This window comes from Molothrus aeneus, chromosome 4, assembly GCF_037042795.1.
Source record: "Molothrus aeneus isolate 106 chromosome 4, BPBGC_Maene_1.0, whole genome shotgun sequence".
Taxonomy (NCBI): domain Eukaryota; kingdom Metazoa; phylum Chordata; class Aves; order Passeriformes; family Icteridae; genus Molothrus; species Molothrus aeneus.
Window position 1 is genome coordinate 43373769 of NC_089649.1, and position 144179 is coordinate 43517947.

At 38.0% G+C, this 144179-nt stretch overlaps 5 protein-coding genes across 16 annotated transcripts; 4 read left to right on the forward strand and 1 right to left on the reverse strand.

Annotated features, from left to right (window-relative positions):
- The first annotated feature begins 30530 nt into the window (after positions 1-30530).
- Positions 30531-36869, forward strand: FRG1 (FSHD region gene 1). The gene is made up of 9 exons (XM_066549080.1): positions 30531-30661; positions 30982-31049; positions 31884-32006; positions 32962-33019; positions 33197-33311; positions 33683-33787; positions 34539-34630; positions 35685-35795; positions 36687-36869. The coding sequence occupies exons 1-9, from the start codon at positions 30600-30602 to the stop codon at positions 36721-36723; spliced, it is 771 nt and encodes a 256-aa protein (XP_066405177.1). The 5' UTR covers positions 30531-30599; the 3' UTR covers positions 36724-36869.
- A 3891-nt stretch (positions 36870-40760) lies between these two features.
- On the forward strand, positions 40761-56620 carry ASAH1 (N-acylsphingosine amidohydrolase 1). The gene is made up of 14 exons (XM_066548365.1): positions 40761-40881; positions 46030-46076; positions 46270-46360; positions 47593-47679; positions 48627-48705; positions 49591-49665; positions 50527-50572; positions 51860-52004; positions 52967-53021; positions 53223-53304; positions 53906-54037; positions 54274-54397; positions 55072-55128; positions 55787-56620. The coding sequence occupies exons 1-14, from the start codon at positions 40768-40770 to the stop codon at positions 55874-55876; spliced, it is 1224 nt and encodes a 407-aa protein (XP_066404462.1). The 5' UTR covers positions 40761-40767; the 3' UTR covers positions 55877-56620.
- A 10699-nt stretch (positions 56621-67319) lies between these two features.
- Positions 67320-70790, forward strand: LOC136556030 (general transcription factor IIE subunit 1-like). Its single transcript, XM_066549081.1, has 4 exons — positions 67320-67770; positions 69044-69245; positions 69780-70006; positions 70396-70790. Exons 1-4 carry the CDS (start codon positions 67323-67325, stop codon positions 70788-70790), a joined length of 1272 nt encoding a protein of 423 aa, XP_066405178.1. The 5' UTR covers positions 67320-67322.
- A 2039-nt stretch (positions 70791-72829) lies between these two features.
- Positions 72830-114181, reverse strand: PCM1 (pericentriolar material 1). Of its 12 annotated transcripts, none has more exons than XM_066548370.1 (39): positions 114068-114181; positions 110314-110432; positions 109459-109704; positions 108053-108325; positions 107357-107527; positions 103576-103753; positions 102477-102586; positions 101830-102046; positions 100395-100593; positions 99928-100104; positions 99037-99194; positions 98626-98840; positions 96891-97042; positions 96680-96809; positions 95879-96013; positions 95242-95432; positions 93894-94091; positions 92800-93022; positions 92534-92679; positions 91430-91620; positions 90086-90269; positions 89055-89410; positions 88370-88528; positions 87529-87585; positions 86186-86358; positions 85974-86102; positions 85275-85395; positions 84815-84952; positions 84444-84577; positions 83263-83397; positions 82539-82736; positions 80161-80220; positions 78823-78961; positions 77977-78122; positions 77023-77092; positions 75835-76085; positions 75563-75655; positions 75316-75439; positions 73701-74028 (listed from the first exon to the last, which is right to left on the reverse strand). In XM_066548370.1, the coding sequence occupies exons 2-39, from the start codon at positions 110407-110409 to the stop codon at positions 74003-74005; spliced, it is 6099 nt and encodes a 2032-aa protein (XP_066404467.1). In that variant the 5' UTR covers positions 110410-110432; positions 114068-114181; the 3' UTR covers positions 73701-74002. The 12 variants fall into 12 exon arrangements, with proteins under 12 accessions (XP_066404471.1, XP_066404469.1, XP_066404467.1 ...); XM_066548369.1 differs by having other exon boundaries at positions 89055-89413; XM_066548367.1 differs by having other exon boundaries at positions 89055-89413; positions 95242-95435.
- Positions 114182-126063: 11882 nt separating this feature from the next.
- Positions 126064-141021, forward strand: FGL1 (fibrinogen like 1). Its single transcript, XM_066549082.1, has 7 exons — positions 126064-126129; positions 131307-131493; positions 133944-134103; positions 134830-134927; positions 135867-135955; positions 136825-137012; positions 140862-141021. Exons 1-7 carry the CDS (start codon positions 126064-126066, stop codon positions 141019-141021), a joined length of 948 nt encoding a protein of 315 aa, XP_066405179.1.
- Positions 141022-144179: the final 3158 nt, after the last annotated feature.

The window sequence follows — 144179 nt, forward strand, 5'->3', positions numbered from 1 at the left end:
TGCCAAAACTCTAATAAAGGGTCTCTCAATTTTAAAAAAGAAAGAAAAAAGATAATCTGTGATTTCTGTCATTTTCAGTAAAGGGTGGGTGAGCTGGATAGTTTGCATATCCTACTGTGTTCATTTTTATAGTTTTTTTCCTATATTTTCAGATGGGAAATTCTAATCCGGGAAGCTTTTCTCAAAAGGCAGAAAAGGAATACTGAAAGAGTGCTCTGATGTCTGAAAAATATTGTTACTAAACCTCCACTATCCCTCTTCTAGGTATTTTTGGTACACAGGTGATGTTTGAGAAATTCTTGATTTTCAGGGATTTAGAGTAGGACGGTATGCCTTTATATAGAGTGTAGTTATTTTGTTCAGAAGTAAGTTGGGATTTGCCTATATATGGAGTGTAGCTATATTTATATTATATTTATGTAGCTATATTTTCAGATCCCCCTGGAAATAACCTCCTCATTGTGTGTGCCTACATGACAGAAAAGGGTAGTACACTAAAGAATCACTATTTGTGAAGAACAACTGTCATAATCTAGCTTGTGAAGACAACTCTGGTTGTTTGACTTTCAAAAAGTATTACAAAAATCTTAGAACCAGCTTCAAAAGTGAAGTGGCTGCACTGTGCAGCTTTCTGACAATTTCTGCTCTGGCTCTATTTTTACACTAAAGAAATTCAGAAAAAAAAAAAAAAAGTTCTGTGGTTGAGAAAAAAAATATATATCCAAACCACTTACACTTAGGTAGTTACATTTAGCAGCTTTTCAAGGCTTTGATCACCTGCCACTTGTCTGAAGGTGATATATGGTTAAATACTCCCAGCCAAAAGCAGTTTCTGGGAAGAAGATATTATCACTGGAAGAGTAGCAAGGGGTATTGATCATACTGCAGCACATCAAACTGTACCTCTGAGACTTCAGATTTTCTTCCTCAATACACAGACAACTGTAAGAATCTGTCCTTATTTTTTTTAATGACTCTTAGCCGACTAAGATTTCTTTTTTTTTTTGAAGGACTTCCTTTGGCCAAGCTTTGGATGTGGAGTAAGAGAATTATTTTTACAAGTAGAACAAGTAGAATTAGTACAACAAGTAAATACTAGAGAAAAATAAAAAAAAAAAAAAGCAGCAAACAAAAAACTGACTACCATGACTACCACAAGCAGATGAATCTCTACAAAGATACAGAGCTACTAAAACTTGATGAAGAGCAATCACCAGACTTCATTTTCAGAGCAACAAGGGCTCACATTAACACAGATAAAAGGGCATTATCTTGATCCAAAGCACTCTAATGTCAATGGAAATATGGATCAAGCTCTAACTTCCATGGACAAAGATGAGACTGGGGACAGGTCAGCCTTCTGAGAATGGATGGAGAAAAAAATTACTGAAATGTCAGCTAAATCACACATTCCAAATTAATCAGCTATTCTGTCATAATCACCCCAGTGGAAAGTATTTGCTTATTATAAAATAATAAGCTTATTATAAAAATTGTAAAATAAATTGCCTGTGCTTGCTCCCATAATAAGCAACTTACTTACATTAGTCTTAGGTGTCTAAGAAAGGCTTACAGATACTTGCCAAGTACAAAGGATAGATTGCAAATTGACAGCAGAGTCTACCAGACATTCACCTATTTAAATAGCCACACCCTTTCTTGCCAACATATTGTTTGTCCTCACTATCATAAGCAAAGGTGAGAATTCTAACAAAAAGTCAGTATCTTCCATGGGGCTTAGGAGGCAACCAGGGTGGCAATTCCCAGAGTAACCATCACAAGAGTACTAGGGGCAAAACCTATTAACTGAGAGTAGCAACTCTTCCAGAGATAAGCCTTGACCCCCAAGGTGGTTAGGCCAGATAAAGACTGGCAGCAGCATGGGGGGTAGTGCTGGCACCACCCATGGGACCCCCAAGGGCTGGGCTAATGCCACCTCACAGATCAGGGGCCAGCCTGAGTGACTGCTGTGTTCTGCTGCCATGGGGCTCCACACTGGTTGCAACCCAGAAGGAATCAAGCAGGTGGAGCCATATGCCAATAGACCCTAATGTGGGCATTGAGCAGCCACAGCCTCTTCCTTACCCAACTCGACTCAGTTAAAGGTAACTGAATTGACACTTAATTACCAGACATGATTTTAACGTGGCAGGAGTCCCATTCACGAGAGCTGATTCACGTCAATACCATCTAACACAGGTGGATGGGCCATCTCCAAGCCACAGAAGGGACACATCTGTGCATGTGTTTGATAAATAGTCAGTTCTGATTCTCACTTGCCTTTGTACTGGTACCTGAAAATGCATTTTTCCCTCTTCCTAGGAAAGCCTAGCTGGAATATTGAGTATGCACTAGTCAGCGGGTAGGGAAGTTTGATCAACCAAGGGCTAAAGAAGAACCTCACTCTTGTCCTTATGGACAGTTTTCTATAGTGTTCTGCCACCGATTCAGAAAGGTAAAAATGGCCTCAGAATTTCCCTTAGCAAGTACCATCAATTTTGTTTAGAGGGAGGTAGAGATACGAATCACAGTGGAACTGAGTTTCAGGCTCCAGAGGCACCTCTCGCTTAATGTTTGGGAACAAATCCCAACTTACTTCTGAACAAAATAAATACACTCCATATACAGGCATACTGTCCTACTCTAAATCCCTGAAAATCAAGAAGTTCCCAAACATTACCTATGTACCAAAAATACCCAGAAGAGAGATAGTTGCATTTTATGATGATGATTCACAGCAGTGACAGAAAAAAAAATCTGGAGTCTTGCTATTCAAACTCAAGGAAATCATGCACATCACAGAAGGAATGATAAACAGATTTCAAGATTTGATTAATATGCTACCCCAGCCTTGGATATTGAGCAAATTACTATGCTACCCAAATTTACCAAATAGTTTTCACTGAGAGAAAAGGAAAGTTCAACTACATGTTCAATACCAACAGAGAAAAAGTGATTCCCTTCTGACTCTTGAAATTAATATCCCTGAAGTATCAGTACCGGCACTTATCAGTGTAGGGCTGAACCCAGGTCAGCAAATGTCTAGTACCTTTCCTGTGCAGATGTTGGTATTCCTGAAGTTATTTCCCTGGACTATGAGATGAGAAAAGAAATAAGGAAATGGGAGCACTCTTAGAGAGAACCAGAGACCTCCTTGTACAATGTCAAAAGACTCTTCATCATAGCAAATTCTCATGTCACACTTTTTTAAAGATTATATTTCAGTATTTCTGCATGTGAGCTATATAGACTCGATCCCACCAAACTATTGGATTACTAAAAATCAATTTACTATGGGATTACTTAAATACCATACTATGTATCCAGTGACTAACTGCACATAGTGTGTGTGATATTCTGACTTGAGTGAGCTCAGCTCAAAAGGCACCTGCACAAAGCTTTTCAAAGCAACTGTAATAAATTTTACTGGTTGTGGGAAACCTTATAAACGTTAAATAATGTCGTGCTTTATAGGCATTTCATTCAATGTGACTAAACACATGGATAGCATTGAGGATGATATTTAACTTTTTCCATGTGCAGATTTAATACCACAAGAAAATCTCAGTCCCCTATTGCTAATTTTCCACCATGTGGTAACTATTTAGTTGTTTTTTAAACATTACTGAATTACAGAATTAAATTACAGAGCACAGCAACCATTAGTGGGCGTTGTGTCCCCCTCTGGCTTAGCACAGGGTCACATATACTGGCATTAAATCATGACAGTATTCCTACTGCAGTACTGGTTGTGTTAATACAGGAATGAACATGCTAGCTGGCATGACCACGTGCTTATGTACTTCTAAAAATAGAGCACACTAATGTCAGATTTGATTTATGTGACTCCATCAGGTTCCTGTCATTTTTAGCACACCTGTGACAATAACACACTGTACAGAGGTACATATAATGCTGGTGGAAAGCCCTGTTAGCATACATACCTCAATTAAAGCAAGTTAGACTAATTTATACAGCTGTGCAGGTCCAGATGTAAAATGAGAAGTGTCCATGAAAGTTGAGGCTAGAAACATTCACAATATGGAAAACAAGGAAAAAGTATGATTTTTGAGCTTCCCTTACAGGTTAGTTTACAACCTTAATCACTCTTTATGGAGAGAGAAGCATTTTAACAGACCCACTGCAAACTGCCACAGGAGAAAACAAAACAGTAACCACAAACATTTCATTCTTTCAGTATCAGTGATGAAGACCATTTATTTCCAGTGGATGAATGGAACAGACCTTTGTTGTCTTTCAAAGTGCATCTTGTTAAAATTTGACTAAAGTTCAGAGCTTTTTCTCTCTTTTACATATTAATGTAAATCAACACTGTGGTGTCTGAATATGTTCCTCAAAAGCAGGAAAATATCTTCTAGATCCTATTCACCCCAAAACCGTGTATAAATACACAGGATTACAAATACACTGCCTAAGCTTTATGGAGCACGAGAAATGCTCCTGAAGCATCCAAATGGACAGTTCCTGAATTAGTTTATTTCTTTGCTTACTACATCTTAGGGGTGTTTGAGACAACACTCACAGCAACACAACAGATCATAATCATAATCAGTATTGACAAGAATGGAACATAATTCCTAGCAATGTAAGCACAAAGATTGTAGCTACTCTTTTTAGAACAATCAATGGTAATTAATGCAGCCTTAGCCAGGTTTAATTAATTCTCTCCTAGTCATTGTCTCTCAGTATTGTGGAGTACAAAATTTTCTCTCACAGTCTCTACTACCTAACATTTGTAGAGACATACACAGAAAAAGAGTGTATAGTTGTTAAAAATAACTCACAATTATCTGCCATTGTATTCTCTCTAGACATATTACTTACCTAAGGGAGTAAAGAGAGCAAGATGTAAGTTTAGTACCTTTTACACTGCTGGTTCCAATTTATATCTGCCAAAAGCCTCTGTATTAATATTATTAAGAATAGTAAAAGGCAGAGGAAAGGATAGAAGCAGACCCTCCCCTCAAAAATCATAACCAAAAAAAAAATTAAATCACAAAGAAGGAATGAAGAAAAAACTTATGGGGGATACCCATTCAGGAGGGCAGCAGAAAAAATACAAAAGCAGAAAGAGCAAAAAAGGATCAAGTAAGTATCCCTTCTTATGATTCCTATTTCAAAAATCCTGTTTGAGACATTGTGTTAAGTGCTGAACCCACTTTCATTCATCTGTTCAGTAAGGTCTGTATTCTGCAGAGTTTTAGGATAGAAAACCCATTACTTATGCCTCAGGGCTCAAAGGGGCTCAGTTTCAGAATACACATTAATTCTCAGAATATCCCTTCACCTGAGCCCGTACTAAGGCCCTCAAATCATGTTCCTGTCCTTGTATTAGTAACTCCCCATGCATATTTACCTGGAAAGTATAATGTATATTAACAGCCTTTTGATACACAATTCCCCATATTTTTAGATCTTGTTGTATTTAATTGTTACTGTATTTTACTTAGCAACTATTAAACTGCATATTAATCTACTGAAAAATTCAGACAGCATCAGTCTGGCCTTTATGCTTTTTTGTGCTCAATACCAGACAAACAATACTTTCCCTGGCTAACTATTTTTTGGCATCTTGCAAATATCCAAGACTAAAGTATTTTTTAAAAATTAATTGGATATTACAACTACACAACTGCTGTGGGGACAACCAGCAGTACTTGCTCTTCTTTTGTTAATAATGCTAAACTTCCAGGAGCTCATTAATAGTCTTGATCTAGACAATCATTTAAGCATCATGATGAACAGGATATGGATCAGTGAATTAGCAAGTAGTCTTTCACTGAGACATCACTCCACAGCTACAGCATGGCTTGTCAGGCCAAGTTGAAAATGAATGTACACAGATCTTCATTTTCCTCTTGCCCAAAACACAAGTTCTTCCATTTCTTATTTCCAGTATGGCACCATATCCTCCACTCTACTCCATCAGCCTCTAGTGCTTCAAAATTTCACAAAATATGGAAAAAATAACTACACAGCATGCATTTATTAACAGTTTCTGTAGAGAGAGGCTTATTTTTTGATCCATATCCAAGATTGTTTCTAATAGGTCTTATCTGACTGTACTGGTTGAAAATCTTAAAACAGCTCTTACAAAAGGAAAAGCCATCTTCGTGTTTCTTGCATTATAATACAAAAGCAGTTCATTAGTACCTAAAGAATTATATCTCTGCAGGAGATTAATACAATTCTCTTTCTGCTGTAGGCAGGATAATATTTGCTGGAATTTCAAAGTTCCGCCTAGCATCCTGAAGAGAAAAAAGCTCCTTGTAGGTAAAGGGAATTGAGCATTTCTATGTTTGTAAATTTTAAAAGCATTGCTTTAGAAAGTTATCTAATAAATCTTTCATTTGTTCTATATATATAGAATCTATATTTCATTATGCAGAAGCTAAAAGGCAAAAATACAGATTTGTGTGTGCCCATCTGTGTGTGCCATCACTGAAGAGAAAAGAAGCACAACAAAGTAACTTCTCCCAGGGGAAAGAACATTGTCAGAGAACATTGTCACCTTAGAGAAAAACCAAAGGATTTTAAGGCCCATCCCAGAGATCAGTTTAAAGTGCAGATATCATAACAGGTAACTCAGAGGAATTAAACCTGGAACTTTCTGTGTATATTTTATTACTATTTTCTACATCCTGTAAATATTTGCTGGTTCAATTAATATTGTAATGTTATTTACATCCTAAGTGAAAAGGCAGACGTATTCTCCATTTCAAATTCCTGTGTCTTGAAGACTGCATTGATTGCAAGGGGTTTAGAGATTCTGAGCTCTGAGATAACACAGTGTCTTATTGCAACTGCAATGTCTGTAAGACAGCAAAGAAATGCTTGTGGAGCCAACTTACTTCTGTTTGAGAAAGGCTCTTTTCTGTCTCTGAGCACATTACAAAACCAGGCATCAACATTTATTTATGGGAAGAAGATGATACAGGAGCACCTGCAATTGGACACAGTGCAGACAGTAAATGCTGGGCTAACTAGAAAATAATGCTGCTGATGCAGCAGGTGAAGACAGCCTCACCATCAAGCATTGAGACAAAACACCCAACCATGCCGAGCAACAGGGTCTATGCCAAACAAAGCTTGGACTGATCCAGTGCAAAAGGGAAAAGATGGTGCAGTAGCTTCACAGTGACACTAAGCTGCTTATGGACCTGTGGTTTTATTTCATCTGGTTGAGCTGTTATTTTCTTCACCAAACATCTCTTTGTCATCTCTGCCTTGCTTATGATCTACACTGGTATAGTGTTGATATGGGAGCACTCAGACCCAAATTAGATATTGGAGTTCCTGGACATCCTTCTTAAATCATTTCCTGGCACTACTGCATGAGCTGCCTACAGTACAGATCTAATGCCAAAAGTAGCTACTGCTTTCTGGTTTATATTGCTCTGATAGTTGTCAGGGAAGAGAGCAAGCAGATATTAAAGCTGCAGGTAACTACCTTAAATTACTTGCTAGGAAAATAGGATTAACTACAATTATCCAACAGTAGAATGACAAGAATCTTCTATGTATAAGCCTGCACATCAATACACAGAATGGGAGATTAACCTAAATCAGAAACTTTCTTTGCTATCTCTATTTCAGTCTTGGAATCTATGCTGGCATTTGCTGGAGAGGGGAGAGTAAATAAATGCCTTTGCCCTCCAAAATCATCTTTTACCAAATGAAAAAAAGGAGAGATTATAACTGTGAGAATAATTGGTCTTGTCAACAAGGGTTCCCAGATAACAGCTTTGGACTTGTTTGAAGTACCATAGATGAGAAATCTGGATGTTTGCATTGCTCAAAGGAAGATAAAGGGATAAAGAGAACTGTTTAAGCGTCCCTGACATATAAAACTAAACTCTGTGGTTTAAAGACAGATTGCTTTGATTCTTCATGGCATCACCCTGCCTCTTTTAAAGATCAGAGGAGCTTGTAAAGCTGTGTGGTTGTTGGCACTTTCACTATGTATGACAACTGACTATTAAGCAAAAATAAAGATGGACACTGATTCTTGAGTGTTGCAGGAATACTGGACTGACGACTGAGAATGGGGAAGGGAACAATAAAAAGCTGTGCTTTCTCATTATTCATACCTGCTTTTTTTCCTACATCCTGCTGGCTTTTCACCTCCTCATATGTTGCCAATCCTTAAGCACTCAAAGTATTGAGAAACAGGTGAGAAGAGTAACAAAACATGGGACAGAATACAAGTCAGGGAGCAGCTAAGAAACCAATGGTAAAAATTGCTTTGAAAACTAGGAATACTACTGGGAAAAAGAAGTTGCTCTTGGATTTCTTCTTCTGCAACATCCCATTATCCTCTAACTGAAAGTAGATCCAGTGTTATATTTTTATCTACTACTTTTACCATCAGATTTCTCAATTGTGTAAAAACACTGAAACCACTGGGTATCCAGTGGTTATTCCCTTTATCTTCACATGTTAGGAAGGAAAATCTTCACATGCTAGGAAACATTTCTTTCACTCTTAAACACTCTTTATAGTCAAAGAGTGGAACATGCTTCCTAGAGAGGTGGTTGATGCCCCAAAGATGCATTTGGAAAACAATGTGTTTTAACTTCTGTTCATCCCTGAGGTGGTCAGGCAGTTAGATAGACAACTGTTGTCCCTTCCAACTGAACTACTCAATTCCATTCTATTCGTATTTTAAGGAGCAGACCACATCATACTTTTTGCCTTTTCTAACTTCCCCCTGTGCAACTTTTTCTTTTGTAAGTAAGCAAATTTACTCTAGGCAAAAAAAAATTATCCTTTTGCTCCAGATAAATAATTAAATATATAAAACTGCCTCCTTCTCTATGTTTCTCATGTGTAATCTTAAATTGGTAGCGAGTTTGCATCAAGTCATGCCCTGCACGTACTTACAGGATGTGGGTGCATGCATGCACTTACAGGCACATTCCTGTACTACACTCTAAAAGCAGTATCTCAAGCTAAATTAGAAAATTTATCTTCTGCTTTCTGAGACACAGAATTATACAACGGGTTTGGGCTGGAAAGCATTTTTAAAAGTCATGTACTCCAACCCTCCTGCACTGAGTAAGGACATCTTCCAGTAGACCAGACTGCTCAGAGCCATGCCCAATCTGACCTTGAATGTTACCAAAGATGGGGCATCCACCATCTTTGGGCAACCTGTTCCACTGTTTCACCATCCTCATTGTAAAAGCCTTCTTCCTTAGATCTAATCTAAATCAACCCTTCTTCTGTTTATAACCTTTTTTCATACTGCAAAAGCCCTGCTAAAAAGTTTGTTCTTCATTTCTTGAAAGGTCCCTTCAAGCACTGAGAGGCTGCAATCAGGCCCCTCCAAAGCCTTCTCTTCTGTAGGCTGAAAACTGCCCAGCTCTTTCAGATTGTCTTCATTGCCTCCCTCTCTGTGCTGCTCACACTGCTTTGGATGCAGCCCAGAACATGTTTGGCTTCCTGGGCTGCAAGTGCAAATGGCTGGGTCATGTCCAGCCTCTCCTCCACCAGCACCCCCAAATCCTTCTCAGGAGGGCTGTTCACGATCCATTCAAGCCCCAGAGTCAGGCAACAAACTATGCCTAAGAGAAAACTAAAAGTGTGTAGCAGCAGACTGCTGTGAAAACTAAGAAGCAACTACTGCTTGAGCTCAGTTTGTCAAGTACTGCTTTTTAAGTGACCTTTTGAAGACTTCAATAAGCTGAATAGGTTTTCTTTGATTGCAGGGGATGAAGCTCAATCTATATTGCACAAAGTTTACGCAGCAGGACACCTTCAGTGAAGCAAAAGGAGGTATGGAGGACTTGGGATAAAGAGGAGGTCTTCACAGAGCTAGTTGTTATCAGACTGTGATCCATACCATTATCCTTTATGTAGGTACTGTTCGTTCTCTAATTACCACAGGATAAATTAGCGTGCAGAGTGGGCAACAGCAGCTATGCAGTACCTGTTCATTATCACAACTGCAACCCAAGATCTAAGCTATGCAGGTGATCATTTAGTGACAAAATAAAATTGTCTTACACAAGACTCAAGGTACAATATTAACAGCTTGTCTGTGTGCCTGCACTTACAAAATATTCCCCTTTGTTTGTTTTCAGAGATAGTCAGATGTGGAAGCAGAGAGTCCTGAGACCACCCATTGCATTGTCTATGCAGTTTCCTCAAATGGCTTAATTATGTACCCTTGGGAGATTTAAACATATATTAATTCAAATTGTTAATGCTTTACAAAATCCTGCTAGTATTACTAAAACTGTTTCAAATAATTGCTACTGAATAAACTGTGAAGGTGCATTTTCCAGGCTCTTTTATGCCTAATTCACATCAATCACATCCAAAGACAAATGGACAAAGGCCCCAGTAGCAGAACTGTGACTTGGTGATCAAGTTGCAGCAGTTCATGCATTCAACTCTGAAAACCCTTTTATCAATTCCTATCTGTTGGCCCAGAGCTGAGTATCTAACAAAGGCAGCAGAATTTGGCCCACCATGTGCTCCATTTTAAAAGCACACAGCTGGGATTGCCAGCATAAGCAAATGTTGGCAGTGTTTAACTCTGACAGGAATGCTCTGTTGCATATGCTATGGGACTGTCCAAATCCCTGGCAGAAAATAAAGTGCCAGTGTTTAAGTAACCAAATCTTTTAAAAATCCACATTTGTTTATTTTAGCAGCTCCAAGTGTACTCCCAAGGATAGCTACAGCACTAGAAGAAGGCTGTTCTGAGAATAATCCATTTCCAAAAGAAAAAGTCTTATGAAATAAAAAGCAACAAGAGAATTTTTCACATTCCTTGCAGGAATTAGCTCTGAACTGAAATTTTTAGTCTTTAAAGGAAATCACCTTTCATCTAGAGTCCTGGATCACTTTTACTGAAGACTGTACCTTCCTCCCTTTATCACCTTAGGTATCTTCTGGTACTGGCTGTAAATCACAAACTTGGAAGAGAAGCTGCATCTATTCCATGTTTACTGTGGCTTGCTTGTCTCCATTTGTTTAAATTGCCTCCTATCACAGATTGGCTGAAATTGGTCCAGGAATGCTGAAGCCTAGCAAGTACATATATATTTGACAAAGTGGGCTGCAAGTAGATGAAAGTTATGAACAAGATTATATTCATCATTTATCTTTCTCAAGCTCACATAAATATCTGCCCTTCTTTCTGTACCTTACAACACCCTTGAACAGAAAAAAGTTACAGCTGAACCAGACACAAAAGTCTAAAGTAAATCATAAAATTCTAAAGCAGTATCCCTCAATTTCATTTACAATGCTTCTCAATATATTTAATTTATCCTCTTATCTAAACTTTCTATCCACACGGTAAACATGTAAAGAAACTTTTCTGTCCTTGTTGCTAAAGCATTTTGTACAGTGCTGAATTTCAACAACTAATATCAATAACCCATAACTAATGTTTACCTAAATGCAAGTACCCAAAAGACTGACTTGGAAATGGATGGCCTATTTACTTAACTTGTGATGAGTACAAACATTCAATCTTTTAAATTGATTTATTTCTAAACACTCATTCTTCCCCATTTGATTTTCTGACAGATGTTACCTATAGGTTAACAGAAAGGCAAAGCTGGAGTAGTCAGCTGCAGAATACTGAGCTGCAGGAATTTTACTGTAAATGCAATTTCAAAGACAAGTCTTGCACAAGCCCCCTTTTTTTCTAACATTTATTTTTCTTGTCTTGTATTGCTTTCAGCAATATGCCAACATAATGAGTTTTTCTTAACTTATATTCAAGATTTAATACTCACTGAAGAAAAAATTCACAAGAAAGGCAGATAATGCACCTCCTCCAGTCCTGGACCCCAGCTCAGGAATCATCATGTGGCAGTACATACAGCTGTAAGGTACATTGCATCTAACATGGAATCAAGGCACCTTTTTCCCTTTTCAGGGATCCTCTGTAGTGCTACAGAAACCCTTTCTTCTCTAGAGATCTGCAGTTTTCAACAGACAACATGGCAAATTCTCTACCTTTGAAAAGGTGTGACTCAGTACTCAAAGGAGGACTGTGGTCCTCTGATTTGGTCAGCAGCAATATCAACACATGGAATTAACTTGCAACCAGGAACTAGAAGTCTTTAAGTCTCAATTAAAATTAAAGCTCTGATTGCAATGACTCCTAAACATGAAAACTCAGGAGAAATATCAGACATGGTAACAGCTCACAATGCTGTGTCAATCTCAAAAAAACCTTTCTACCTCACCTCATCTCTCTGAGCACATGGGTGGCCTGTGGCTGCCTGAAGAGATCAAGGGCTGACCTAGAGTGTGTGCTGACACAACCAACCTATTAAAGACTCCAGATAAAAGCACAATACTAGGAACTGATGACAGAATTTGCTCTAATCACTTCCACCTACCTTGATCAAAGAGAAAAGGAAATACCTCTGTCTCAATCATTCAGTTTGGAGAAACTGACTTGTTGGTAAGAGAAAACCTGCAAAATAGTGCTTTAAGATATCTGTTAAAAGCCTCTTAATATATCTGTGTATGTCTTCAGTATATTTACCTGAAGGTCAGAAAGAAAAGTAACCAGTGACTTTTAGGTTGTTTTTTTTTTAATATAGATCAGGTTTACAAATCATTCTGAAAAATAAACTGTTGCCCAAACATTTCAGTTTATTCCCACAACTGAAAAAACAGATGTGTCATAACATAGGACAGAGCTTGAAGAACTTTTGGGGGTAATCCTTCTGAGAATACCAACTACTCCCTTTAGCTAAGAATTTGTATACATAGTACTACTGCATGAAAAGCAGTTCTTAAACTAGGGTTTACTTTAAGTAGATAAGAGACCAAAGCCATGTTTCAAAGTGTTAGGGACACATAAGTATGATAACTGCCTTGCCAAACAGAGCTTATCCAAATGACAGTGTGAAATCCTCCCTGTTTACCTGTATTAGTTTTAAGTGCCTTGTAAAATCAACTGTCATCAAAACACATATTACCAAAATGATGATTTTTTTTTCATATGCAGTATGTTTGGGAAAATACATACTACATCTTGTGTTTGTGGCCATTCTTACAGTGGTCTCAGCTGCTTCCCATCTACAAAACAAGTTATCAGAATGGGAATGGAACTTCATTTACAAAGTAATAGCTTTCAAATTAAGAAAACTCAAGTCCTTCATCTTATTACTATTGCTATATGTTCAAGTGCCACAAACTCTAACAGCACTAGAGAGAGAGAGAATATCCCAGAGTTGAAGAGACTACAAATTGTGAATTTCTGAGTGTTACATAAAATAAATCATCAAAACTACTCCTGCATATGAAAACAAATAAAATCAGCTATTACTTTTGCCAGTCTAGAAACTAATTAATGACAAAAACTAAGGACCAGAGAAAGTATTTAATTTCTTTATTTTTCTAATAAAGTTCAGTAGTTCAGTGTATTGCCCTTTCAACAATTTTTTCAGGCTATTATTCCAAGTTGCTTTGGTTTTATTGCAGATGTCAGAGGCTTGAGGAGACATTCAGTATTGGTTTCACATGGCAAGGGGTGGGAGGTGCCAGCTCCAAACCCACTGCAGGACACAGCTGAGGATATCAGGCAAGTTGGGGGCATCTCAGTGATAACTTATTTAAGAAAGGACAAAAAAAAAAAAAAACAGCAAACATCACACATTAGTTATAATACAGAGAAGTGAGAAAAAATAATCCCACAAGCAAGGACAAGGAAGAAGGAAAGAAAGATGCTCCAGGGCTAGAGCAGAAATCTGCCAGAAGACCATATTAAAGTAAAAATTCCCTGCAAACCACAAAAAGCACCAGAGTGAAGCAGGTGGCCCCTGCAGCACATGAGGAGCAACACTGCAGTGGGTGGATGTGCCCTGAACAAAACTGCAGCCCATGGAGAACCCCTGCTGGAGCAAGCTACTGGCAGGAACTGACACCCATGAAGGTCCCAGCTTGGAGCAATCTGTTACTGAAGAACCTTAGCCTATAGGACAGCTGGACTGATCATAATCCAATTCCCCATCCTCCTGCATCTTTGGGGGTTCGGAAGGTTTAGGAGAATGGAGTGAAGTTGAGCCTGACAAAGAGAGAGGACAGGGGAAGGTAGTGTTATATTTGTCCTTTTTTTCAAGCTGTCTATTTTGCCCATGATGGTAATGGGTAAGTGGTCCCCCATCTTTATCTCAGCCACAAGTTTTTCCCTCTTTTTAATTCCTGTGTACTGAATCACAGAATGACTAGGTTGGAAGAGACCTCCAAGATCATAGAGGCCAACCTGTGTCCTAACACCTCAACTAAACCATGCCACCAGTATGGTACTGTTGAGAAGGTGGAGTGCAACAGCAGCTGGGAGGGCATCTGGAAGTCTCCCAAGATCATTTTGTCACAGGTCATAAAGTATTTTTACAGGCTAGATTTCTTTGGACACTTCACCATCATGGATCCTTCTTTTCATATTAGCAACAGAGAACAATCCCAAAAATGGCATTTACATGGATCCTTCTTTTCATATTAGCAACAGAAAACAATCTCAAAAATGGCATTTACATCATATTCCTCAGACACACCATGATATTTCCTTCACTAAATACTTTCATTTGGAACATATTCAGCATTTACCTTGATTTACATCATATTACAACGCTTTTTCCCCATGTAGCTCTACCTAAAATTTTACACATGCTATGCAGGGCTGCATCATCGAACACATTTGTTGCATTTAGTGCTTACTTTGAGGAGATAAAATAGTGAACATCTGAAATTGCATGCCAATCTTTCAGTAATTTTTGTAATTGGATCCAGGCCATCTATGGATACATAGTGTTTTTCTCATGTGCATCAAAAATTTTAGGTGTTTTATTTGTACCAAATCCCCATTCCAAGTGTTTATGATCTGGTCATAACCAAGAAACAAATTAAGAAAACCTCATCTTCCCATTGTCTATTAAAAACTTATTACACTGTAAGATAAGCCATTCTAAATACCAACTACTAGAGCTGGGACAACTAAATTCTTGCTATAGCTATTTTGCTTTCTAAAGAAGTCACATTTAAAATCACAGATGTAGATGTTACCAGATCAAAATGATACTGTTCATTAAACTGTGAAAATGACAGAACAAACCTGTACTTGCCTACTGGTACTGATTTGGAAAACAAAATGAGATATTTCTCTGCCAATGTTCCCATCAGAATCATATATGTGGACACAAATGAGTAAAGACTTACCCAGGGTAATTAAGTTCATTCCCTTGATACCATGGGTGTCCCACCCAGGAATGCCTTCTACAAACTTGTCAAACTGCCTCCTAAAAGATGTTAGTTTTTCTTCTGATTTCCACTTACATTAATTACATTTCATATACACTCTCAGGCATGGCCAAGAGAATTTCTAAATTATCTCCAATCTCCTTCATCCGGCTAAACACCTATACATTCCCCTAAGTTCTCATTCAAGTTCCTGAGGTTTGGAGCTGTTTAGCCTGAACAAAAGGAGGTTCAGCAGAACCTTATTTTTCATAACTACTTGAACAGAGGATGTAACAAGGTGGGAAACAGCTTCTTTTCCAAAGTATCGGTTGAGAGGACAACAGAAAGTTGTGTTGGGATGTTTAGATTGGATATTAGGAAAAATTTCACTGAAACTATTAGTGAGAATTGAAATGGGCTGCCCAGGGAAGTGGCTGTGTTACGATCCCCAGAGGTATTTAAAGCAGGTGTACATGTGGCATTTGGGGTTTTGTAGGGAACTTGGCAGAATTAGGTTTATGGTTTCTCTTGATGAGCTTAAGGATCTTTTTCAATCCCAATGATTCTATGATTGGGATCATACATCTATTGATGTACTGTAGTACATTCATATTCTCTCCTGTAATTAATAAAATCACTATTATTTTATGATTGAATTTAAACTAAATTCACTCATTATAACATAATCCATAGTTACTTTCTCTGGCCTCTTGTTTATAATCCAAGACTCATTAAGTTCTGCACGGATCTCCTGAGATCCTATCTCTTAAGTCCAACTTGCATGCTCAAGAAGAGTAAACTAGAGCAAGTTGCCAGGACCACAGTGGAGTCTTACTCAACGAAAACAAGTTAAAATAAAACAATCTCTTCTTCTTGCAGTGCTATCAGGCAGCAAAATGATCCTAGAATGCAAGTACTTATAAAAGCTAATATGAAACTCACTTTTATTAATTTTGTATTAATCATAGCTAAAGAATTCCCAGACTCTGGAGCCTCTAGCCAAGCAATTACCAATAGCACAGTGAAAAGAATCTGTGCTGTGTCAAAAAACCCATCTGTATGTTTGGGGCTTTATGACAGCATATTCACTGCAAGTCTTATCCAAACTAACTTACACTTAACTTACTCTCAATTTTATCAACCTCATACATTAGGAGAGTAAGACATAAAGGCAGGCAAATACTCAGACAATCAACCTGTTAGAAGCTGCAGTCATGGCAGTAAGCCTGCTACAGACAAACGCAAAACACAAACAGACAATGTAAATCCAATATTGTCTTAGTATGTATCTGCCTGCTGGAAAGAGCAGAACAGATCAAATGGATGACTGCTGCTCAATCTAACATCACATGTGAAGCCAAAACTGCTTTTCAGATAATCCTTCAAAACACAAACTCCATCTAGTCTTCCCTATTGTAAGGCAAGTCATACAGACAGGGTTAAGACTGTGTAAGACTGTGTCAGAGACTGGGTTTTCATTTTTATATCAGGAGTCAGAAACCACATGAAAAATTACCTTTTTTCCATGTTGGTATATTAGTTCTCTAAACCTTAGTTAAAAATAAAGTTTTCATTTTTCTATTTGAAACAGAAGATGGCTTGTAGAGTTCATCCACATGCAAGTCATGCATAGAGAAGCACACACCTTCCCTCTGTGAAAAGCCTAGCCTCACACAGAATACAAGAGAAACTATAAGGGAAGAAGCCTAAAACTTTCTCCTGCTGCTGTGCTGGCATTGGCAGGGTTACATTGAGTGTCCATTTGTACTGCTGGTTCAGATAAATGGGTTTCATTTCATTGTTTCCTTGTGCTTGATAAGGTTCTTGGATTGATTCCAGTGGTTCACAATGCCTTCCAGGCACAGGATGTTAGTCATACTACTGCATCCAAAGCCTTTCACAACACTGTGGTTTCTTCCTACAAAGACGGGCATTACAAAACTAAAATATCAGCAAAATCAGTTTCTCCATTTTTGTAAAATGGAGAAAAGTCTGTGAAATGAAATCAAGTTTGTCACAGTACAAAAACCATGACAACCAGAAATATCAAGAGAGCTGGAAAAAAAAATTCCCTCTTCCATCAGAATTGGACAATATTAAAGCAGTGTGGAATCCATGATTCACCTTAGTAATCCACAGCTATAAAAGTATCTAAACATGTTTCAAATCATAGAAGCTTCTCTTACAGAGCAGGAAAGTATTTTCAACTGAGTCAATTAGCAGCAGCAACTCAAGTTCCTCTAACTGAAAAACTATGTCTCTCTCCTCATTGATCTTCATCTCAAATACACCTAATAATAATGTCCATTGAACCCCAAAAGGATTTGCATTACTTTGCACTGGGAAATACAGTGAAACTGATTGCTTTGCAGAAAACTAAACTCAAGACTTTTTGCATCACTGCCTCACCTCATCACTGACTCGCATAGTCTCAAAATATCTGTACATCTCTGCATGCCTTCATTTCATGTACTGTCTGCAATAAGATGTACACTAACATCTAATTACCTAACAGAGATGCTGCTAACATTCATCACTAATAATAAACTATTTTAAGAACCGAATTTTTTAATTAATTCAAAGAAGCCAAAGAACTGATTTTTCATCTCCGCAGTCTGGTGATTACATTGAACCTCCAAGACTGGGCCCATCATTTTGGAGCACACAGGAAATTTTTACTACAATAGCAATGGAGGGCATTTTTGCTTATGATCTGATCAAGAAAATGCAGAGGTTATTAAAATACCTAATGTGTTAAGTATTTTCCTGCTTTTCACATGAATTCAGAGAATACTTTCCCCAAAATTAGTTTGTCCCTACATTGCAGAACTAGAGAACCAGCTCTGTTTTTTATGCATACACTCTGGTCAAAATCTTCTAGGACAATTTTAAACTTCTCCTGACATTTCCTTGAATCTCATCCAGCTCTTTCCTCCATGTTATCCTGCTGTAAACTGTAGCTTTGGGACTGGATGCAAATTAGAACTTCAACATTGCAATAGCAATTGTGTTACAACACCTGTCTCACACATCCTGCCATCCTAGGGAATCCTGCTCCATGGAAATCACCCAGAGACTAAGCGCAGCAGTGTTCAACACTGACAGCAGTAGCTGTGAGTGGCAGCCCCTTCACCTGCTACATGGCTTACCAATTTTGTGGCTTAGGGAACAGAGCACATCACATTATCTCCTCAGCCATCCTAACTCAGTAGCCTGTACACTTGCAGGATGTTAAGGTGACAGCTGTCAAAGCCAATATTCTCATCTCTGAGCCATCACTCGCAGCAACTGCTACAGGAGCACCACAGTAATCACAGCAAGTATGACACAGATCACAAATCAGAACCTTTACAAAGAGTAGTGTTTGCTAGGACTAAACACACAGCCCACAGAACTTGTAACCCGGTGAGTAGGAAATGCCAGAGAAGGTGTTTTCAATTCTGCCTTTCTGCAGGAGTTACAGCCTCCCTCCCCACAAGGTGCATGAAGACAACTAGACCAGATAAGGATTCATGTCTCTGTATCTTCTATATGTATATAGAATGGACAGTAGTAAATGGTGCTCCTCAAATTAAATTGCTATTAGTTTTTACAGGCAATCTGAACAGCATCATATATAAAAAATTAAAGAGCACTATTCTCACTAGAACTCAAATCCTGGAACCTGAAGGTACATACTCAAAACCAGACAGAGTAGGGTATCAAATCCTGGTCTCTGACAAACTGGATGATCCCTTAAATGCTATGATAAAAAGGTGAAGGATGTTTGAGTCGAGGGATTTATGTCATGTGTGCTAATTTAGAAATATTTAAACAAGAATCTCTTTGCCTTACTGTAGAGCAATATGTTCAGCACCATCTTCTTACATTCAAGGCCAGTTCTCTTACACCCATGAGGAATTTCACACCTGTGCTTGAGCCTTCCTTTCAAATTAGCTGCTCATCAACTCTATTACTAAACAAACATGAAGCAGCTGTAGCTCTCAGACTATGATTAAAATTAAACCCTTCAAATCCAGCCTAGCTTAGAGAACCTCTGTACAGTTGTTCTCCATTGATTAACTCCAACTGGCTCACTACTAAAACTAATCTATTAAGTCTGAAAAAAAGTTTCAAATAAAGCCTTTCACATAAACGGGATCCAAATGATATTTCAAGTAAAACACAAAAAGATGGTGCCACTAAAATGTTTTAATAAAAATAAATAATGTATAGGTTTAAAATGCTTTTTCTTTGCCTTAGAGCAGTTAAACTGTGGATTACTTTATTGATTCAGCATTCATTGTTTTGCTTTGCACAACACTGGAAAAACAGAATAATGCCCTTACTGGTCTTCTAAGGGAGGTAATGGAAGATGATAGAACTACAAACCAACCTGCCAACCACCAGCTGCATGCACCACCTGTGGTGAAACACTGAGCACTGTGCTCCAGCCAGGCTACAGAACAGGTTTTCGATCTGAACTTCCCAGCATACATACCCCCTCTGTGCAGTCAATGAAATACAGGAAAAGACAAATAGGGCTGATCCACAGGTCTGCAGTATCCTGTTTAGTCATGATGTGACACACAGAATTAGAAGCTAGAAAGTTACCTACACAATAGGTAAATGATACTTCTGAATGAAGTCTCAAAACATTCCAGAAAATAGCTCTTTGTCTTTACAATGTCTCTTTAAGAGAAAACACATCTGCAAGATGCTGCTAACTGAAACTCATAAATATGAGCAATACTAACCCAATCACATAGTGTCCTTTCCTTGTTTCTATTTTAGATTGAAAGCTCTTGCCTCAAGATCCATGTCATTTTTACTGGCATGATTAAAGGGCTGAATCCTCTCCATGTAATGTCTAGTCAAATCATTGGTATTTCACTAGAACCTAAACAGCCCTATAAACATCCCTTCGTTAGCATTCTCATGACTCTTCTCCACCTGCTTAACTGACTTCAGCATTTAAAGTCTGCCAGTATCTTCCCCTCGAGTGGAGCTGGCTGCTGATTCACTTTGACAGTGATTCCACCCTCACTTGTCCATCACACCCTACACTACACACAATCTCTCAAAAACTCAAAAGCTTACAATAACATTTCACCATTTTGAGATAGTAGCCTGATGTATTGTATGGTCCCAGCACTACAGATCTTTCTCTGAGTCAGATGCACACATCATAATCTCCAGAAACTGGCACCCAGCTGAGGAAATGCCTGATTCCATTCTGAGGTTTGTAACAGATTTAAAACCTGTGCCAAATTAATGTTAAAACAATTTTAAAAACAAACAAAAAATAGGAGATGGGAAGACCTAGAAGGCAAAATATTTGGGAGTTTCAGAGATTAATAAAGGCACCATAGAGCATGCAGCCTGCGTAAAGAATCTTACTGTACTTCAGGAAGAGGAGGATAATGGAAACACCAAGGATCTGCCCTTCAGATATCAGCCTAGAGGATGACTACATTGCCTTTCTCATGCCAAGAACAGACCACAGTCCCAGCAGCAGCCAAAACCACATCAATCCAACCAGGATTATTCCCCAGCCTTTCTGTAGAGAGATGCTTTGTGAAGGCATAGGACAGCACTATGCACCCAGATAAAATGAATGCTCTGCCACCAATATCCAAGGAGGTATTTGAAGAAAAAAAACAGCATTCTCCAGGTGCATATCCTTCTTCCATTAGCAAGGGACTCACAGGTGACCTTTAACAAACCCCAGCACCTCCAGGTTACTTTCACCTGAATTGCATCCCCACACTGACATGCCTGTCCATGAACACATCACTGCTACCAAGGCTTAAACATCATTTACTGTCAAGTTCCTCAACTCCAGAGAAGAGCAGAGTGAGGTACAAAAGCAGGTGTAAACCTGTTGGAATTTGTAGTCACAGCAGTAAGTCTAATACAGACAAATTCACAATTAACACAGACAGTGTAAATTCAATAGCTGGTCTTACTATATATCTACCTGTTGGGGAGAGTAGAACTAATAAAATGGTTGACTGCTGCTCAATCCAGCATCACATTTGAAGTCATAAATACTTTTTAGATGCTCTTTTAAAAATACACATCACTGGCACCAAGCTGGGGGAGCTCTGTCACATGCCTCCACATGCAGGAGAGGAAACAAAAGGTGCCACCTGCAAGTATTCTTAGCAGCTCTTATCAGTACCCACACCCTGAGAAGCAGAGGGAGAAAAAGACCTAGCACCTTCAGCTTAGAAAGGTGGGACAGCTGCTAGGTAAAGCAAGGAAGGGGATTTCACACAGCAGAAGACTCTCTTAATTCTTGTGTTTTTAAGAGTTGTCACTGTCATTTGGTGGACAAAGGTTCTACTTGCAGGAGTGGGTAGCTGTGAGCTGGATCTTACACTGCTACAAACCCTTGTTTCTTAATGGGTGTCATGTCTTGGACTCATCTTGATTCCACAGGGAGCTTTTGTTTCTCATTGCCTTTATCAAGTGATCAGTGTTTATGTTTGTGGTCTTCCTGTGTGCAGTCTGTCTCAGGCCACAACCCAAGCATGACATAGGAACATACTAAGTCTGAACTGATGTAGAAGCTTTCCAGAATGTTGCAGTAAACTGCAATGAACAGTGTTTCAAACAACATCTGGAAATATTATGTGGTTGTGAATCTTGACTATAACACACTCCTACCAAGAAGGACAGTCCTTTAAACACTCTTGCCAGTCCCTGAGAAGAAGACTGACCCATACATATTCTCTCTTCTTTTTAATGCCCCAGCACAGCACAAAAGCATTGAAGAGTTATTAAGTGGCCTGGCCTGCAGGACTCACTCCTTGTCTCATACCACAGAACTGCAGATGTTCTTTTTACACTTGCTCTAGTTTAACAACATGACCACGTTCCCTAAATTCTATTACACTGGGAGGGGTAGGGCAGGGGAAAGAACCACATCTTTTCTGTTTTCACTCTAATTTCAACCAGATGCAATGGTTTCCCTCTTGCATACTGTCCCAGGGTGAGGAGGCCTCTGCACTCACTGGGTTGGACCATTTGCCTTGCTCAGGATAGAAGGAATCTTTCTCCCTGTCTCCATGGGAAAATGAAGTGCAATACTATGTTGTGGATAACCTAATATCTGACCATAGATATACAGACTGACTGTTGCTATCACAGGGCAGTCTGGTATTATTTTTTTTAAACTAGACTACTTGTGGCTTTCCACTATATATTTGGGGGGAAAAAAAAAAAGGCATGTCCCATTCATGGGTCTGGCAGAGGTAGACATTTTGTACCTTCTAGAAAAGGCAGTTTTGGGCACCTCAGGCAGTGATGAAACCTGAGCTAGATCTTGGCCATCTGCAACAAAGGCAACAGCATCAATGGACGTTACCAATGTTGAATTTTTCCCCTGGACCCCAACATAACCATAACTAAGACCAGTTTTGATCCATCACAGGACTATACACCTGAACAGGTCAGGGAGAATTTCATGTCTAGTGCTCTGGTCCAGTTCCAGCAAATCCTCACACACAGCCCTAGGGATTCAACCCTCCAAAAATGCCAAGGAACAATAAGGATATGGCTCAATATTCTGTTAAGAAATTAATTGTATAAATTACAATTATATAAATTACTGCACATGGCAGAAATCCTTCTGGATTATTCCCCAGTACTCTGGGATGCACTGATATCCCCAGTACTCTGGGATGCACTGAGCCAGTCTCACAGACTTCACCTTTTAAGATCTAAACCAAGTCATGCCTTGTCACAACATAGTTCCATGAAGCTGTGACAGCAAAAAGATTATTTTTATCTTTGCCAAATTAGAGTTGGGATTTCCAGAAGCAGTAGCCACCTCTTCAGAAAAATAAACCTTAATTGGGAAAAAATATCTTGTGCTGAACCTAGACTATAATAAAAGCCCTGACATACACCAACCGTATGCTGTGGGGAAAACAGCCTGAAAATAGTTGATGCATACTGAAATGTTCCCTTTCCTTTTCTCTCAGGATCAGAACATGGAAAGATCAGCACTTTCAACTTCTACTCACTTACCTACTGTGACAGGACAAAAGCCAACAGATGTTCCCAATGCAAAGCATTCAAAAATCATTAGTTAGGCTCCAAAACTCAAAACAATGCCTTTAGAAGTAGAGTTTAAAAGAAATACAGGTGTGCTCTTCTTTTGTTCTACCTTTCAAATTTTTAAACCTTTACAATCAGGTTTTATATCTGTTCATATCCATGGGGGACAGGCATTCTAGTTTGCACTGTATTTTTTCAGTGGAAGCTAAAATTTTTACATCATTCATTCCTTCAAGTCACTGAAGCTTTAAAAAAACAGTCAAGCAGCATTAGGATGGTGAATGCTGCCATCTCTGGCTGCTCTGTTTCAAAGCAGTTTCCATACTGTGTTATGGGTTAGAAACTTTATTTACTTCATGGCAAAAAGGAGGTGATAACTGTAAACCTGTTTTGTCTGCTTGTGTTGCTTTTAGAAACTACAAGATAAAAAGCTGGCCAAACTGGACTTAGTAGATATGCGATGGGCAAAATAAAAAAAAAAATTACAAGTTATTGGTGATAGTCCTGATGAGGGCAAGGACTAGAAAGTTCTACATTTTCCTTTCATCTCTAACTCCCTCAAACTAATAAATATTGTCAACATTTGGAGGCTCTCTGGATGAATAAACAAGTAAGACAGTCTGAATCAGACCATCAAAAACGAACAAGAGTTAAGTGCACTTATTTCTCTTTTATATTTGTCCTGGGGGGACCCACAAGTGGATTCATTATAACTTAGATTTTACACACTCACAAGGAAATGAGTGGACAAGTGAATAGTTCAGCATTCCCTCCAGAGCAAAAAGCTTTTCCTGTCTTTACCTAGACTATACCTATTCTATATGCAATGCTCTACAGGTCTCTCTTTCACCTCCAAAATTCCCAAGTCCACAGAAAAGCTTTTTTAACAAGATATTCACCACCACTGCATTAGTAAAAATTTCCTTCTTCTGGAAGAGCATCTGCATTCAGAACAAATTACACAGAATCAGAAGCTATGGAGGATAAGAGAAGAAAATAACTTGTAATAGCCCTTCAAATTCAAAAGGGCAATGCAAACAATCATAGCATGTATATGATTCAGTTCTGTTAGGAATAAAATGCTGAAAGAAACTATATGGCAATCCTGGGAGAGAGGAAACATAATTTACAAAGAGAAAGGGTACAGTTTTATGGCCATAAGGACAGCAGCACTGAAAATGAACACCCTGCCACAGGTTCATTCTTCTTTTAAGTCCTGCCAATCCACATCTCCATTGAAATTTTAAAGGACACCCATGTTGTCTTAGAGGAAACAGAGTAGGAAAAATATATAGCCCAAAAGGAAGCCACATATTTCAGGGTTGGGGGTGGGGTTATTGTTGTAAGTCCCTTCTCAGAAGAAATGCTGTGAAGGTGAGTACAACCTGCCCAACTAGCTATATCCACCTGTTTATTTCCTACCAAATCACAGACAAAATACAAAGAGGAAGAAAACATTTTTTAAACACTGAATTTAATAAATTTTTAAAAATATGCTACTTAGAAACTGTATTTAAATTAAACTTGATTATGGGCTAACAAAGAACAATCACAACAGTGATATACATGTACGTGAAATAGAAATTTTTTCCCCATGGATCCTGTGGCTCTCCTAATGAGATACAAACTCGGCCACATATAAGAAGGGAAATAAGGCTCACTGGAGACAAAAAAAAAAGCATGTCCCAGAAAGGGAGAAGTCTGCATATGAACACATAGCACAAAGCAGGTAACTTGCCACAAAAATTCTGTTGTGTTTAATTTATAGTCTGTATTTTAGTCTGTATTTTCCATACAGTATCAGTAAATAAGGAAATGAGTTTTCAGCTACATTTGCATCAAACAGGCCAGCTATTTGTCAGGAAATGTCAAAAATTTTATGCTCAACTTACAGAATCAAATTTCCATCCCATAAAAAATGAAATTACAGTACAGAGAAATAGGTTGCTTTTTTAAGCACTGGAAGTAACACAGTTTGATTTTTCACTCATTAGTGCCCTAGATTTACTAGGAGATTTTTTCTCATAGACTGATTTCTGAATGAGTGTTCTCTCCCATCACTAGTAAGAGGGGAATTTATGTTGTAACCCCTGCCCTTGCCAGGGAAGTTACAGGTCTTTTTCCTACTTATCTGACAATAGTTTCAAAACTCACCAGATTTCAATCATTGTTTGATTGTGCCTGTTAAAAAGGTATAAATCTGACCAAAAAAATATTGTATTATATAGTAGTATAAAAATTATTGTATTATATAGTATTAAAAAATACTAATAAAGAAACAGAGTAACAGACAAAGAAACAGAAGTGTTTATACGCATATAAAATTTTCCTTAGTACATCAGGATAAAATGCAGAGCACTTGGTGGGAAAGAATAACAGAATTTGAAGTAGACATGCATCATTTGGGATGACAAGCAGAAACTAGAAGGTCTGAGTTTAAGTAAACATCACAGAGTTGGCATCAGCATGAAGCCACTGTACATTTGCAGTTACTTTTTCATTTCTCTTTTGCATTCCCTCAGTGTGCAGCAGAAAGGGATTTTGGTGAGTGCTCCCTGACAAACTCTAGAGCAGGATCTCATGTCTGGAGAAGTAGATATTGAGGGTCTGGCCAGCTAGAAAAACTTCACTACAAAACTTTACAGAGTGACAGCAGAGAAAAGTGATGGAGTGATCAGGCAAAGCAGAAGAAGGTGAGAAGCCAGAACCAACACATGGTTTCTGTACCAGCGATGCTGACGATTGGGGGATCTGAGCTAGAGCTCCATCCTGCCCTGATAGGCTGAGAAACCCTTCCTATTTCCCAAATACTCCAAGTACTGAGCCATAACCCAAGTAGGAGAAATGCAATTTTGAGAATATCTGTTTACCTGTGCTTTAAAAAAAAATTCAGCTTAAAAAAAAATCTGACTGCATTTAAAATTTGGAACAAAACCATTTTCAGAATGCAGTTTACAAATGCTATGAATCAAATTAGCTTTTTATTTACATCTGCCATGCAACATCATGTCCTGGGGATGCCTCAACACTGGCACAACTGCTGCTGAACATTATGACAAACCACAACATTCCAGAGTGTGTACTTTGTCCCGCTGGGGAAAAATTAAAATATAGTTGCTCTGGTTCTAACTCACATCAGATTTCACTCCTTCTGTAAATGAGTAAACAAAACTATATCGATCTTGGCTGTTACATCAGTCAAGAGCTTTGATATTTCACAAGGGGCCCACACTTATAAACAAAAGAGGAAAAAAATCCCACATAATCTGTCAACTTGGCTATGGAGAACTACCTCAAGTGTCTCTGGTTTGGGGAGGTATTTTAGTATTTCCTAACATAACAAAACATGATGGAAGAAAACTCCAAAGCACCTAAGTTTGGGTCCAGGCTCTTATGACACTAGACTATGACACAGATGCTCAACCCCAGCCCTTCACTTTCATCAGTCCTGAGTTTCTAATACATTTTTGTAATGATCCCCTTCAAACTTGAATGATGAAAGTGCACATTTTGCAAATGACACCTCAGCCAATCTGCCCCATCTGCATGAACGACAGCAAATTATTTCACTCTTTAGGCTTTCAAAATAAAATGCACATGCGGCAAATTCCAAGCTGGCAGGAAAATCCAGTCATTAAAAAAGTGATTTGTTTTCTAGAATTGCAAACACAAAGCCTCAATTTATTTCCAATGCCATAAAGAAAATGAATTGTTATATTTTTTTAAACAACCACAGCCCGGCCATATTAGAAACGTTTTAATTTCAAAAATACTAACTGGCAAATTAGAGTCTAAATAGCTTCTCTAAAGTGGTACCATCTTATACACAGTTTTCAGATTTATTTCATCACTTTGCCCTGCAGGAAAAGGTTTTATCATCTTCTGCATAAACTGTAATGATGCCTATTTGTTGCTGGTGTCACTAAATTTAAGAAGAAACTTAAGATACGTGAATTTTAAGTAAAATTATACTCATTAACAAGAAAATATATCATACGTTATGGGAGCCCCAAAAAAAAATCTACATTTCTCTTAAAATATTTTTTGTCTCTATCATTCTGTCTTTCCTGCTTTCTCTTCATGAAACAGAACAGCAAATTAAGAAAATAGCAAACATAATTGATATAGTCCTATCCTAAGAAAGCTTGCAATCACTATCAACTTTACACTAAATGAGCTGCTTAATTGGACTCACCAGGACTATTCCCTATACAAAATGTAAACGCATACATAATTCTTTCCAGGATCATGATTATGTAAGGGTTATCTGTAATGAAAATAAAACTGTCTCCTTCCCCCCCCCACCCCCAAACTTCTCAATCTGCACTTATTTTTGTGGCTATAGCAGCATCTGGTGGACAAATTGCAAAATGAACATTTGGCATATGATAAAAATATATGTATTTTAAAATATAAATTGTTTTAATTGCTCTTCCTTTTTTTAAAGTTAAAAAGAAAAAAAAAAAAACACAAAAAATCCAGTTTGGATAACCCTTAATAACTTTAAAGTTATTACATCTCTTATAAATGCTTTTTATCCTTACCTTTTCCTCCCTCATTGGACCTCTCAGCTAAGTACTTGTGTACTATGAAGTGCTAGTCATAGTCTATCAGTGAACACAGGCCCACTTTGACAAAAATGTACAAATACCCCATAAATACAAAGTTTGCACAGTTAAGCAGTTAAAAAATTAGAACCTATCATAAAATAAAGTTTTAAAGTTATAGCTAAGAGAACAAAATGAACTCCTGCAGGTTTTCTCTCAACAGAATCAAAGACTAAAAAGAACTCAGATCCCTAAAATAACCACCAAAGGGCAAGTTCGCGTGCTAGGGTGGCAGACAGACATTTTTTCCTGCTTCACTCATCTCTTCTATGCTTTGTTCTGACTTTCATGTAATTGCTCTCTCCTCTTTCATATTCCTTTTACTAAAATATCTGCCCTATAGGAATATCTGTTTAGAACCTGAAAAAAAGTATTTAATGATACGAGTCAAATACAGCTGTAACTGTATTTGCTAAAATTGCTCACTGCTGAAGTTGGCTTGAGGTGAATCCCAAAGGGCTGGAAACACATGAATATATTGGTTAAAATGACAACATTCTCCTCCAAGTGAAAGAGGAGCCAACAACGAGAGGTGCTATGCTAGATCTTGTTCTCACCAACAATGAGGGGCTGCTGAGGAATGTGAAGCACAAGGGCAGCTTTGGCTGCAGTGACCATAATATGGTGGAGTTCAAGATCCTTAGGGCAGCCAGGAGAATGAACAGCAAGCTGGCTTCCTCAGGCTTCAAGCAGGAGGATTTGGATCTCTTCATGGATCTTTATCCTGTGGGAGAGTACCACAGGATAAAGCCCCAGAGGGAAGAGGCACCCCAGAAAGATGGTTAATAGTCAAGGATCACCTCCTCTAAGCTTAGGAGCAATGCATCCCAACCAAGAGGAAGTTGGGCAAAAACTGGATGGGTAGTCAGGATGTCTGCATGGATAAGCAGTTCCTGGACACATTGCAACATAAAAGACAACCCTGCAGAGGACAGGTACTTTGCTACTTACTAGCAGAAAAGCTGTCGCAGCATACGTCACAGTTGAGACAACCACAATACACAGAGCATCACCATACAATCTCAGACAGCTTCATCCCACGCAGAGTAACACCACAACACATCAGAAGGCTTCAAGCATCTGCCCTTCTTATTCTTTAGCCCAACCTTTTATACCCCTCATGTTCATGCGCTGCACCTGTGTGCCCTCTGTTCCCTTCGGTGGTTGGTCAGTGCCCCTGGGCACTCCCTGGCTCATTGCTGTCAATGCTGCTCACCTGCTGCTCACAGCTCCAGCCCATTGGGGGTGAGGCTCGGCCACGGCCCCACTCCCAATCACCACAAACTGTGTGCCTACAGAAAGTAGCATAGCCAACACACACAACCACACACAAAAAATATTCTGAATTTACACAGACCAGCAGCTTGATTCAGATATTGCTTTTGCTAACAAACACAACATCCCTAAAGCTCCAAAATGAGGCACTTGCCAAAACCTCCTTGAAGTTCATTATGGTTGTTTGCATTTTACACAGCAACTGTAACTACGATACAAGGTAGTGTCATCTTAGGCACACAGACAGAAATTCAAAGAAATTTTGGTGAGAAGAGGCAGGGTTCTGGATACAACCAAAGTATCTGTGGAAGACATCTGCAGTTATTCACCAACTCCAGGGTGATTCACTGGGACACTGTACACACCAAGCTTTGTCAACTGGTCACGCTTTCAGTAACTTTAAGAGCCTTGACATAAACATGTAGGAGACTCGCATTTCTTACTTGTAGAAGATACCTGTGAGGTGCTGAAAAGCATAGACAGGAAGCAAACATAGATAGGAAATTACTTGGAAACTGAAATGAATCAATCCAATGCAAGCGTCTCTGTACCTGTACATAAGATATGTACAACAAGCCTTGGTAGGGGTAGTATTTTTCATTTAATCAGGTAATATAATCAACAGGCAACTTTTTGGGCACACCTCCCCTCCCCCATGAGTGTAAAGTAGGAAGAACACTTTGGAAGACTAAACACAAATTACTACTGTAACTGGGATTCTACTCACACGTGTGCTGTTCCCCAAGGAAAGAGTCTTGGTACCTATCTAGAAGGTTCTAGGTTAATATGAGAAAAAGTTGTTATGTGCCAAGGGGGAAGTCTGACATATATTTTATTCTGTGGAATACCAAGTGGCTAACAGGATGGGAAAAAATTGTCATACCTCATTTCACCCCTAGCATGGTACACTTGGCTGACTTGCAAACTGCATTTCCCTGACTGGTCTTCATAGGCGTCCCTGGAAGCTTTTACTCCTTCACCAGCACATCCAGGTGTCCAGCTCCCGTGTAACCCTGCCCGAGGCAAGACCTGCTGTCCTTGGCCTTGCTGCTCTCATGTCCGAGGGCTCTGCTGATGTTCATGATATGTGTTTTACAATCGACACGCACACACACACGGGCTGTAGAAGCTGTGGGTTCTTCATTCCTTAGCGTTCTTTGCCTGCAGTCTGGCAAAGCGCAAGCACTGCACCCGTAGAGCCGGGCCAGACTTAGACGGGAAAGGTGCCCAGGGACAGACTGTTTAAATGTAATTTTAAACTCTTCTTATTTTCCCGCTCAAACTCCGTGTCCAGCACCCCCCACGTGCGCTAACCGAGGCATGGTGCCGCCGGTGCCCGCCCACAGCCGGGCGGAGGCCGGGCCGCGGCTTCGGGGCTTCCGCCCGGCCCGGGGCGGAGCCGGCTCCGTCCGCCCGCTCTTCCCGGATCCCGACATGGCGGAGTATTCCTGCGTCAAATCCACCAAGCTCGTCCTCAAAGGATCGAAAGAGAAGAGGTGAGGAGCGGGCTGCCCGCCGCGCCGCCCCTGCCCCGCGCTGCGGCAGCCGCCGGGGCCCGCACCGCCGTGGGGCCGGTATAGGAGGCCGGGCAGGGATGAGGCCGGGCCGGCCCTGCCCTTTCCTTTCCTTCGCTCCGGCCCGGGGGCTCGCCGGCGGGGCAGGGCAGGGCAGGGCAGGGCAGGGCAGGGGCCGGGCTTGGCACCGCAGGATCCCGGCCGGGGTCAGGGACCGCTGCCGCAAGGCCCGGCCGTGAGGCCCGGCGGGACAAGGGCCGGGTCGGCGGCTTGTTCTCACTTCTTTGCATCTCCCCTTGCAGCAAAAAAAAGCACAAGGAAAAGAAAAGGAAGAGGGAAGAGGATGCGGCAGAGCAGCTCGATATTGTTGGTGAGCTGCTTTCCAGGAGTTGTGCGACGGTGCGGAAACTGTAGGGGATGTGCCAGAAGATAACGAGGTCGTTATAGGACTTCGTAAAGCAAGTGTAACTCCTGTAGAAATATATAACAGTTTCTCACAACATATCATTTGTGTCTTCCTAGATTCCACACAGAACTTGTGACACCAATAGAATGGATTCAGTTTTTTATAAGTAATAAAAAAAAGCATTACTATCTTAATGAGCTAGGAAATATTTGTAAGACAGTATACAAAGAGAAAACTTTACTGTTCAAAAAATGTAAAAGTCATAATTCTAAGTTGTGCACATGGGAAGGGCTTTAACTTTGGTAGAATTCTGTAGGAGTCAAATGTTCAAATCCAGATTGGTTTGAACAACTGAGGTCTAAGGATTACAACTTACATATTTAACAGCAAGATTAAATAGTATCTCTGATTCTCTTGTGCTGGAGAATCTTATAAATGGATATGACTCCAAAACTGCAGGAGACAGATCCAGAGGGAAAAAATCTTTTTCTTGTTAAGTGTGTCTTTGCTGCATCAGCTGAATGAATCAGCTTGGTCTGTGGACTAACACAAAGAAGGGATGAAGCACAGGAGCTTGTAGCTAGGGATGACAGCTGGTCAAAGAGCAGGACTTCCTGAAGCAGCAGCAGCAACACCATTAAATTGGCTCTGGACTATAAAATAATGCACAAAGGTTGTGAGATAGCTATCTTTTGAATTTAAAATTTCAGAGAAGACACAGAAATATAACCTCTTTGGCTATTGTAATCAGAAGCTGTGGTTACTCTGTTAATAAACTGTCATGGTTTTGTATTACAGGAAACTGGTGGGCTGTCAGTAATTTTGGTGAAATTACAGGAACTATAGCTATAGAAATGGATAAAGGAGCTTACATCCATGCCCTCGACAATGGCTTGTTTACACTTGGAGCACCACATAAAGGTTTGTTCCAGGAAATTTGAAAATAATAGAGTTTTAATAATGAAGTGCCTAAAAGCATAGAACTAGCATCACCTCAAGGCAAGCAGTGTTACAGCTGAAACCAGTTTACTACAAAAAATGCAATAATTCTTGCTGAAGCATGCAGATGACTTAAACCTAATGACTGCCTATCAGTTTCACTCATCTAGTTTCATGCTGGCTTATGTGTGCAATAAATTGAACTGCACTGTAGATGATTACCTGTTAAAGGCCATACCACTTGCTGGATAAAAAGCAGTATAATTTTTATTAAAACCTATAAAGTGTTTATGGTGTCACTTGAAGAGTGAAATTCAAGGTAGATGAGTTTTAATGCTTATTGCTGCATCCTTGTCATAATATACTTGTTTTGTCACTGCACAAGAGAACTACTAATGTGCTGGGATAATTAGCTTGTTCTTTGAATTTGAGGGCAATGACTCTGACATGGGCTGTTCCAGAACCCTGACAGTCTGTGTGTGTTTCATCTCCAAACAGAGATCAGAGCAACAATGGCCATATTCTCTTGTTTTGATTTTGAGGGATGGAGAATCCAGTAGCTTTTAGGATATTGAGTCGAGTTACCATAGCTGAACCATAATGCATTTTGTTAACAAAGAGATAACATTACAAGGAGATTAAGGTATTCAAAGCCACCAGGAAAATTACAAAACATTCTCAATCATAAGTTTCTTTAACTTATGATAATCTTTATTTTGTGCCTTGTTTTAAGCATTGTAAATATATGAACATAAATGAGCACCTGCATTGCTTTTTTAAAAGTGAGTACTCAAAAAGGAATTTTTAATGAAATAAATACTTTCCACAGTATTTAGAAATAGTCAATGTTTAATTCTTTTTGATACTGCAGTATTAGTAGGCTAATACATTTTATGTTTATACTTCATACTTAACTAATGGAAAATTCATTCCTCAGGTGATGAAGGCCCTAGTCCTCCTGAGCAGTTTACAGCAGTTAAGTTATCTGATACAAGGTAATTACTGTAATGTTTCAAGTTTTGATACTTGTTATCTTTGGATTTTGTGAGAAGGCATTTTAATACTCTTTTGAAATACATTGTCTTTTACTAAAAGTGTCGGTGATGTTTTGGGTATTGTGAATTGCATTAATTAAAAACACTCTTTCTTGTTTCCTACATTTTCTCTTTGAGGATTGCTCTCAAGTCTGGTTATGGCAAATACCTTGGTATAAACTCAGACGGGCTTGTTGTTGGACGTTCCGATGCAATAGGATCAAGAGAGCAGTGGGAACCTGTCTTCCAAGATGTAAGCTGTTTGCAATAGTTTATTTGATGTTGCTAGTGTTTGATTGTATTTTGAGTTAATCTCTGTTGATGGGTAGTTTTACTATGAAGTTAAAGCCTTTTGCAATGTCTTTCATATTGTAACTTATGATTTTCCAACTGCAATGCATTTACTGTAATTGAAAGTTTTTTAAATGCTTCAATAGCTGCATTTTCGCAGCTATAAGCATCTTAAAAATGAAGGAGTCAGCAAGTCTGGCTAGCTAGTGAAGTATCCATCCATAAAAGAATTATTTACAGAGATGTTTGGCATATTTTAGAGGATAAATTGTTACAAATCAAGGATTATATACAACCTCATTATACTTACAGTGTGTGATATTGTTTCTGCAGAGGAAAATGGCATTACTAGCAGCAAACAGCCGTTTTATCAGGTGTAATGAAGAGGGGGACATAGAAGCCAAAAGCAAAACTGCAGGGGAAGAAGAAATGATAAAGGTAACCTATAACTTCTACAATCTACAATTAATACAGGATTGGCAGGAATCGAACTCAAACAAGCAGGTGTCTGTGTGCTATGATTTTCCGTTAATACAGTTATAATTGCTTCCTATCGGCTGTCAAGTGATCTGGCCACAAGAAAGGTAAATGAGTTCCAGGGCTGTAATAATTCTCAGTATCCCCTGTAGAGATAAGAAGATACTTTACCACTCAGGAGGACAAAAGAGTCTATGTGATCTTCCAGGTACTTCTAAACAGCTTGGGACAGAAGAGAGGAATTATGACCAAATCAGGGACAGAGAAGGGCTTACCAGAATGATCCAGAAGGGGAGATCTTTTAAGAGAATCTGAAAAGAGTATCTTGACTTTATCTGAGCATGGAAAATATATCTCTACTCTCCAAGTAGAGATAGGTGTCTTAACTAGGTGTCAGAGCAATAGTATTTTAAGTCAATCTCTGAATTGTCCCTGCCAAAATTAAGAACTGTAGTAGTGCTCCTTTGAGATAAAGGCAGTTATGTCTAGTATCAAGGATTGCACTTAACATTTCCCATATTTCATGCAGCTCTTACTTTTGCAGTTGTTTCTGGTTAACCAGTTTGAAAACTGTGAACTTGAAAAGTCACTGTGACTCTCATTCTGTTAGAAAGGATATGTAGTCATCTTACACCTGTAACTTACTGTTTTTAAAATACAGGTGTTTTCTGTTGTGTTTTGGTTGTTTTCTCATTTTTCTCTCAATTATTAGATTCGTACTTGTGCTGAAAGAGAAGCTAAGAAGAAAGATGATGTTCCACAAGAAGACAAAGGAAACGTTAAACAATGTGAAATCAATTACGTGTACGTACTTTGAAGCTGGTAACAGGCTCAAGTACCTTTTTTTGTTTCTGACTGGAGCTGTCTTTGGGTCCCACGCCCATCCAGCCTTTACTCACTTTTCAATAGTAGGACAAGGGAAGAAAACAGGGTGAGATAGCTCATTGCTTGAGATAAAGGAGAGCTGCTGTACCAGATACTGTCCCAGGGTTAACTATGAACAATTAGTTAAATTTATTTTCTTTTCATTGCATGTAGATTCTGAGAGACAAAAATTAATAACACCACATTTCCTTCTCCCATCTCAAGCTGAACTTCTCTCCAGAGCTTCTACCTGCTCCACTAAGCCACATGGGCTGTAGGTCAATACACAGTGGTTTCTTTCAGCCACTCCCTTCCTTTCCTGCTTTTTTTTTTTCTTTTTCCTGCTATGGTATGGTCTTATTCATGGGCTGGAAGGTAATATTTGTTCCAGTACCTACAGCATCTCCTTCTCAGTGCTTGATGTTCCCACTGCCATTTTGCACTTTTAGGGTTTGGTTTTTTTTCCTTCTCTGCCTGTGTGGCATTTTGCTTTATCTTAAATCTGTTTCCATGGGAGTGCCACCAGCTTTGCTGATGAATTTGGCTGTGTCCTGTAGTGGATGTCATGAGAGCCAGCTCTGTCCAGTGCAGGTCAGCCCCTGGCCTTTTCTCACAGAGAAAACACCTGCACTTCCCTACAGTCAGCACCTTGCAACTACATCCAGTACACTTTTGCTCACTGATTTCTTATGCTAGTAGTTAAATAAGAGGCTCTTTAGAATGTGTAACCACTTCATGCTAGTCACACAGGGGCTCATTCCTACTTAGACTGCCAAAAAAAGTCAAGAAGAAAGTCAAGAAAACCTGAATAGTTTTCACCTACAGAAGCCTTAGTGCAACCTTAGTACTGGGATGGTTTGCTGGATTTTATTAGGTCAGTTACCTGCTGCTTTAATAGAAGCTAAGTTTCTTACCACAGCTGCTGTTGTGTTGGGAAACAAAAAAATTTAAAAGCTTCAGTTCTTTACTACTTTTCTTTTCTTCCCCCTTACAGGAAGAAATTCCAAAGTTTTCAAGACAAAAAGCTTAAAATAAGCAAAGAAGATACAAAAGCCCTTAGGAAAGCCAGAAAAGAAGGCACTTTTCATGAAATGCTACTTGACAGGTACTTCAAAGTGCTAGAAATAATGCATTGATTAAAAAACTACTGGGAGATGGACATACGGTAAAACTGGGGTACAGAAGAGGGCTGGATTTCAGGGATATATGTTCCTGAGCATTTTTCCTCTAGTGAGTGTTGTGCCTGAGTCCTGGGGGTTGTCACCTTTTTTTTTACTTTTTCTTTTTTTCACTTCTTTAGCTGAAGTTTGCAAGTTTGAAATTACCTGTAAATTAGTTCTTTTGAAAAACTTTAACTAGGTTGTTAAGTTTGTTTAGTATGGAGTTGTTGAGGGATTAATCTTTAATCGTGAAAATTGAGCTAATTTTTAACATTTTTCAATACCTATGGTACCAGAATATTTTGGAGAGGCAGAAGTTGCATTTTAAAGAGAAATAATGTTTATTAAGAACAGTCTTCATGTTATCTAGTGGGAATTTTTTTTTCTGCTAAACTGAGACTAAAGAAACCATGTTGAATTTTTAAAGGCTTTTATGTCAGTATACAGTATAAATATTTGCATTATTTCAGTGGCTGGAATGCAGAAAACTATTTCTGATAATTACAAGTAATGTGAGAACACTCCTGGGTTCTCACAGGTGGTCAGCTTCAGATCATGCTGAATGTGAATTCCATTCCTCAGGGGAGACAAAATGCAATTATGATGATTTGAAGGGAAAGTCAAAGTTAACTTTAGACACTGCAGTTCTACCTCCTGAAGAAAACAAAGTTAATCAACAAATCCAAAGTGTTGTTAGGCCTTTATATGTACTTTGAAGCAGAGTTCAAGAAAAATCGCTTTCAATGCATTCTTAACATTTGAGGCAGATAAAACACCCAGGTGTAATTGTATTTGGTCTTAATCTAAATTTTGTTTCATTCACTTTTCCCATACAGGAGAGCTAAAGTGAAAGCAGATAGATACTGCAAGTGACATCCAGCTGGCCCATTTTCTTCTGCAACTTTGATGGCAGCGTCAAATTGAAAAAGAGTAAAATATTTTATAGGTGTTTTTTATTTAAAGAATTTTTAAGTATCTTGTGGAATTGCATTAAAATTTTCTCAAATATTAATAATCCAGTTATCTTGTTAACTGTATAATTTGTGAATACTTTGCTTGTATGAGGGGAATGGCTCCAACAAAAATTAAAGGTAAATCAATTGATAATGGTAAGCTATTTGCCATGTAACTTAAGCCCTGGGAGACAGACTGTACACTGATTTAATCCAGAGAGAAAGCTCCCTGGCTTTTAGTTGCCTTTAGGACAAAATTTAGAAATAAATAGATTATTGTATGCAAATGTTCCTGGCCAGAGTCAGGAATTCTTGGATAAAAATGCGACATAGCTGTGAGGTGTGCTGTGGCAGAGAGGGAGAAAAAAAGTTACTGATTTTTCTCCAGAGCTCCTTAGTTTGGCCTAGGACTGGGGATTAGGGCTCATTAACTCATTGTTATAGGTACCACACTACACATCCCTCCCTAGAAATGTGACTGATGTACAACAAGCCATTGGAATATCACAGTGCTGCTGTGGCCTGCTGCCAAAATTACACTCAGAAACACCAGGAAAAAAACAGCACTGCAAGGAGCAGGCTGCAGCCCAGAGTAACTATTTATTGGAAGTTCAGTGCAGGTGTCATTGATCCACAGTCACTGTGAATCTTAAATACATCTGAAGTGAACACTGATGGTGGAAGTAGATTGATATTACAGCATCTATTTTTCTTTCAAGAATATATTGTTTGAATAAAAATTCGACTCATAGAACCCACAAAAATGGTTTCTCAGATAGATCTGGAAGCAGAAGTATATGCTCTGGTGGGGAAGGGTGCTGAAAGGACTGCTCAGCAGGAGAATAAGAACCTGAGAATTAGCCCTGAAAGGGAATTTTCCATTTCATATTAGTGTAAATAGAAGAATACAGTGTGTTGCAAGTAGCTATAAGTGATAGTAAGGGGAAAACAGAACTTTTGTGTTTTGTGTTTGTCACAGAGAGGTGAGTAAGTGAAGTAAAAAGCAGTGGCAGAGCAAATGAAATGGGACTGTCCCTGGTAGGAGAGGAAGTTGTAGAATTGGCAAAGGACTGGCAGCCTTGCAGATAATAAGAGTATTTTAGTAACAATGGGGTTGCCCTGTATGTTGGGACTATGATACTCTAGAATCTTGAGAAAATGTGTTCTGAGACAGCACAGGAACAGGAATCTGGGGAATTCACTGGAAATTAGGCCCAAGAAAGTGAAATCAATGGTATAACAAAGCAGTGAAGATCAGTGTATTTATTTAACTGTTGCTCTGAGTCTTTTTGGAGGTTTTCCCAATGGAGGTATTCATGGAGTCATCTTGAAGACACTACATCCTGACAGTAGTGTTAACACAAGGAGCTTTAATTTAACTGAAACAGAAAAAAGGGGAAAGTAATTTGGGCAGCCCCTACTTAGGGGGGAAGGAACAGATCTGGAGAGTGGTAATACAGTACTGGATAGATGAGTATGAGAGAGCAGAAGGGTGGACATAAATGCTAAGTTTCAGTGAGATCAGCCGTCAGTACAGTTAGCAGGCTAACTGTACATCTTAAGAAGCATTTTCCTTCTTAGATTTTTAAAAACTGACAGAAGAAACCTAGACTAACCCAGCCTAAGGTGCTGGTGTGGACCCTGAAGGCAAGGCATTGTGATAGGAACACAGCAGAATAGCCATAGCCAGAGAAGGTGACTGGTGCTGGAAGGTAACTGTTTCTTAAACTGAGAATTTCTTTACCAGTGAAAGAACTAAACCAGAATCAAAAAGAGGCCTCAAAAAATTACACTGTGTAATGTGACAATGACATCATTTTATCTTCAGAGCATTTGGAAAGAGATTTTAATTTTCCAAAGTCATTGTTTATTTTCCCCTGTTAAAAATGTACTAAAGGTGGTAAAGCATCTAGACAAAGATAATGAAGTCCCTAACAGCTGTTCACCCCAGATATAAAAGATGACCAAAAGATGTTCAGAAAATAGCAGGACCAACTTAATCAGACTCTTTCTTACCATAGCCAATAATAGTATATTCAGATATCTGGAAGTAAACACAGGATTATTGTTCTACATGTATTTATTTTCAACTGAAAATATTTTCCAAACCCTAGAGAAACTGCCTGATGTCCTGTTTTTAAAGAGCACTCCCATGAAAATCTCAAGGTTTATCCTGTTACACTGTAGTTTTCCTCAGTTTCCGAATCCACAGATTGATCCTGTATCTTCTTTCACCTCTGCTTAAATGTTTTTATGCCTTGGTCTCTAAAGCTCTGTGTAATTCCCAGCTTCTGCTCTGAGCTGGCTCCTTACTACACTGTTGCATGCTCTCCTCCCAGGGCTTTCCCACACTACAGTATATTTTTTATCCTTTCCCGTTTCTTAATTTTTGCAGTTCCACACAGCTTTGCAATCAACTGTCTGCCAAGGCTTCCCTTTTTTTCTTGCCACCCCCACTTGGTTTTGTAAGAGAGTTAATTGCACAGGCAGTTAAGTCACGATGTGGAGACTGCATCACTTCTTTACTGTGTGCCTAAAAACACGTGTCGTGGCTTAGGCATTGCACAGAGCACACGAGACAGGCTAAAACACAGGCATCCTGGAAGGTTTTGAGTACTTTTTCATGGTATTTTTCATGGTGCTTCCACCAACTGTTGCCACTGTACACACTCATGAAGCGTTTGTTTGCTCACACTAAAATGATAATGCTCGTACTAAAATGACAGTACACACTTAATTTGGATGCTGATTTGTACTTGATGTTACAACAGCCTGGTATAGTGGAAGGTGGCCCTGCCCATAGCAGGCAGCTTGGAGCTTTAAGGTCTCTTCCAACTCAAACTACTCTCTAATTCTATGAAATAGATATCATTTAAATAATAATTAGAAGGCACTTACAGATGGATGCATCTCATACCATTAGTCTGTCTCCCCAGTTGCCCAGTTCCTGCACTCCTAAGCTGCAAGATGGAGAAAAATCCTTCTCCAAGAATGTGCCTGCCTGGCATCTTTCATTACCACTGATGCTCAAAAGATAGGCAGGAAATAAATCCCCATGGGCCGATATCTGTAGAGCAGGTATTTGTTTATTGCAGCGCTGGTGGTGAGGGGGATATCTCCTCCTAACTCACCCACCCGTGTCAAGTGCTGTGGTGTATTTATACATTAAGTATTGCTTAGTATTGCTATGTCACTACAACATCGTCACACATGTGCTGGAACTAATTAACATAGTGTGATCTTATGTTATTAGAGCGTTCTTTTGCACTGCATTTGTGTCTCCCCAATTCAGGGGTTGTCGGGGGTTTTTGATGAAGGCTTCCCAAGGTCCTTCTTCGTATCTGAACTTTTCAACTTTGTCTTCAGAGCATGCACAGTTACAGTGTTCCTTGGTCTGTCTGTTCCTTAGCCAGTCTAAATTCTTCATTTTGTGGCTAATTGGCTTTACATTTGCCAATTTTTTATTAGCACTATACTTACCTCCCATCCACCTGGTGAGTTTTTTCTTAAGTTTTTTTTTTGTCTGTACAGCATTAAGCAACTACTTAACCATATACCAGCCATTACATTGTCTAGAAAGTTATTTATATCAGGTTATTTACACCAGGTAAAAGCTATGATTCAGGTTATATCAGGTTATATCTTATAACTCAAGCTATGTAACCACCTTGTAACTTTGACCTGAGTTATATAGGCATCACCACACAGCCGCGCAGGACACAGAGTAATTAAAAACCGCACTACTGCCAAAGTGAAAACTGGTGCCACGGGTTTTCTCCCAGCATTGCCAGAGAGAGGCGATTCTATTTCAGACTCTCCTGTGCGGAAGTTGCCATTTGTGGAAGGGCGACTGGAACTGACCTGCTGAGCTTCACCATAACAGCACGGGCGGGGCCGTGCAGTGCCGCGCCGGGCTGGGTCGGGCCGTGCCGGCGCTCCCGCCCCCGGCGGGCGGGGCTGTGTCATGTGGCCGCGGCTCCGGGAAGCGCCGCTCGGAGCGGAGCCGGGCAGGACCATGGCCGCCCGGGCGCTGCTGGCGCTGCTGCTGCTGGCGCAGCCCGCCTGGGCGCCGGACCCGGTGAGCCTGGCGGGGGACGGGCGGCGGAGAGCGGGGCCGGCGGGAGCGGACGGCGCCGGGGCTGGCGGGGGGGATGCGGCCGCCGCCCTTCCCGAGGCGGGAGGCCGGGCGAGCCTCGGGATCCACGCGTGTGGATGCGCGGCAGCGCCTCGCTGCCCCCACGGGCTCCCCAGGCCGGGCAGGGCTCCTGCGGGAGCGGCGGCAGGGGCTGTGCGAGCCCTTGCTCGCTCCTGCGCTCGGGTCCGTGCCCCTCTGTAGTGTCAGTGTTGCCCTGCTGCACCGCAGCGGCGATCTCCAGAAGGGAAGTTCGAGGGGCTTGCTGGAAAAGCGCACGGTTGTGAATCTGCTGAGTGTGTGTGCTGTGGCTCAGCGAGGGGAGGAGCGTGGAGCAGGTGGCCTTGGTGTCCTTTCTTGCTCTGTCGGCCGTTTGGGTATTTTTAACTGAACAAATGAAATATTTAACTTTTGGTGGAATTGGGAAGGCGGGGGTAGTCGTTTGGAGCAGGCTGGCTTCCATCTCCTGGGCATGTAAACAGTTGCTCCTGTTTCCTGGTGTATTCCTGAAGCAGTGAAGCATCCTTTCATCTCTTGAAGTTCCTAAATTTACTCGTCCTCTATGAAGAGAACAGGTTTTAAATATCTCTGGGTTTCAAAATATTTTTTGCAGTCTATTTTTAAATATTTTAGGAACATACTACCTCTTTTATGTCTTTTATTCTTTAGTTTGTTCCAAGTATTTTCTTTTTTCTTTTCTTTTTTTTTTTTTAGCAAATTGCATTGATTTTGGGAAAGTTAGTATGGGTTTTGTGAAAGGGGAGAGCTGCAGAAATGACTGTGGGCATGCGGATGGCCAGTGTTCCCTTAGCATCTTTTAGTACACAGGATTTGGCTTTTCTCTCTCCCCTCTCTTCCTTTCTTCCAGTCCCATCCTACCAGCCAAGAGCAGCTTCCTACTGCTATCTGCAGCTTAAAACACCTTCAGAATTTTAGCCAAAAGTATCCCGGAGTATGGAGTTGTAGGAGAAAGTGCCAGCTGTCAGCAAAGTAGTAGCATGAGAGCTTGATTTGCATGTGATTTCACTTGCTACATCTTTGCACTTGCACAATATCCGCTGTGTATCCAGGTTGTGCTGCTGTGCAGCCAGATATTAGGCTTGGATATTTTATTTTTGTTTGAGATGCAGGGTTGCTTTACATGCTGAAGAATTCTTCCTAAGTGCCACTGAGTTCATCTCATTAACAAAGAACACAGAAGATAAATGCCTTGAATTGCATCTCAGAGGTGCAGACTGTCAGTCCCTTTAGCTTTCACTGAGGCCCCCTCAGCCATGCTGACCTTTTTGTCCAAACTGCAGTTTAGGTTGCCTTGTCATTGTTTCTTGTACTCCAAGAGTACTCTTAACCTCTGTGTTCAGAAAGGTGAACAGCATTGGGACTCCTGCAGCACAATGGTGTTGCATTGGCATTATCCCATGAGGGAAGAGCAGCAGAGAGGAAAATGTGTTAGATCACAGAGTTCATAGACCAAAAAGGATGCTCAATATTACAGATTGACTGAAAAGCTGGATTTATACTTAATAGCTCAAAGAGGTAATTTTCTATTTGCTTTTACATAGGAAGGTGAAAAATATAAAATACATAAATATTAAGGAGGGATGCCAGAGATGGTCTATCTCAAAAATAAAGAAATAAAGGAAGTGCTGGTATTCCTTAGACTGGACAACTTACATTCAGTCTATTTCATATTAATGAAATCAGGTTAGGTGTCAAAATATTTATTCAGCAGTTATTAAACCATGCATTAATTTTCTGTACTCCAGTCAATAATAACTGTTACTACTTGATATTTTTTACAGCTCACCCAGTTCATCTCAACAGCTTGCTAAGTTACTTGTTTCTGTTCCACTTTTTTTTTATATACAATCAGTCAAAATATGAATCTTCTGTGATACTTCCACTTTTTATTTCCATATTTCCCCATACCATGTTCTACTTCTCCTCCACTGCATTATCCTCCTGTTAATGTTTCAATCCCATGCTGTCACCCGTCTGGTTTTGTGTCATTACATACATCTCAATTTCAAAGTTGGCAATATGTAAGATAATCAAGATATTCAACCTACTGGTTAGAGTACATTTTAAAAAGCAAAACAAACGGAGCATTAAATCACCATTCAAGAGTAGCTGTATTGCTCTTAGGGGGTTCCGTGGGTGTTTGAAAAGCACATTTATAGTGGTAATCTGCTGTCTGGGTCCAGCTGCCAATAGCTTTTTCTAGGGGATGACCTCTGGCTTGTCACATTCTTGGACAGCATTTATTGTTCTTCTTCCAGTGTCAAGCCTCTGCAGAGAGGAGAGCCCCACTGACCACAGTGATAACTTCATAGCTGCTTATTTTACTCTGGTTATAAAAAGTGCTTGATGGATTTTCTGCTGATTCTGGAAAATTCTTTAGGTGTCTCTTTTTTTTTTTTTTTTGCCTTCTCAGAAAGCTTTGCAGATAATCTTTAGCTGGTTGCAAAAGATAACTTTTTTTTTAATTTCTTGTTAGAACTTTGTGTAAAAAAAAACAAAACAACAAAACACCCCACTTCTAGTTTTCTGATTGTCTTGACATCTTTTTAAGTTGCTGCCTATGTGCCAGGAGCTGTTGCAGTCACTTGGTTTGTTCTCATTGGAGAAGAGACTGAGGGGAGACCTCATTGCAGTCTACAGCTCCTCAGAAGGGGAAGCACAGGGCAGACACTGATCCCTTCACTGATCTTTTCTTGTTGCTGATCAACAATAGGACCTGAGGGAATGGCCTGAAGATGTGTCAGGGAAGGTTGAAATTGGATATTAGGAAAAAGTTTTTCACTGAGGCCGGAGGGGCACCACCTGTCAGAGATGAAGATGCATTTGGACATGTTCTCAGGCACAGGGTGGGGCTCTTGGACTTGCCCCATGCAGGGCCAGGAGTTGGACTTGATCATCCTTTGTGGGTACCTTCTAACTCAGGATATTCTATGACGTAATGGTTTACCTAAAGGAACAGTTATTATTAGCTCTAATTTCTTCAGACACCTCAATCAGTTTTGAAAGATGTACAGGTTGTTTTAGGAATTACTGACGTCTTTACCTTGCTTTATACATAGACAGGTTAGAAATCTAAAAATACCACATGTAAGGAGGGAGCATTTTCTCTGTTCTCTATCCCTTTATCTGTTGCGTTCCTTGCCGTTTTTTGTAGCTTAGGCTGCAAAGCACTGGGAAGATAAAAATAGGTGCAGATACAGGATTAAAATCTCAGGGGAGGGTGCCAGGAGTGACATAACGTTTTGCACCTTTAGTTTAAAATCCTCTGAAATCAGTTTTGCACAGGTGCCACTGTTTCCTCTGTGAGCATGGGCTCTATTGACAGAGTAATGGAATTCTGATGCACTTTGGATAACTTTTTTATTAGAAGCTTTATCTGTCAAGGAAACATATTTTTGATGGAGATATTTCCTGAAGCTCCAAATGTGTACATGCATTCCAGTAGGGTGTAAATGTAATGTCACTTCTTTCTGATGGATTTTAGAATTGCAGGATGGAAAATTGCATAGGACAGTTCCATCAATACTGTTAAGCATTTGTCTGGCTTTGCACAAAACCTCTGACTTCTGTTGCCTAATTAGTCATCTGATATCCCTCCTACCCTCCTTGTTTTGATGCTTCCTCACTTTGAAAATTAAATGGCCTTTTGTATTTGACTTTTTGTTCCAGCTGTGCAAAGGCTGTTGACTGCACTACAGTGAAATCTAGGAAACACAAAGCTGCTGGCCCTATACCTTCACCTCATGTGTTGGAAACCCAAAATTCATCTCCTGCTTTCTCCCACCAACTGGAAACAGTAGAAAGAGATAACATTATAACACGGAGAAATCAATCCCAATTTAGAATCGCTGTTTCCAGTTGTAACAAATTAAGCTGTTTCAAGTCCGTGGCATTGTGTAAGACATTGTGTTTTCTATATTAATGCATTAAAAACAGATAATGAGATTAGCCCAAAGAGAACATTGACATGAGTTAACTTCTTTGTCCCAGTTACATAGGTGCTGGAGATGTTGTCACAGTTTTCACTGGAACCAGAATGCCTTTCAAGGACACACTAGTAATCTAATTAATACAGCCTAATAAATACTGGAAATCAAGGGTGGGGAGGAAAGGAAGTAGTGGTGGAAGGATCACTCCATATTTTGTTTGTGTTCTCTCTCCCAAACAATTGTGCTTTGGGAGCTTTTCTATGGGCTCCCAGAACAGCACATGTACCTTTCCTTTTTCTTAGTGAGATATATTAGACTCTAAGGAGCTTACTGAACTTCTCACATAGTTTTGGGACCAAACCTGGCCTGCTGTCAACTGGCTTGAAGCACAAGTGTGGGTGGCCAGTAGGCATTTGCTTGTATGTCACTGGCTAGAACATAGAATTACAACTGTGGCATGTATATGCATATGTTTATTATATTTATATGCATGCTTTATGTAATTGATAGAAAAACAACCTTGCATTCACTTTGAGTACATCTAAAATAGTTCTCAAACTTTCATTTGTAACTAGCCATGCTCCCAGGAATAAAGGTATATTTTTTAGTTACATTCCTGAATTGCACCCCATGTAATGTTTAGCCCCACTTCAGCACCACTTCTCCACACTGAATCCTCAGCTCATTCCACCAGCTGAGGGATTGCCCAAAGTTCATTCTGCTTTCCCTACTCCAGCTGTACAGTGCAGCTTAATACTAAATTAGGAATGACACTATAAAATGGGATTATGAATTAGACAAAGAGAACAGACTGGTCCATACTGAGATCTGAGGTTCTTGAACTTGTATAAAGAATATACTTTTGAAGGGCTCTTCATTAAATTATATGGAGTAAAAATATATACAATTTGTATATTTATCGTACCCTTCTGCTTGCCATGGAGTACATTAGACAAATTGTCTAGAGGTCTGTCAGACAGCATGGGGAAGTCGCTGCTGGTCCCTCGTCCTCTATTTTCCTCTTTCCAAAGTCCCAAGACTTTGAATTAACTGACTAGTCCTAAAGGTTCAATTGAAAACTAAGTCTACTAGAATAATAGTGTTTACAAAGAAGCTAAATAGTAATGTTTCATTGTCTTTGCAGTATGGAGAAGAGTGTAGGAGTAAAATGTACCCTCCTTCAGGACCAACGTAAGTAATCTGATTCAACTTGTCTAGCAAATTACAGAGAAGTTGTGATTTGCAAGTCTGAACAGGGTTTTTTTCTTGAAACTTGTTCCTGTTGCAGGTCTAAAAAATGCTAGTTACAGGTGGGAAGCACCTATTTTGTCAAATGTTTTTTCAGAGCCTTCTTTAAATTTGATCTCTGGTGTTTTTCTCTCAGGTTCAAAGGTAACATACCCACATATGTCATAAATCTTGATTTACCTCCCAGCAGAAGGTGGGATGACTTGATGCGTGACAAAAAGACAGAGGTAAGAAATGCAGAGCTGCTCTGAAGCTTAGCAGATACAAAACTAGCACATAGCCTTTTGTTTTGAGAAAAGCTTTTAAAGGAATACATGTGCTGAAAGTATCTGAAAGAGATAATATTTCCTGTTGACTTTTCTAATATGATTCCAGTTCAAAATAATAGCTTGAGTAAATTTTTTTTTTCTGCTTAACACTTAAGCTAGCAGCATCAAGTGTAGAGACACTGGTGTTTGGGACGTAGAGGTGTAAAAACCAGTGTGCCATCAACAAGCATGTGCCATTCTATTTATCAAATCTCCTTAGTGGTGAGGTGGTGCAGAATGAAGAGGGAGCAATACACCAAAGGAACAGCCTTGGTAAACTGAAGTGAAACTGAGGCAGCATTTCCTCTCTGCACCTCCCTACTTCTCTCAAAATGCTGTGTGAGATGATGAAATGGCAAGGGGCAAATTAAGAGCTTCCTACCTTTTTCAGGAATGCTGGTTGTGGCACTGGTGTTTACACAGCACAAATATTTTTTTTTAATATTTGAGCCTATTTCAAACTGCTTAAAACAGCTGTGGTGAAGATGGATGAAAATTGAGTTGAGTAATTTTTAATTTCTCAAACAAGGCTAGGGCTTTTTTTCTCTATCCCTTGACTTTGGACTTTCCACTCTGAAAGCCAGACAAACTCTACTTACATGCTGATATTTATTTTAAAAGGCGTTGGAAGCTTCAGGTTTCGCCTTAAATTCTGAAGAGTTTTATCTCCTGTGTACTTTGGAGCTTGATCACATGGAGTGGAACTCTTATTTGTGACATTTACATGTTGCAGATCAAAAGCATGTGCTTTCATAAGAAGTTTATTGAGTGTTTTTGTCTTCAGTAACATCAGTGCTTAAGCAAAGAGCTTGAAATTAACATTCTGAAAGATAGAAGAGTGCAGAGTATTAAAATGTGTTCAAAGGAGCAGAAGATAAGGATGGCTTTCCTGTAATTTGTTATTTCTGGTAGAAGGACACATTGGAATTAATCAAGAAAGTTACTTGAACAAAGCTTGAAGAGTGATTCTAGTGGGGACTTGGGGGTATTTGTCTCACTAAGAAGGTGACATTTAGCACTTTATTTAAACATGTATTTTTCTCAACAAAGTTTTTTTTTCAAAAGTCTGTCAAAGAGTTCTGTTAGTATTTATCTTAAGCAATTCTTATGCTTAAGAACTTCTATTCAACAAAAGTCCTTGCTCTTTTTAGCTGAAGACTGTGGTCCAGAATATTAAAGATATAGCAAATACCTTCTTTCCCAGTGGCAAAGTTGTTGACATAGTGGATAACAAAATAGTAAGTATTTTCAGCTTAATTATTTTATTACTGTATGCCCTGACTACAGAATTAGAATGCTTCTGAATCTGGCAATTAAGAACTTTCAAAATTATTAATTTACAAGTTCTTAATTCCATTTCAGGAACAGAACAAAAATGTTATTTCAAACAGTCACTCTGAAATTTTGCCTTGTTGTCTACTCTGAATGACTGAAACCATTAAACAAAAAATGCAGGATGCAGGTCTCTTCCTCCTCTAATTTTTCCTAAGATCTTTTCAAGTTTGGATTAGTACCACTAGACAAATATGCAACAGCCTTAGTTTCTGTAGCAAAACACTTGACTGAATTTTTTTACCGTGTTCAACTTCTTTTAAACAGTAGAGTAAAATCAGGTTTTGAAAACTGTAATAAATGTCTGGTTACAGGTACAACTTTGACCAGGTCTCACCTTAAAAATTAATTTGATTCTGATTAGAATATGCTTTGGCATGGAACAGGAGAAAGCAGTATAGGGTTAGAGACAGCCAAGGGTCAGATCTCTACCCCATCTTTAGTTACAGCTTATCCCTGTGTGCCTGAGTGGACATAAATGCAGCTTTTACAGGTTGCCATGCCAACATGTGAAAGTCAAGGATGCCCATAAACACTGACATTGAGCTCCATTGCAGTTGAGCTTTTAATGTATACAAGTCCTATTTCACTTCTCTGTCTGTTGCTGCAAAGAGAGGCTGTGCTCATGTCCATTGCTCACGTCACTGTTTTGATAAGTAGGAGTTTTACTTCCCTTAGGTGTATACTTATCTTCCAAGTACTCTGCAAACATCCTCAAGTTCTACAGGCTGCAGAGAAATTAAACACTCAATAGCTGGGAGTAAAGTGTGCCTGTTGAGGAGACATTTGTTGAAAGTAACAAAATACTGTTAATTTAAACATATATCATACAAAAAAAAACTTTTCCTTTCAGGCTCATCTGACTGCTACACTTCCTTATCCTTTCAATGAAGAGCTCCAAGGGATTGCAAATTCCTCTGGGATTCCTTTGGGTAACAGTTTCCAACACTTGATTAACATAGTGGAAAGCTAGGAATACAGACTCATTTAAAATTAATGTGTTTACCAATATGCAGTTAGTTGTGACTTTAATAAATCATTACTTAATAGTTAAAGCAATAAATTACACCTCACCCTAAACAAGAACAGTGTTTTAGAGAAGAATGGAATAAATCACATAAGCCTTTTATCAGGCTGGGACTGCTCTGTAGAGCTGTAAGTTCTCACTCCTAGGTTTTGGGAAGTGGAGCAAGTCTCAGCTGTGTGCACCAGAATTTGAGGGAATCCTTTATTCTTGTTGGTTTTGCACTCTGCTGTGTGTCTGCTGTTGACATAGAAAGAAGTCAAGGCTCAGTTTCCTGCTGTGCTTTCTTTCCCTTGTGGTCCCTGCCATGTCCTTCTGCCTTCCCTCTGTACCTCCTGCAAAAGAATGCCATTCCAGATGAGTAGGCACTGAGTTCTTCCAGAACTGAGACAGAGAAGGAGCACTGCCTGTTTGCACTGCTTCCCTCGTTCAGGAGCACTACACCTGCTGCTAGCAGTAGTTCTTACATGGCAGTAGTGGTGCATATAGCAGCTTTCTGCTTTAAAGTGAATTTTATAGCTTGTTTTGGGGTTTTCAGAGGAGGAAGTAGCAATGACTGTCAGCTTTGTGCATGGTGAGGCAGAAAGTCAGGGGATTCTGATCCCTCTATTTGCTTTTCAGGAAGCTCTTGATTTTGCTGAACCAGTCATTTTAAAGATTAAAGGAGATTTAAATTGAAATGTTTAACAGAAATATTACAGAATAATGAATTTGCACTATGCTTTTTTTCTAACAATTTTTTCTGTTCATGGCAAGTTTCAAACTACTGAACTTTGTTTCTTTTTTTTTCTAGGGGAAATCGTTATTTTTAACATTTTTTATGAAATTTTTACTGTATGTACATCAATAGTGGCAGAAGATAAAACAGGTAATGCAATCCAAAATAATGTTAACAGTTTTCTTTTATGTAGAAGAGGGTCCACCTCAGTTATGCAAATACAGTCCTCCTCAACTGCAGCCAATAAGGTCTGTTAATAAAAGGTAATAATAGGTATATTCATGAAAGGTAATAATAATCCCTAAGGTAATAATAATGCCTAAGGACAGATAAGTAAAGGTATTCCTTGAGAAAGGGAATAAGAGTTCATAAGTGTCTTAGGTTTAAAAAAAAGGACAAAAATACTTTCAAAGATAATTTGGGTTTGGTTTTGTTGGATGGTGAGTTTTTTGTGATTGGGGTGTTGGGGTTTTTTTAAGAGGTGGTATTTGTTTTTCTGGGGGAAAGAAACACCAGCAACACACTTGAAACTTTCTCAGCGCCATGCAGGATTTTGCATCTAGTTTCTAGATACTGCATGTGTATGCTGGTAGAGAAAATGGACAGTCTCTTCTGAGAAAAGAGACTCTTTCATTCTCCTTCTTAGTTCTGCAGCCCTTGTCTGCACCTGTTCCAACTTAGGAAGTTTCTAAGGGATTCTCAGAGGGCTTACAAACATCTCACTTTTAGAAGAAGCTCAAGGTGTTGCCATTGCGTTAAGATAATGTGGAAAGATTAGAGGCTGAGATGGACAGCAGTTTGCAAGATGACTTGATTTCAGTTATGGCAAAACACTTCTCTGACCAATAAAAACCCATCATTATATTGTGGTTATGAAAAGGGCAAATAGAGAATGCTATTTTCTTTGCACACTTTCCCAGGTATTTGACTGCTTACTCATTACTTGGGTTTCTAAGCTGAAATTTGTCCATTTGTTTGGAAAATTGTATTTAATTATTTATTGTTGTATAGGGAAGCTGTACCATGCCAGAAACTTGGATTTTGGACTCTTCCTAGGGTAAGTACCTAAACTTGTAACTTTTTTTTAAACTCAAAGAAAAAGCAAGCTGAACTTTAAATAGCTACATACATTCTTTGAGTCTTCTTTGGATGTCTGTAAGACTGTGACAAGTAATTCTCCATTGTGTGTTGGAAAAAGCGGCTAAAATTAAAAGATCAGGATATTCTAGTGTCATGGTTTGATCTTATGTCAAACTGCCCCAAATGCATCAAGAATAGCTGTGTTTTGCTACTTACTTTTTTTCTCAGCTGCAGTTCAAACTGTGTCAAACCAAAGAATGGCCCTGATCATGTAACCTGATCTCTGAGGCACAGTATATCTTGTTCTTTACATGATGGGATGAAGCATCAATTTTAATATATGCAGTGACACGGAGTGGCATGGCATTTTAATGCTTCCTCCCCACTCCTCCCCCCCAGTTACTGTACTGTGCTCCACTGACACTTCCCCTCATTCTTCATTTCCACACAAACTCTGTAGTTTGTTGCCCAGCTCTCATTAGTTCTCCTTTCATGCCCCTGATCAGATAGTTCAGCATTTGCTTTTATTACCCCAGTATATTTTGTAACATCATTCATACTGATGATGCTCAATGCACAATTGGAATTTAAATGCTCATCTTTATTAAAATTCTTACCTACCTATTAAAAGCTCACCCATTGTCTACTGTGACTCCACCTGTCCCTTGGTTTGGCTTGTGTTGGACTTCTCTGACTTGCCAGAAATACTGTGAACATGCTTCCTGAAAATTAAGCAAACTTTCAAAGCTGCTCCCAGAGTCTGGATTATTTCCAGAGAATTTAACAGTCTGCTAAGTGCTCTGTATCAACCTTTTGCCTCCAAATTGGTCTGGCTAATTTTACAAACTAGAATTGGTACTTCCCTTCATGTAGAGCAAATCCAGTAGTACATGGTTTCTCTTCTGCCTTTGAAAAATAAGAATTTGAGGTTTGGTGTCACAGGCAGTAGCTGTAGCTGCCTTTGCCAGCAGGTAGAGAACAAAGTTGTGTGTTCAAAACAAACCAGCTGTGATGGTGGTGCTGTTTAATCCTGAGCAATATGCTCCTGGTTCAAACAAAACTTAGTTCTTTTCACTGCCAGCCTCTGCATTTAGAGTTCTTAGTTGTTCCTTGCTGGTGCTGCTCAGGTAACTACAGAGCAGTGATCTTGCCTGTTGTGAGTTAGATCAGAGGACAGGCATCATACACAGGGTGAATGCATGCTGTGAAGGGAAGCTTTGAAAACTACTGAGGGAAGTTTCAAGTGCTGTACTGTCTTCTGCAGGTGGGATGTTAAAAATAATTCCTGGACGTTAACTCGGGAACTGAAGCCTTTAGTGGTACTCTTGGACTTTCAGAGAAACAACAAAACAGTGTTCAAGTCCACAAATTTTGCAGGATACATAGGCATGGTGTCTGGAGTCAAACCAGTAAGTATGGGAATGGAGCCTTGTCAGTTTGTTACAAATGCTTCAGACTTTCCTTTAATATTTAAATTTTTCTGCTTTCATGCTGTGCCTTGGGATGTTTTCCAATAAATGATCTCTAAGTTGTTCTGGTGCACAGCATAGCTACTTGAAGACAGATAAAAGAAAAAAATGCTGCACCCTTCCTTGTGAAAGGAGATTGACTAAATGAAATGTTTCTGTTTGGACAGTTCTTAAAAACAGCATTGAATTTTGAATATGAACGAGAGTGAATAAGAAGTGCTGAGGTGGTTAGAGTTTCTTGCTGGCTAATAGCTAATGCTGTGATCCCAGAGGGGGAACAGCACACTTGTGCTATTTAATTCTTTCTCCAATCCTTCTTGGAAAAGGCAGTCCTGCATTTTAAGATTTTTTTCCTTGGGTTTTCATTTAATAGGCACCTGAAATCTGGGGTAGCTGAATTCAGTTTTTGTCTGAAACATTAGTTGCAGGAGACTGAGATTTGAGTTTGAATTGTGCGTTCAGTTAGCATGGACTGAAGTGTGTGCAGCTGCATGCCCATGCAAATAGCAGTAACATAGCAGGGTGTGCTTAGCACTGAGACTTAAAAATCTGCCTTCAAACTAGAATAGTACTCAGAGGTCTGAGAAGAAGGTGACATACAGCAGGGAAAGGAAAACTTCTAATTCAGCAATGCAGCACAGACCAAGAGGAAAAAATGGCCACAGGCTTGACTTGCTGTGCTGATTGTCTGCCAGTTCAGAAAACTAATTTCTACTTATTCAAGCCCTGATAAATTAGGTTCTTCTCTACATGAGCTTGATCTTGCAGTCTGTTACTCAAAGGGGAAGAGCCTGACAAACAAGCAGCTCAATTGACATCTAAATTGCAATGCTGCCTCTTGTTTATTACTGGTACTTGTGGGCTGTCAGTGGCTGAAGGTTGGCTTGTTTAATGCTTTTCAGAACTTGTTCACTCTGACAATGAATGAGCGTTTCAGTCTTGATGGTGGTTATGTGGGTGAGTAATGCTCATTTCTTTCATTATTTCTGCACAAGTTTTCCAGACCTGGGCAAACCAGTTACCTTAATAAACAGGCACACAAATGGTGAAAAGATTGCAGATGAGTTAGATAAAACACAGCTTATTTTAAAACCAGCTGTGGAAGTTAGAGTAGCATGAGTGAACTGTCTGAAAACTAATTATTCTGATATTTTGCAGGAATCTTTGAATGGTTTCTTGGTAGAAGAGATGGTATGTGGATGGGCTTTCTTACAAGAACTGTATTAGAGAATGCTACAAGGTATTCCCTCTCCCTCTAAATATTATGCTTCTTTAGTCTGCTTTGCATTCAACTAGCATGAATACTGTAGATGTATGCTTAATATCCAGTGATATAGATACCTTCCTAGTGGCCTTAACTTTAAATACTGGTGTTGCTGGTACTCTGGAGCAGGAGGCAAAGCATCACACGTGATCCCTCAAATATTTTTTCCTCAAACTTCTTTTTTTGCTGATAAGCCTTTTGGTAATCAAAATGGGTTACAGCATTCTGCATCAAAGCACATCCAACAGGTACTAGTACATTGTAGGAAGTAAGAAGAAACAAAGCTGTTATGTAATAAATCAATTCAGTGGAATATGACACAGTATGTCATCATTTTACTCATATTTCAAGTGTAGAAAAAGTGCAGAGAGCACCTCTAAACAATCTTACTTTAGGTACAAAATGAGACAAGAAGCTTTGCTTAAATGTGTTCCTTTATCATGATCCTGTTTCCTCATATGTGCATGAAAAGGGAAGAAAGGCTTAACTACCCAAACTTGTCATGGGTCTGTGGAACTTGCTCTTCAGTACTTGAACCATTTATAGGATTTAATGTCCAACATTATCTTACCCACAGTTACCAGGATGCAAAAGATAGACTGGCAAAAACAAGATTGCTGGCTCCAGCTTACTTTATTCTGGGAGGCAGAAATTCTGGAGAAGGGTGTGTGATAACTCGATCCAGGACAGCTGCTCTGGATATCTGGGAGTGAGTATGCTTGACCTGACACCTGACTCAGCCTTCCGGAAGAGGACAGGTTCCACCTCTAATTGTGTGCTCTGTTTCTTGTGACTTCTGTTGTACAAGAACTCACTTCTTTACCATCATTGAAAAATACCACAGCAAGTCTAAAAATATAATGTATCTGTATATAGTATATATTGTATATGTGTACTTGCTATATATTTAGAGAAGCAAAGCACCAACTTAGACCTCTTTTCCAGCCTTGATATCAAGAAGGGTACATGGTATGTGGTAGAAACCAACTACGATCGCTGGAAGCCTCCACTGGTGCTGGATAATCGTAGAGGACCTGCAATGAAATGCCTGAACCAGACAACACAAGAGGTAATCATCCTCCAAATACCTCATATCCTGCTGGTATGAAACTCCCAGCTTGCACTACTGACTTGACACAGCCAGGAGCATTCAGGTTATTTTCAAGCTCAGCTGTAATGACACAAGTGGCTGATGATTTTGTGGTAACTTGTCTCTGCTTCTGGGTTAGAAGAAGCTGCCTCTTTACATGGGGAAGGTTTGTGGGTTTTTTGTTTATTTGTTTGGGGTTTTTTGGGGTATTGTTTTTTGGTTTGGGTTTTAGTTGTGGTTATAGGGGGGATTGGGTTTTCGGGATTCTTTTTGGTTTGGTTGGTTGGTTTGTTTGTTTTGGGCATTCATTTCATCTAGGTGGGTTTTCTGAAAGTATCTCCAGCAGTTGCATATGCAGGAGGGTACACCCAGAGATACCTCGAGAAAGACTTTTGGTGTTTTTAGGGTAGTTTTACCAGTGAAATTAAAATACGCACTCTGGGGCAGCAAACACACTTAAGTGTGCCATGCTCTACTAAGATCTGGTCTGGTCAAATTTTTGCAGCCCACATTCTTCTGATATCAAAGTGTTATGGGTATCTTGTACTCTTAAAACTGCATTGTGTTATTTGAGTGAAGTGTAAAAAAGTTAGTTCTCAGCAGTTACATTAACAGGTAATGCCCCTTAATATCAGTGTATTATTTTCTTTCAGAATCTCTCCCTACCTGCAATTTATGATGTTCTCTCCACAAAGCCTGTGCTCAATAAGGTAATGCTTCTATTTTTGCAGGAAGTTTAGAGTGGGGAGCAGACCACTAACTACTGTATATATAAGGAGGAGGCTTCAGTGGTACATTCAGAGGTTTTTAAGTGAAAACATGTGTGTAAAAACAAATTTCATATTACTTTGTGAAAGCAAAATGTAATTGCTGGAATAGCTATTTTCCAAAGGCCGTACAGCTTTAAAATTCTCAGTAGCCTGAGCCCTTTCCTCATAGTAGCTGGTCCTGGTTTGAGGCAGCAGCTGCTCTGCAGACATCTTGAGCACCCTTCTAAGCAGAGTTAATGTGTGATCTATGTCTTTGTAATTCACATAAAACAAGTTAATATACCTCATGATTTAGGCATACTACAGGCACATTACTCTTGCAACACAAGAGGTTTTAGTCTGGAATTGAAATTTTGGTGTTTAGGAAAAAAAATCTGAAGGAAATAGTTTTTAAGACTTCTTGAATGATGAAGTTTAGTTCCTGTGTTAAGTAGAAGCAGCATTCTTGACTGAGAACACAGACAATTCATACTTGCATGTTGTTGACTGAAGAAGGTAAATGCTTGTAGAACTGTTCAGCTTATCAGAGAGAGTTTTTCACTAATTCCTGTAATGTGGTTGATTTTCTTTTTTCCTCTTCCCCCCCTGTGCCCATTAGCTGACAGTGTGCACCACGCTGATGGAGGTGTACAATGGCCATACAGAGACTTACCTGCGGGAGTGCCCAGATCCCTGCAGCCCTTGGTAGCCCTGCTCCTCTCCGTGCTGGAAGCTGCTTGTCCCAATTGGTGTCCTCCTTGAGAAGATGCTTCTGGAAAGAGATTACTCAGTCTCCTTTCTTCAAAAATCTAATGGCTCTATAGAAATGGCAAAGTGTTTCTAACAGTGAAGGACCCTATCTCACAGCAGACTTTCTTGCTTTGTAACCAGCAGTTCTGCTGACCAGAAATGTATCCTCACAAGTGTCTGGTGTGATTTCAGCTGTTTCTGCCAAATGAGTTCAGCAGTTAGTTCTAGATCTCTTCAGTCTTGGCAGTATTCTTGGTGTGTTGTTCATTGGGGGCTTGTTAATTTTTGGGTTTTTTGGTTTGGTTTATTTAGATTAAAATCCCAAGGAACACAAGTTATAATGGCACCTACCAAGCATCAAAAAGAATTGGGTGTAAGAAGACCATCTGGGACAATACAATTCTGTTATTTTTTCATAAGCACTTAAAATTAATTGCTATTGTTCTGGTATAATGTGAGGATATGTCTGATATGCCCTTTTATAAAATAACATACCAAGTGTCATATATAGTCACAGAAACAAGGTCTTGGGGAAATATCTGAAACAAGATCTGAGCCAAGAATGTCTTGCTACTGATTTATAACTCTTTTGCTGAAGCTCTTTCTTGGCCTGTTAACAAATGTGGTTTTTTAATACAGATTTTTCTGTTGTCTCAAAAAAAAATACTAATTCAATAAAGAAAAGATACCTTCTGTCACCAAAGTACACATGTACTGATTTCATACTTCAGTCTGAGACATCATGCATGTTAGATACCACAGTGCTTTCATTTCCAAATAGACTGTGTCTGCAAAACTGATTTCTTCTGATTTTGTAAACTGGTAGTTAAAACTATTATCATAAGGCAGTTGGGTTGTTTTGGTTGGTTTTTTTTTGAAGTTGGGGAAAGGAAGCCAAGTCAGATTACACCATTGTCTGCAATTCAAGTTAAGAAAGAAAGGTTGTTTAGAGAGAAGTAGTAGCACTCTAGTATCCTAGGAAGCAGATAATGTCAGAGGCAGTAATTTTATCTGTGCCACTGGCTGCATTGCTGGGACTAGCTTACAGTTCCAACTCCTGTGTTTTCTACACAGGGATGCTATTTACCAAATAATTTTAGCAGCTGATAAATAAACACGGCTTCTGGTTGAAGAAAATGAAGTACTGATACTCTAGGTCTTAGAACAATGCCTGTAGTAGCACAGCCAGAAGCAGTAAAGGGGGATGTAACACTGAAAAATTGAGAGCACACAAAAATCAACATCCCACTGATTAAACAAGGGCCAGTCTAGTTGTACATCTAATTTCTTTTTTTAACTGAAGCATGCAAGCAGAAGTGTGTTAGCATGATTGTACTACCAGGGTCCATTTTTAATCTCAGCTATGAATATTGAAATCTGTTGAAACCAATAGTGAATCTATTCAAACCAAATATAACAACACAATTTAAATCAGTGAAAAATGCATGTGTGAAATGCACTTCCTGGGCCATTTGATTCATAAAAGATAATTGAACAAAGTCAGATGTTGCAGTCTGTACTGTAAGGAGCCTATCGCCTGTTTCTGAGTGCACACCTCAACCTGCCAGGGGATTGTTAGGATTTATGTGGAATGAAGTTATGTAACATCCATAATCAAATTACTGCCTAATTTAAAAATCAGTTTACTTGCTTAATTAGTCTTGTCCCACTTTAGCATATGTAGAACAAGGCAATGTAGACTAGTAACAGTTAAGTAATGTCCCTTGTGCAAGACAATCCACATTTCCACACTTGAAATTGCTTTACAATTGCAAAAGGACAGCTAAATTCCATAGATGTCGGTCCAGAGCCTGAATGCCTATGCTGCTATTGACTAAAATAAACAAAGCTCTTTAAAAGCAAAACCCCCAATAACTGTCTTACTGTGTCTGCCCTAATATACAAAAAGTGATGAATGTGATTGTTTATTGATTCAACCTTCACCAATCAAGTTTAATTTGCTTTTGTTACAGATAGACATATCTATTTTTAATATCAGTTTATTGCCTTCCCCCTGCTGCTCCTGCTCTAGGCACAGTGACCATTTCACTGAAGAAATGCTTGTAGCTATTTGCAATGTTGGGATTTTGTTTAGCTGCCTTTTATTTTACATAGAAAGATACAATGGCAATGGGTGTGGTTTTTCTTATTAATTTGCTGCACACGTACTTGAGATCCCTCACAAACACTGAGGGAGTGGTCTGATTACTTTTTCTTAGGTTTGTTTTTTTCCCAGGTCAAGTAACCATCCATATATATTTTTCTCTTCAAGTTTACGTAAGAGATTTATGCAGCTTTCCTAATTCAGTTGTGAAAAACAAAATTGTTGCAAAAAAAGGTCAATATGTGAGCAACAAGAAAATCATACTTAATTTTTGACTATTACTGCATAGCCTAGTTCTGGAAAAACCACCTTCAGTCTTGGCTTCTAGCAGATTTACTGTTTATGTAAATACAAAGAGTTAATCCAGTTTACTATAAACTGAATTAAATAAGGTGTTACAGAAGAGACCAAGCTGTTTGGATGCTGTCGTTTAAATGGAAAAAAAAATAAAGTCAGTTTGAAAAGAAAATTCTTCACCTTTACTGTTTCAGGAACCCATGCAGTGAAGCCCCATATCATTTCAGAGGAAAAAAGAATGTCATCTCCCATGTTAAAAAGCAAAATTTTGAGAGTTAATGAGGACAGGAGAAGGCAGGAATTTGAATCTTAATCAAAATCAAGCAGTAGTTCTGCGACACACGTGCAAGTCAGTTTGCTTTAGAGTCAATTACAAGTCAAGGCTTTGCTTAGAAGCAAAATTCCAGAGCAGGGCCCACAGATGTCCTGGAAAATACCTGCAAGGAAAGCAGCAAGAGTAAATAAAAGATTCTCAGTGGAGTAAGCAGGCATGATGGAGAGTGGATGGACAAGCAGCAGGTGAGAGCTTCAGGCAGGCTCCACAACTAACAATTAAATATTCCTTCCTGCCAGCACAAGCTCGTGTCCTGCTTTCACACAGCAGCTCCTTGGGCTACAGGTGCAAGGAGAAAAATGCAAAGAAAAAGTTGGATTTCACTTCAGTGGCTGGCAGCAGCAGCTTATGGCAAGATCCTGCTTATGGCATGGATCATTAGATGAACTCTTCTGCTTTTGGAGGACCAGAACTGTTAGTGAGAAGGGCACACCCAAGCTCTCTGAGCAGTAAAAACCTCTCATCCTTTGGACCAGAAGAACAAGATGAGCCAGGAGTAATGCTCAATCAAAGAACTGGCACAAGCCACAGTTTGCCTTGGGAAGAAAACTGCAGATATTTATAATGCATTTTGTAAGAAGCTGGCTTTGACAGTTAAGAGAGTCTGAAAACTGAACCTACCAGTTGGCCAAAGGCTGTGATCTAGAACCAAGCAGACCATGTGGTTTTTCCCTTGAGCTCTGCCTACCAGTTTTTCAGACCATTGTAACATGGCAGAATCAAAGATTTTAAAGGTCCTTTGTAACTATGTCTGCTCCCACACAGTTCCATACGGGAGAGGACAATAATTAAAAAGGAGCTAGCCTGTTTACATACCAAGAAGCACTATACTTAGGACATTTCTGATCTACAGTGAATCAGCTCTGAATTACATTAATTGTATATGGGACAATCTCAGTCTAATCTGTTTTGCAAAGTTTGTTCTCCTAGCTCAAGGGTTACACATGAGCAATAGAAGGATCCCAGTAGTGAGACTCCTATGCTGGAGATTCTGCACTTAAGCTAACTCCAGTCTTTGCTTAATGGTTTGTACTATTAGTCTTGTCTTTTTTTAAACTTGCTAAGTTTTCTCTATTTGGCAGATACACAGTGTAGGAAAAAAAAAACAAAACAAAACATCCCTAGGTTTTTTCCTCTTTATATTTCAGTGAAAATGGGTCATCTCAGTAAGAAAGATTTTTTTTTTGTCTGCACTAAAAAAGATTAGATCACAAGCACTGAGTTGTAGCAAAGCATTGCCATCTTGTTTTTAAAGCAGAACTTTAATTCAGGTACCAGGATTAGACATAGTCCACTGTTTGGATTAGACATAGTCTTTTCTCAGGCTACACCTACCATCTGAATTGCACCAGTATTTAAACCTTTGAGTAGTTACATATAATTTGCATCTGCTTAGTTTCCAAAATGCTACATTTACATTTCTGCAGGAGGTGTACATGCACCATCCCCTGAGAGCTGGAAACAGTTCTCTTAAGACAGCCATACCCAGCTCCATGAACCTTCATGTCTTCTGTGGGAGCAGGTGGGAAAAAGGAGTAAATGTGACTGGATGGAAAGGAGAAAACAGGGAAGGGGAAAAAAAAGTGAAAGGAGCAGGAGCTAGTCAGGAAATGTCAGAGGAAAGAGAAGTAAAACAGCACAAGAAGACAGACAATAGTGGCAGGCTATGAAGATCTAGCACCTGCAGTATGCTCCTCTACTGACCCTTCCTTTGCTGTCAGCTGAATCCCCAACCAAAATGTGCCTCCTCATCTGCAGCAACTGCTGTTACCATATTTTCAAATTATGCTGAGAGACAATAGATCTAAATTGATCCTTTAAGAAAAGAATATTGAAATCAAAAATACATATTATCTCAAGCAACTGTTCTTCAGATTTAAAATCAAGATAAGTTACATTAGAAGTATACTCAGGCTGTGAAGTGGCCAGAAGCATAGAAGCCATTCATTCCCATTTCTTTTTGAATCAGATACACTCTCTTTGTATGATCCCAAAATTCCCTTTGCAGAGATCCCTTCTTTTGCTCACTGCACATGATGGGCTGCATTCCTGTGAAGAATGAGAACAACATAACAAAGGAGAAACCTGTTCCAGTTTTCAAGACATCTCTCTTACAAGAGAAGGGATGATGTTACAGACCAGTCACATCTCAGTACGCACTGGGTCCACTAAACTCTCACCCCAGCTCTGCCAGGTGCTGCACAGGCAGTAGGTTGTGGTGTCTAGCTGGTACCCAGTCTGTGATACCAGGGGTTGTATTTTGGAAGCACTGATCACAAAGGCAATTAAGACAGTGGGAGCTATGCTGCAATCATATAAAATACTGTAAAGTGAATCCTAATTTTTTTACATCTCACTTAAGTCTCTCAAAACTATCCAGCAGTCTTGATTTCAAACTCTGTACATCAGAGCTCTATATGTAACACAGGCAAAATATTCCCTTACTTTTCTCATTATGAGGAAGATAAACTAATGCAAAAAGTCTAAAGCTGTCAAAGAAAGTTGATTTAGTTTGATCCCAGCAAGTCTTCAAGGATCATGGAAGGGAAAGCACCATAGGGAAACTGATAAAAAAATGCATCACTTCATTGCAAGGTTTGTTTGGTTCACAAAATAAGCAGGGCTTAGAGCATGCTTAACATAGACACCCCCATGTTGGCTGAGGCATTGACTTTGTGAAAGGGCCAGCACAGGGAAAAACAGGAGATGTGAGTGTGTGATTAAGAGCCCTGTAAGCACAGGGCAGCAGGTTACATACAAGCACTTACTATGATTCTGGTGTTTTCTTATTTTGTAGTGCTTGAGTGTCTGAGCTAGACAGGTCAAGATTTTAATTTATGAGAATGAAAGACACAGTAGACTGTGGCTTCCACGTGTCTGGGCAAGAAAGAGAGACAATAAAAGAACTTGACACAGATCCCATTTACTCAAGGTGTGCACCACAACCTCCTACCATGCCATCTGCACCAGCCTCTGCTCTGCCAATGGGTCAAGCATACATTTGCTTTGTGAAGATCTTCCCTACACCTTTGCCCTCCAAAGCAGCAACCCACTAATTTTCTCCTCCAACCTCTCATCAGACTCTATATTTATTTCTTCCTCCTGAGGCTGCTCAGTTGATTATCTGCCTCCTTCCTATCAAGTAGCCTGCAAGTGCAGTGCATGCCCATATCATTCCAGATAAACATCCCAGCCACCCAAATGGGTTTGAAAGGAAGCCAAGTGACTTTGCCTATCCCCGTCTCAAGCTCCCACTTTCAATAATGTCTGCGTTACACAATATCACAACAACATACCAGCAGCACAAATCCTGCTTCCCACGGCCCAGGTGCCAGGGCTACCTGCAGTCTGAAACATCTTCTTGGGTTTTTTTAATAAATACCACACTTTATTTTTTTCTTTTTTTTTTTTTTTGGCTTGGCTCTGAGTGTGCAGAGCTGGGCCAGCACCTCTGTCTGCTACATGGGGGTTAGCTGTCCTTGCCAAAGGAATTGTCAGCCACAGCATGACAGGTGACAGCTGTTTCCTGTTTCTGAAAGCAGTGTTACCAGCCACACCATCCCTCTCCTTAATTTAGAAAGCTGTTTTGTTGTCATCTGGTTCTACACTTCCACATGCAGGCTGAGGGCTCTAACAGGAATAACAGCACTGAGGTTACACGACACCGACAGGAATTGTTTATTGTAAACATTTCCCACAGACTAAACCCAACAGGTACCAGCAAGCAGTCCTGCTCCCCTGCATTTTCTGCTGTAACATGACAACAAAGGAGCATGCTCAAGAACCACTATATGGAATGAGGTTCAATGTTACCTTGTGGACATTCTATGTTTGCAGTTGAAGATTCATGCCAAATATACTTCTCAGCTGAGTATCTGCCAAGTGGATTCTTACAAATGGGAAAACAAAGAGCACTAGCAGAATTTTTCTCAGCATATGGGATGAAACCAATCTCTGTTACTATAAATTACAAAGTAAGACCAGAGCTAATATCAAGGATTTTTTTTAATAGCCACCTCTTCTTGCAGTTTCTAAAAAGCACTCTCAAACCTTTAAAGTTTTTGAATCTAAATTCCTGGTTACAACTGCTAAAATATGAGGGATTTTTTTTCTGGTATCCACCAGTTCTCAGAGGCACTACCTTCTGTAGTGACATTTACAGATGCCAGTCTACAATCTGTCCTATGCAGACAAACACCCACACCTTGAGTCCTCAGTGGACCCACACGCCTGGCAAGTCAGAGAGTCAGAAATGCAGCAACAAACAGCAGTAACAAAAGCACAATACATGCTGCAACACGTACAGTGGAGCTCTAAGTCACTACAAAACACCAGCCTCCACTGTGTGTGTAAAAAAAAGTTCTGAAAGAGGCACAAATTTGAGATGAAATGTGATGATTGCAATCCTAATAGAATTCAGTATTTTAACTCTGTACTGTACAAGGTCTAGCAACCTTATTTCAACATTGTTTTTAAACAAAGATATCTAATCCAAAAAATAGTATCCATAACTTTGTCTTCTAGAAAGGCACAGTGAAAAATTGTTTTTTCTTTTCTTTTGAAGACATAAACCACCTAAAAGGATTAATAAGTAAAAATATGGGAACTAGTAACCATTCCAGTTTTTCCTTTAGGATACTAAAATTTCTAGTTGGGTTTGGTTCTGAAAGCTTCTAAACAAATTATGTAAATTACCTATCCTAAGTACTTGGTTCACAACAACAAAAGGAGTTAATGATTATCTTACTTTTAGTCTTCTAAAGTTATGCTAATGAAAACACTAATCAAAGATTGCAGTCACATTTTCAGTCCTTGCCTGTTGTAGGTGGATTGCATGGAGCAATAAGATTTATAGCATTATCATGACACAACATATGAACTCACTCAGTTGCTAATGAAATGTGATCTGGGGACTCTTGCACCAGCTGGGTGATGATTAGGGCTTATCACAGATAGGTCTAGGAAAAGGCTGGGAAATACTTAAGCTTGTTTTGCAGTTGCTTTGAGCTCTTAGGAAAGGAGCAATTTCTCTACAACATCAGCCTGAAGTTTTCTGCCCAAACAAGAGAGGTAATGATAATGTTTTTAACTGATTTGCAAGTGGTAGGATTATATGAAGTCTGGCAAAGTCCTATCAAATCTTTCTGGTTTAGTGCCTTTTAAATTGTGAGATGGGTACTTTGTCTTCTCAGACAGCTCAAAAAAATGTTAATTAAGCAACTGACTTCAGAGAAACCTTGCAAAACTTGCTCTATATGATGCCTCTTGACTTGAAATTCTGCTTTTAATAGTGGCCCTGCTGGCACAACAAGCAACTCTGCATAAGTTTCCCACAGCAAAAAGAGCATCCTAAATGTAGTTTCTGATTATGGGAATGGCTCCATATAAACTATAAACAGCTAGGTCACTCAAACATCTAAGTTATTGAATATTTTTTAAAATAAATGTTTTAAGAAGATAGCCCCTACCCTCATAAAAATAAATACTTTAAAAGCAGAGGAAGTTCAAAGTTAAACTCTGACTTCTAGAATATCTTGTCTATACATGATATCAGCTAGGGGAAAAAAGGCAGGAAAGAATCTACATGAGTAGTAGAATACCTGTCTCCTTAACACAGACTGTAGCTCAGCTGCAGAGCAGAATTCTGTTTAAAGCCATTCTGACTTCAGAGGGCTACACACTTCCTACTCCTTTCCTTGGTAAGGGTGGTCTCCAGCTCCTCTCAAAAGAGAACTGCTGCCTGTGAACTGAAAACTACATAATAACTTTTTAAAATAAGTAGTTTTCATGAACTGTGAGATTTCAAATTGGGTGATTAAATGAGAGGTTTTTCAGAGTGGATTGGAAAAATAAAACATCAAATATAGCAGAGCACAGTAGAAAAAGCTTCTCCCTGTTTTAATTTTAAGTAATTTTTATTATAAAATACACCCAAATTTGATTATTTTGTAGCCTAAAGGAAGATTTCTTGAGGGGGTTGTTTTTTTTCCATGAATGTTTCTTATTCAGGTCAAATTCAGTCATTTTTGTCAAAGAAAGCCATTTCCTTTTCTCTTGAACCAAAGGCTTGCATATTTAAAATTCCCTTGCAAATGGACAGTGGGTTCTATGGATTGTTTTTGAAAAAAGCTGCTCACTTGTATCCCAGAAAGTGTTCATGATATTGAAAGTATGTGTTTAGGTATGGCAGGGGGCAAGGTTAGGCTCTGTTGTATGAGTGTGGTGGGGTTTTCTGGAGATGGTGGAGTTTCTGTGTGTTTGGTTGTGTTTTTTTTTTTTTTTTTCTCATGGCTATTTTACACGGTTGTAAGACTGTACCTGACAAGCTTTCAACATCAAAGTGCTCAGAAACACTTCAGAGTAGTGCTGGTTTTAGAGATGCAAGTACACAGAGCCAGTCTGAGCTAAGGAGTCACCCAGAGAATTGCTAGGTCAGCAAAACTCCTGCTTACAGTTCAGGTCCTACTTCTTCCCTAGTGATGCTACCTTCTTATCACACTCCCTTTGAAATCATTTCATTCCGTATTTGACTTAGGGTAAGAAAAAAGAGTCAGGAGAGCTGTACCTAATACAAGTCCTTTAAGTGCCAGCATTCTGCTGACATACTAGCCAAGAACTAGTTGAAGAAACAGTTTTGTTCTTTTTGTTTAATACTGCCACAATCCAACTGGAGGTCATATGACACAAACCCACATAGAGCTGTATCCCAGACCAATGCATGTGAGCAGTAACATTCCCAATACAGATGCTGGGGCTGCCCTTGGTGCTCCTCAGCAGGGCTGGGCTGGGTTACAGAATTCCATGACTGCTTTCCTTTGGGCCTATACTGGAGGCTACAGTGCCTCCATTCTGTGGACTCTGCCCAGTGTGGAAGGACAGGGCTCAGTGCTCTCCAGAGCACTTCCCTGAGGAAACTCAAAGCCATGCTACTCTTCTCTGGAACCAGCTGAGGACACTGTCTATCCTTTCCTTACTGCTAACTATAAAGCACTGCACAGAAAAAAAGTTCAAAATTAGGCCAGAAAGAGGAAGAAACAGAAGCATAAGTTATCATATTTTTCTGTGGATTAAATAGGTTAAGTCCCTTTTGAGGATGAGGACAAAGGAGAAGTGAAAGAGTAACACAAAAGTAATAATAACAACAAAAAGAACAAATTTTTTAAGTGCTTATTCATGAAGGCTTTTGTCAAAAAGCACAGAAAAGCTGCTCTTAGTCTGAGAGAGATTGTCAAGGAACAGACTGATGTTGCCAAAGCTTCACTCCTTACTGCTGTTAACTTTAACTCTCTTGGAATAGAAGAATTTAGGTTAGGGGGAGGATCTGGAGGCCATCTGGGCCCTTTCTCATGGCAAAATTACTCTCAAAGACAAGTCAGTCTGCTTTGGCTCTTGTCCTGTTGGAGTACAGAGACTCAATGTCTTTCCTGGACAGCCCATTCCAGTGTTCCCTCACTTTTCCTGCAGGAAATTTAGATCAATGTGGTGCTATCACCTTCAGCCTTTCCAGACTCAGACCAGCAGGTTTCCATTGTCTTTGATTTCCATAAGGTGCACCCTGTGAAGTGCAAATCTAATTATAGCCCAAGTACTAGGCTAGTGCAAGTGGTTCTGTTTGTTTAACTAGGATTCCTGATAAAGGTTCTCTGGAAGCTCTGATAGCAATATGCAGTTACCTGGGCTGGATCTTTACCACCCTCTGCAGTGGGTGCCAGGGCTGGATGTAATGTGCCATAACGTGCCATCCTCTACCCTTCCAGATCCTGACCCAGTGGCTACAGCTGCACTCTGGCTGAGCATTGCATGGCTCCCAGCAAAACCACCCAGCTAGAGGCAGCAGTGTCAAATACTACTGTAGGATTTTAACATGCCTCAGAGAAGGGAATTGGCATTTGGCTTTGTTGAAACACATCTTAATTTTTTTCTTCTCCCTCCTTACAAATAAGAAACCATTACGACAGTTGGACTGATTAAAATTAGTTACATTCTCCTTAATGAGATTAGGAATATGGCCAGAAGTCCTACTTCTAGATGAGAAGAGCACTAAGGGATAAAATGTGCTATCCTGACTACCCTGTGCTGAGGGCCAGATAACTTGGAGCATCCTGTGCCCCAGCTTTGCAAAATCTTTGCAAAAGAAAAAATATTACAAGGAGCGTGTGAACAGGTGCTCAAATACCTGCTGTGGCTTTGCCACTAAGGCAGATACAGTTTCAACTAAGATTTCTTAGCCGGAGCTTTATTTTTGAAGGCTTTACTTTTACTTCTGCTCTTACCTGGCTGGCTGTGAATGCAAACAGGCAGACCTAGACATGCAAGTTAAATGTGCTGTCTTCTGGGAGGATTATGAACTTTCTGTAACACATTTTTCTAGATATCGTCTTTTTACACATTTTTTTACACAAAGAGGATTTTTACACAAGGGGACATAAATATTTCAGCGGTAAGCATTGTATTTTAAGATTAGATAATTTCTGACACCTATTGATATCTTCCCTATCCCCAATGCAGATTAAGGATTTTACATTCCTCTATTCAGTGAAGACTTGCTAAAGTGCAGCACAGCAAATGACATGTTTTACACCAGCCTGTGAGGGCTACGAAGGGTTTGCTGCAGCTCACCTCCCTTCTTTTTTGTACAGCACATCTCCACTGGCAGTGGCTCAGCTCCTGATGGAGGAGCACAGCGTTCCCAGCGAGGTGCCGGCAGCCCTGAAGCGCCTGGCCAAGTGTATAGTGCGTGGTTTCTATGGTGTGGAGTGCTCCCTGGCCCTGGACGTGCTGATCCGCTACCCCTGTGTGAAAGAGGAGGATCTGTTACAGCTGCTCAAGTACGAGCGCAAGCAGCTGCGCACCGCCCTCAACGCGCTCAGGGCGGACAAGCTGCTGAAGCTGCGGGTGCGAGTTGAAACGGGGCCCAACGGCAAGAGCACCAGGCACAATTACTACTACATCAATTACAAGGTGCTGGTGGATGTGGTAAAATACAAACTGGATCATGTACGCCGGAAAATAGAAGCAGAAGAGCGGGATTCAACTACCAGATCCTCTTTTAAATGTCCATCTTGCTCTAGCACGTACACAGACCTTGAAGTCAATCAGCTCTTTGATGCATTTACAGGTGTGTTACTTATATTGCTTATTTGCTGTTATCTTAAAGAATAACCCTGATAGCACAAAACATTTTCCTAAGTGAACTTTGCAATAAAAGCACGTTTGTTAGAATGTGCTTCTTGTTTGCTAGTGGACAAGGGCCTGAAACAGGGGATGCTGGGAGGTGAGGAAAAGAGAAATGCTGCCTCTGTAGAACATGCCAAAAAAAAGGAAGATTAATCTTGAATATACGAGCTGGGGTTGAGAATCAGATTCCAGGCCTCAGCTTTGCTTTGAACCTGGTTGAGTAATCTTAACTAATCCATGTCTTGTGAGTCTCACTTCCTCATATGGAAATATGAACACAGCACTATCTTTACTCTGCTTTGAATCTCTTAGTTAATCCATTTGTGTGGTCAGTCCTTCTGACTGACGAGTTGGACAAGATGGGTAAAACCATTTGCAGTCACCTACTGTAATAAGCTTCTTGCAGCTCAGTGGCACCAGAGCAGAGTTGCTCTCCTGGGCTGGAAAGTTCCGGCTCCTCATAGGTCAACATGACACATCCACCCACAGCAGAACTGGTGTCAGAGCTTGTGGATTTTTCTTCTCTAAAATCAAAATAACTAAATAGTGTGTTAGTTCAAAATTAGTCAATATGGCATCATGTGCAATACATTACTCAGAGCACAGTACTGTGTTGACATCTGGGTCATGGGATCTGCAAAGGATGCCAGAGCCAGGCAGAATGAGTCTTATATATGACTAACCTGAAATGCCAACAGTGAAATTTGTGTCCTGCCACTTAGCAAAATCATCCCTTTTTTCTAAATTGAGGGGCTCTGTCAAGTTACTGAAATGCAAATATTGAAGCTGGTGATATAGTTTCACAAAATAAGCTTGAAGTTTTGTTTGTTTTCCTGAAGACATAAATACTGGTTTTAGCATATGCCTTGACTATGACAAAACTAAAACCAGATACTACTTATGCTTGAAAATGTCTTCCGTTACATTAAGAACTGAGAACATGAGACTAGAGAAGAAAAAAAATCAACTGATGATAGTATATGTCTATCCAGCTTAAATTTCTCTCCCAAGACATTTCTCACTTGCATAACAAGTGTATAATACCAGTCCGTCTCAACTTTGCCTGTAGAATCACATTCCCCTAGTTAATGTCAACAAATGGATAAAGCCAGAATGTCTGCATAGATGTCCAGGCTGCAGGCTGCTTAACAACATCCTGCTGATCTTTTTGCATTCTATGAACATGAGAATTCCCACTTTGGAAAATGTTGCAGAGACTTTTCGCTGCACTTACTGCAACACTGAGGTAGAGGAAGATGGCTCGGCATTTCCAAAGCACGACGCTCGAACGTTGCTGGCGAAGTTCAACGAGCAGATCGAGCCTCTCTTTGTGCTGCTGCGTCAAACCGAAGAGATTGTGCTGCCCTATGACTTGCTGGAGCCTCAGCCAACAGAAATACCAGAATTATCAGAAAGGTATGAACACCACCCTAGAACTTCTGATCAATGCAAATCCCCCCGACAACTTACCACTTGTAAAATCTTTGAAATACTGAACTTGCAGCCTATGTACTCCATTCTGCTTTGTTCAGTACAGTCAGCTGTTTAATGAAGAAATCTGTAATATTTAAGGCATCCTAAAATATTGCTATACCTTTTTAAATTTTTGATGCATTTTTAAAGTCATTTATTCACCGGATTACTCCTTCAGCTAATGTTCATAGCCCTTCCTATAAGAAAGTAATATTTCTCTATCAGTGTGCTTCATCCAGAGATGCACTACTGAAGAGAGACCTTGCAAAAATCAATGGTTCAGAACCACTAACCTCTGAGAGGTAAAAGGGAATGTAGATTATTAGAGCACTTGTTAAAGCTAGTCTGCCAACAAAACACAGTTTTGAGGGTTGCTTGTTTGTGATTGTTGTTCTGTTTTTTTTAAACGGGAACTGGGGTGGGGGGAGGAGGTTCTTGCCTGAATTCTACCTCTTCAAAATGTGACACCTCATTCAGCTTTGATCCAAAGCTGGGCTCAAGTGTGCTGGAATCCTGCAGCCGCCGTGAAAAATGGGCACACAGAAGTTCTGCTTTTGGCCTTGCATACACCCAAAATTTAACTATTGATGTCCAAGACTCAAAGCAAGAGAAGAAAAGAAGAGAAAAAGCAACTGAAAAGCAACCGATCTGGTTGTCACAGAGCACTGTGGAAGGAGCAGCAACAGCCACCAACAATAGTGTTGGTAAGTTTAGTGAATTCACCAATTAATTCTGCAGCCTTAGTGTAAATACAGCTTTCCCACTGAAAATGTAGTGAGCTTGGTTTAGAAGATACTGTTTCAATTCTGTGTTAGTGGTTATCAGACCTTAGTTTCCAAAATCTAGTTTTAAGACTGACTGACATTATATTCCTAAAGCAAGAGATCAGGTGTGTCCTAAAACTTCTGGCTTTAGCCCTGCAGTAATTAAGTGGTAATTTTTACAGTGGAAAGTTCTCAGAAATGTCTGTTATTTTCAAGAGAATTCTAGTGTGGGTAAAAAAGATCCAGAGTAGAAAAAAATAATCTATGTAGGATGCCTATGTGGTAACTGTAAACGCTTGATCCCTCTAATACTAAGTGTTGTATATTAGGAGTAAATGCTTCTGAAGAAACTGAAGAAAATGTTAAAGAAACTGTCACTGATAATGAAATCATCAAGACTCTTCTGATCCATGAATCCAAGTCATCATCTAGCACAGACCAGGCTCCTATTGTCAAAAGCAAACTACATGGATCACACGGTGATAGCAGTGAGTTTGAAGAGGATGCCAAGCACTCAAGAGGAGCAGGAATGAAAGTAGCAGGCAGCAACTTTGAACAAGAGGAGGAACAGGAAACTCTGGATCCTATTTTAATGGTAGCTGGCCAGCCCTGCTCATATGGCCAAGTTAGTGAAAACCCAGAGCTTGTGTCTCTCATGACAAATGAAGAGAGAGACACTTATATAAAAGTAGGACAAGAAATGTTCCAGTCTGTCTTTGAGTAACTACTACTGTAAGAATATCCAACCTTGTACAGAATGCATGAAGGCTTCTGACTTATGTTCTTCAAAGTTTACCACTGAAGGGTTTTGTTTGAACTTGCTCTTAAGCAAGATGGTAATCCTGTAGTAGGTAACTACAGTTCAAATATTATCATTGCAGCCACAGCAAGTGTTGTTTGTTGTTGTAATGCTTAGACTTTGTGGATGATGTAATTAGTTTTGGAGCATGAATCATTTCGGGATACATTTGGATCTGATTAAAATAACATTTGAAAAGTAGTGATGCAATCTATAATAAGAAATAAATTATTCCACCTCTCTCCCAGAAGTAACAGTTACTTCCAGTAGTGAAAATGAGTCCAAATCCAGTATGAGTTGGTTTCATTCCATACGTGTGTTCCACTGGTTTGTTAGGTCACTCACAGTACAAGTGTGAAGGACAGGTGTCACACAGCAACATCCTTGTAAGGGAAGAGCTGTTACTAAATTGCATTAGCAATAGATGAGAAGCAACTCTGCCATCTGAACTTTCATCCTAAGAATAATTTTTCCAATTCTTTTTACTCAGGGCACTACAGAACTGTCTTGAATGGTGAACTGTGCAAGGGGCACAGTAAAATACAGTGTTTCACTTTGGTCTAGATCAGTAAGGGAGAAGGAACGTACCAAGCACAAGACTCTGCTTCTCCCATCTCACTCCCATACTCCCCAGTGTTCTTTTTAAGCAAGAAACAAATTCTGATTGAAATTAACTACAAAAGTAGGGCTGGGCATTAGGCATAAGTGAGAGTTCAACTTAATCAGGAGTTCTACTACTTGAGCAAGGGATAATGAAAGTAGACTAGAAGGGCAGAAAGTAAAACACAGGAAGTTCTCTCTGAATGTTAGGAAACACTTCACTGTAAGGATGACAAACACTGGCACAGGTTGCCCGGAGAGGTGGTAGTCTCCCAGAAGGAAGATACTCAAAAGCCACCTGGGCAAACAGCTCTGAGTGGCCCTGCTGGCACAAGATGACCTTGAGAGGTCCCTGCTGACCATTCCATGATGAAACAGTAGAGAGTAGGTATGACCAAAGAAATACCATTTCAATGCATTTTTCATGTATCCATACTGTTGGTTTTCTGTTCAGTAGCTGGTGTGGGGCTGTTTTGAATCTGTGGAAAGTGTTGATTCTCAGAGCTGTTTTCCTTATTGCTGAGCAGCACTTGCACAGAGTCCAGACTGCTTATCACCCTGTGTCCACAGCAAGGAGGCTGGGGCTGCACAGTTAGGAGGGGACTCCACCAGGACAGCTTCCCCACGTTGACCAAAGAGCTATCCCACACCACAGGGCATCATGAGCATATAGAGCCCAAAGAAGAAGGAACGGGGACAGTTGGAGTAATGGCATTTGTCTTCCCACGTCCTTGTCATGCATCATGGAGCCCTGTCGTCCTGGAAGTGGCTTAACGCCTGCTTGCCATTTTGCTTTGTTTGCATGTGTAGCTTTTGCTTTACCTATTAATCCTTCTTTCAACTATGAATTTGTTTTCAGTCTTCTACTTCTCTCTCTGAGCCCACTGGTTGGGGAGTGAGCAACCAGCTGCCTGGTGCTCAGTTGCTGGCTGGGGTTAAATCTATCGTTCCAGCAAAAGAATTCAGGAATGGAGGGTGCTTAGGTTCTTTCTTAAGCTTAGAATTTAATGATTCAATGTATAAACTAGCCTTATTTCAAAGCTGCACACAATCTCACTCTACTTTATAGCAAAAGTCCTCTTTTAGATCTGAGTGATTCTTGTGCTTAATTAGTAATTAGAAGTTTGATTGTTTCAGTGTCACAGCTTTGCCTTTGTCACAACATATTTCCTTGGTCCTTAAAATGGTAACTTTTTTCTGCCCACAGCAGTACCACCAGTGTAAAGCCTGCAGAGTAACTAAACTTCATAAAACATTTTGCTAATCTACCTTCATTCTTGCACATGAGAGGCATGTGACCATAATCTGCCAATTCAAAATTTGTTCATAAAACCTAGAGACACTCCAAACAAACTAGAAAAAAATCACAGAAGAATTACAATCTCATTTTATTTAAACTTCAAGCATATTTAGGCTTCACCATCACTATACTGTCTCCCACAGTATATAGCCATATTATCATACTAACCTCAAAAGCAGCGCAATCCTGAATTAAAGATAACCAGTGCTTTTTAACTACTTTCATAAAAGCCTTGTGTTTAAGGTAAACAGAATCTTTATAATGGAGCAGATGTGTTGAATAAGCTTCTTCTAGCTCAGTTTTATGACTTAAATGCTATTAGCAATTCTGACCTGAAAAACTGAACAAAGTTTTCCAATCTACTTTTCTGTAATTCTACTTTACCTTGAGACTCCAGGAGGTGCTGACTTCAACTGCATTTTAAAACAATGACTTTGTAATGAAATTTAGGAAACTACAATTAAAGTCAAACACTTTAGAACAGATTCTCCAGACCTTCAATTGCAGCAATTTTAAGTTAGCCATGAAAAGATATTAACATTTTCAGACAGGTTTAATCCTGTGAACATCAAAAGGATTCAGCAAATGCAGAAAAATACAGCTGGTTTCTGCAGTAAAATATAAACCTGGGGTATTAATCTCAGATAAATGTGCTGATAGAAAGGAATTCCACAAGCCATGAACAGGAACTTTTTTGTTACAGACAAGCTATACTCTAGGCTATAAAGACAACACATGGGTATGTACTGTGTCTATACCTTGTGTTTTGAGAAGGTGGAAGAAACTTGGAGAATTTGTTGTCCCAGGAAAATGAGCAGTGTTTCTTGTAAGAGAAGAGCAAACTGCTACAAGCATGCCAACAAGCCAATTAACTTCCGGCAACAAACTCAGCGTACCAGTTTGTAAGCCAAAGAAAATTTTTCAAAAGAGAAAACTTACAGACAAGTCCAAACTTTATTTAAAACTACCATTGTGAACAATTTTAAAATTACCAAACAAGTCACAATAAAAATAAAAAATTAAGACAGAAAAAGAACAGTGCAGCAAAACTGAATAGAAGTGGATTCAGTTCCAGCCATTTAAACTGCCACAGGCAGAAGATCACATACCTATCCTAAGAGGCAGTGTGTTAAAAATTTTACATTTTTATACACTTCCAGAATTCTGGGAAATTAGTACTGATCTTTATGCATTTGTATACATAGAGTTTATTAATGCAGACATCTTCGGGTAATTCTTATGCAATTTGAGCTCCAAAAGTTTCTGTAAAATAAGAATAAAATCATTGTCTAATATCTACAAGGTATCAAACAGCTCATTACCACATTTCAACTGCTATTTCATCCTCACAAGCATTTTGAGCCACGGCTTACTTGAACAGCTACAGCTATCCCCACCATGCAGAGCTTAAGAATGGCTTAGAGCTAGCTACAACTTAGGTGTGGCATGGCATTCGTGGTCAGACTGTTCCCACAGCAGCTCTGGGCATCAGCATCCACCAAATGGGCACAACAGGCTTGTGCTGCCAGAGTTGTGACAAGCAGAACGCTGAACAAGCAGTGGCCAAAACAGAAGGAAAGATGCACCTTTTCTCACACTTCATTCTGGGAAAAAACCTGTGCTACGACTGCATATGCACTAAATGAAAAGCAGGTTCATCAGCTTATACTATCTGAGGAATTGGAAGGAAGCACACCAGCAGAAAACTGCTACTATCAGAATACCCAGTTCATGCCCTTTATATATGCCATGACTGTACACTCCACTTGAGAATCACAAGTCTAACAATAAAACAGAAGTCTTGAATACTGTAATTTTGTCACAATATTATAGAAAAACCCCAATTTACTTCAAAATGTTGAAGTAAAACATCAGTTATTTGTACCCTTACACACTTAAGTGGAAGCAATTTATCCCATGAGAGTATGTGACTTAATTTCTGACTGAAAAAAGTTTTTAAAAAGCCCACAAAAACCATTTTCTCTGACTTGCATTATCAATGTATCTGCATAAATAATATTTCATGAAAGTGAAAAAATTTATTGCTATCATACATACTGGAACTTTTTTCTACCACATGGTATACTTCACATGAAAAATACTTTCTTTCTCCCTGAGATGTTTTACTGTTCTGAAAAGTCTCTTGAATGTTCACAAAAGCACTGAGCAGTCTGTCAGGAACTTATACTGAGTGTTATTAAATCAGATAAGAGCAATTATAATTTACAGTGTTATTAAACCCAAGCTTGTGAAACAAGAAACAAAAATACCGCTCCATTTGAATAAGTTTCAAAACCATTACGTTGTGACATCCACTTTAAATATATTAACTTTTATGACTTTATCAGCCACAGAATCTAAAAAAGTATATAGAAGGGAGATGGACAGCAAGATAAAATCCCTTCATATCAATGCAACACTTTCAAATGCATAACAAAACCCAATGTTTTTACTGCACTACTGTAACTGCTTACTTCAATCAGCGATATTTAAATTCTAGCACTCCAGAGTGTTTTCCCAATATGTTTACAGAATATAGAAAAAAATTACCAGGTTCTTTCAATGTTTGGGCATCTCCGACTAATTCTTGATCTTGAGTTCCACCTCCATCCAGTAATTCATCAGACAAACTCTTGGTTTGGGCCTCTGTTTCCATTTTCTTCATTATATCTGCCTTTGTAACAGAAAAAGCAAATCTGAAAATTCTGGATAATTTTTGCTGCTGTCTGGGTAACACAGACATTTACAATTACATATGCACTTCTAAAAAACAATTGCACAAATACTAGCAAAATACCTCTGAATACACAGCAAGTTTGAGGGGCAAGTCTTCAACTTTCACAAAGTCATCTTCATCAGATTTTTGACTTACATTTCCAGAACCAGGTTCCTGTTAATAAAAATTGTGGTATTTAGGAAGTGCTACTTTGTTTTCTTTTCACTCCAAAACTATTAAAGTATACTAAAATCAAATTTAAAGATGGAAACAAGACTGCAAACCAGAAATAACACTGAAATAAAAAAAGCTTATCATTTCTCTTGGATGGATCTTAACTGAAATATACACACATATTCGTTCACTAGCACAGGTGACTCTGTATCAGGGCTGCCAGCCATGGAGCTTTCAGAACTTGCACCAGATTTGTTTTCTGCACATGTGGTATTTGGTGTTTGAGTTTCATTCACTGCCAAAGATGAGTTTGATCCTTCAGTTTTCACAGCGGCTGTTACAGAGGATTCTGGGGTATTGGCTGTTAAAGCTGGTGTATTCTCCATGACACTGAGGTAATGATGCACAGCTGCAGCCATATCTTGTTCACCTAAAACCACAGAATTACATTTCAACTAGGAAGAGACAGGAAAATATTCTGAATATACAAAAATTTTTATTCTTTTAAAAATTATAATCCAAAGCCACAAATAAGCAATGAAAATGAATTATAGTCTCTTAGACAACCCAAAGCTGATTGAAGTAAAACATCAGTTATTTGTACCCTTACACACTTAAGTATAACCAATTTATCCCGTGAGAGTATGTGACTTGATTTCTGACTGAAAAAAGTTTTTTTAAAACCCACAATAAACAACTTCCAGAACTAAGTGACCTACTACAAAATATTCATTCTAGGTATGAGGAGATATAATACAGAACAGTAAATACCTTAATATTTTGCCACTCTAATATTGATTTTTAGTCTACAAAAAAAGGGCCAAGAACAAAACTAATGTTTGCAACAGAAAACCACAGGGAAGGTGGTAATAACAGTTACACTGGAAATAACATTCATACAACCCAGTAATGCTCCCTTCTTTTGATGGAAAAGCATTTCTTTGCTCTTAATCAGTTACAACATTACTCATAGGAAAAAATTTAAAATAGACATTTCAATAACTAGTAAAACAGTAGTAGCAGAAAAAACAAATACAAGACAAATCTAAACATCAAAACATTGTAACACATATTAATTCTGATACAATTGTGTGCCAAGAGCTGCAACAAGCAGCTAAAATTCTTGCTCATGCCAAGCATCAAAAACCGCATCTACCTAAGTAAGATTATTCCATGTTTCCTCTTTAAAAGGTTTACTGTGTCAATATCAACACAGGTACATCCAAGCAACTGATACAGTTCCATGAAAAAGGCAGTCCAGTAAATTTGATCATCTTTCTCTTAGTTACATGCATCACAGGCACTGTCCAAGACAATTCTCACCATATGCAAATTCATATGAAAGTATTACTGCATACAGGGCTTACCTTTAGCAGGCTCTTGTTCAGATGATGAAATTTCACTACTTTTTGGCTTATTCAACTCTTGGTTAGAAGTCTATTGGGGAAGGTAAAAATGAGTTAGAACAAAATTTTACTGATTAGCTTCATGGCTTATTGGCTAATTTACTAACTAGAAACACACTGTAACACTTGCTCCATGAATTTGTCTTTTCACTTGTTTGAAATAAAGATGGCAAGTTCTACTTGCCAGCTGGTCAGTAACAGTTTACAAAACTATTAACACTGATAGGCATGTTTTATCTGAACATTTTATTTTCACTGCAGCAGTTCCCAGGAAAACTCTGGTTCCACTTAAAAGATCCACTGTTTTAAAGTAAAATGTTCCAGTTACATCCTCGCCTAATGTTGAGCAAACCAAAGCTTCAATAGATTGTCAGTCTTATTTAATATATGAAGAACTGACAATTCTCCAAAACAAGGTCACACATATTAAAATTTTAAGAAAACTAACAGTGAAATGACAATCATACCCAATAACATTTCGCCATTGTTCCAGAAATAATTATCACAAAGGGGATGAAACACAAACAAAAGACATTCTAGAATACAAGTGTGAATTACCCCCAATTAGAACTTGATCTCAGCAAACAAAGAACTAGTTGAAGGTTTAAAATGTTTTTTTTTTTGAAAGTTTAACTTCTCACTTGCAGCTTAATATTTTTTCCTCTCTCATAGCAGATGTAAACACTAGTTTAGTCTCTGTCCATCCATCTACTTTAGCATCAGCTGTAATAAACTCAAGTGAGGAATGCATTTTGCATGTAGCACCTACTGGAATCATACAATTTCTTGTATTATTCTTTTACTTTCAATAGTACGAAAAAAGTGCAAGAAGAAAAATGAGGCACACACAGATATATGTACTGAAAAGGTGTGCACTGGCACGTGTTTGTTCTGCTTTTACAATTTTGTCTGTACCTGTTCATTTTCAGTTGTTTCACTGCTGGCTTGTAGTGATGTTTGCACATCAACAGGTCCTTCCTCAAATTCTATTTCTTCATCTTCATTCTCATCTTCTCCACTGCCATAGTTAGTCAGAGCCTGGGTTTCTGCTTTTGACAAACCTAAAGGCAAATCAATGTAAAATCACCTTTGAATTGCCAAATCCTGTTGGGGAATTTAATGCAATGATATCCCTTACTTCAAAACATTCTTTAAGATTAAGATACAGTAACGACTCAACTTGCAAAGATCTCTATGTTTCACATCAGCTATATTATGAACAAACACCCACGTTGGTGTGAAATGTCAAAGTTATTAAACAAGTTGGTGCAAAGAACATAAATGGTAAAGGAATCCAAGCCAGAAGTAGTTGGTGTCAGACAAAAATCAGGACAATAAATAAATAAACAAATAAATGCAAGCTTTACTTTTAAAGTAAAAGCACATTTTAAAAAGCCACCTTGTTTAAATTAAAAACCGCATAAAATTTGCACAGCTTTCACATCGTTCAGGTTAAAGTCTGAGAAACCTGGAGTTCAACTGAGACAGGATATATAACCTAATGAATCCACTTCTAACATATTTTTACAGATCTACTGATTATGAAAAAAATTACTTCCTCTAATTGGAATATTTAATCCTTGACATAACACTAGGAAATACAGTACTGCAAAACTTTCACTGACAAAGGACTGACTATAAAATCTGTGAGAGAAGGTGTTACATAGCACTCACTACTTCATGCAAATCCTGTTGTGTAAGATTAGCTGGTCAAAACTACAGTGGAAGCACTGAGTAATCAACTATATAAAAGTTTCTTACTTATTGCCACTGGACCACTTTCACTTTCCTCATCTTCCTCTTGATCAGATGCATCAGATCTAATATTTTCAGGCACTCTGTTACCAGCATCCACTTTTGAGTCCGGCACTCGTTTAGCAGTTTCAGTCTCATCCTTGTCCTAGGAAAACACGGTATACTGTACAATTTCATGTTTATGTAAAGACTACACTAAGGTTTCTGCATAAAGAGGATGTTTCTCATAAGTTAAAAAGTATCTACTAAAAATCTAAGTCGTTTAAGTAGTCCTTACAGCCTTGAAATGAATACAGCAGAAGAATACTCATTAACAGAGCATCAGAACATGGCCCTGTTCGGACATAGCTTTCAAGGACCTTGTAACTATTGAGTATGTCATTATCTGCAAAGGTTAACACTGATCAGCATGCCAGGTTAAAAAACCCTTTCAATTAGATTTGTCATTATCAAGAAGACAGACACACCTGCCTTATTACCCTGCAGCAACTTCCCTGCTCCTCCTCAATGAGGAGTAAAAATATTCCTAACTGCAGCTTCTCATTTCTTTAGCAAAATATTCTCAGCAGTCTCCCTACTGAATAATTTGCTAAATATGCTGAATGAGAAAATTCTGCATTCCTGTATGAACCTCAAAGTAAAGCCCTGAGTTTGGCTCCAAATCTTGAAAGGACTTTTCTACACTACAACAACTGTAACAAGTGATGTACAACTACCTGCCTTAACTTCCAAAGCAGTGTGACAGAAGCTCTAAGCCCTAGCAGAAAGCACTGGCTCCACTCCCACACATGCCTACTCCTATACCTATATCCATTTAGGATAGCAATCAACATTCTGCTTGGTATATATACTTGTACCATTCCCTTGACTGGAGAAAGCTGAACATTCCAGCTGACCATTTGAAACTTCATACACAACATATCTTCCCAGTGATATCAGTGATTTTCAAAAGAAACATGAAAAGGGACAAAATCTGAGCACTAACATTTCATACTCAGAGCACAGTCAGGCTGGGACTCTGAGAACTTAAATACCACATGTCCCAATTCAGAACATCTACCTTCTCCTGAAGATGGAAAGTAAATTAACTTATTCCATACCATTAAAAAAGAAAATGTTAACTGCTATAAATAGTTAAGCTGGCCTTAGAAACGCAAATTATAATTTACTTTGTAACTTTGATAAAATAAATGACTGAAAATAACAGAAAGGAGATTAATAAATTTCTAAAGACTGGAAAATGGGCTGCTTACAGATACTTGATTCCTATGACAGACAACAGTAAGACCAAGTGACCTATGAAATTATCTGAGGAATAATGACAGTTGAAAGGCATACACATACTTTGTCCTCATCGACATCTTCAACAGAAGAACAAACATCCACCTGGAGACCTTTTTTTGCCTAGAAGAAACACAAACTGTCTTCAATTCTAAACTGAAATAACTTGGAAATACTGAATCAAACTATGGCTTCATGAAAGCCAGGCTGAAATGCTGATCTTACTAAGAATTGCTATCTTAAAACAGCAGGAAGCCACAGGGACTTTTGTCTTCAAAATTTCAGAGTTGCAAGCATTAAAAAAATCTGTGCTAACCCTTCTTATGTAAACAAGTATGTTTATACTGGGCTAAACCTACAGTCTGTGGTTGAATCATATCTAGCACATAGAATTAGATACATCATGGCAGGGGGGTTTGAAACTAGATGATCTTTAAGGTCCTTTCCAACTCAAACCACTTCATGATTCTAACTCTGATCAAGACAAAGAGCTGTGTGTTCAGCAGTTACTTTGCTGGACTCAAGAGAGTCAGAAAATCGAGCAAGATCAAATATGTCTGCATCAGGATTCCAGAGTTGAGGGCTGTGAAAGACCATACAGAGATAATTGCACAGGGCTGTACAAAGTAACCAGGACCTACCACTTCTGGCTCATCTCTGGCTTTGTTGAATCTGAACCTCCGCCACAGCAATGAGGCAAACATTGACTTTAACCCTAATTTTGTCTTCCAGGAGAGAAGAAATACAGAATCTAAGCTGGCTCCATGCTTTCTCATAGCAGGTACAAACTAACTCTTTATGTAACAAAGATACATAAAGAGTTGGTTTATACCTGTTATGAGATTGAGTTTATACCTGCTCTGAGTTGCCAATCGACACCTTCAGATAAAACAGGAAGTCATGTCTAAATCTTTCTGGATTCAGTGCTCCTTTGGCCTCTTTACAAGGCACTCCACAGTCTCCCTCATACCAGCCATACTACTGAAATATCTAAATTTATTATCTTGAAGTATAGCTGGTGGTACACCTAAAAATACTTGTAGGACTTTATAACAGGTTCAAAAAATATCTTTTGCTGGCATTTAAAAATTAATTAAGGGTATGTTTTGGTATTTGTGTTTCTAGAAGAAAGCTGAAATGACACTGAAATCATAAATATATGAACATGATCTGGTTTATTACTTGCTTTGTAAACAGATCATGTAACTTAAAAAAAATGCAGCTATGCTCCCAATAAAAGCAATACTAAATTTAATAATGTAAATGGCATGAAACCTAGCCAAAGCTTGCTTTTTAGAGCAAGAATATGTCCCACAGTCTCAAATATTTCTGAAAACATTATATTATTTTACACACCAAATCCAGAAACTGATTCTTTCTGCATATGCCAACAAACCAACTACATGACAACTTCAGAGGATTTACTCTTATTTTTTTAAAGATGATGCAAGGAAACCAGCAGGCAAACTAAAGAGATAATGAACTGGGACCTCCAATATGTCAAAATACTTAGCTGGGTGTAGTAGGGCCATGCAAAACCAATACACTGGGATAGAGTTCTACTTCTTCACAGTAGATAGTATGAGGCCGTGTTTTCGATTTGTGTTGAACACAGGGTCAACAGCGCAGGGACATTTTCATTACTCCCAAACAGCATTCCATGGAGTCAAGACCTTTTCTGCTCCTTACCCACCCCAAAAGCAAGAGGTCAGAGTGCACAGCACTTGGAAGAGGACACAGCCAAGGAAGATGATCCTCACTAGCCCAAGGGATGTTCCACACCACACAGCATCATGCTCAGCATATAAAGCTGGGTGAAGAGTGAGGGAGGGGGGAGATCCAAAGTGATGGTGCTTGACTTCCCACGTCACCATTACATGTGATGGAGACCTGCTCTCCTAGGAGTGGCTGAACACCTGCCTGCCTATGGGAAGTGAATGAATTCCTTGTTTTGCTCTGCTTGCATGTGCAGCTTTTGCTTTACCAATTCAAGTGTCTTTATCTCAGCCCACGAGTGTTCTCTGCTTTACCCTTCTGCTTGTCTCCCCATCCCTCAGATGGGACTGAGTGGCTGTGAGAGGCTCAGCTGCCTACTGGGGTTAAACTACTCAATGGCCCCAGGTGTTAAAACTATTTTAATACTTGTTAATTCCTTTGTGTGTTCATATAAAACCATTAAGACATTTCCTCTGAATTATGAACAAAGTCTATACAATTAGACATCTGTAACAGATAGTCATCTGTAACACAAGATTTGCCCTAACTGAGGAAAACCAGTTCACACTCCTACACAAGCAATACTGTGATTACACAGCGACTTGTAAAATAAATAAATAAACATATATATAAGGGAAAAATAAGGCAATCAAACTAGTTTACAAAATACACATATTTAGCAATCTCACAAAAGCTACATTTTTCAAAAATAAAACAAAACAAACCTCTTTAGCATAAGACTGCATTACTTCAGTGGTTTCTATTTTTCGTTTACATCTCTGCTTTACAGAAATACTGTTGTTGTCCAAGTCTTGCATGAGTTTAAAAAAGGCTAATTCATTGAATAACACTTCAGAGATCTCCACAAGAAGATCCTCCCCACAATCTTTTAATTTTCTACCAGCAAATTTTGCCAGTGAATCCTGTGAAGAGAAATAATTCTTCAGTTTCTGAAATAGGCTTTCAAGCTTTAAAGACTAAGCATTTTTCATATTTCTAATAACTTGAAATTAGTTATGTATATATAAGCTGATACTTTTAAAAAAAATTTTAGTGCCCTAAATAGTTTTTACATGGAATCTCTAGTCACATAACACAGAACTTAATAAGCTCATGATTTAAACTCCATGCTTGTAGAAAAAAAAAGAATGAAAAAGTGCAAACTACAGATTTTCAGAAATTTACACAAGATGTCCATGAAAAGCATCACCAGAGCTCTCTTTGAAGACAGCCACAGGCTGGAGATACATCTCTCACTACCTGACTGTGACAGAAAAGATGTTCTATGTGCATAAATAATTTGCTTAGGAACAAAGGTAATACCTCATCACTGTATCTAAGGTGAGGGAGAATGGCAGCTATGCTATTCAAGGTGTAAAATACAACTTCAGAGAAGTCAGCTCATTAGCCAACTTGAGTGCTGCAAAACAGAACTGAAAAACTACTAACCTGAAGTATACTGCCAAGCTGCTTATGAAAGAACTTCACAAATTCTTTACTTTCATCATTTTGTTGCGTAAGAGTCAAGACCATACGTCTTACTGATGTCAGTAACTGAGAAGAGCATACTTCATCCATGTGCTCCTACATAAGTACCACAGAATGAGATTTGTTACCACTTCAAAAGAAAAACTAGCCATCAACTCAAGTGCAGAAATTAATTTATAAAAAACCCCACTTGTCCACTGAAGGAACAGCACACCACAAAAAAGTCCCAATCAATCTCACAAACAGCATACTTCATAAATGACTGCTTGGTCACAACACACAGAGATTTATCTCAGTTTTCCAGTACATGAGTACTTGGCATCTTAGAATGTTTGGCCAAACTAAGGAGTTCACATATTGTGGCTGTGTACACAAGTGTACTGAAGTGCATATTAAGACATCTACTCTTATATGCAGCCTTAAAATTGCAAATAAAGAACAAGTCTTCAGGCACTCTGACTCTAGCATGTCAACAATATACAGTTTTTAAACTTAGTATCACCAAATACCTCATTAGACAAACCTAAGCTTATACACTGTGCATTCTATAAAAGAGAACAGGGAGATGCCTTAAGCAACTCCATCTTCTCTGCTCTCCAACCTTGCAAAGAAGAACTGTGACTACTTCTTCTTTAAAGAAGAACATTCCTTCTTTGTAATCATAATAGTTATAAAGTTCTCAACAACTTTAAAGATATTTGTAAACAGGAGAAAATAATGCTAAAAATCAAACATTCAGAGATATTCTTCAAAAATACTCGATTACTGTACATGTAGCAGTTTTAATTAGTGATCTCAGTTCTGTCTGCTAAAAGGCACCAAATATTTCAGAAGTACATTCTCAAACATTCCTATATTTAATTTTTTCAGCTCCAGAGCAAGCAACCTCTATTCTTTGTGATGTCAAGTCCACCTGCCCTATAAAATCTAGAAACTTCACCATTTATTTCTCCTATTAATAACTACAGAATGTTTCTGTGGAACATCTAATTCTTACTTCATCTTCAGCAGAGTCTGCAACCGAACACGTATTTATTGGCAGCTGTTTCTAAGAGGCAAGTTTTAGATAATGCTCTTCTGTGCAATTATACAAGTGCTTTTCTTACTCTTCTAATTCAGGCCATATTATAAAGACCCCTTACCTTCAGAAAAGGAATAACCTCTTTCATAATTGCTTTAATCTGCCGGTCAAGCTGCTGAGTATCTATGCGAGGACATGGAACTGCAGAAACATCACCTGACTGTGGCACAGACTGACTTTCACCGGTTCCTGCACCTTGTTTTAATAAAAAGAAGAAAAAACACCAGTACATTTAACACATTCAACATTACTATTAAAGAAATATCACTTTCAAAAATTTATTTTAAAAAAGAAATCTTATTTCCTTAAGTATGCAAATATCCTTTCAAACTTTGCTAAGTTTTCAATATAAATAAAGAGGAAAGCAATTTAGCTTGATAGTTACTATAATTATTTTCTAAAACTAAGCAAAATATACATATATGTGCATACCTTCTAATTTAGCAGCAGAAGCACCCTGAAAATTACTAGAGCAGCCCTCAGAGTCAAGGGTACTTTCAGCTTCAACTTTCATACGCTCATATTCCCTCATCCAAGACAAAGCTTTATCTAAGTGAATCACTGTGTTGCCTATATTTAGAATAAAAACACTTTTTAATCTAAATAAAAAGTTTTCAATTGATAGACAAATAAACAATTATTAAAATGACTTTAAGGCCCCAAATTTTGAAATCCACATATAACTAGTTGTAATATTTTATTACACACTTTGATGAACTCTGTGTTCCACAATTAACTAATTCAATTATGTTTTGTCTTACAAAACATGTAATTACACACTAAAAATCAAATAATGGTGTACTAAAGTGCAGACAATTGCAGGCATTTAGGGAGGGAGGGAGGGAGGGAGGGAGGGAGCAACACTTAAAACACTAAGTCACATCATTCTCACCAAGGTCATCAGTGGCAAAGGGCTCAAAATTTGAAGAAGTAGACATAGTACTGCCATTGTCTGCATCAGGTTGTTCACAATCTTGACATGCTTCTGTAGAAAAGTTCTTGCCAAAAGTTTCCTAAAAATTACCAGACAACTGAATAGAAACAAGGAACTCACCATACTCTCACAGATGTGTTAACAAGCCTGCAATTCTTTTCAGTGACTTGTGGTATCAGGGTTTGTCATAAGACTGCCTGACTGGAGAACAACCCTACTTTCAGGTTATAAATCCATCAGGTTAATCTACCATGCTTACTTCAAATACTTCAAGTGCAAATCATGTAAGAAATTGTACAGAGGTGTAATTGATTTCTTAAATACAAGCAAAGAATTTTGGAGAATCATGTGATTGGTACTTGTCCTGACCTTACTCAGGAGAGGATTTCGGCTCTGAATGTATCAGTTTTCAATTTACATCCCTCTCCACATTTCATTCACTCCTGACACATCACTCATTTTTAGTACCAAGAATCCTACCATATTTTATCACTTTTGCATTGATTCTTCTGCCACTCATTGTTTAGAAAAGTCTGTGTAAGTTGATACTAATTTTAACAAAATGCATTCCCTAGTATATTTCACTAGACAAGCATATATGTGTGCAAACTGAAATACAGGAAAAGCTGCCAGTAGCTTCTGAATTTCAACACTTACATCATCTGTAGAAGCAAGACTTTCACTAGGAGTGAGTTCAGAATTTGATGCTACCCATGTTGAAGAATTGAGTGATTTTGCACACTTCCCTTTTTCATTTTTCTCACATAAATGTCTGGTCACAATATCCTGGAAAAGATAATCTATGCTGTAAAAAAAAAAAAATCTAAGGTTTGCTTGATTCATAAACAAAATCAAAAATCTGTGCATACCTGCAAAGCATATAGAGCTCTTTGCCTCAGATAATCTGTATTTAGCAGCTGAAGCTCATGGAAAAGTTCAATAAGAAAGTGGGGACGAGACTCATTTTGAGAAATAAGAGTTGCCACTTCAGAATAAATTGTGTCTCGCAAAGCTTCAAACATAGAAAGATCACTACCAGTTTCTGTAGAAAAAAATAAAGGAACTTGTTAAGTCCTTGACAGTCATCCACTTAACAGGCTATCAGGTATGCAACTTATAAATTTACAAATTATGTCTCAGTCATTGCAGATTCCCAATATAGCTGCTTTCATAAAGCTTATTCATTTCCTGAAGGGCAAACATTCTTAAATTATACTTTATGCAATCTTCAATATATAAAATACAATATAGAGCAATCGCAAAAATAATTTTCTTTACACTTCTGAACAATACCTTTTGAAAGTATTGTTTACAAAAGAGAATACTGCACACAGCACAATGATGCTTTCAGAACAAGTATTAAACACTAAAAATGGAGTTTTAAGACATTTCAAGAAAGATAGTGAACAGTCTCAGGTTTATATAATACAGGCAGTCCACACTTCTGCAATGCAAGTAGCATTAAGAAAGCTTTAGGCTGAACTCAAGAAAGCCACTCTTTGCCAACATAAATGCTACATTCTTATACATGTTTAGTATCACTCCCAAGTTCACAAAAAACCTCTTACCCTTAAACCCTATTACATATAAGACAATGTATTGCCTAACAAATCTCCCATCATTTGAAAATTAAGGATTATCCTTGCATCACAACAATCAAATTATTACATGCATTATTTGGGAAGTGCTGAATGGAAACATAGCTAAATTTGGAAAACTCAGTTTAACAGATGTGTAATTGTTAGTATTCAAGTTAATGAAGTTATTAGCAATACAGCAAACATCACTGTGCAATTTGATTATCTGCAAATAGTTGACCAATTTTTTAAGCACAGGCAAGCTTTTTCAACCTTTGAAAAGTTACTACAAATTGCATCCCTCCCCCATTACTAATACCTAATAGCAGCTTTTAAACATACTAAAAATGCCTACTGAAATAAATTTTTTGATGCAATATCTGCATCTATATTTTCTATTTGTAATTGTTACTAATCAAGAACATGTTAACCATGTTCTCCACAACTGTAATTCAAAGCAGTTGGTAACACTGCACTTCATGCAAGGTTACTTCTCTTGTCTTGGTTATAGGGAAGGTGCTGCAATAGCACTAACCTTGAACATCTGCTAAACAGTGAGTTATAGGACCAAAGGTAAGAGAAGAAAAAAAAAAAAGTAATAGCATATTGTTGAAGCTAAGCAGTGAATGCATTACCTGGCGCTTCAATGCATGCATTTCTGTTAGACTGCTGCAGAATTCTCCTAGCATGCGCTGTAGGAAAGTGGGGATAGACAGTGATAAACACAAAAATGCGCACCAGAAATAAAGACAGGGTCTATACAAAACAGCAGGAGGAAGACTGCTTAGTCATCCAAACCACATCAGAGCTGCTTATTGTGAGAATGAGAACTTGAGCAGTGAAGTTTATTATGTACACTAATAAACAGCTCTTAGTGTGGACATAGCTACACTGGCAAAGCTTTATATTGTGCTACAATGACTAAAATTTCTGCATCTCTTAAACAAAACAGAAATAATGGCAGAACCAAAAAAGGCACAGGAGAGAGAATTTTTATGATCTAGAAACAAGAAAAGCAGTGCAGATGGCAAAAATGTAAGGGTTTATGTGATGTTAAAAGACTGAATTTGAATGATATTTGATGGGGCTCATTTAAGCACAAATAGGAAGAAGACATGTATGCAGTATAGGATGTAGTTTAAACATTAAGCAAAGTTTCATCAGTTTAACAGTTACTTTCCATAAAATCACCAACAATAGGTGAGATTGGCTACATTTTTGCTTTTTGTACGGTAAAAGGTTTCTAAATTACTTTAATCAAGTATTTAACATACAGAAAATGCCCAAAAGCAATTAATATCAAACTTTTTACACATTTACATGTACAGTGTCCTTAGGAATTAAAATGTAAAATTCACACGCTAAATATACAGTCCTGTCTTCCTGCCAAAAAACTGCATTTAAATAACACACTAGCAACTAAGGTCCCTTACTCACATAAGTTAACAAAATAATTAAACATTTAGAAAAGAGTACCTGAAGACATTTCTGTAGATCTACTGTATTTAATTATTTTTTCCAATTGCTCCTGATTCCTTTTGCTGAACACCTTTGCATGAACCACATCATCAGAGTGTCTGCTTTTATTGTTCTTGCAGGGCTCACACACACTAGAAGCACTTGCACTTTCATAACCTAATGGGAGGAAATGAAAGGGAAGAAGTAAAGAAACAGCTTACAAAATGTTTTATTACTTTAGAAAATTTGTTCAAGGGCACTCTTAAAGATGCAAAATACTAATGATGTTTCCTATACTAAAATCTTCCTCTGTATACTGAAGCCATACAGTAGTACTAAATCCTCAGCAACTCCAACAGTACTTCTATACTAACTAGTACTGTCCCTCTCTTCTCACAATTTTAATGAAGCTTTTTCTTTCAGCAAATAATCCAGTTTGAACGAGAAGAAAATGAAGAAGATTCTCCTTGTTATTTTAAATCTGCACGTATCTGCATCCATGATCCTCCCGATTGGTTATTTATTTTCTATTGACTGAGATCCTAAAAAACCGGATGCAGTTGTATTATATAAATTTAAGTAATTTCAATAACTTATTTCCATTATTATACTATTTACTATTATATCATTAAATTCTCTGGAATGTAATGATTATAACCCAAGCCAAGTTTGCCAGAGTATCCAAGATTACTTTACAACCTACCAGCATTTTTAATTCTGCCTTTTAGCTGAGAAGAACTCTTCCTCTTATTCTTTGATTTGGGTGTTTTATCTTTTGATGCCAGGCTTGCTTGTGCTGATGCTTTTCTAGATCTAAATGTCTTTGTCACAGTAGTTGGGTCTATTGGATCAGGCATGCTACTGAAACTCTCCAAAGACTCTTCATCAAACTCTCTTCTCCGGTTCATATCACACTGATTTTTATGACCAGAAGCAGTATTTTGTACTGAAACTGCAAAACCTGCATTCAGCTGAGACTGATCATCTTTCTTCATTTCTTGGCTATCATCAAGCCAAGTTGATCTTTTTTCTATTTCCTCTTCAGGTTGTCTATGATTCCTTCTGTCAGAAAAAAAAAGACTCACAGATCAATTTCAATATACCATAACCTGATCTCTCAGATAGAAACATCATGTATTACCAGGCAAACAGTTTATCTGTAATGCAAATTATCTGCCCTTGTTACTTAGACATCAAATGAATATTGAAAAATAAATAAGTCCAGAGAACCCTTCCAAATGGAGAATGGAACTTCCCATTTATCTATCACTGGTTTCAACACGAATATATTAATGCAGCTACTGCTGTGCTCAAATAGTACCACAGGTGAAAACATTTCTTAAAGCAACATTCAGTACAATCTACAGTAGCACAAAAAAATTAGCATTCGCTAAAAGTACATCCTCTAGTTATTCAAACAACTCAGTTTCAAAACAATCCCACAGAAGCAAAATCTTACTCCACCTACATAAAGTGTTAGAAAACCACTCAAAGATTGCATTTGATTTTAAAATGTTCATGAAATTATACATTAATTAATATGTAGAAAAGCAGAACACTACTGGAAAAAATGAAAAAAATTAAACTAGAAGTTACAAAAGTCAAGCTCATATATATATTGTCATATATATATATATATGACAATAAATTCCCTTAATGAATGATGAATTCCCCTAAGCCCCAGAAAATGGAGGAGAAATTATTAAAGGAGAGCTGCACTTTGACATTCAATACCTTTGTTTTTCTGCTCCATTAGAGGAACTGCTTTCAAAGGGTTTGGGGAATGCCATATACTCAGTTTTCCCAGAAGTATTATGATCTAGAGGATGCTGCTGCTCCTGCTGCTCACTGCTGCGTGGAGAAACATTATGTGCAAAATCTCCAAAACCAGATGGAAACACTGGATTACAGTTAATACCTACAAAGTAAACAAGAGAGTCAAAAGATACTACCTCATTTACTTGTGCAGTAAAATTCAAATTTGAGACATACTATGTGGCAGCATGGAATTATGAGCAAATATACATTGGGGAATTAAGCAAGAACTGTTTTCATCCTGAAAGCACTGTAAACAATCAGAATTTGTCTTTAGTGCAGGTTTTGAACACTACTGGATACTACAATCCCATCAATAGAGATCAAGGTCCTTCAAGAAACTCCAGTAGAGAGCTCCTAAAAGTGAAAGTAAAAATAACAACAGTTCCAAAAAAAGGCAGAATTCTGTCTGCCTGAAGACCTTATCAATCTTCAGCCACCATCAAATTGACAAGAAAATTCCAATGGTTCGGGTACTTATAGAGCCAAAGAAGTCATAGATTCATACAACTTCAATTTTAACATCAGAATCTTTATGGAAGTGGCAAAGCGAATGTAACTGATTTCTTTGGGGTAGGTTCCATGTAATTTTAAAAATGTTCTCAAACAGAAAACAGACTCTGCAATTTGCAAGTTCTAATGTAGGTCTATGCCTATTTCCTGGTTTCCTAATAAGACTGAAATATATTAAGACAGTTTTGTTTACTTTTGAGTTATACAGTAAAATACCTACACTCTTTTCCTCCAAATCCAACAGCAAAAGTAGATCAGAGAAAGAGATTAGGAATACTGTATCCAAATCAACAGTTACTGTATAACTCTGATGGGAACAAAAATTAGTCAACATGCTCCATTTACAAGCATTTATAACAAACATGAGTGCTTGAAGTTCTAAGAAAAACAGAAATAATTACCAAGTGCTACCTTCCAATTACATGGTTCACTCAGAACTTGATTTCAACTGTGAAATGACTGCTGAAGGTATGTAAAAGCTTCAAACATTGCTTTTTGTATGTTGGATTTGAAACCTTACATGGAGTGAGTCTTTTCAAGTATAATTAACTTCATACTGAGAGAGTCTTGCTCTTCATACTGAAGTAAAAATATTTATTTAGCAATAAATAGTAAACTTCTGCTTAAGACTATTTCAATATAAAGGAAAAGTGACTGAGTTTCATTAAGTTCACATTACAATTTCAATTAAACGAGAAAATGTCCATTTTTGAAATTCATATTACTTCTCATACCCACAGTAATACTTACCTGGAGCAAAGGAGGAAAAATTAGTAAATCCTGGAACACTAAAGAGGTTCACAGGTTGTGGAGGGTAGTTGAATGGACAGAAAACAGGAGATGGAGGTGGTGGTGCACTACTGCCTCTCTCCTTTCTTGATGGTTTCTCTTGACATTGTTGTTCTTGCTGCTGCATAAGATCATTTAACATTTGTTTCAACCTTGAAAATAAGAAAAAATAACAACTTGGGGAAAAAGAAGAATATTATGGGAAAACTGTACATTTATACTCAAGTAATTTGAGCTTCATATTATCTCACCTACACCAAGTAATGTATGTAAAGAAGTGCTCTATTTAGCTTATTAAAAAACCTCAAGACAAAAATTACTTACATTTAATACTGAGTTGGTTTAAAATGAACTGCTCTGTACTAGTGGTCATGCATGCACAGTTTAAACATCCTTGTAAGAACAAAAAAACCTGACTACATACTGAAGGAATAAGCAAGCTGAAAACTTCAACAGAAACAATCAAATATACAAAGTATTTACAGAACTGAGGTTAAAACTGATTTTAAAAACTGTGTAAGAGGACAGCACATATATATCACTTACCAAATACAAAACAGAGATGAAGGGCTTCAACTTTCATGCAATGAATTAAAATGACTATTACATCTTTTTTGAAAAAAGATAATTTGGATCATGGAATCTTACATTCCATCATCTGAATGGAATGTAAGAAGCACAAATTGTAACTGAAAACACTAAGAAAGGACAAAAAGCTTTTTTGCTGTATATTACCATTAGAATCCAGAATCTTGCCAGGTAGTCTAGTGAAGACTACAGACACAAAAGCACATTAGAAAATAACTACTGCAACAGATTTTTGCCAACTTTTGGTTCTCTTCAATGAAGATTACTAGGAAAGTACTTTTAAAGGTATTAAAGAGGTCATGGGGGGAAAAGATGACAACCAGAAATGCTGCACACAATTTCAAAAGCGTGTTACCAACTTAGAAGTTCAAGAGTCTCATATTTAACCACTATCTGTAATCTTTTATTCACATAACCATGTTCCTGTTACTGAAGCATTTAAAATTCCACAGTTAAACACTAATACAGTCAACAAACCTTTGGACATTATTCTGCTGCCAAGTCAGTTGAGTGTAACACTGGTTTAATTGATGCATAATAAGATGTATTTGTGAAGATGCAACATTATTGGGCATCATGCTGTAGGGGCCTGTGAGCAAAGTCTGCAGAAGGCAAGAGAGGGTCTGTGGAAAGAAAATATGTAACAGTGATCAATCACAAAAAACAGAAGTTAGCGCTAGAAGGAGTTAGAAAGAGAATAAAAGGCAAATAAGAACAGCAAAATAACAGCTCTTCATATCTACCTGCTGATCCTGCATCAAAGTTTGACAAATGCTGACACTAAATTCATGCTGTCTCTTCAACTGATTGATCTGCTCTTGCCATCGCTCCTTTTCTTCCACATAGGAAAGCTCAGACATCCACCGAAAATTTTCCTGACGCCGCATATTTATGTTTTGCTGTTGCCTGGCCTTAGACACGGGACGATAATTTCCATCTGCTGAAAGGGGACGGCAGTTTTTCCACCTGGGTTGGGAAAATTTGAAAAATGAGGACAAAATCAGATAATTCAAACAACTAATGATACTTCCATATTCACATTATGTTTAAGTTGTGCATCAAAAACTCACATGGAACAGGCCAGCTAACTACACATGCCATTTTGTCAATCCAAAATTATCCTAAACAAAAAACAGGAGCTCCCCACCTGACTATGATTGTCAAAAAAGGAATGGCTATGAATGTGCCTGGGTCTCGTTTTTAGTATTTTCCATTACTGCTAACATGTACTCAATAAAAACAGAAGCCACCAACATAATACATTGACAAGTCCAGCCTCTGATGAGCCCACTGTCTACTAACATCATTTTGGTATCCAAACCAGAAGAAATAACTGCAGATATATACATTCTTTTTAACATGGCATTTTCATTTAATCACACAAATGTTATGAAGGAAGTCAATCAGGTGAACAAGAGTTAAAATTAGTCACAATAATTAAGAAATAGCTTCCACAACTACAGAAGCCAGCAATTCAGAAGGAAAAGATTCAGAGTTAGTTTAATTCTCTGAATTACTATTTTTGAAGAGACTGATCATAGCAAAAATTTCACACATGTGATTATCTTTTAACTGATTAAAAATAAATCGGAGCATCAGAAGCCACTACCACACAACTGGAGAGCTCAATGTCAGGTTTTTAGTAAGACTGAAAACAAAAGAAATCACCAAGTCAGTTACATACATTGCAGCTGCAAAGACTCAGAGAAGAAACTGCCACTAATATGAAAAAAGAATTTTCCTTTGCTGTGAGGATGCCCTGTAGTTAATGCAATGCTTCTTCCACCATCTTCCAAATACTCAGACAAGCATCAGATCAACAAATAAGGTTACTAACCTATCTTTGTTTCCTTTACCAAAATAGGCATTTTCTGGTATGTTGTTATTGGGATAAACAGAAAAACTGTCATTCAAACTTGATGCATCTTCTTCCTCTTCTTCTGCCTGACCAGCTCCATCAGAGAGATAACCGTCTTCATCTCCATTTTCTTCCTCTAGGGCACACTGGGTAGAACCTCCCCAGGTAGCCATTGTCCTAGTGAACATTGCAGGGTCAGGGAGAAGAGGGGTGTTTGGAAAATGAGTACTTTTTTTTTCAATTTTATGACAAATTATTAAAACAATCTGTTGACAATTTCAAGTCTATCTGCAATTAATCAAGCTGTACCAAAAAGAATTGAACTGTTCTGAACATGAGCCAGTAGTGTGCCCACATGGCCAAGAAGGCCATTGGCAACCTTGACTCTATCAGGAATAGTGTGGCTAGCGACACCAGCGAGGTCATTCTTCCCCTGCAATTGGCACAGGTTAAGCCACACCTTGAGTGCTGTGTCCAGTTTTGGGTCCTGCAATTTAGGAAGGACTTTGAGATGCTGGACCACATCCAGAGAAGAGCAACAAGGCTGGTGGAGAGACTGCAACACAAGTCCTATGAGAAGTGGCGGAGGGAGCTGGGGTTGTTAAGCCTGGAGGAGTTTTAGGGGAGACCATATTGCTCTCTACAACTGCCTGAAAGGAAGGTGTAGCCAGATGGGGGGTCAGCCTCATCTCCAAGGCAATCAGTGACAGGACATGAGGACAATCTTAAGCTGAGTCAGGGGGGTTTAGGCTGGACATTAGTGATTGACTGGGCATTGGAGTGGGCTGTCCAGGGACGTGGTGGAGTCCCTAGTGGCATTTAAGGAAAGACTGGATGTGGCACTCAGTGCCATGGTCTCGTCAGCAAGATGGTTTCAGGCCATAGGTTGGACTCGATCTTCATGGTCTTTTCCAACTCAGTTGATTCTGTGATTCTCACCAATGCAAAATTGCATCTGATTCTAATACTGGGACAGATAAATGAAATTACTGTCTGTATTGGAAATGTATTACTTTACTATGCTATAAAATGGGTAAAGATGAAAAAAACCTACTCTGATCATTTGGCATTTTCCATGCAATTTCTTCTTCTTAGGTGTTTCTTTTCCCCACTAGTAGAACAGAAGAGACTTAATATGCTGGGAAAACCCATAAAACTGGCAAGTTGCTAAATAACAGTCACTTCACAAGCCAAGAAATTAATTTCCTGCTCTGTTAAATCATCACATTCAGGGGTCAGATGAACACAGGAAACTGCCCCCAACACTGACATCCTACTGAACAATGGAAGCACCTATTGATGAATACAAAATAACTTGTGCTCTTACTTCTCAGTCCTGCTCTGCTGTGGAGTACACCGAGCTTCTGACCCTTCACTTTTAACAGATGCAGCAACAGTAGATATTGTTTCTGCAAGCTCTCTCCTTCTCTGATCTTCAGCCATTAAAGCTTCAAGTTGCTTTCTTCTCTGTCGCAATTCTTCTCTTAAAATCTCATGTCTTCTCATCTCAGACCATAACTGCTTGCAGTAAAATGGAAGAATTAGAATATAATGCTAGCATAATTTCAGGAAAGAATAAGTAATATCCAGATCAATATCAAAGACAATTTAAAAGGTGAAGAAAGACACAAAGATAAATCAGGTTTCAACAAATACTTTCATCATTTTCTCAAAAGATGACATGTCTATAGTATATAGTATCAAATTTTCATGGTAAAAATTAAAAATTAATTCAACTATCACATTAATATTTAGTAACAATTGCCATATTTGGGGGAGAATGTCTTGCCAGTTCAAGTCAGTATTTCCTTTTTTCCAGAAACAAAATAAAGGAGTTATATATATATGCTTTGTTAAAATAGCTACTACTCCACTCCCCAGGCCAGCTATTTAAAATATGTTTAAGCAACCTGTAACTTCCTTCTAAACTCTTTTCAAGTCACTGCATATCAAGTATGGAATACCTCATTGCCTACTGGTAATGATTCATCACATTCAAATAAAGGCTTGACAGCTGTGTTACATTCATTCATGGCTGGAGTTGATGTTGCTTGTGACAATTGTCTATTTGCTGGGCAGTTACCCAGGCCAGCTGACAACTGAAAGAGAAAGCAAAATGGCAAAATAGAATATAAGAGCTTTCTAAAACTTACCTGCAGTTAAAACCCAACACAGTTAAGGCTTTATGAGGCTAGAAAGTCAGTATCCCAGGAAAAGGATTTTTGAATCAAGGCTTAACATTTATTTCAAAAGTTACCTAGCAATCAACAAAACTGATGTATTATTATATAATATTCTAGGATGCACAGTATTGATAATTTACTGCTCACTTCACAGAAAGAAGCTAAGAGCATGAAAAACAGTAAAGCCTGTAGAGTTAAGTTAAAATGCAATGAATTGTTGATCACACATTCAAGATGCAGCATCGCTCCAAAATACCAGCAAATGACTACTAAGAGAAGTAAAGAAGCAGTGACTGACCAGTATGGACAGACAAATTTCAGGCTAAAAATAAGACAGAAGGTTCTGTATCTTTGAAGACTCTGTCAAGGCTTTAGAAGACAAACCAGAATGAAATTAACCACTGAACAAGAACTTTTGAAAAGTGAATGACATAAGCAGAACTCTAGAACACCTGCTTACAGTATACAAGCATTACCAATTTAAGTTTTTTTTCCAATTTTCATAGGGAAAAAAGGGTGAGCAAGGTATGTTTGTTTCTTTGTTCAACACCTTAAGACAGCAAAGAAATACATTCTACCTACTTGAAGGTCAGGACAAGCTTTCTGTAACACTTGAATTTTTTCCTGGATTTCAAACAGTTTTCGTCTTTCTTCTTGTAACTGCTTCAGCTCCCGTTGCTGCTGCTGAAGTTTAGCTTCATAGAACTTCTCTCTGTGTAAATAAGTTATCCACGTGTTACTTGGCAAGAAGTTGCCTAAAGCACAGCTCTACCATCCTCTGACAAAGGCTTACCTTGCTTTCTCATTCAGTCGCACATCTTTTTTTAACTTGTTGGAACTTGCTCGGACATTGTTTGGCTGTTGCTTTGTCTCTTCCCCCTCACCCAACAAGTCCCCAATATTAGACGCATTTGCAATTGCTCCTTGAGGTTCTGGATCATCACACTAAAAGGATGTCAGAAAGGCAGTTAGACTATTTTCAAGCTGATACCAAAAAAAAAAAAAAAAGTAAAAAAAGTAACATATCTAGTTTGTCAAGTTTGCCTGGTTTGATTTTTTCAAAACTAATCATTCTGAAGAGCTTTATCTTTGGCACAAACCAAGAACTGAGAAGTCATTATCACCATGGCATCATGACTTTAAGATAAATTGAGTTAATGAGAGAATTTAAAGTTATTTAACTCAACCTGAACTACTGAAACTTCCACTCTAAATGTAAATTATTTGTCTCATTTTTGAAGCATGAAACACTTGCCTGTGGCTCAGTAGACAGAAACATACAAGCATATGAAGAAAGAACAAGGAGGAACAGGAGGAGACTGAGGTGAATGAGGTGAACAACATTGCCTATTTACTGCAATCAGTGAACTTAAATATTATTATTAACAATAACTACTCTTGAAAACTAAATCTGGAAGACTTTTGAGAAAGTCTTACTGGTTTTCTATTCTGCTTTTATTTTTTCATAGTTTCTGTATTTTCAGTTCTCAAACTGGAAATATGAAAGCCATACCCACTGCTGCTTTTGTTTTCCAATGTAATCATTCTCCATAAAGACTCTGCTGAACAGGAGAGACCACTGGTGTCCAAGAATGACACAGCTCATGGGCCTACTGTATCTTTGAGATTACATACACATAACAAGCCTTGCAAATATGATTGAAGATATGCCATTAATTAGGCTATTTATCAAGGAAGCTGCTGAATCATCTCTAATTCAGATTTATACCACTGCACAGTTAGCATCTCTATAGTGATGATAAAAAACAACACTGATCTAGATGCTGAGAAATAATACAGGAGTATTATCTTGAAATAACAATATTGTGTTTATACAATATTTTGTTGCTATTGTCAAACATAGGTTCCAACTGAGCTTGATTTTAAGCCTTTTCATTTCTGATACACTTCTGTGTATTCAGTACGCAGACATTACAGCAGATGGTGATCAAATGGGAGCATTCTGAAGGGACATTAGATCCATGACATTGTGCTGCTAACATCACTAGATTAGCATGAGATATTCTAAATTAAAAACACTCCCAACTTATAGCTGGCCCTCAAAATTCTCATAATAAATACAACCACTGCCTCCAAACCAAAAAACTGCAAGTCAAATATATTGCAACATCCAAAGATTTTAATGAAAAATGTTCCTCATTGATTGAACAATGTCATAAAATCTAGGGCTCAAAAACCTAAATGTGTTGAATGTTCTGCATAATCTTAAAAATGTCTAATATTTAAAAAAATAATACTGATCTACTTCTTGGTTTGTATTTTGTAACCTAGTGCTAAAGTTAAAGACCACTGGTCCTTAGGCTGGCATCCTCCAAGAAAATCCCTGAATTGAACATCAGAAGCGGCACCTTTGAAATCAGAAAAATCAAACTGTATCTCTTTTTCCCTAGACTACAAATAAGCATTTTTAAATGTTCCACTAAGCAGTTTTTCCCTATCAGAAGGTACAGATAACACGAAACAATGAATGCTAAATTTTTGTGCACAAGTTTATATTTATAACATACCTGCACCATAGCAGCAAGGTTTTGTAACCGTCTAAGCTTCTGTTTTGCAGCTATAAGTCTATTGATCTTCTGCTCAAACTCGGCATCTCCAGCCACATCACCCAGGCTGCTTCTGTGACTAGACATGGAATCTTCACTAACTCGATCTTCTTCCACTTCATCTTCTTCACCTTGGGGTAGATCGAGGTGTTTGTCATTCTCCCTATTATGACAGTCTGGAATAGGGAGAGGAGGAAACAAAACAATACCAAAGACACATTACTGAACTTCTGAAGTCCACTGTAATTACTTGATATTAGAAAAATATTAGCTTAATGATAAGGCTCTTGAATACTCTGCTCTCCCAAATGCTGTGCAGCTATCAGTTATTTGCACTAAGAAGTAAAATTACTGGAAGATTTTAGAACATACCTAAAGCAGAAGACATTTTTAGAGTCCTTATATTAGCAGCAGATCTGTTGTTTATTTCACAGTCTGTATTAAGATGTCTTCCATCTCTGTTATTAGTTCCACACTGTACATTTGAGTTGCTATTTACTTCACTCCAACTACTGATTCCTTGAGGGTTTCTAGGGTGAAATAAATTACTCATGTTAACTTTTTAAAAACTGGTATGAATACAATTTTACTTCAGTCTTCTTCTACCTACCATTTTACAAATAGGTGTTCTGATCCCTCCTCCTAAAAAAACCCAATAAAACCCCCAAATGAACAAACTCCAACCCCATATAAAATCCATCCAGACACTGTGAGGTTTTCCATATTCATCTCTCCAACAGATTACTTTTTTTTTTTAAACAATCAAAGCAGCTTTAAATTATCCCCTGCTAGATCTGCAACAATACATTAGGTCTTACAGGTGTATGTCTACATTATAAAAGCTTTATATGATGCATAGCTGAGTGACTGCTCATTTCTACCAGGTGAAGATCCTCAATGCACACAGGTGCCAGACTATAGCTGTAAACCGAAGGGTTTTTTCCTCCAATTCTCTAGTCTAAGACTGTAATCTTCTAGTGAAATTCCATACACATAATTCAGTACTTAAACCCAAAGGAATTTCAGACTTTTGAAGTCTTATAGAGATTGTCTAAATGTTCATGCTAATCTAAATAAATAAGATACCAAGGATTAGACAATTAATAAACATCTGTGTAACAGTTACCTCAAATTAAAAAAATCTGTACTTTTGTTAATGTAATAAGCACAGATTTAAGTTACTTCTGTTGACTCAAAGTATTGCAGGTTTCCCAAAGCAACAACTCAGCTACAAAGCCTTTGGATAACAAAAAATACAACAACCTAATATTTGTAACAGGCTGTGGATGCTCATGTTCAGAATCGCTTTCTGATTCTTCTGTTTCTTCCTCCTCCTTAGTGTTTTCATTCACAGCATCTGTCATCATATCAGATCTCTGCTCATAGTAGTGAACTAATTCACGTAACTCGTTCAGTCTCTTACGAACCTCATTTAGCTTCCTGAGGAGGAAAAAAAGAGTATTTAATCTGTTTTGCTGTATTATGCTCATCAATGTAGAGTTAAAAAGAATATATATACCCTTAGGTTCTTAGAAGTTACAGTCAGTTTTCAAGAACCTTACACTTGAAGCTCTGAATTCAGCTAACTATATTAGATTGTTTACTAAGTAATCTGTAATACTAAATTAGGTAAATCAAAAAATGGAAATAGTTACTTAACACAACACTTATTAAAAAAGTAATGCTCCAAATTACTAAAGCAACACTAAAAAAAATTAAAGAACTTTTACTGAAGCTTTTCTGTTGGATTTAGATTTTCATCCTCTTCACTCTCATTTTGAGAAACCAGGGAATCAGGAGGATAGGGAGCAGATGCCAGACTATTTGGTTCACCATTGACAACAGTTACTATGCCTACAGGACCAGAAGCAGCTGAAGTTGTACTTCTTTGATCAACACTCCTTTGAGGAGAACCTGAAGCAGGAAAAACTACAGAAAAGAAATACAGCTTATGTAAACAATTCGTAATAAGGAATCTGCTTAATGAATTATATTAAAATAACAACACAAAATATTATCAATAAACAAAACAGCAGTTAATAACGTCTTTCCTTAGCAAAACAAAAGCTTTTTTCTTAAGTTTCATTGCATGCAATGTCAATAGGCAGTGAGTAATAAGGTGGCTTGTGTAAACAAGATTTCAGTTATTCCCTTTTAGCTTTATCAAATGTCAGAAGTAGAAACTTTCATGCTGTGAATCTGCCCATAGAGATTTTTCAAGGGTTTACTTAGGGCTACATTGCTTTTTTATAAAAATTTAACATTTTAGAAATTTGATCAAAAGAAAAATCCTAGCAAATTTTTCACCTCTGCTAAGTTCTTTTGTCTATTTGCTGTACAACGAACTGGATGTTTGCTTCTTCTGGCTACATGAAATCATAACCAATTATGTTCATATTATATGCACTAAATACATACAGAAAAATTGGGCTACAATAACATAACTATTAAATCAGCACGTCCTTCTCCAAGTGCATGCTTTAAGGCCTCATTTCTCAATGCTAACCAGAATATGCTGTGATCACCCCTCAGAGGTTTTCAGCCACAGGACAAATGTCACCAGTACAAATGCATTGTTAGAAACAGAGAGCGAGAGCAGCAAGTGGACAGGTCTACATGAATAAGCAGAGCACAAAGCCATTAAAAGAAAAAGCCAAAGCTCTAATCCATTCAGACAGGTAAGGCCCTCTAGAATGGCCTGTGATTGAAGCCCCTGCCACGAGAGCACATGAAAGCCTTTTGACAGAGAGGGAGCAAAGCCATATTGCCATAAAGCTACCAACACATGAAGTGCTGAGTACACAAATGCAAACATACTGTGATAAAAACACAAAGCTCAAGTTCATATGGCTCTTTTTTTCACAAGCCAGATGTGTCACACACAAGCATCACATCCTCACATTAGTCAACTTCAGTATTATAAACAAAAGTGCTAACAGAGTCATCATCATTAAGTGCTAAGACACTATCATCATTACTTGTAGAGTTTTTTGTTCAGACAGAAACTTATACAGCATTAAAAACCATTTATATTAATAGTGCCCTAGCACAGTTTTTATCACCAGCATGTCATTGACCAATTGCAATCTCAAACACATTACGAAACACGCACACTAAAAACATGGTATTCATGAAAAAAATATAGTTCTGCCTATAATGACTTACAGGAAGAGTTGTTTAGATGTTGGTCACGAAGTGTATGAAGTTCTCCTAGTAATTTGTCCATCTTTTGCTTTTTACCCTGCAACATTCGCATCTTGTTAAAAAGCTGTGCCTTCTCATCTGACTGGTGTTCAGACATTGAAGAGTTTCTGCTTTGTGAAATCTCTCTGGTAAGTGAAAGGCTTTCTGCTTGCCTTCTATTGTCAGGCACAGACTGTGTCTAAAAAGAGTAATTCCATTTTATTCAGAGTACTACAAAAAAGGCCAATAAACTGTAAGAAACAAAAAGCTTTCTCATGGACCTTCTATATGCAACACCAGAATCAACACCAAAACAAAGAATATTATAAAGGGAAATATACTGAAAACACTCTAATAACATCCCAATAATATAGTGAGTTAATAATGAAACTGCAATAAAGAAACTGCTTCTCTAGACTTTAATGGAAACCCATGAGACACAAAGCATAGATCCGTCAGCTAATAACCCTTAGGAATTTTCAAGTTTGCTGAGTTTTCAAGTTTGGGGGGAACTCTGATAACTTCACTAGCAAATACACACAGATGAGCAAGACAAACATTGAACTGCACTGTTAATAGAATAAAAACTGATAATGGCAAAATCTATACAGTACAATCTCAGGACTAACCTGAGAATCATGAAGTTGGTTGTGAAAGCGTTGAATTAAGTCATTCAATTCTTCATTCAGTTCGGATGTAAGACTCACTCCTGAAACACTACCTGTAGTTTCTGTTACAACTGGGCATACAGAAAAAGGGGAAAATATAAATATTTTTCCACAGAAATAAAATAAAGGCTATTTAAATAAAAATGTGTGGTTTAGCAACATCAACATACTGACCCTCTAAAAATACAGCATGTATTTTTAATTTTGTGTCCTTTCCACCAGCTTTACTCTTGAAAGATGACTTATGCTACAAAAATACTAACAAGACAACTCAGAGCTGCTTTGTAAGGGACCATACAAAATGACTTTAGCCTTGCTCTGTGTTTTGCTAAAAAGGTCAGAGCAAAATGAAAACAACCCATTTGTCCAAGGCTGACAGAAATTTATTAGAAATAAAACTGCAATTATTTAATATAGCTAAACTAACAACAGTGCAGGTAATTTCACTTGCTCAAAATAATAAATTAACAGTACACCAAGCTTTCATATTGGTGTAAATTGCAATATTTACATCTGCAAATGGTGTCTTGGAAGCTTGTTCTTCAAGAAGCTTTATGAGAGAAATAAATTTAAAAGAAAGCTTTTTGCCTTTGCCTCAAAGTTCATATTCAAACAATACTAAATTGTTTGAAAGACTGGCAGTTGAAAGATCCAAATGATTCTATTTTCCCCCCAAATACAAACCAACAGCTCATAAGAAAGTCAAACACAAATTATTTATTTTCCCCAGAGATTATGCCTTCATTACACACATAGTAAAGTTTCACTGTTTTCAAATTTCAAAAACATTTATTTTGCCATAAGTTGAATTTGAATCTTATCATTGAGTAGACCAACTCTTAGGAGAAAAACTCATGCTTTTAGGATTTTACAGGTAAACCACAGTAACCAGCGCCGGGTTTTTAAATAACACATCATTTTATAATGTTACATTGTCAACTCTTCAGAAACAGAGGCTTTGAAATAAAAAAAGCCTTTTTAATGCGTATTTCACAATTCCAGCTTTAGTCATCCAGTCAGCATGCTAACATGCTATAAGAGACACCATCATTCCACATACCAGAATCATCCAGGACAGCAATGGCTTGCTCTGCTTTATGCTGCAAAGCAAGAAGAGCTGCCTGTCTTCCTTGAAGAGCCTTTAGTTCCTCCTGCTGTTGTAGCATCCTTTTCAATAAATCATGCTGTTTCTTCAAGTTCTCCAACTCTTCTTTAGCTTCCTGTTGAGGATCTCTGGCCTGCAAGAGATGGAGCAACATTACCATAACTACAACCATTCATCTGTTGAGAACCAGTAAAAGAAGTGTCAAAGGAAGAACAACTTGCATATAAATTAACAGCCTGGTTAACGGAAAAAAGTAAAAATGAAACAGCTCCACCTTTCTGATAGTCCTTTATTTATAAAAAGACCTCAGACACCAAACAGGAAGAAACCTGTACCACCAAAAGGTGCTTATAGCTCCAGAGGGTTTAAGTTTTCTTTTTCTTTACAAAGCCAGTCAGCTGCCCTAATGTGACCCAAAGACTAACCAAAGCCTGCCTCTGTCTTTTAAATCATAACAGAGGGTATTAACCTTAAGACTGCTAAAGGTAAGCAAGGTAAGCTATATAAAACACAAGATATCAACTGATTTACTGGCCTAAAATCTCTAAAATTTTCAGAACAACATTTTGGGCACTATCTCATTTCTAACCTATAATGTGTTTAGTTCTATGTGCTGTACTTATGGCATTGATACTAGAATATACCAGATTTGGGTAAATCAATTTCGTAACAAAAACATGCATAGAACCCTGTCTACATTGTTTTCAAAAAATATTTTGAAATAGTTCTGAAAGAATGAAAGCAGGCTGAGACATTTTCCTCATCCAATGCTAATTAGGAGCTGGAGATTTGCATCAAAACTTTTACTCAAATAAAGTATTTTAATGAGACATTAGTTAATATGCTGATCCTGTCTGAATTTGCATTATGTTACTTTGCACATGAAATAACGGAAAATAACAAGAATCTACAAAGAACACTACTAAATTGAAAGCATAATCTTCAATCCATATAGTATTAAGTTTCCAAAGTAGAAAATTCAGTCAAAGTATTCCACATCAAATGTCAGATTAGAAGCAGGCATCTTATGAACTAGTTCTGGGTACTAAGGAATGCTCAACTTTCCAGTAGAGAAAGCTGAAAACATCCAGAATTCTAAACTCCTCAAAGTGTCAGTAAAAGATGCACTGCAACTAACACTGATGATTGCTGTTTAACCCTCACCTTTCATATAAACAGCAGAGTCCAAATAGATCACACTGAAATCAGCACAGGAAGGAACAAGGGGAAGAAAGGGAACAAGGGTATATGTATCAACCTCACTCACCCATGAAATAATCCAGGCTTTATCTAAAGTACCAGATTAGCTTGAATTCATGAAAACTGCATTTAATAAATTTTTCAAACTTAGTTCTACATTTAGACAAGTAAGCTTGACAAAACATTTAAGTCTCTTATTTTTGGGGAAATAAATGATGGAAGACTTTTTAAAAATTAAGTCATAGGAAGGACAACAACATAGACAAGCTCATAATGGGTAAAAAAAGACGCTTTAGAAAGTTTTCAAGACGTCTTGAAAGTTTTCCTCCTTCCAACTAAGTATTGGAATCAACAGCTACAGAAAAACACTTGTGGAACAAGTTAAGGCTATTAATTTCTAATTCTTCTTCTGTATTTGGTATTAGTTTAAATGTGCATTGGCAGACTATTAGTGTAACCATGACAAATGTCTGAAAGTCACATTTACAACATGTTTTCCCAAGAAGGGAACAACAAAACTTAGAGGGATGATCAACGTAAAATCATAAAACCTGCTGTACAGAGTTACATCAATTCTAACTTTCAATGCTAACAATTCAGAAGAAAAAATTGTGAAACATTTCTATTCAAAGAAAAAATATTCGAGGCCAAGAAGACTAATTAATGAAAAGACAGCTGGATACAGATAAGCAATCCAGTGGGAACATTCACTGTAAGTAACAAGTACATTTGAAGCAATTAATAAGGGAGGTGGGGGAATGGGGAAGACTAGCCAGTATAAACCCTATTTGAGGCTAAAGTAACATTTTGAAGTGTACCTTTGAAAGCAATCCATGATCCTGGCTATTAATCCCACAAGGCCAGATTTCCCTGTCATTCAGAGCAGCTCTCTCTCTTTTCCCTTTAGGGCTTGGTGTAACATCAATGTCTGTAACCTGTTCTCGTGCAGCTGAATTCCCTAGTTTGTCCTCAATGCGGGGCCGACAACTCAAACTAAAAGATACCTCCTATATTGAATAGTTCAGTATGTTAGAATTTGAAAATGTGCTCCAACTTAGCATACATTTTTAAGTTACAAACCTACCCACTTTATCTTGTCAAATAATGAAAACTAATATCAAATAACATCTACTAAAGAGTGAAGACAATTTTAGTCATTCTTAGAATGTGCACAACAATGAAGCTCCATACAGCAATCAATATTATACGACCAGAAGTATGCACTCTGCATGTAAAACATTCAAGCTGCATGAGAGAGCTTAGATGCAAAATTAAGAGCCAAACAAAAAACTCAGCACAAATTTTGCAAATATTGAGACAACTGCAAGTTTACATGGACACTTCTTAAAAAACATACCCGTCTTTTTCTGCATTTTCCAAATTTAATTTTTTTAAAGTTAAAAGTGCATCTTCCATGTCTATCATTAAATTTCCTTATAGACCTTCCTTACAAAAGGGTTCTTATAAAGCTAAAAATAATTACAAAAGCTTCTTAATGTTTTAACTGTTTTATTTCCAAGCAGGTAAATTCTCCTTATCCATAGGACATTCAGTGTGCTAACTGGCCGGCCAAAAAGAGTACCTGCTCTCTGGTACTTTTCCTCAGTGTAATAGAATCGAGGACACAGAACTTAAGTTATTAAAATGCCTTTGTATCTACTACAAGATATGTTTACCACATTAAAAAAAAAGCTTTTATAAATAGAAAGGAAGCTTGGACTGTTCATCTCAGCACTAAATTCAGAACACATTTTCTGAGGAGGTGCCCATCTTCCCAAAAAATGAGAGAAATTTCTGTGTTAGGTCAATACTTCTATCTTGTCACTAGAAAGATGCTTGGACAATGGCCCACTAATGATACATTTTTAACTCCCCCCTCACCCAATACCCAAAAACTTTCCCCACTAACAGAAACCATCCTAGAGATGAAAAATTGTATATAAAGGTATTTCTTCCTACAACAAGTGAGTGAGTTCTCTGCCAAAGTACACATTCAACTCTTCATTGTACTTTGAAGAAAGAATAAAGATTTAAAAGATTCTTCAGATTGCTGTTGTGACAGAATCATTACTTTTTTCTCATATTAAAAAAATAAATCCCCACATGCATGGACACGTCCTGAATGGAGTGCTTGGGGATTTACTATTTTGAAATTGAACTGCAGATTATGACACTATCATAAGACCCATGAAAAAACCAAAATAAAGCCCTAATTTCTACCTTAATTGCTAAAAGGCAGCTTACCGTGGTATCTGAAGCCTCAGACTGCACATCAATGTTTAGCGATGTGCTCTCACCTACAGAACCAGATCCCACAGCTGAATCTATAGTCCGAACATCATCCTCCTCATTTTCTCTAGCCTGAAATATTTCATTGGCACAAATCAAAAGCTATATAAGGGGGCAGTAAAAATGAATTATGGAAGGTACTACACACCAAAATCAACACCCTCAGTAGCACCATCAAAACATAAACGGACAACTCCTAAAAAAAGCTTACAGTGCAGAAACAAACATATTATGTTCTCAAACTTACAAGCATCTTTTGCAAAAATTTCAGATAGGATTTCTCCTGCTCTTTAAGGTCATCTATAAGGTGCGATAAACGCTCAACATTGGCCGATCTTTCATTTTTCTCTACAAGATCATCCCGCATGGAGCTGGCCTTAGCAATATAGTCGCGAATCTGAACTAGTCTGCTCACAATCTGCAAAGACACTGAAGTTACTGAAGGCATTCAGCTACAACTGCAATGTATTCAATGCACAAGACACAGTGACAGCAGCAGCAGCAAAGGAGTAATGAAAGGGAGGAAGGTTAGTACTTTCACTCCTCTGAGCACTCTTCCACAAGTGGTTAAAAGTCAACAGCCTTTATAAGGACACATTTATGCATGCGGGAAGTTGCAAGGCTGAAGCACAGGGCTTCTGGTCAACACAGGCTAAAACGCAACTGAGCTCATCAATATAGGAAAACAGTCAACTGTGAGAGCACTTTCTGGAGCCACATAAAAGGGAACCAACCTCTAAAATGAAAATTATTATTATTTCTGCTACCAACAAGCAGATTTCTAAAGAACAGTAGTATTAAGTCTGATTTCATGTTTTCTTCACGTTTCAGAAGAGTAGAAGTTAAATATTTTCAATAAGAATTTATACTTTGAAGAAATTTAGAAAGCAGCACTGAAGATTAAGAGTCAATATTTTGTAGACTTTATAGGCTGTGTAAATACCTGGCTACTATCCATCGTTTGTTCTCCCCTTCCATCTTCTTGAGCAGATGCTTGACAATTTTGCAGGAAATCCTTGCTTAGAGCAGCTCCAAACAACTCTTTACATTGCGCTGATACCCCACCTTCCTTTTTTTGGGAACCTGAGGCAGGATCTTTGCTTTTGTTAGTGTTAATCTGTAGTGACAAGAAGTTGAATGGTTTTTTGTTCTCATTAAGTTGACGTTTGTTATTAGCAGCCGTTGCCCTGCCTTGTGAATCACTTCCAATGCTTCTCTATATACAAAAAAAAGAAAGAAAAATTGCTTTATTTTTTCATCCAGTATGTTCTCAACACTGCTTTGTTTCCCTGCTTGTATTACTATTCCTACAGTATTATTAGACTGATTTTAAAGTTACCTAATCAGTCACCAACGGGCCAAAAGTTAGCTGAAGACAGTGCCAATAATTTTTTTGTCATAAAGTTTTCAGAAAGCAAATCCATCCTCCCAGAACAATGAGAACCAAAAACATTTTGTAGTTTCTCAGCATTTAGTTCCTTTTTTGCTGTGAACTCGACTTTTACTGTAGCAAAACGCAGTCTACTTCTCCAGGTACATTTGAGAAAAGAATAGTAATAAAAGAGTAACATATTCCTATGCAGAACATAATACCTCAAAACTTCAGCTTTTCTTTAAAACCTTGTGAATAGCAACACATTGCCCTAACATACATTTGAGGAGGAATTTTTGCCCAGCCTTTAAACTGTAAGTCAACACAATGAATCACACTGGAAAGAACCATCATAACCAAAGAAGTTAGCAACAACCTTTGGTAATGATGAACAATTTCTGTTCTGAAATTGTTAGCACAAATTTATGCCTTGTTCCAAAAGACTCAATCCCTCATACTTTTCCTTAGCTTTGGAAAAGGGAAGGATGAATGTGCTGTATTTCCAAAAAAGTAGTTTTGGCTCAAGAATTTGTGCCATTAAATTCTCTGCTCTACTGAGGAGCAGTTTTTAATTATACTCCTCTGCTTAATCTGCAAGGGTAACTATGTTCAGGATCACAAACTGGCAGTTTGAGAACAGATTTTCAAAATAAAACAACAGCTATTTTCAGGTAGCATACAAGTATGATGAGTAAGAAATACTGCTCTGAGGACACAGGAATTTTATAATGGCTGAGAGCAAGAAAGTGAAGACAGCTATCACACAAACAGAGGAAAGCCATAGTCCTGAACTTTCTCTTATTTCCTGAAGTTCAAAACCAAAATTTTGATTTGGTTGTCATGGTGGCTATAGGTTTGTTTTTTTTTTTACCTTGATCACTTATGAAAGGATTCTGTACTCATCTGTCACTTTATTAAGCGATAACTGAATACATTTTGGAGTCACATTTCTAGTGGGAGCCAGTATTCACACAAACCTGATCGAGATCACTGAAGTTTATTCTTTGTTTAAGCCTTTCTAATTCAGCCTGCTCTGGAACAGACATCTGAGTCATGTATCGAGCATGAGGAAAGCTATGAGAAGTTCTGGTCTTCCGTCGTTCCATTCCAGGTGAAGATTCTGGAGATATGTCATTAGTAAGTCTTGTTTCACCTTCCCCACTAAGCTTTTTCTTGTTTTTCTCTGAAGATCTGTTTGCTTTCTTCTGTTGACCTCCCCAGTCCTTAAGGGGTAGGAGAGAGAAAAAAAATGGTATTTGTTATCCACCCAGACAAAAAGCATTCTGTGAGAGAGTTTACTTCCATTTTAGAAGTAAAAATAGCAAGCCACATTGAAGTAAGCACTAAGTTTTCTAGAGCAAACGTCACTTTACAAAATAAAATTTTCTCCACTGCATAATTAAAAATAGCTTATCAGGAAATTTTAAATCCATTTCATCCTAAATGCATTAAATTAACTTCAAATGAAGCTCAAGTTGTATTTTTCTTCTTTGCTGGGGACTTCACTTTCAGGAGTTCAGAACATTTTAAACTCTTAGTGAAAGCTATTTTAAACAGCTTTCACTTTCCTGTCACCTACAATGCTTTTGTGTCTAGCTACTTTATTTACCCCAAATGGTTGCCATAAATACCCCTACAGACCTCACAATCTCTGAATTATACCCATTGCTTCCTTACATCTAGCTCAGGTTTTCCAAGTAAAGCTGCACTGGATGCAAAGCCATGCATGATGAGGCTTAGGGGTTGGCATCGTGACCTGCCACTAACAGAACCTAGCTGGTAATTCTAATGTCCAGCATCAAATGGCAACAAAAAGAAAAGAAGAATTTTACCGTGTTGTTCAGCCGGTCGTCAAGGCTCTCATTGCTCCAGCTGGGCAAGTCCTGGTCATTCATGCCTTCTTCAAAGGGACCACCTCCTGCTGCCATGACAAGTGATCAATAAAAGCAATCTATAAGGAGTTGAAAGAAATGTGCTGTATTAAAATCAGTTTACATAGAAAATTTTAAAGATTCATGATCTGAGAAGACAACTACATATTCATTATATAATGAAAACACAAAGCTGTTTAGGAAACTAAACTCCCCATTTACTACTCTCTGTTACTAGAAATGTATTGATGAGAACACCACAGAAACTGACATTAAAAAAATAAGGAACAGTAGTTGTGAGTTCAGGGCTTTTTAACCTCTGATCTGTGAAAGAAAGATTTGGGGGTTTTCTGAGGGCTTCAATTGTCTTTACTTTAAAACAAACTCTACAGTGCTCAGAAAGGCTGCTTTGTAATTCATATAGCCTACACTTCCGGGCCCAGGGCGATGTCTATTTGATACAGTAAGTGATTCTGGAGACCCAGTATGTCAAACTTTCACATCCATTTTAATACTGAGATACTGAAAACAGAGTACTGAATGACACACTTGAAAAAATACATGGAAGACAGACGTCAGTAAAAGGATTTTTACTTTCATTACCACACATTAAGCTATTTAAGCAGTGAATGACCTGCCACTAACATTACAGATTCTACCAAAACCAAACAAAACCGTGAGTTTCATAGAGCTTAGCTGCTCTCCATCAGTGTCACTCTGTGCAACATAAAGTAACTTAAATGTTTGATGTTTTCATTTTCTCTTCTTGTTTTGACATTAGAATTAAAAAAAATTGTTAAAGCTGAAAGATCAGAAAAAGTATTCCTTTATGAGAGTAAAACTAGATTAGCCTGTTCCAAAAGGTGAATATGTAACTAACTATATTTGCTAAGTGCTGCTGGCACAATTCCACTGCAGAAAGTTACAAAATTTAACTAAGAACAACTGTAACAGATGCAGAAGAAAAGCAGTCTTGCACAGATTTACTTTTTCCAGCTCATTTCCACCACTATGTTAGAACATAACCCTAAGCTTAACTGAAAAAATATAAATATAGAAGTTGATAGGAACCACTTTCTCAACATTTTACTGCAACTATCTACTAATTTTCACAGAGTGCAGGTGAAGAAATCACCCAAAACTAAAGAATACAAAGTATTTAAGCAGTTTGTTGTTTTTTATTAATATCAGTTCCAGAAAGGAAAACAGAAATCTTGAACTAAGTTTAAAAGCTGTCCTAGCACATCTATCTTGCTTAGGTATAGGATTCAATCAAAATCACACAGTACAGCCCTCTCAAGAGGCACACTTACCAGGCAGTATTCCTATGCAAACACAGCCAATTACTAAATCATAAAGGAAATGGGATCTAGCAGGCATGCTCCTTACACCATAACCACATCTCCACTCGGCAGTGTGCCAGCCTAGGTCACGGTAACAGTTTGGAGTCATTCCTCTTCTGCATCTCTAAACCACAACCACAACACACACAGAACAGGTGCAAGTGCCTCTGCCTTGGGAACTCTGCCCTACTGTCCCTGCACAAGGACTCACACTCCCTTCTTCATCCCAACAGAAGTGCCCACTAGGCCATGCTACCAGAGGGTACATCCTATAAAAAGTTCACAGGGAAGCTCATGCTAAAACTTACAAGCATCCAAAGCAAATGCATAGTTATCAGTTCAAAAGCAGCCATGATTTTAATGAACTATCTCCAGTTACAGATAAACTGCTCGGATTTGCAGATGTGTAAGACCCAACATTTCAACAGACACTGTATCCTGACCTATGTCACTGAGCATTATGAGGAAGATTAGAGGCCATCTGGGTTTACAGTCCAATTCTCTAAGCTGTTTCCTCATCATCACATTATATAATTCTACTAAAACCATAGCAAAAGTAGTTTTCCCCTATCTTCCACTGTAAGAAGAAGTGGCAGCATTCATCTCTACATAATACAAGTAACTACTCACATTTACTTTTTCTAAAACTTTCACAAAACCTGTTCTCAAATATCTTTGCTGTAGGAGACTCCATTACCTCCGAAGTAATTTCACAGCCCCAGATGGAATATTGTGAATTACAGGACTCTCAAGCAAGGAGACCCAGCATACATCAACATGCCCTGACAAACACGGCTCAAAAATAACAGTATCTTTATTGTTTCCAGCAAGTGGAATTTAAAGTGTTCCAACAGAACCAGCCCCTTACCAAAACGAAAGTTTCTAAATATTAATATTATAGTCTTTGATACCTCCAAATGAACTGTAATTGTAATCAAGCAAGTTTAAGATCAGAGAGCTCTGATGGTATATTACCTCTTTAACTCAGTTGAAAAACACAGAGAGGTTCAGCTAGGTTTTTGTTTCTTTCACATGAAGCTGTTCTTTCCACCTCCACATACACATTTCACCAATATACATTTTTTTATTTGTTTTCATTTTACCAGCTATTTCTACAAAAAATCCTCTTCTAAAACCTTTGTTATCTTCCCACTATCTACCTGTCTATCTACCTACAGCAACCAATTCCTAATTTCAGGTTCTTGCAAGTCATAGCATCTGTACAAAAGCTTTTAGGCATGTGCCTACTGCCTTACAACATTTACCAGGGACTTGAGAAAAAAATACGACGTTCAACTATACCTTCTACAGAAATAATAACCTCAGATAACATGCAGAATTATAAGCAAAACACGTAAGACAAGAGTCAAAACATTCTGCACATGTATCGGCAACGTGTAGATTGCACAGAAGAAACACTACTTAACACACAAACAAAACAAAGGTATGTACTTCAAAAGGCTTTTTCTACAGTAAAGATGCTCTTGAGAATTTTTTCCTGTAGCATTCATGTGAATGCAGGAGCTCTCTGGAGCACCTAATACTGCAGAGAGGAAACTTCTGACAATCAAAAAAAAATTAAACGGAAAAGAGAAAGTCACAAAAAGCCATCAAAGCACCATAAAGGCTGAAAATGGGGCCAAATAATTCCTTTTAAGTTTAGCTTTTTAAGACGTGCACTCCTCCCTGGCCATTAACTCCGTAAAAGCAAACCATACAGTATCATGACACAGGAGCAGTCAGCAGAGCAAATCCTCTCCCGCCGCTCCGGCCAGCGCTCACAGGAGCCGCACACTCACACACCCCGGCTATGGGCGGTGTGTCCGGCACTCACAGCTTCCAGCGCCGGGGCCTCGCCAGCGCCCGCAGCCTCCGCCGTCCCGACCCGCTCCGATGCCAACGGCAGGCGCCGAGCGCAGGCCCGGCAGGCTCGTCGCCGCCAGCGGGGCCGGCTCCGGAGCGAGCGATGGCCCGGCGGCTCTGCCGGCCGCACCGCTCACTGCCTGAGGCGGGCCAGGCGCTCTCGGCCCGGGGGCGGCGGGCAGAGATCCCGCTCCTTCCCGGCGCCAAAGCCCAGGCGCCGCGGGCTGCGTGGGTAGGCGGGCTCTGCTCAAGGCGCCTCCACTGCCGCGAACGCGGCGGCGTCTCCTTGGAGAGCGGATAACGCGCCCTGCCCTGTGCGAGGGGCGCGGCCCGCACAGCCCGCCGCTCCCGCACGGTTTCCCCGCCGCCGCGCACCTGTCTCCGAGTCCGCCCCCACCCTGGCGGGCCGCCGCCCTGCCCCACCGCACCAGCGCGGCCCCGCCGCCACCAGGGGAAAGGGACGGGGAAGGGGCAGCGCGCCGCGCCAGGGGCAGGAGAAGGCGGCTCACCCCGCGCCGGAGGGGAGGTCACCGGGCCCAGCTCCTCCTCCACCGCCGGCCGCCACTCGCGGGGCCCGGGCTGCCCGGACGAACGTTTCACTTTCGGGCGGCGGAGGAGCGGCGCGGCCTCGCTTCGGCCGACGCGGTGGGACCGGGCTGGCGGAGGCGCTCACGACGCTCCTGCCTCAGCCACCGCCGCCATCTTGGCCGCCACTCCGCCGGGGGCGCGGGGGGCGGTTCCAGGCGGAGGGATACAGACACAGACGGACAGACAGACACTCACCGTTACCTGGTAACCTCCGCCCGCCCATGCCCTTCCGCACTGCACGCGCCCCCCCCCGACCCGCACCGCAGAGCGCCCGAGGATCCCCCGCGCAACCGCCGAGGCGGTGGGGAGAAGAGCGGTGGGCGAAGAAACTCCAACTCCCAAGGTGCATTGTGCGGGGGGCGCGGCGCCCCAGAGCTGGCGGCGGTGCTTCCTGGGAGCGGTAGTTTTCCACTCAGGGCACGGTCCCGCCCCATGACAGGACTGGGGCGCGTCCAGCGCTGTTGTGCGGCTGGCGGGGAATCGCTGAGCGTGTTTTTCTTACAAAATAAAATACGAAAACGGCGATGAACTCTATAAATGCTTTTGCCTGAATGGAAGACAAGTAAAATCATGTCGAAACGCTAAGCGTGGACGAGGATCAGCTCTTGCCCTCGTTTGGAGCAGTTTCGACTGCTCTGTTCCTGTCCACCTATGGTGTGTTTTGCTCCTTAACTTGTGGCAGTTAGGTGGAGTTTACGCATCTAGGTTCTTTATACTTTACTTTGGGGGAAAAAAATATAAACAGAGGGTTTGGCATTTAAAAAACTATAGTTGTGCATAAAAGCCTGTGCACTGTGCTTGATATTTAACTGAAGTTAAGGAAAATCACAGAATATGCTGAGTAGGAAGCGACTCTTTAAGATCCAGCTCTGGCCCTGCACAGGACACCCCAAGAGTCACACCATGTGACAGTGTTTTCCAAACACTTCTTGAGCTCTGTTAGGCTTGGTGCTGTGACCACTTCCCTGGGGAGCCTGTTCCAACCACCCTCTGGATAAAACACTTTTCCTAATATCCAACCTAAACCTGCCCTGATGCAGCTTCAGGCCCTGTCCTGTCACCACAGGGGAGAGGTCAGTGCCTGGCCCTCCTCTTCCCCTCACAGTGAAGCAGTTAGTCCTTCAGGGGACTGGGCTTGGATAACACACTCAGGATTGCTATTTCAGTGAAGCTGGTATCGTAGATATGATTTTCATTTGGTGGGGATGGTCCCTTGTCAAAAACCCCCAGCATTTTCAGCATTTCCATTACACTGAGTTTCTAAAGCAAAAGCATTTAGCATTCACATAGGTCTCATAATCGATCCTGTCAGAGAAACATTCTACTGGTGCAACATGGAAAGTAGTTAGTCTTCATCTCTCCCATATTAGGACTTATACTAATGTATTTTGCTAAAGAAAAAAATAAGAAAAAAAAAGATACATGAATCCTTTTCAATGATCCATTAATCTGTCTGTAATCTAGAAAAGGAGCTAAATAATCGGAAAAGCATCAAAATAAAGATGTTTCAATAAAAGTAATTTTGTTATCTCCAGCACATTCCCCCATACCAAAGTTCTGGATAATACTGAGTGAGTGAAGGAGGTGAGTGTAAGACTGCCTTTTAGAGCAGAATCTTTCTCCCATTTCTATGATGAGCTACTTGACTGTGTAGCCACAAAGGAAATTACTTTGAAAACAATCTACAACAGTTTGATGGAAGCTCTCTGTGTGAATATATATTATCAATCTCTACTGCAATTCTGCAGTTAATAAAGAAGTTAATTTATTGTCATTTTTATTATATTTTTAACAAATGTCCTATTTTTCTGAACTCAGGTATCATGTCTGGATAGTTATCACAATATTGGCAGTCTTGCTGTTGACAAGATGCTTTCTATTGTCTTAGTGACAAATCTGCCACAGCAATGGCAGGTGGGGGCAGAACTTGAGAAAATACTGCCCTTAGTACACTGAGTACAATTTATTTTTTTCACTGTGCCTTATTCTTAAAATACAGCTCCCTCATTCCTATTGTTTCCTGCAGAAAAAAAACCCAACCAAACAAACTTACATAAAAAATGTAATACTTTCATAAGGGGAAAAAAAAATCAAATTGACTGTAGTATGTTTCAGTAACAATGGAGTATTTTAATATTTTAGTGTAGTCCTGTATATGTCATAACTGTGTGTTTTCTTTTGCACAGTATGAGCTTACAGCATCATTACTCTGATTCCTGCTTGTCATTTGGAGGATGATTTTTCTCTTCTTATTTTCTGCCCCTATTCTGGAATTGGCTGCAAACTTGTTCATGTGTTTTCTTATCTTTTTGTTTGTTTATTTTAGAAATGGCTCCTCAGAGCCATTTTTCATTTGGGACAGAGAATTCGAAAAGGTACAACAGGCACGAAGGAATCATGGACTGCACTGCAAGATGCATGATTTCCAGTAGGTGGTTCTCCACTACTGTTGTAAAATAACTTCTCAGGATTTGGGAATGATTATGAGGCAAAACTCATATGGCTTAAGGAATGTCTTTTTAATTAAATAAAATAAATATTCGGGGGGGAGAGGGGGAGGGAAATCCTATATCAATGCTAATGAGCCTCTACACAGACAGCAACTAAACCCCCCCTACAAAGATCTCTATTATAAGCACTTCCCCCAGCAACATGCTAATGAGTGCATCCTCACAGAAACTGAATGGATTATCTTTGAGATAGCCAAATTTAATTAGGATTGAAAGCCATATCAGACACATCAGAGACATAATTATATTTTTCTTATACAACTTTTGGCTCTATCTTGGTAATTTCGCTTTATCTTTCTAAAGTGAAAGAAAGCAAACAAAATACAGGCATGTAAGGGCTGGAAGCAAGAAGAAGTGAAGGATTAATGTTTTATTGAGACAGAGGAGATATGAGAAGCATCTGGGAAGAGAGATTTTGAAACACCCTAAAACAGATATGCAGTAAAACAGTAATTAATTAAACAGTAATTAATTGAGCATTTGATTCAAGCAGTAGTTTTCCATTTTTTCCTGATTTTATGACAAAGAGGTTTTTGCTGCAAAATTTAAACTGTCCAAAAATTACCAGCCTGCCATTATATATAAGGGGGGAGACACAGAAATTTAAGACACAAAGGCAAGTTTTAGGCTTGTCAAGATTCACCAATTTAATACTAGTGAAGAAACTAGGACAAAAAGGAAACAATTTTTGATAATCCACTCAAGCAAAACAGTCATCAGAAACAATAAAGGAAAGAGGAATAATTGGAAGATAGTTATTAGCTAACTTAGTCAGATCCCAGGAAATATCTCAGATGGAGAATGGATGGGATCCCCGTTGTAAACATTTTCCAGATCCTTAAGGGTGCAGAAAGTAATCCTCTTGGTACTGCTATTACCTCACCAATCTGTAACATTTGCTGTTACATGCACTCCAGGTATTACATTCTAGTAAAATATTAGTGACTGGAGTCAGACCAAGGGATAAAGTGATGGATGGACCCACAAGACATAACCATGTTTGTTTTATTAAATGCACTTATTTAATACAACCAGCACACATCGGGATCACCAATGCTGCCCTGCCTAGAATCCCTAAGACCATATTTTTCTCATTGTCCTCTTTGAAGTCAGACTCCATTGAAATCTATTTTTAAAACTATTTTAAAGAGGTCCATATAGCACAGAAGTTGGCAAGGTTATGAGTATTATTTCACTCTTTAGAAATTAAATAAAATTTTACAAGCACCATACAAATATGGGATTTAATCCGTATGTCTGTCTATGTTGTTTAATTCAACATTATATTTGATACATTGTACTCTTAATTACATAGTCCAATCTTTTTTTTTTCTATTTGTACTCCATTCTCATCTTCAATTCATTCCTTGGCCAACAAAGATAATCCAAGAAGAAACAAAATACTTGTGTTGCTCTGAAATGATATATTTGACTTAACCAGGTGTATCTGCAGATTCTTCAGAAAAGTGAGTAGGAACAACCTTTAATTCACAATATCTTGGGTGGTTGTTTTATACAATGATATTGCCTAGCTACTTCCACATTATTTCCATTTCTGGAGTCATAACATAAATATGTGCTACACTGAACAAATAAGTAAATTAAAAAGCAAGCACGAAAAAGATAAAATTATGATACAGCTTAAGAATACCATATAAATTTTTAGCTCTGAATTGATTCAAAGAAGAAGAATATGAAAGAAGTGACCCCACCACACACAGAGAAATGCTCAGAACCAAGTTCTTTTCTGCTTATCTCTTGGTCTCATCAGGGAATCACATTTATTGATGTAATATTTCAAATTGATCATGTGATTATGTAACTTTTAGAGATCACATACTTTAGAGAACACATATACAGGTTGCAGTAATAGGCCATAGTCACTGTGTGCAATATATTTGGTGAATATATAAATATGGCAAAATCTTCATAGGTTTAGAGATGGATTGCTGTATTTTTGGTGCAACCTATTTCTACCACTGCTTTTCATTAGGATTGTGTCAAACATTTTGAAGACGACATGCTAAAAACCAAAAAAGTTTAAAATATTGTGGAGCTTTTTTTTTCTATTAAAAATACACACTTTTGGAAAGAAGGCTGCCTTTAAAAACATTAACCTGCAGAGTTTTTTAGTCATAAAGCTGAGTTTGGCTTATCTTTTATTTAAAATTTGTTCTGCTTCAGAAACAAAATATTGGTATGGGAGTACCCACATCATTATTATTTCATAATGTGCTGATTTTGTGGACAAAAACCCACAAAGCTAAGTTTACTCAGATATCATGATTTTGATAAGAGGTCAGGATAGGTTTTGGGGTTGTTTTGTTTGTTTGTTTGTTTACTTGCTTCTACCCCTCAGGAAAAAATGCCTAGCATCTAAGTTATGAAACTAAGTACTGTATTCCATTTCAAATTTTCTATTTATTATTGTAACAGTTTAGCATATGTGAAAGACCATTTCATTATGGTGGATGTACAGTGTTGGTGCATTTTTAAATACATAATCTCAGCCAATCCTAGAATGAAATACCTTACATATTCTCTGTTTTGCCCTTAGCATTACACAAATGAAAACAATGCAGAGAAGAGCATAAACAAATTAATTTATAACAGGTAGAATAAAAGTCCATTTTGACAAATACAGTTACCACATTGTGGTTCTACAATCTTTGACCCTTCCGTATTTCTACAATGACAGCTGAAGGTGATTTAAAACTTTCCTGCATAAAAATCATACACATAATCTATAAAGGTATACTTTTTTCCTCACTTTTAACATCTGTGTAACAACTCAGGAGGGAAGAATCTATGGTTCCTTGTATTATTAAAGCTTATTGTATGCTTGCAATTCCTTTTGAGTCTGAATGATAAAGAATCACATTATGAATACATTATCTTGCGTTTGCTGATTTTACAATCATGGAATCATTAAATGATTTGGCTTGGAAGGGACCTTAAAGATCATCTACTTCCAACCTCTCTCCCATAGGCAGGAGTACCTTCCTCCAGACCAGGCTGCTCAAAGCTACATCCAACGCGCTCTTGAACACTTCTAGGGATGAAGCATCCACACTCAGGAGCTGGTTCAGGGGCTCCAGGGGCAGGGTGTGGAGCATGGCCTCAGGTGTGCCAGGGATTGGCAGCCCCTGTGGGGCCCAGGGATGGGGTGTGTGGAGTGGAGTGTTGCCTTGCCAGGGCAAGACTTCGTCTGCCCCTTTCCCCACACAGGAGCCTGAAGTGTTTCAAGCCAACCATCTCCTCCAGTCTCTCACAAATATTTGCCAGTTTCCAGTATTGAATGTATTCAACAGGTCTAAAAAGACATTTCTCTCTTCCTTTTGTGCTTAGATGACATCCATTTGTATATTCTTTGAAAATATTGTATTTAGTATGTTTATTTTTACAAAACCATTCTGACAAGAGGTAACATATAGACTTCTTGAATAACACAGATCTCTGACTTGACACTGTATATAATTCTTGTTTGACTGAACCATAGTCATATATTTTAGCCATCTAGTCTTTGTTTAAAGCCCTCAACTGATGGTCAATCTCCTTATAACCCTCAATAAATTGTTATTTTATTTTCTTAATTTAATTTTATTTCTTTATTGTTAAAAAATCCAACTGTAAAATGCCATGTCTTTTTTCCACTTTCTAAATTCAGAGCCCACCCACTGAGTAACTATGGGTTAGGAGTTAGACTATGAACAGGTATGTCCCTCTTTGAAACAGTCATTAGTCATAGTAAGATTCTCAGTAAAAATTATTTGCTGAATGATTTTGAATTTTTGAATGATTCTTACTGTAACTTCCTCAGGAGTAATTAATAAAGATTTGAAATTCATAATATGAATTTAATTAGTAGATGTAATGTAAGAGTAAAGAGAAATACTGCCAGGCAACCAGATTCCAAATAGCACACCAGAAATTATTCTGAGGAAGTTTGCAACAAGTATTAGTCTTCAGTAGGAGGTACATGAAGGGCAATGCAAGACCCTGAGATTGGTTTAGTTGAACTGAGGGTGGGTGCTAATAAAGCCATGGTTTCTGGTTTGTTCCCCATATGAGCCATTCACTTAAGAGCTGGACTTGATGATCCTTGTGGGTCCCTTCCAACTAAGAACATTCTGTCATTCTGAAAAAGGGTGGAGAGAGACCACTTACAAGGGCTTGTAGTGACAGGACAAGGGGGAAGGACTTTAAACTGAGAGAGAATAGGTTTTGATTAGATATTAAAAAGAAATTCTTTACTGTGAGGGTGGTGGAAGAGAGAAATTGTAGATGCCCCACCTGTGGGAGTGTTTGAGGCCAGGCTGAATGGGGCTTTGAGCAACCTGTTCTAGTGGAGGGTGTCCCTGCCCACAGCAGGAGGTTTGGAACTAGGTAACCTTTAAGGTCCCTTCCAACCCAGGGCAATGTATGATTAGATTGTGGAATGTAAAGCTCATTTTATTGCTATTCAGTATTTCCTTAAGACTTCTTTTTTTCCAGCACATTCCTTTAAGCATACTCATTTATTGAATTCTTTGGAAAGAGCCAGCATAGAAGAAGGGCAAATACTCAGACTGTATTTTAAAACATCCTTTGATGTATTCATCTGGCTCTGAAAAGCTGGTCTAGAAAATGATTTTGTCTGACAAAGTCACTAAGACATTGTGCTTCCCAGTGCCTTGACTAAAAAAATATATCAGACAAGGTTTTTTTGGTACTTTTTTCTTGTTCCCTTCAGCATTATCTGTACTATGTTTGTTACTTTGGGTTAGGTTTTATTTAGCCTATTTCTTTTTTTTGTTACACTTCTGACATGTAACTTCTAGTCTGAGTGATTATTGGCTTTTTTCTTAAATCTATTGAGTCTGTTAGATTCTCTATATACCTCTGAAGCCTAAGAGATTTAGTCTGTGACTATGGAAAGGACTGGAGTATAAAGCTGAGTATAATACAGAGAGCAATTTCTTGAACCACAACAGTCAAAGTGAATAGATAATCCTTTGTTATTTTTGGTTTATTTTTGTTTCAGAAGTGTTGTGTTAGGCACAGAATTGCCATCATCTCCTTCTTATGTTGCAATTTAGTCTTGATAACTGCAACTTCTCAGCAGCATTCCAGCCCGGTGACTCATAGCAGATGTAAGCCTCCACTCTGCAGAATTTAATAGCAAAAACAATCGCAGCTTGGGAAGGGCTCTGGAATTATTTGCATCAGTTTAAGAAGATTTAACAACTTTGGGTTCTGTCCAGAAGTTAAAGGTAAACATTTAGGGTACCTATGAGGGAAGAAGGAAGACGTATGGCTAATTTCTATAGTTATGGTTTAAAAGTATTTTGCTTTTTGAAGGCCATATAACTGGTGCAGTATTGATAATGATGTATGAATGTTTTACCAGGATCTAGGTATTTTCCTGCATTTCTAGGGAGTTAATAAACCCAGTATTTGAATCTGCAGTTTCTAAATTTGTAATACTATGGGCTATACAAACAAGACTGCTTTTAGAACCTAAAAGTAAATAAAATCGTGACTGAGATGAGGAAAACAGGGCAATTTTTGTAACACCACCAAATTTAAACAAAGCCAAATCTGTGCATGAGTTTAATAATTTGAATTTTAAGAAAGCAAACAAAAAACTTTCCAGTTATTTTCTATCCTTTCAGCAGATTCTCTCTTACTATTATTGTATTTATTAGCAATGCAAGTCTTATTGACACTGTGCCAACAGAAAGAAACAGGCATCTGTATTCCATCTAGTTTGCTGCCTCTTAAATTCAAAAAACATAAGAACATTCTAATCATTCAAAATTTTTATAGTACAGAACTTCTTTAATGTCATCAAATCTATTCAGTAATTTGTTATTTAAAGACTTGGAAAAAATATCAGATTCAGGGGAAATTTGAATATAGGATTGACTGTGTGTGTATTCTTTAAAGAAAGCCTAGGCATAGAGAAGAAAAAGGATATCTTTCTAGAATTTTGATTCCATAGCTTCGGAAAAAAATTTCTGCCTAACTGTACAATGCATATTCCAGGTGTAATCTTGGAATAGTAAATGAGTAACCCCAGGAATAAAATTTCAAGGTTTCACAAGAGTTGCACTTAAATTTAAATTGTTTCAAACAGAAAGTGATTTTTTTTCAGCTAAGTGTTAAGGGCTTGTGTTTCAACTTGAAAATATAATACCAAGTTTTTCTCACTGTAGCATATGGTGTGTGATAATTAATCCACATGTGTACTGTCTGAGATTAAGATTTTCCTGGAAAGGGATATCCCCTGTACAAATTTGTGGGCTTTTTTTTCCTTTTTGTTAAATCGACACAGGTCTTGGAAGTCTCTCAACAGTTGTTAACTCTTGAGGTTCATCTGTGACTGATTAAAATTTGTAATTTTTTTCAGGTTTTTTGAGGTAAAGTTTTTATTCAGTTGTGTACTGTCAGCAGAAAGCTATATAACAAGGGTGAATATTTAAAGGACTGAAGAAATTTGTTTAAGAAACTGACTTTCAAAGGAGTCTTCCTAGAGCAAGATGTTGAGCTTCCCTTGAACAGAACTTTAGCTTTCCCTGTTACTGAATACTGTGGATGTGCACCTTCAGAGAACTGTTACTAACACAACCTCTACTGAAACTTTTTTATAGAAATGTGGGTAACTAAGTAAAAAGTTACCCACATTAATTCCCTGTCCAAAACTGATGATTTAGTGTGCCAAAGTGCTTTGAACGTGTGAGGGGCTTGACCCTATTTACCACTTTTCTTGTCACTGTAAAGTTGACCACTCAGTGAATCTTATTCAGTGCAACTGTGAGATAGACAAACTACAGGAGTTTATGCCTGCTGAGAATCTGGCTTCAAGGAGTGAGGTCCAGGACAAGCACTGCTGATTGTCCTCTTCCTAGTCTTTTCTACCTTCTCCCTTTCTTTGGAGGACAGCAGCATAAAGATTTTGGTTTCCCCTAATTACTAGAGGTCCCTCTTTGGGTTTTTTTTACCCTGTGTCCTTTCTGTTTCAGCCTTCCCTGTTTCTGACTGGTAGATCTGCCAATTGGAAGCCTCAGTTTCTCCATCTTTATAAGCCTTTTGTCTTACATTCATAGTGAGCTTATATTGTGAGTGGCTACAGGATCAATACTCCATCTTGAGCTTACTATTCATTTTTCTTTCTTAAAAATGAAACTCCAGGATTAAAATATCTTCACCAATTTATTTAAATTGTCAAATTTAGAAATTTATGAGACTATGATTATATTTTGCCATGTCTTTTGAGCATGTTTTAGTTCATCACTAAAGCTGACATGCTGTCTCCCAAGTGCAGCCCTTATGAAGTTTCCCACAAGAGGAACATTCTATTGAAAGAGGCATCCTTAAATAGAAAGGTGACTTCATCTGAAGATAACAAACTAAAGCAACTGCACACACTCTAAACTCCTCAGGTATTCATTCTTTTTGTGCAGCTTGCTCATAGCAGCCCATACATGCTGTAAGGGACTTACCTGCCTTGATTGAGCCTCACAGTGTTCTATTTTTTTTTTTTTTTTTACTAACATAAATTTCTCTGAACAGTATCCAAGATTTACTTGATAGTCTTTTCTAAAAAAATAATACTGTTGTAAAGTTGTGTAATCCTTTTAAGATTGGGGTTTATTTTAAGATTGATTGTGGTATTCAGGCATTCACAGTCAGTGAAATCATGATAGAACAGTTCAAATACTGACTAATGTGAGGGAAGAGACTGTGGTTTCATAATTAAAATGACAGGGATGAAGTAGAGTATATGAAATATGAATCTTTCAGTGAAGAAAATAGAGTCCTTTCTCTCTTAGAAAACATGTTTAAAATATGCAAGGATTCAGGCTAGCAGTTAGCAGAGACAGATCATTTGCAGGCTGTCCAGATAGCTAATGTACTCTTTGGTCACTCCTGTCACAGCCAGTGTCATCCCAACAGATGGCAACAGCTGCTTTCAAAACAGAAGTGACTGTAATAGCTGTAACTACTAATGTAATTTTACTAGCTGTGATTTTAAAAAGCATCCTAAGTATTCTATAGGTAAGGGTTGAAATCTGAGATTTGTTTGGTTTGTAATTTCTGGTTTTGCATGAAGTTTTCAGATATTGGTGAAAATACAGTTGGACTTGTCCAATTTTGCACAAACTTAAAAACATACTTCTCTTAAGCACCTTGTTTATCTCTGTACTGTAAAAAGCACAGTCTGCCAAAGTTCCACTCATATTTTATATAAATTCCTGTAGAAACATGAGTGGAAATTTTCATAAAGTTGTTTTTTCAATAAACACATGCTGGTATTGAGTCATTAATCACTATTAGAAGTTTTACACTTTGTCTAACCACAAATGCTTTAAATGTGTCACCATCCCTGGAAGCATTCAAAAAATGTAGATGTGGTCCTTAGGGACAGGCTTTAGTGGTGGACCTGTCAATATTAAGTAAAGATTCAACTTGATGATCATGGAGATCTTTTTCTTAATAACTTCATGGTAAGAAAAGCAGAGTAGACACATATTCTGGTTTAATTAGGTGTTAACAATGTTAAATGAAAATATTCATAGTTACAAAAGAAAAAAAAATTCCTCAGTTGATTGCTTGCAGAAGTTTAAGTAATTAATTCAGAATAGTTTATGTATAATCTTTGTAAATATTTTACTGATTGGAGGCCTTGTTTTCTCTTCTGTGAAAAGCACACGTCTGTCTATAAAAATGATTTTGAAGTTCTATTAGCTAACGTTTGCAAGGCAGTCAGATACAGTGGTGATTGGTTTGGCCCATAAAATAATTATCATGAGAAAATGGAGTTTAAAATGCTGTGGGTCATAAAGTGCAAAGTATTCATAGTTATCAGTTTAAAGATGCCATTCTTGTCACCAGTAGAATAAAAGCTGATAACTATTTTGGATTTTTCCCCCAAATTGCTCTATGACAGTAAAATTATCTTGATCCTCTCCTGGTGCACAAAATTTGCACAAATCTTTAGATCAAGGACAACTAGCCCAATTCAGAATTTAATTGTATATGATGGGGATCTTTCTCACAAATTTAAAAGGCCAACAAGGAATATTTCCCTGTTCTTCAGCTTGCTTAAAATGTTTCTGCTTTTGTCTTGAAAATAAAATGTGTGCTTTTGAATCTTGAATAGCTGTCCTATAATACACTCTAATATAAAGTGGCCAAAAAGAATAAATTATCATTTTACTGGCTTTTGGAGTTTTATTTTATCAGACTATTTTAGACATTTATAATAAATCCTGCATGCGCACTGTATTTACAATTTGCAAGAAAAGAATTATAGGTTAAATAGACTATTTTTTAATAAGATTTAAGATGTCAAGTGTAAATTTTTGTTTTAATGGTTAAGTTAACTAGTGTTTCCTTTGTTCCTCTACTTCACAGCTTCCAAAATGAAGATTTTGATAATGATTGATTTTGTCCTTGCAGCTAGCCTGATGGATGTCATTGGCAGCTCTGTAAGTTCTAGTAATTAAATATTTCTCTAGAGTTTCTTCTAAATACTGCATACCTTATCCTCCATAGTGCTCACAATGCACATCCCCTCCATAGTGCTCACAATCTCTACAGACAATGGCAGAACCTTTGATGGAAAAGATTAGAATTCATTAAAAAATGAAAGAATAAGGAAATATCTTCAAATAGTGTTTAGTGGGGACAAGTTTCCAATAATGAAAGAGGAAACAAATGCATAAGTTTACAATGGAAGGTCCATCACTAGGTAATGGTACTCAAGAAAGAAATCCTTTCAGTTTATGACTGGATCTGATATGAAAAAGGAGACAATAAATCTTTCCTAAAACAGGTATCATACGGTGCATGGAGGCACATTGTACAGAAGGCACACAATTACCATTCAGGTGTAATGCAAACTCAGAATTTCACCTGTAGTTTTGAGCAGCGTAGTTACAGAAAGGCAAAGCACGGGCACTCCTAAAGCAGTGGCTGCAGCAGTGCTATTTCTGGGCACTGACACCTGGCATGCAGAATTTTTCCATCTTTTTCCACCTTGTCCACTGGCCCTACAACTTTTTCTCAAACAAAATCCATAACTTCATATTCTTACTTGTTTCCATGTAACTACATTGTAGTTCACACTCAGAAACAATGATCAAAGCTCCTTCACTTCAAGCTCCCAAAACCCTCTCCTATACATTCTGTTTCTCCAACAAAAACCCTAATAAAATCACACTTACTCCACAGTTTAAAATACTTCTAGCCTCACCAATGCTGCACGGCATGTCATGGCTGTCCTTACTAGTTTTATATCCAGGTCCTAAATAGCAGAGACCTAAAGGGATTGAATTCTTGATTCATAATCGCCAAGGTGGAAGTAGTTGCTGAATTTACAACAATTGTTTGTAGATTACATTACCTTATGGAAAACTTTTGTTCAGATAAGTAGCTTTATAGAGGCAGAATGGGAATGACTCTCTAATCACTTCTGTTCAGTGGAGAAAAATATTACTAATTTCTGCAGAGGCCTACTGAGAAAAGAGGCATCACATTCAAATGCATTTACATATTTTTTAATTATTGTTTTTCATTTAGAATATTTTGGACTTAGTTGACCTTCTGAGTAAAAACTGTGAATATTCAGAACTTCATCTCAAAGTTTTCACCTTTTAATCTAATTAAAACACTAATTTCAATATAGAGTTATTTTGGAGCTAATTCATATTATTAAAAGTAGACGAAATAGCACCACAGGTAAAAAACTTGTATTTTTATAGTTTTAATTAAGTATTCCGAGTCCAATTTGTAGCAATAATTTTAATGGAAGGTCACTGGCTGCTAAATAATTCACACATTAATGAAAGTGAATGCACATTAATTGCAGCAGCTGGTTAAATGTAGGATTGTGTGCCCAAGAGCAGAGCTGTCAGCAGTTGTTAGATAATTGCTTCTCAATGTGTAGTGCAAACAGTTGCTTCACTGAAACAGACAGAACAGGTTGTGTTCAGTCTGGCTTCAGTCAGTGGGCACCACTGTCCACTGGAGATAGCCACAGTAAAATCCACATTTTCTTGAGTATTTCAACATTGTAATGGTTTAACTTTGGTCCAAACATAACAAATGGAATAGCAATATGTGAGAACTGTAATTTGCATTTTGCTTTTTTATTACTCTAGCTTTGCGCTGGTTTAACTTCAATGGTTTTTAAAGGATTTTCCTGTGAAAAAAAGGTGTAGCAGCACATTGCAAGAACAGTGTGGTAAACTGAAGATCTAAAAGCCACATTGATCCAATTGAAGTTACAGTTACCTTGTCATTATCCCATGAAAAAAATATACATGGAATTCCAAATATGAGATCTGTGGTTTTGCTGTTCAGCAGCAAAATCTAATGGGATTTGTCTGGAGTTGACAGAGAGACATCAGTGAGAATGCTGAAGCCAGGGAGAGAAGAGAAAGTATCAGATACCAGTACTTTTCATATGTAGGTTACTTTCAAAACTATTTCTGCTCAAGCATTTTTCTTTTCTTTTCTTATGCTGTAATTATTCAGTATGGCTAGTCAAATATTGATTATCACTTTTAATTTACTCTCACTTCCTAAGCATTAAGAGCTTAAAACCTTTCAAATAAGGAAATTGCAATGTGTAGTGTAGATATATCACTGTTCACCCCATCATAAGTGTATTGTCTGCAAAGCAGATGAAAATCAGCTCATAGTTACTAATTTTTTAATTAATTCATATTTTAAGTAAATAATAACAAAAGATGGATTTTAAATGCAAGTTTAAGGATAACATTTAGAGACACAGCCTGTTGCAGACTTGTGTTTAATTTGGCTCAAAGGAAAGGACCTTTTGTATGGTATACGAAGTGGTGTCATACTGAATTTAGACACCAAGTTTTTCTAAGGTAAGATACATTTTTTTCAAGAAGTTCTATTCTTGTACTATATAATTTAACCACAGAAGGAGAATGGCTTGTAGCAGTATGAAAGGGGAACTGATAAAGGCATTTCTTTCACCTGAAGGAAACACGTGTAGCTGCCTGTAGCTGCCTCTCCCAAATGCCCTGTCCCTTGCTCTTTCCAGAATGGAAGGTAGCTCTTTGTGGCTCAGATCTGCCACTGTCACAGAGGTTGCCCACCTGAAGTCCTGTCTGTGAAATTGTGAGGGCCTGGCAATGGGGGCCACCCTTTCCAGGACTCTCCCATTGCATGTTACCATGTTCTCCAAGCTTGTGAGGGCTGAGTTAAGACTGATACAGGCTAAACTTCTCAGTAAAAATGGTAACTATGGAAGGGTGGCTTCTTTATCACTCTTAACTTAGTATGATTAGAATAAATATTTGGTCTGACCGGGATCATGGGATTTTTTGGACAGCTTCTCTTTTATATTTAGCATTAGCTCATCATGGTGAGCCTGGAAATATTTTTTTTAATTAATTCAATTAATTTAATACTTTTTTAATTTATTCACTCTTTCTCAATCCACCTATATATCTCTTTCTCTCTCTCTAAAGCTCTGCAGTCCTCCTTTATTTTCTGTATTCACAGAGGACCAGACTGACTATTTGCAGTCACCTGCAAATAAGAAGCCTCTTCTGAATCTCCCATTGAATCAATTCCCACTGAGTACAAAATTCAGCTTTTGTGAAGGGTTTGTATGAAGCTGCAGACACAATTGAGACAACCGCCCTGGAGAGGTTGCACAATAAATAGTGCATCTTTTCTTTGTAATATGTCCCACATTAGCCAGTGCATACAGTCAAGTGCCATCCCTCTAAGCCACTGTAGCAACTTTGCATGCCCATGTATTTACCTATTTTCTTCTCTTGTTTCCAGCTAGAAGAAAATGATGATATGCTAAGCATCTCGTATAGCTATCAACAACTGAAAAAATATTTTCAAGCGAAGGTTCTTAAATCAGATAGAACTTTTGGGGTATTACTGTGTCGTTGGCCGCTGTGTCCCGCCAAAGATGTTTGTGCCTCTGGCCCTACAGCGTCCCCTTGTGGGCAAGCATCGCCGCGGTACCCCGGCAGCGCCGGGGCCGGCTCAGGGCTCCGCGCCGGGCTCAGCGCAGCGGCCCGAACTGCCCGGCGTGGGCAGCCCAAACACAGCGTGCTGAGCCTTTCCCTCTCGAACGGGTCGCTGACAAACTGCCTAGTTTGTCAGCGACCTGAAAAAATATGTATTTTTTTTAATATGTATATGTATATTTTTCTCCCCATTCTTTTATTTCACTGTGTACTTTCGATTGCAGTTTAGTATGAATTAAAGCAAGTCTCTGATACACTTCAGTAATACTTAAGGCAGAAGTCTGTCCTCAGGATTGTTCTGCACAGTCTTATGATCAAATTTTTCAGTTGAACTAAATATTGCAGACAAATGAAACAATTTGTTGGAAGTGTTCATGGACAACGTGTGAAACCTGAGCTTGATGCAAATTAAAGTATGCAGACACCACTGAGATGCACCTCACTATGCACTGCAGTATGCTATTGCAGACATCTCTGTAGTTTGGTATGATAGGGCAATGTTCTGAGACATCAATTCTTCCATATAAATGGCAAATATTGCAAGTCTACATGTAAATAATGTTCCCTATGAATAAGGTAGCACCAATTTAGAACTACTGCAAATTTGATCTTACCTGTCAGATTTCCAGAAAGTCACCCTTTGATTTTACCTTTACAGTGCTAGTTGTGCTCTTTTACAAGCTACTAAACTGTGCTTATATAAAATTTCAGTGTTACTGATGCAAAACCTCTGTCATGTTTCCAAAGGCTTTTCTCCCTCCCACTGAAATCAAATTTATTTAATATATATTTTAAACCATACAGACTGTTTTAAATTAAGTTCTCCAGATCAGGTTGTGTTCACTTTGGCTATTTTACCATAGTCTTTAATCTAAAACCAATTATTTATTGCTCAGCATGCATTCAGCATGTCAGAATTTGGAACAGCTATTTCACTATTCCAGCCCTTGAGGGTCAAGTGCTAGGTAACACTGTATCAGAATTACCACATTTCTCACCCACTCTGCATGGCAAAATTAAGTACAAAAGTCACAGCACAACATTGACTTTAACTTTTGTTTTAACGTTTATTTTTCATGTATATTCAGGGCTTCTTAGGGACTATTTTAGCATGCCAAAAATGAGCTTAAAACTTAACAGTATTTATATTGGCAATGTTAGGATTCTTATCATAAGAAGTGTGTAACTTAAAAGCATTCAAAAATGCACTATGAAGTTGAAAACATATCCATGTAGATTGCAGTTCTTTAAAACTCTTTAGAACCTTCACAATATTAGTAACAGGCTTCTCTGGATAGAAAATCTCTGTGCATGGAAGATGATAGAGATATTTTAGTGGTTTTCCTCAAAGTCCCTGCTGCATCTTTGCAGTTAGAGCAGGCAGCGCTAAAGAGAAGGTCTCTTTGCAAAGTGTTCATAGTATGTATGTTTTATATATTACATGCAGTAACATATGAAATAATTTTAAACAAAGTAGCAACAGAGATGGAAGTCAACATAGTGTCTGTGGGAAATTGTGACCAAAATATTTTATTCAAGTTTAATTTAATTTATGTTTTGGTTGGCTGGCTCTTTGTGTCACATGTTAAATATCACATAAAATTTATTGATTTTACAATAAGATATGTTTTCCTCTCTAGGATTTACAGAAATGTTTTCAAGAGCAAATACGACTTCAGGGCCAGGTGAGGCTTCTGGAGCACCGTGTGAAACAGAAGCAGTTAAAAATTATACAACTCTTAGAGAAGAAAGAGATTCAGTACAGAGATTCAGACAGAGAAGATGAAAACAGTGTCATTGACTTGGAAGGAAAAAGACAGTATTCAGGTTAGAAATGGAGCTATTCTTTTCATTTCCCTTCATTGTAATGATACCCAGAAGCTTTAGCACAATTGGGCCTATTGAGATATTGTTTTAAAAACTCCTTGTAGAATGTTTGTTTAAAACACAGTGCTCAGCTTTTACCTGGACCTGTTGTGCAGGGAAAAATTGCTAATGTCAGATTGTAGTAATCAAATCAGGATTTAAGAAGTTTACTGATTTATTAGTAGTGCATAACTTGAAAACAATCAGTTAACAATCATAACTTAAAAACAAACATAAATCTCAGCAATACAGCAGATAAATGCCAGTAATAGACATTTACAAAATGTTAATCAGGAGTTTCAGATTTCTAAATGCCATTCTTTGACTAATGTCAGAAGTTCTAGCAATCTCAAAAATAACTAACTACAGGGTTAGTTCACATTCATACATTCAAATGGTTGCCTGGGTTACAAGCAGCTGACTTTGTTCCAATCTGTAAAGTCCCTGAAACCTCCATATTTATACACATAAGCCTGGCATTATGGCATCTGCATCTCACTTTAATAACATTTTCAGTGAGTTGGATTCAGCTCATGACATCACAGCTTTTAAATCCTGGTTTAAAGTTGTTTTTCTAATTTCACCAGCACTCTGGTGGTGATCCACTCCTACAGTGGAAGGCTTATTATAAATACAGTGGAAGTAACATCATCCAAACTCTTGATATAATAAAACACCATCCAAAACAACAGTTGGATTGAAAATACAATTTAGGAGACTGACTTCTGGGTGTTGTTTGTTTCTATCTGTCCAGTGCTAGAAAGTCTTAACTACTATTATTTTTAATAGCCTTGATTGAATATGCTTGTAGTACTTATGCTGCTGGAAGAAATACCAATATATATAACATTTGATCTCAAGGCATCAAATATAACAAAACACCATTAATATGAAATAAAAAGCAGTTGTAAATCTGACATAAAAATTTTAGCTGTGTATTTATGTACTCAGCATTCTGGAACACTTTCTTTTTATTATTAGAGCTGACTTACTTGTTACTGAAAAGATTATTAAAGCCACATTTCTCTGAAAGATATTTGTCCTTTCTTAGCATATGCCTCAATTATGCCTTTTACGATGTTACTCTAATAAACAGATCTAACTTGTTCCTGTTTCTGATTATTTTTCCCCCATTATTTTTCAGCTTGGAAAAATGCCAAGCTTTTGGCATTTTTCTTTACAGCTTGGAAAATGCCTTTCCTGCTCATACTGTATTATTTTCTTAAACTGCTGTAGCATTTTAATATCAACAGAGCTGGATAATTTAAGTTAGATAGTGAGGGGGAAATTCCATACTATATACACCTGCTAAAAATTAAGATATGCTTGTGTTTTGCTGACCTACTAAGAAATTAATTTTCTCTAAGCCAGCCACACATTCTCTATAAAAACAACTTAGCTGTTATTTAAATCATGTTTTCTATTAGAGTTTATTCAAATTCTGGCATAGCTATTTGTTTTCAGTATAAAGTGATTATTTTCTATTTCTTATCTTCACTGACACTTTCACTGAAGAGAAATATAATAGTTTATAAAGTTCCAAGCAGGCCTGGAAGTTCAGCCAATTCAGAGAATTCCTTAAAGTTAATCAGCTCTACCTTAGCCAGGAAAAACAGAAATGCTGAAAATTATATGTCTTTTTTGTATGACTGCCTGATGTGGATTACATATAAACAAAGAACTCATTTCATTTCTTAATTCCTAGAGGAAAGAATATAAGATTATACAATTACATTGCTGTAATATTTCTATGAGCTCTGAATTTTGTTATTGTTGTAAATTATATTCATCAACAGCAATGCAGACCAGACTGTGAATGGTGACAAGCCAAAGTGGTATCATTTTACACATGCACTGCACTTTTTGAGCTTAGTCTTCTGTATTCTTTTGCTCCTATTTGATAGAAGGGACAGGAGAATAAGGCCTTGCAATTGTTTCTGGTTTTAACAATGGAGATTCCACACTTTTGTTTCTGGCATTTCTGTGAACTTTCTGGACATAGAAGTGCATGTTTCTTTTTAAAAGTTACTGTATGTTACATGTGATTTTAAGGTTGTAACAGGATTCTAATGTGGATGATACCACTGTAAATTAAAGTGACACCACTTAAAACAGAGGAATTATTTTGCTAGTCAAGTAGAAACAAAAATTGTCATATTTCACGATGTGAAGATATTATTTCAAAGATATATCAAAATAATTACAGGCCAGCAAACCTTTAGAGCAACACAAGTACAAAAGAATACCCAAAAGTCAAAGAAATGTGTTTGCAGAGACATTTCATTTTATTAGTGTGGTTCATATGTGACTTCTACATAACATGACTTGATTACTGTTACTGACTTGATTTCTGATTTTGCCATTAAGTACAGGACTAAAAATGTTGTGTCCGATTAATGTTGTGTGAACAGATTGTGCAGAAATCTACAATGAAGGCCATAAGCAAAATGGATTTTATAAAATAAAACCAATCCAGAGTCCCAGAGAATTCTTTGCATTCTGTGACATGTCTGAAGGAGGTGGCTGGACTGTGTTTCAGAGACGTTCCGATGGCAGCCAGAATTTTGATAGGTAGGTACTAGATTTGGTAATTAAAACTGGAAACAAAGTGAAGAAACATTAACCAGATGGTGCTAAGTTAAACCTGAACTTTAGAAGTATATGAGTAAGTTGTTATCCCAGATAAAAGGGAAGAATGGTTATTCTGTGGAACAGCCTCCAGATGGGATACCACTTCTGGTTCTGGCTGTCTTCTGTGAGACATCCGTTCTGATCTTTTTCTGACAACTTGTGCATTTGACACAAGGACATTTCAATGTCAAATGCCTTAACAACTGCTGGAGCAAGGACTCTTAATGATGAGGAAAGACTGCCTTCTGCAATTAGTAAAAAAAAAAACAAAAAAACAAAAAACCAAAAAAAACCAAGCAGTCTGAGGGCTCTTTGAGTAAAAATGTTCGCAAACATGTCTAGTGGAAGGATGAGAAACAAAGTACCTCAGCTGAAACAAGAGAGGTTCAGACTGGATATAAGGAGAAACTTTTTCACCATGAAAAGAGTCAGCAGGTTCCCCAAAGAGAATGTGCAGTCTCCATCCTTGGAAGTTTTCAAGATCTGAACAGACAAGTCCTGAACAAGTCGTGATCTCATGGCTGATTCTGGCTTGAGACTGACACTGGACTAGCTTGCCTCCTGAGGTTCCTTCTAGTCTGAGTTAATCTGTGATCTAGAATTGTATTATAAAACATCCAAATAAACTTGCTTTTTTGAGAAATTAGTAATTTATACCCATTTCAGACTCTGGGCTGACTATGAAGAAGGCTTTGGAAATTTTGTTTTGAAAAATGGTGAATTTTGGCTTGGAAACAAAAATCTTCATTATTTGACTAATCAAGGTAAGATTTGTATTGTAACAATAGTCTTATTGTTTCTGTTTCTTTGCTCTTTCCAGGCAATTTTTTTGTTTCCCCTTTTTGTTATCATAAATCCTGAGTTCTGTTGTTAGTCTGCATGGACTTCTCTAAGTTTCAGAAAAAAATACATTTGAATATATGTTTTCTAACAAAAGGTTCAAAACTGTCCTTAGGCCACTGGCATACTGAGAGCCCCTGTGAAACAGGGAACAGGAGACAGGAGTCTACCTTAAAATAATTGTCTCTATCCATTTTCCATCAGCATCACTAACAGTCCAGAGACGGGTATATGCTGTACCAAGACACTTATTCGGGGCTTTTTAGCTGTGTGGGCTATTACATGGAAGTAATTCTAGTCCAGTCCTCTTGATGAGGCCAGTAGTAGAAAGTTATTTCCATCCTTCTAATAGTCACTCAATGTAAGCTAACTTTGTTGTAAAATGCTGCTGATACAAAACTTACCCACTGGCTTAGCAGGCTAAATCATATGGAGATCAGTGCCACCAGGATGTGATCCTAGTATAACTTTATTTATTTTCAGAGTATAAAAATCTGATTTCCATAGGTGAAAATTTATTGATGAGTTTTCACTATGCTTTTACTACCACCTCAAATATTGTACTAAAATGTAAAACCTGTAAGGCCATCTTTTTTTACAATTTTTTCCCTACATTTAAAAATTTGTATTAAAATAATTCTAAAATTTTCTAGGCTGAATAGAATTCACTCAGGTGAATAAGGCAAAGAATAGCAATATATGATTTACTATGCATAAAGAAAGAAGATAAAACCCTATAAAATATGCTGAGGTGATAGAGATTCATGCAAAAACATTTTCTTTTTATCTTCTACTGTAAAGCCCAGTTCTGAAAAGCAATGAGATAGGCTAGTTCAACTAAAATAATTTGTATTTTTTTTAAGGGAATTATACTTTAAGAATTGATCTAACTGATTTTGAAGGAGAACGACGTTTTGCACAGTATGCAAGATTCAGAGTTGCAGGAGAAGAGGTAATAAAATATTAAATGACTAAATGTTTTAATGAAAATGTGGATTCTGTAGGCAAACAATAAACACACAGGTTCCCTAATTTCCATAAAGATTTGTGTAGAACCTTAATTTAAGGCTCTAAACCGTATTTTCTTTCTTACACATGCCTATAATTTTCAAATACCTAATAAAAGTGTTTTACTCTGATACATTAATTTCATACTTTCTGTAACTGATATGAATAATTTGGGTTAATAAATAGATAAAAGCAGTTTTTCTATGTTTGTTGATATTACCAACAATAATGTGTCGCTATAGGACACGAAATAAAACAACGGAGACACTGGAATCTCCAAGGTTAAAAGAAGGACATTTAATTTCTGACTCCAACTCCAATAGATTTTCAAAAGTGACAGTGAATTGGAAGGTGACAGTGCCACCTCTCCAATGACACTGGACAAACCAACAGTCCATCAAATTTCCCCTCCTCCAGAAAAGAATGCAAAACAATAAGTGTTTACAGAAAAGTGCATGAGAAAGTTCATTACAAGAATGTAAACATCAGAACACTTAGAAGAACTTAGAACAGGGTGACAATCATGGTAGAAGATATTCTGATTTGCTAATGTATACTGCTAGCTAGCCCTAATGTTATTTTTATTAAGTCATTTATACATATGGTTAATGACAAATTTTATCCCTGTTAAGCATCTCTACAGCCTTTCAGTATTAAGGACGTCGTGTCTAAGTGGCAGGACATTTTTTAGCATAAAAATAGCAGCAAATGGAACAGGCCAGGTTCTTCTTTGTGGTTTCACTCTCTGACATGCTAATGGCTAAAGACATACAGGAATTTAATTTTCTTTTCTTTCTTCACATTTTCTATTAGCATTCTTATGAGATGAGTTGTGGTGAATACTCTGGTACAGCAGGTGACTCCCTTACGGGTGGATTTCATCCTGAAGTAAAATGGTGGGCTGATCATCGAGGAATGAAATTCAGTACTAGAGACAGGGATAATGACAACTATGAAGGGAACTGCGCTGAAGAGGAAAAGGCCGGCTGGTGGTTTAACAGGTATTTTGATTTCATATGGGTACTGTCAACTATTCTGCTCCATGGGTATTCATAAAATAATAACACATGGTAGAAGATAGATTGGGATTTTTCATTTATTGGCAACGTGCCCTTGTCCCCTAGCAGATCTCAGTGCTGGTAAGACTGAGGCTCACCTTAGAAGGGACAGCACTTACTATGCAGCTCAGGCTGGTCTGTGATAATGGCACTTGCCACAGGTCATCTTTGTTATCAGGCAGTGAGGAGGAGATAATTCTGCCCCTCTGAGGTAAATAGATTTTACACAAGTAGGTCATGTAGAGTTTGCAGATACATCCCTGCTGTACTTCACTCTCGCATTTCTCTTGTGTTGCACTAGACCAGATGTGGCAGCACTGCAAATATCTGACAAGCTAAACTAGTGCCAGGTTATCAAGACTCATTTTTTTCACCTCACTTCACTGTACCTCACTCTTGTTATTCTTTCCAAATGGAGATGGTAATGTGTCTACTCAGTTTCTGTCAGTGTGCATGTCTGGACTGAGTGAAAGATTTTTTAAAATAGGGTTAAATAAGGGAATTTAAAAATTCTACTAACATGCAATATACCAAATCAAAAATAAAGGATAAAAATGGTAGCCTTAGCCTGTACAGATCATCTGTGTTCTTTCCTGTAATTAAGTAAATAAATATAGCCATGACGAGAAGCTCTGTAATCAGCTGTGTAATAGAGAGGTTTAAAATACAGCTCAGGGAGGCACACTACTCTCTCACTGTGCTCTCAGTTCCCTTGGCAAGAGGTGCCAGGCTGGATCAACTCCATTGTTTCTGTTGTATCATCCTTTGTTTCTCTTTTTAACTCCTCATTTGTCAAATTCTGTTTTCATAAGCAGTCAGTGACCACCTTAACTGATATGATGTAGCTATTAACTCAGTGTTTCACAATTAAGTATTTATTTTAATATATTTGCATGGATAGTCAGCCAGCAGAGTGTCTGAGACTTGGAAAAAGTCACATGTAGACAATGTTTTTTTGCATTTCTCAGGAAAACTAAGATATAAAAGGGAAAGACAACTATTTTGGAGCTTCTTTTCCCATGAAATCAGAGTTTTTGTAAATTTAAAGGAGTATCTGGACCTCAAATCACATAAAACTGATATCATGCCATGGATTTCATCAAGACTGAATTACCAATCACTTTTAGACCACTAAATAAGTTTTTTGCCTTTTAAAAACTTTTTTTTAATATTGGATTGATCTGGACAAAAGAATGACCACTTTGCAAAAGTAGCTGCACAGCGGAACTTGACAGTTATTTATACCTTGTAGTTGGTGCTACATAACTTCTAAAGATAGCTGACTCCTACTGGGCTAGTTCTTATTATGGTTGTGTAGCTCATGCTCTTAAAGTGACAGTCTAGCTTGATAATGAAAGTGACTTACTAACAGTGTTATTTCACTGCTTTGTTATTGAATTTTTAATGTTAAGCCTATCATAAAACTGAACATTGCAAAGTACTAGAAAATGTCAGTATCAGTAAGTCCTACTCAAAAGGACAGTACTGGCAGAAAAAGAAAAGCACTCACAAAACACATATTTGTCATGCACAGATTAGCAAATATAGAAGGAATTAGTGCTCTTGGCTGGTTTGCATAAGAGCTCCCAGCTATGAAGGAATTGTTTATAGCCAGCTCTATGCTATCAGGACTAATGAAATACAGAAAAGCCCAGATAATATGAAAACCAAGGGACGTGACACAAGTGAGGCCACATGGAAGTAGCTCAGAGTTAGTTGCAAGCCACCAGTCTCGCTCCAGCTCGGCATTTGTTGTCCTGGACTTCTGCAGAAAAATCGCCCCTTTTGTAAGCAGAGATTTTTATCTTGAATGCAAGTCCACAGAGCTGGGTTCACTCTGGTACAACGTGCAGGTCATAAGCTTTCCAGTACCCAGGGTATTGCAAAGCTCAGAAGTAGCTCATAAGTAGTGAGATAAAGTTCATAAAGGTTCATAAGTAGTGACAGTGCACAATTCCAGTTGGACATCAGCTTACTCTCTCCCAGCACTCCCATTTTTAGTTATACCATGTATGGATGGTAAGAGGGATCTGTTAGGCAACAACTTGGGGCCAGATATCACTAACTCAAGCCTCCTGCCCTACCAGTCATCCCAGAGACTGCATAACTATGTTCATGTGGGGTCAGTGGAGTCAATAAATCCAGACAGAATTCAAAGGGTTCTTCAGGGAAACAACTCTTATATATGTCACACAGTTAATACATAATTCAGCTAAAATATCCATGGACAGTTAATACATAATTCAGATAAAATATCCATGGACAGTTGAGAGTTGGCTGTACTTTTGAAACTACTGCAGTGTAGTTTTTAACTTTATATTAGCCTATTGAAAAGATAGGAGGAACACAGGCTGACTTTAAGGTATTTATTGACTTGTGAATAATGAATGTTTTTTCACAATATCATATCACAAGCCAGTTGTTAACTTAGTATGTACAGTTACTTCAGACAACATCTGCTTGGATACTGAATACTCTGATTTTCACTATTCATGCTTCCCAGCATTAATTAAGACTTTTTTACTGGCTCATATTGCTGTTGGCAAAATTATGGTGTGCCTTCTTACGATTCTTTTAATGAAATCTGTGTTTTGATTCAAAGTAGGCAGAGTGCCTCCTCATTGCAGAATTTGTATGATTAGAAAGATTAGGTCAGCTCTGATACAAGCTTGTCATTCTCAAAAAACAAACTCAGTTTTGATGTCCACAATTTATAAGCTTTCAATTAAAACATTAAAAATTGTAAGCAATAAATAAGGATATATAGATGAGAATTTTCCTATCGAGTTTTTGTCAGTTTTTATCTCAGTTCTCAAAAACTTTGTTAATGAAGTGTGAGCAAAGCCAAAAAGACTAAGATTTGCCAGTAACAAAACTCATAAGGTTATTTGGAATGTTTTCTGTGTGCATATTTTCTGAAGTCTGCTTTTGGAATCCATCATGGTGTTCAACAGCTAGATATTAACAGCATTTATAATGAAATACTGAATTGGCAGATAAACCAAGCTGATTCATCACAATGTGCTGCAGAAGGAACAGCCAGTTTGCTCTCCACATAAATATCTAAGCTTGTTTCTGGTAGAAACCAGAAATAAACCAGAAACCAGGCAAATATCAAGGTTGTGCTGTTCCCTTTTCAAGCCTTTTGGGTTTTGCTAGGGTTTTCTGTTTGTTTCAACCACTGTATTTAATAAACTATAACTGCATTTCTGCCTGAGTCTGTTAAAAAACAACAAAACCCCCTCTACTTTGTGTAGTCAAATAAAATGCCAGCTCGGGTGATCCAGTGAATTGGTACACATGTAATTAGCTGTCAGAATTCATCTTTGTAAATAGAAGGCCACAGGTGGGCAGGCAAACTGATGGTGGTATTCAGGTTTTGTCATACAAAATACCATGTGGTGTAATTGGAAAACCTACAGGGGGCTACTCTGGAACATCAGAAAAACACAACAGTATTTCTTTCCCAGAGTGTGGTGTATGCCCTGCTGTCTACCATCCTGAACAACTCTGGAAAAATTTTCCACTGAAACAAATTAGCAGGAAAAACTAGTAATGTCAAAAACCATGGAAAGAAAAAGCAGCACTTTTGGTTAAAAGAAGCAAAACACATTTGCAATTCTTCCCTAATTAAAACACTGTTGTTTATGCGCAAATGCAAATTTATGCAGCTGTCAAACTAGGCTGGCATCAACATGGCAAAATTTTTTGACTCACAGAGAAATAAATAACAAATGCATGAAACTTTTCAGCAGGAGGCCTTATTGCTGTTTCCCTTTACTTTCCCACCAGGTGTCACTCTGCCAACCTGAATGGTTTGTACTACAGAGGTCCCTACACTGCCAAGACAGACAACGGGATTGTTTGGTACACCTGGCATGGGTGGTGGTATTCTCTGAAATCTGTTGTCATGAAGGTCAGACCGGCAGACTTTGAATGTAATATTGTTTAAGTATTCTATTAACACGATTCACCTGATTAATCTTTTAGGAAATTAATTCCAAATCAAAATGGGCAGATTTTTAGTTTTCAATCTATGCATATATAAATTTGGAATGATTCCTCTGCAACCAGTAGTTTTATGAGATGTAAGTGAAAAGACAAGATAGCCTATGAAGCTTTAGATACAAATATTAATGCTAATGGGTCCAAGTATTTTTTTAAAAAGACACGTGTTCACCTAGGAATAAGGACATCTTCATTAAGAAGGCAAATTTTTGCCTTTCCAGTAACTCCAAATCCTTCACCCATAAACAATGGCATTGTTACTGTGCTGTCTCAAAAATGAAAAATAATTGTACTTACACAATAAAAACCCTACTCAAATAGAAGCATAAGGTTTACTCAGTGGATGGAACATGCCTGCTTTGGAAAGGTTCAAGACTTTAGAAATGAGTTTCCTGTAAATCCCTCTGATGTAAAGGTTGCATGTGTTGTGTACACAGTGTACATAAAAGGTTTAAAGAATGAGGCAGGGAACTGAAGAAAGACAAGGGGTGCTGCCAGGGTACAATCAATTGAATCCAGCATAGAGAAGTGGATTGTCTGTTTTTTGCTGAGGCATTTCTAGGGCTGGTCACAACATTTCAATAATTTTCAAACGTTTAAAAACGTTTTTAGATGGACAGTAATTATGCTTTTCTCCTTCTTGGTAACCATAAAGCTTTTTCTTTTTCCTTTTTCTTTTTTCTTTTTCTTTTTTTTTTTTTTTGGTCTTTTTTTTTCTTTTTTTTCTGTTAGATTTTACAACTCTAATTTTGAATGTCCTGTCTAGTCACTTCCTCTCCTTTCCCTGTATACTTGTCTGAACTCTCTGGGCTTTTCTCCATCTCAAGTTGCATATCCATATTTTTCTTGTACAAGAATAATGGTAAGAGAGACTTTGCTTACCCCTGGCTTTTGTGCCTGGCACTACAATAGACTCTAATAGCCAGTAATAACAAGAGTTGCTGATTAGTGCTTGCTGCCCTGGAGAAGATAGGAATACTCTCTAGAAAGCTATCCAATGAAATGTAGTCCATTCCTGCTGGGCAGATGCAAATGAAGACTTCAAAGAAAATATGGACCTAAGCTTGCTTTCCTAAAATAATTTTGCTTTTGTGGCTGAACTGCCACTCTCTCTTCCCCTGTCCAAATACAGTTTTGAACCTGGCAGCCACTTTCAATCATGCTTAAAATAATGAAACTAAGTTTTGGTAAAGGTCAGTTTATAACTACATTGCTATGAATACAGGACAGCTGAATTATAACTCTTTGCATGGCAATTTTTCCTTCCATTTTCATCCTCCTGAAACAAAAGTTTGTAAAGAATCCTTGAGAGAATTGCATGGAATAAGGGAGGGAGGATGTTTGTAACAACTGGGGGAAGAAAGAGAGTTCTTATGAAACAATCTCACTCAATCAGATAAATCATGCTACACCTAAACTAAAACAAACGAAAAAGTGTGGAGAAAAAACAGGGCTCAGGCAGCTAAAATAATGTTATAATGCAAAAATTGTGCCAATGAAAATCTGCAGTATAAAGCTTATAAGGTGTCTTTTTTTGTGGTAGTAGCAGATATTCTAGATAATCCAGTCTTTCACTTGATGTATCAACTGATACTGTGCTAGAGATTTCTAGCCTTTAGCACATCCCTGTACCCATGCACGAGAGGACCAATGAACAGTTATTCACCTGCTTATTTTGAACTTTGTTTAATTAGTTTCACCAAATTATACTTGGTATCTGGGAGGAAGGTCCATCTTGTGTGTGTGTAAGGGGGTTAAGGGGGAGGGAGGGAAGTAAAGAGAGAGAGGGAGAGAGAGAGAGAGAGAGATAGTAAGAGAAATTCAACATTAAAACAGAAGATCTGATAAAGTATTTTTATTCAATTTTATTACATGTAACTGAAATTGGGTTCCTATGTAACTATGCAAATGTCTGTAGGTATGGGTTATTAATAATGTGATGGAAGTTTTAGAGTAGTTGAAAAAATGTTGTAAGTTCAGTATTTCCCATAACAATTTTCAAATTATTTTTTCACTCTAAGAGGAGAAAGCTTTAATTATTAGGAAAAAAACCCCAAACAAACAGAATGTCATTATATAGGATTTGTAAAAACATCTTTATTTTTTCACTAAAATGGAAAGATTAACTCACAAATTTGGAGTATCAAGGCATATCATATTCCACCAAAATAAAAGACAAGGAAGATTCATGCATAGGAAAGTTGGATTTTCAGTGCAAAAAAAAGAAAAAAACACTTTGAAAATTTACAGATAGTGCTCACAAAATCTATGATAATTTTTAATATACTGCAACATAAATCCTAATGAAATCTTTTGGCTGAGTGAGGGTGCTTTTGACATATTCTGATATAAAATTTAACTCCTTTTCTTTACTGTAAATCATAAAATGAAGAAGACTCAAATCTGTCTTTGTACATCTTCAAATGCACTTAGATGTTTATTTGGACTGAATGCTCTTCTGAACAAGGAAGCATCTAGCATACTGTCAACAATATACAAATATTGTAATTTTAATTTCCACCACTTTTCCATGGCCTTTCTTTGTGCAATAAATCTTTCTGACCACATGAAAAGTATGTGAAAGTGTTGTAATTCAAAATGGTCATATAATTGTTCTTAAATAAACAAACATTTATTTTCAAAAGGGAAGTTTTAATAGCTACCAGGCAAGACACAAGGTTGGAAGAGAATTCTTTCCTCTGCCAGGCTTGCCTGTTCACATGAATTTATTTTCTTAACAGGTACAAACATGTTCTAAATAGTCTTTATTATTACAAGATAGCAGAACACAGGCTAGTTTATTTGTTCTGGTGTTAGACAGAACATTGTTCCCAAACAGCTGAAAATGAATACATACTATTTCATAGAAATCATTTAACCCAAAAGAAGAAGAAGAATTGAGGAAATAGCAACGAAAATGTTTTGTTAGTCATGTTAATAAAGAACATCATGATATCTACCAGCAATGTGGAATCAAAAATATATATTTTTGTAATATCTGTTCAAGGGAAACACTCGTATTTTATTTCTATGTCTGTGTTCTTGCATTTGCTCAACATATTGGAGAGTAAAAGAATGGAAACCACAATCCCAGATGAATTA

What these genes read in the sequence shown, in the direction of transcription:
- FRG1 (XM_066549080.1), top strand. Translation starts at nt 30,600, where the DNA reads ATGGCGGAGTATTCCTGCGTCAAATCCACCAAGCTCGTCCTCAAAGGA. An exon ending in AGAGCAGCTCGATATTGTTG is followed by an intron (nt 31,050 to 31,883) that starts GTGAGCTGCTTT and finishes TTTGTATTACAG; the next exon opens with GAAACTGGTGGGCTGTCAGT. An exon ending in CAATGTGAAATCAATTACGT is followed by an intron (nt 34,631 to 35,684) that starts GTACGTACTTTG and finishes TCCCCCTTACAG; the next exon opens with GAAGAAATTCCAAAGTTTTC.
- ASAH1 (XM_066548365.1), top strand. Translation starts at nt 40,768, where the DNA reads ATGTGGCCGCGGCTCCGGGAAGCGCCGCTCGGAGCGGAGCCGGGCAGG. An exon ending in TACCCTCCTTCAGGACCAAC is followed by an intron (nt 46,077 to 46,269) that starts GTAAGTAATCTG and finishes TTTTTCTCTCAG; the next exon opens with GTTCAAAGGTAACATACCCA. An exon ending in TCTTGATGGTGGTTATGTGG is followed by an intron (nt 53,022 to 53,222) that starts GTGAGTAATGCT and finishes GATATTTTGCAG; the next exon opens with GAATCTTTGAATGGTTTCTT.
- PCM1 (XM_066548366.1), bottom strand. Translation starts at nt 110,409, where the DNA reads ATGGCAGCAGGAGGTGGTCCCTTTGAAGAAGGCATGAATGACCAGGAC. An exon ending in CATTACCAGTAGGCAATGAG is followed by an intron (nt 95,436 to 95,878) that starts GTATTCCATACT and finishes TTTTACTGCAAG; the next exon opens with CAGTTATGGTCTGAGATGAG. An exon ending in AATGGAGCAGAAAAACAAAG is followed by an intron (nt 89,414 to 90,085) that starts GTATTGAATGTC and finishes TTTTTCTGACAG; the next exon opens with AAGGAATCATAGACAACCTG.
- LOC136556030 (XM_066549081.1), top strand. Translation starts at nt 67,323, where the DNA reads ATGGAGGAGCACAGCGTTCCCAGCGAGGTGCCGGCAGCCCTGAAGCGC. An exon ending in GCTCTTTGATGCATTTACAG is followed by an intron (nt 67,771 to 69,043) that starts GTGTGTTACTTA and finishes AAAATGTTGCAG; the next exon opens with AGACTTTTCGCTGCACTTAC. An exon ending in ATACCAGAATTATCAGAAAG is followed by an intron (nt 69,246 to 69,779) that starts GTATGAACACCA and finishes CACCTCATTCAG; the next exon opens with CTTTGATCCAAAGCTGGGCT.
- FGL1 (XM_066549082.1), top strand. Translation starts at nt 126,064, where the DNA reads ATGAAGATTTTGATAATGATTGATTTTGTCCTTGCAGCTAGCCTGATG. An exon ending in GGCAGCCAGAATTTTGATAG is followed by an intron (nt 134,104 to 134,829) that starts GTAGGTACTAGA and finishes TACCCATTTCAG; the next exon opens with ACTCTGGGCTGACTATGAAG. An exon ending in GCCGGCTGGTGGTTTAACAG is followed by an intron (nt 137,013 to 140,861) that starts GTATTTTGATTT and finishes CTTTCCCACCAG; the next exon opens with GTGTCACTCTGCCAACCTGA.